Genomic DNA, 144179 nt, shown 5'->3' with positions numbered 1-144179 from the left:
CACCACAACCGCTCTCTTGCTCCCCCTCCTCAAAGAAAAAAAGGGGAGAAAATACGATGGAAAGGGCTCAAGGGTTGTTATAAGGACAGAGAGATGACTCAATAGTTATCATCATGGGCAAAACAGACACAGCATAAAGAGATTAATAAAATTTATTGCCTTTTACTAACAGACTAGAGCAGTGAGAAAATAAAAGCAAAAATAGCTTCACCTCCCCCCCCCCCCCCCCCAACCACCCTCCTCTACCTCCCTTGTATTGTTTTTACTCAGGTGGGCAGCCAAGCTCCACCACAGCCACTTTCTCACTCCCTCTCCTCAAAGAGAAAGGGGGACAAAATATGATGAAAAGGGCTCAAGGGTTGAGATAAGGACAGAGAGCTATCGCTCAACAATTATCATAATGGACAAAACAGACTAAGAGTAGGGAGATAGTAAGATTTATTGCCTATTACTAACAAGCTAGAGAAGTGAGAAACAAAGGAAAGAAACCAAAAACACATTCCCACCATCCACCCTCTTCCACTTCTTCCCCTCCCCCCGAGCAGTGCAGGAGAAGGGGGGAATAGGGGTTGCACTCAGTCTATAGCGCTTCATCTCTGCCACTCCTTCATGGTCACTCTCTGCCCCTGTTCCACATGGGGTCCCTCCCATGGGATGCTGTCCTTCCCAAACTGATCCTGCGGGGGCTTCCCACAGGCAGCAACTCTTCCAGAACTGCTCCCACATAGGTCTGTACCATGGGGTCCATCCCCCAGGAGCAAACTGCTCCAGCACAGGTCCCCCACGGGCAGCAGCTCCCCCCAGACCCCTGCTCCTGCGTGGGCTCCTCTCCACGGGCTGCAGCTCCGGCTTGGGGCCTGTTTCTGCGGGGTCTCTCCATGGGCTGCAGCCTCCTCCAGGCCACATCCACCTGCTCCACCGGGGGCTCCTCCACGGGCTGCAGCGTGGAGATCTGCTCCATGTGGGACCCATGGGCTGCAGGGGGACAGACAGCTCCACAGGCCACAAGGGAACTTCTTTCTGGCACCTAGAGCACCTCCTGCCCTCCATCTCATTCACTGACCTGGCTGTCTGCAGGGCTGTTTCTCTCACATTTTCTCACTCCTCTCTTCCAGTTGCTGCTGAACAGCATATTTTTTTTTTCCTTTCTTAAATATGCTCTCACAAAGGCACAACCAGTGTCACTCATTGGCTAGGTTCTGGCGAGCAGAACACTTCTAAATACAGCAAAACAGTTAGAAATATCACATCTCATTAAGATTTCATCTATATCACTGTGTTTAAATTATACCTGTTTAGGTATTACGTATATGCAGTTTTAGGAAAGACAGGTGTACCATATTTCACATTTCAAAGAATCACTTACAGAATTAGTAGCTTTATGACAGTATTTATGAGTAGTTTAATTCTGAAGGCCAAAAGTCAAAACCCAACCAAACCAAACTAAACAAAAACAAAACAAAAAGAAACAATCAAGGAAACAAAAAACTTTATTAATTCATTCGGGACAATGTTTTATTGGACAACAACAACAAAAAAAAATGAAATTCCATAACCTAAACTTTTATGTTTACAAACTGCTAAATCCATAGCCGCCCTGTTAAACAGAAATGTCTACCATGCAACACTTCAATTTATAGCCACATAGACATTAATACAGTGATAAAACTATCAAAACCCACCAATATCTTGCTAGACAACTTTGACCTTTCACAAACAGTGCTATCATTTCCTAAATTATATTATCAGCATTTTGAGCAAAAATCAGTAATAAAGCCTCCATTTTACATATGTATCCTTGGAATTGTATTAACAGGTGGGTTATGGTTGTTAAAAGTGGAGAAAAAATACTCATATCATTAGGATATTAGTTGATTTTAAGTAGAGTTTAATTGCTTAGGACCAAATTATACTAAACTGCAAAAGTGATGCTCGAATACTTGCATACAATGAAGCAGTTGTCAGATGCCTGCTGTCAGATCATGCTGCAGGAGCACACTGACACAAGAAGCATTGAACAAAATAGATATAAGGCATAAGGAATAAAGGAGATTTAAGAATTCCACAGATGTCAATTTAGGGTCTTAACAGATATAAACAAGAAAATGGTTTTATATTAATGGAGTGGTTTCAAATAGCAAATAAACCCAGTTCCTCTCCTGGAATTGTTTAGAGTCAGGAAATGCATTTGTGTTTATAAGAGTCTTCAAGAAATCATTTATTTTTAATTTACCTCATGAGACTGAAACAGTAAAACTGAATACCTTCTGCCACCATACTAATTCCAAATATGCTTTTCTTGAAACTAATGTCTTCTCTTGCTAGTCTCCTCATTTTCCAGAATATTCTGATTTTGGTAATGTGTAACTAGAGGGTACTGCAATGAATTAAATTAATTTTAATAAGCAAGGCCATGTTTTACCCTTTCTGTATATGAATGAGTCCATATTAGATAATAACCAGATAACTTTGCTATCTAATAGTTTAAGTTTCTTTCAAGTCTGTCTTCTGACCGTTAACATGGTGTTATGTTGAGTCAAGATTAAATAAGAAAGTAAAAACTCTACCTTTCTAGAAAGATTGAAGTACATTTTTGTGTCTATAATAGTCTTTAGTACAAAATGGAATACCAGGCCTTTTCGTATGTGTTTTGTTTTGTTTTGATTTTGTTTTGTTAGAAAGACTTCTAAATGAAAAAACAGAGTAGCAGAAGAAATAGTGTGCAGTATGATTTTAGCTGAAGTGTGTATAAATACGTAAAACACAGCCTATATTTCTGAGCCTTGGTGCCTACTTATGACCTCTTAAAGACAGTGAGAAACATGTTGACTTCAATTTGTGAAATAAATTACAGTGAGGGGTACTTCAAATATCCAGACTTCTGGCATTTTAAAATACTCTGAGAAATAAGAGAGAAAACAGCTGCCAATTAAAAGCCTCCTGCAAAATAATGAGCACTGAAGTGTGTTACAGGAGGATATGAGATATATGTACTAGTATGACTGGCAACATTTTCAGCCAAAAGCAGTTTATATATGATATCAGTACATGGAGTTGAAGAATTATAAAGGAAGCCCAACTTTTTTCCTTTACCTTCTCTAAACCCTTCTTTTGACAAAATCCTCTGCTTTGTTCCACCATCACAAACATTTCCCTTGCTTGCAATAGTTTTAACGTTAATTCACATTTTAGAAGCCACTTACTTGTGACTTTGCCCTATAACAAACCAAATCTGTACGTCTTGTTCTTAAATGTAAAGAAACTCATGAAAGTCTCCATAATGTGTTTGGAGGTCTGTTGAACCTTCAGGACATGTTACGAGCATGACAATTTCAAGCTACTGCATCTGCTTGCAACACTAGATCTCTGACACATGACTATCCATGAAACATGACTATCCACATGGCACATGACTATCCATGGCAGCAAAGACACAAGCATGTCTTTTAGCAAGGTCAGAGCTCCCTTGCTCACAAGAGTGATAACATGGTCATAAATTGCACAGATTTTACATGTGCCTAGAAAAATAATTTTAGGAACTATCTTTTTGACTGCAGAGCCTTTTGTAGGACATGGGGGTTCATTTGGCCCATCTTCTGTCATGGACAAGGTGTGACATGGACAAGTTCATGCACGAACATTCCTCAGATGAAGTGCCATAGCAGTACAGAGCTGCCCTCTGTGAAACGCTAACCCCATGAGCTGGCATCTGGCTACCAAGGAACTTCCCCTGCTGCTGTGGTTCATGGCAACCCAGCAGGGTGAGCTACCCTTCCTCTGGCACCTCAGGTGGTGTAAAGTATTCTGACCTTTATCAGAGGTGATTCTTTTTACTTTTCCCATAGAGCAGAAATGCCTTTTTTTCCATCAGGCAACAAAAGGAGTTAGTGTGAACCTTTACACATCATTCCATGTATGGCTGAACTCTAGGAGTTCCTCGTAATGCTTTGCAGTCCTCTTGGGCTTTGAAAACAGCATGAAAGGGTTAGAAATAGTGGCGGAAGGGACAATTCTCTGCAAGGTCACAGAACTGATCTAGTTGTTATTGATATTTTTTCTTCTTACAACCACCCTCTAAGAATAGAATAAAATCCCTGCCATTAATCTCCCTCTGTGGATCCTAACTCTGTCACAATCTGAAAATGATTTTCTTCCCACAATAGATAGTGCTATGTCTGAGCAGTAGTTAGCAGTTACTGTCAGTGCCAAGCAATAGGCAACTCTGATAAGTAGATTATTGACATACTAGATGGTAATTTCTCAGCTGGAACAATTGTTTTTTTTCATGTCAATACACACTTGGAAAGTTTGTAATTCATGGATATGCAATCAGTAAGTGATATAACATTAAGGAGAGACCTTCAGTCCACAGGTTCACACATATACTCTCATGATCTGCTTTAATGCTGAATTGGTGTATTTAAAAATGAACGTACTAAGCAATCAATATATTATAATTAATATTAATAATAAATATGCATACTAGAAAAAATAGAAAGGAAAAAAATATAATACTGGGGAGTTTTAAAGCTTAGAGATTACTGCTGCATTAATACAAAAATAAATAAGTACATCGGTCACATCTCAATTACATAAAAAACAGCTGTAACATTTGTGGATTTACCTTTCAAAGCATTTGAGCTACAGTAGTGATGAAAAAACATCCAGTGTCTTCTTTTTGCACTGTAGACTTCTAGAACTTCATTATGTCTAAACCAATTTATACCCATATTAATAACTCATGCTTTGAACTCAGAATTTACGTCAAGTTGTAACACAATGAATTTTTACTGTCAAGTTGTAATCCTCTAAATTAGGAGGTGCCTTATAATTGAAATGTTGACACAGACATGTAATTGTAGAGGGGTTGGCAGGTGCTGCTATGCTAGCATTATATTAGCAACTTTTACATGTGAATATTGTTCATTAATGTAATGCTCATATCACATACATGCAGATTATAGGCTGTAGAACAGCAGCTGTGTAAAATCAGTCAAATTAGAACACACACTGTATATACAAACAGTCACATATTAAACAGATTAAGTGAGTGTCCTTCAAAGCTTTTTCATTTAAAAATTATATATGGCAAATATGTTATAGCTATATGCTTAAAAATAAAGGATCTAGCTTATGAAATGGTTCTTGGTATACCATTAATAACAATGGAAATATAAAAATAGATATTCTCTTTTAACTAAATATTAAATTAACTCACCTAGTTGCCTGAAATGCAAGTGAATGCTATAGAATGCAGATCTAATTTCTGTAGTGTTCCAACCCCCCAAGCAGTGCAGATGTTATGCAAATAGTTGTATGTTTTGTGTGATATTTTATTCAAAATCTGAATGAATATCAACACATACGCATGAAATCCACTGAATTTCCCTATGCCTAGTGACTAGAAAAACATTTCAAAGCAGAGCCCTATTTTACACTGTTAGTGACAGACCCCCACCAAAACTCTTCATTGAAAGGTAGTAGACAGATAAAATTTGGATCTGAACCTCACTAGGCCTGCTGGGTCTCACTCTGTGTGTGTGTTTATTGAAAATTTTCTGGGTATGAAGTACCTCTGTGTTATATTGGTATAAATATCTTCCTTTCCTTGCCTGCTTCCATCCTGTAGAAAGTCACTGCCCCCGAGTACCAACTGCTGATACGTTCTGCTGTTGTATATTAGTCTATTTCCAATGATAGCCAGTAATCATTTAGCATGTAAATGTCTAAAGTTGACTGTAGGTGCTGAGATATTTGAAATTACCAAAGTTTGAAAATTGTGAGTCTTCTTTCAGCTTTCTAATGTTTCCATATGCCTTAAGTGGGGGATTCTGGCAATTCAGAATTACACTGGAGATGTTAATGCAATAAAATCAGAGAGAGAGAGAGAGAGAGTGAGAGAGAGAGAGAGAGAGAGAGAGAGAGATTAAAGTCTTATTTGTAAACTTTTATCTTTTCTTGACTTTTATTTATTTATTTTCAGGGAAATGGTTAATTTGATGTTAAAAATGCATATATTAAACTTTTTTTTTGTTTTTCTGTGACATTAATTTTACATAGAAAATATATATTCAGTGTCACCTCCCACTGGCATTTTTAAAAGGTTTGTTATTTTTAGTAGCTATTCTGTTAAGTAGATGTCATTATTATATTTCAGTGTATGTTTTATGTGGCAAAGAGTAAAAAAAAAGATGCAAAGATAAAAAGATAATCTCTTGGTAGCTTTTCAGTGACATTTATTACAAGAAGTTGAATTCCTTATTCATCTCCCCTATTTCTATTCTGTCCTATCTATTCCTTATTTATATCTCTCTTCAACTGGCTGTTTAACAAGATAAATTTATTTCTAAATTTACTTATTTGTTTGACTCTAAGTGTATATTCTTCTACGTATTGTAGTTAATCCCTATGTTCAACATCCACATATAATTATGAATGAACATGACTTAGGTTTATTTGCATACTTCCTAACCCAACTCTTTTCTAAAAACACCTACCATCATTTGCTATTTGTAGCCACCTTTTCTTTTGTGTGATTCATCAGCACACTGGATCACAGGAACACATCTTTAATAGTGGCATGTAAAATGTCATTAGCTGAAATTTCATGCAGGAAATTCTGAGATAAATCACTGATGTCTTTGTGTGTATCCTTGGCATAAGACATATTAAACATCAATTAAGTCTCTTAGTAATATCACTGGTTTTAAAAAGAGCAACTTTGTGACAAAGGAGTTCTTTTATTTGGCAACTCCATCAAAACTCTTTTGTCTTTGAGTTAATCTTTTATATAGAATTATTTGTTTGAAGATTCTTTTAGGTACAAAGTTAAGACTTTTTGTTTGTTTGTTTGTTTCTTCCTTTGGATGACAAACATGAATTAAAAACAAACAAACATACAAGAAAACAATAAAATACAGTCAGATATATTTTGTGTTCCTGCTCTGTTTTAGTTTATATTTCTTACACAAGACGATCAAGAGTAGAGATTAAGATCCTGTAACATACTATCTACTGTTTCTGTGGTAAGGAAGATCCTCACACAGCAGATTACATGTGTATGTTCAGATATTTTCTCTGAATCTGTGTAGAGAATTGAACAAAAGATTTGAGCTATTGCTAACCATTATTGTAGTTCAAAAATACTTTGAGCTATGAGGAATGTTCTTATTAGGAAATGGCTTAGGAATTGACAGTTACTGGAAAGATGCATGAATAAACTGTGTCAGAGAAGGTAGAACATTGCCACTTTTCTTATTTTTTTTTGAATGATTTCAGTAGAAGATTATACTTTCTCAAGAAAAAATATATGTATGTAGCTGAGATAGAAACAGTATTTCCTTTTACCTGGGGAAATACAGGACAGAGCAGGTGAAGTGGTTATAATGCCTTTATCAATTGTTTAAACATCTGCTTCCTGACCTCCATAAGTAACTTTCAGTTAGTTAAATAAATGAATACACAAAGCAATTTCTTCAAAAGTCTGCCTTAGAAAAAGGCTAAAAGTAAAAATTAAAAAATAAAATAAAATAAAATAAAACAAAACAAAATAAAATAAAATAATAAAATAAAATAATAAAATAAAATTAAAATAAAATAAAATAAAATAAAATAAAATAAAATAAAATAAAATAAAATAAAATAAAATAAAATAAAATAAAATAAAATAAAATAAAAAAGGTTGAACCCAGCAAATGATTAAATATTTCAGTTAGGTGTTTGGACTTCTCTCACTGTGCTCATACTTTCAATGCTGGGGCTTTACCTGCAGAACTGTAGGATGTTTTCCTTGGTTGTAATTGCAGTGAATTTAAAACATCTTTTGTTTAACAAAGTAAGAGGTTAAGATATGAAAAAAAAAAAAAAAACAGAACACTCACAAAAGTTTTATTGCTCTTAGCATACTGAAATGCCAATTTGATTTCACCTCTGCCACCTGGAGGAAGCAGAGCTCAGTTTCTCATCTTAATGCCTGTCACTAAATTTCTTTACTATATGACAGTACACTGGCAAGATAAAGTGTGGCATGGTTAAGGCAGGTGCCTGAAAAAGAAGGCTCTGTTCTTTCTTGTCTGTGTTTTTTATTTAGTCCGTCCTTTTCTCTTTTCCTTTTAAATTTTTTTTTCTTTTTATTCATTTACAAGAAAGAAAGAATTAATATTTCAAGAGGCCCAGTATATTGATAAAAAGTACTTTTGCAAGGTTCTGTAATTGCTATTATACTATTTTAATTGTTTATTCTTCTATTACTACTACAAGCAAACTGTTAAATTTATGGATCATATATGTAGATTTCTAAAACCTTTTTTTTTTTTAAAAAAAAAAATTAAAGAAAATTTACTGCCTTTCTAAATAAAACAAACTTTAATCATGTGTTCTGGAAACAGGCCACTTGATTCAAAAAGAAGACAAGGAAATTAAGTGAAGTTAAAATGTCAGTGGTTAGTCCCATTAAAATATCACTGTGATGTTTTCTCAACTGTGCAGCATAAATAAACAGTCAGTTGTATAGCCAAGATTCAGGAGTGCTTTTATTTGATCATTTTACGGCTTCATAATAAAATGAAGATCATTTATAAGGAAAATGCAACTTTTCTGTCCATCAAAAGTTGTATTAAACAACATTTGGATAATAAGTGATATCACCGCAGTGTACTGCTATATTACCTTCATAAGTGAATAAAACTGTTCCCACCTGAAGAGTAACAGTAGACTGGGATGAGCCAAATGAGTTAAAATATATGTATATGTATGTATGTATATATGTATATGTATATATGTATATGTATAAAATATATGTATATGTATATGCACATGTATATACATATGTGTGTATATAAACATATAAATATATGAAAATATGCAGATATATTTAGTTATGCATGTATGAGTTTACCTATATTGTAAAACTAATAACTTTTTGTCTTGCAGGAAAACCAAATGCTTGGATCCACTGAAGCTATTATTTCACAAAAATAAATAAATAAATAAAGTGCTTTAGCATGATTTAGTGAGGTTTTGTTTGCATAAAAACATAAAAACAAACAAACAAACAAACAAAAACACTTGAAGGTAAAAATGTTTTCTTTAAATAGAGCACTTCAATGCAATACTGGAGAGGCTTTAGTTAAAACAGAGTTTGTAGTCTGACACATTTATGAGGTGAAGTTTATCTTTTTTTTTGTTGCTGTTTGGATTGTCTTTTTCTGTTCTGGTGATCAGATATGTTTTTAATATATTTTGTTTAGTTTTGGCAGAAAATTAAGTCCTCTGAGGATTAGTGGTGTGCTACACCCTGAATTAACTGCCAAAAATGCAATAATTTTTCCCTTCTGCTTAATTGTATTCTGGAAGCAATCAGTCAAGCAGCAAAAGCAATTACATTTTTGTTTTTATCCTATTTTATTACTATTTTTGTTAATATCAAAGTGCATATAGTACTTGAAAAGATGCTCTCTCTCGAGCACATTTTCTCTCTATAAGAGTGAGGAAGCAAAATAAATCCATCAGTAATGAAATAAGTCTGTATTTTGATAGTACAGTGTAGAAAAAAAGAAATGGAAATTCACAGCTACCTCATCAAAAATATTCTATCAAAACATTTGTAATAGGTTTTGACTAAAAAAAAAATAATTAAATTAGAAAGACGTCTGCTCTCCACAGAAAATTGCATCTACTCAACAAAAACAAAACACCTGAATGTCAAAAATACTCAGCTGAAATATTTTTATTCACATCTTCTGATAATAATGCCCCACGGGCATTCAAAAGTCTCATGCCACTGCTCTCAGTAGGTTTGGTTCATTAGCAAAGATTTTTCCCCTTGATGCACTTTTGGCCAATATGTAACATGACTATTTTTTTAATGTACTGAGTTTTCAGCTCCTAGGGGAAAAAATACATATCTACTTGGAAAAATTATATATATATATATAGAGAGAGAGAGAGAGAATAAATAAATAAATAAGTAAACCAGCAATTTCTGCAATGGAAATATTTTATACAAAATCAACCTGTTTTTCTGGATGTTCTCATAACCTTGAAATTTCAAAAATCCAGCACTACAGAGAAGGATACCAGCCAACTTTCTAACCAACAGGTCAGTATTCCAGCCACAACTGTTCTGTGATATGGAAGATGCTTTCTGTTTCAACAATAATCACAATGAGGCTGTCCACTCATTTGTAACAAACACACACATAAAAAGGCATTAATCCTTTGAATATTGCATCTAAATATATTGAAATAAAACTGTCTTCCATGTTTTATACTGTGCTTTGTCTAATGTACTTTATTCTTCTTCATCTCTCAAATCAGATTCAGAATTATTGCTAAATTACAAGTGATGCTCTGAAATCTCTAAGGCTCCAGAAAAGGTATATGAGAAGAAACACAGGTATTTCTGCAGATCACATTCAGTGACTTGGTCTCACCAAATTCAATATTAAATAAGGTATGTTTTTATAAGCCTAATTTTATCCTGCTGTAATTGCTGAAAACTAAAGGAGGTGCTTCAGTGGAGAATTTTGAGTTTCTCATAGATGTGCAAGGTGAATTTACTTTCTAGATAATGATCTTACCAAATAAATGACGTTCAACTTGGGGAAGACCAGATATTAAACACTGAAATAAACTAAAAGAAATCCAACCAATCCTGACCATACTTTAATCATATATCTTGTAATTTTATCAACTTTCTTGTGAACAAATTTTCATTTACAAAGACTGCAGCAGCAAGAATAACATTTATTAAATTTAGTGGGGTAAAATCTCTACATAGAATTTACTACAGGATTTTAAAAACATATTAGAATTAATCAAATTGAAAGAAAAGTAAATAAATAAACAGTCTTCAAATATCTTGAACAACAAACATATTCTAAAACACATTTACTAGTGTCCAAAGAAAGAGAGAAACTCTACATTAACCATTAAAATTTAATTAGTAACAACCCAGTCATACTTCATAACTCTCCATGTTCACGCAATACAATGGCTTTTGTTGATGTCTCATTATATTGCTCATCAAATTCTAAATTTAATATATTTTCTTACATTTTGTTATGAATTATTTAAAAGTACTTTGGATATTTTATTTATTTATTTATTTATTTATTTATTTATTTATTTATTTACTGTGAGATTGTTTGGAAAATCTACTGATATATTTACCAAACAAATCATTAGAAAGACTTTATAATTTTTCAAAATAAGATATTGAACATTTTTTCATTACTCATCCAGCACTTATTAAGTAAAATATTGCACATTACCATTATTGATTTTTTTTTCCCATTAATGGAATACTTTGTCATTCAAATTAATATTAAGTAACTTTCTTTAAATCTCTTTTGCTTGAGTCTTGAGCCTAATAGCCGGAAATTCAATTCAGTAAGGCAGAAAGGAGGGTGTCTGGCTGGTGGGAACACAAGCACCATAGGTGTGGGTTGTGCAGTGTGGCAGCATTCATTAAGACTCACATTCTGGCACCTCAGGTTTCCACTTCCATGTTCAGGGAAGCCTATTGTAATACATTTTATATTCAGGATGAGTATCTAAATCAGTGCACAGCGCAACCAGCTGCATTGTGTACAGTACAATCCACCTGCAACAGCTTAAAGTAGTTTCAGCAAAAGTCATTTTAACTTTTTCCTTAAAAAGTTAGGAAAAAGAACTGCTTGAAAGGTCTCCATCCCCATGCTGCCATGATGCGGTTTTGATTAAAAGCTCCAACAAGGTCATTGTTTCATGAAGAAGCTGCTGCTGCTTTGGGGTCAGCAAGCCTAGGTTGTTCCGGGTGCCTCCTATTCCAGAGGACGACAAATGTTCCAGGCCACCTGGCCTGTGCCTGAGATGGGTCATATTTGAGGATTGACAGCCCTCTGCAATCTTGGGAAGATACATTGAAAGAGAAACTTGGGAATATTCAAAAGAGAGGAGTGAGTGGAAAACAGGGCCTGAAGCAGATTATGGAGGGCTCTTAGTTTGAGTACTAACCAGTAGATTGGAGTGCTGTTACACACTTAAAAAAAATATAAAAATAAAAATTACCATAGAGCTTAATGCTGAATCTGCTGTAATGACAAGAGCAGAACTGACCTTGTCTGAAACTAGAAATCAGCTCTGTGTCTACCCAAATATTACAGAAATCATCTGGCAGTCTCAGGTGCTTGAGACAGAGCTACGGAATGATAACTGCATTCTTCATTGGAAAGGTTTTCATTTCACCCCATCATTGATGTAGAGATGATGAAAAGAGGGAAATGAAAGGTAAAAGACAAATGTACCTACATAGACTGATGCAAGTATGCATGAAAGACAATCTTACAGAGCATACCAAATATAGCTCTAAAGCAGAGCTCCATGAGTTAATGAGAGTGTCAGTGGTGGTTAATGCATTGCTCTGCATGGGAAAGGAATCAGGACTTATCTTGCTATTGTAAGGAAACTGTAATTTTAAATTCTCTGATATCAACATGCAACAACTGTGAGCAAATATTGGACTCGTAATGACAATCACTGCATTTTAATTAATGAATAAGTTACGTTGCACACATTAGACAGTACACTTGCAAGTACTTTTCAACTTTCCAAATGCTGAAAATAAAATAACTATAGACTGAGCATGAAAAATCATTTTTTTCTTTCTTTTTTTTTCCTCAAAAGCATGCAAAAATCAAAGGAATATCACTTTCTTGAAGTAAATAGAAATTTTATTTAAAACAAACAAGTAGAATTGGAAAAGTCATATCATGACAGACAGGCTTTCCTTCTGTTTGTCTTCTCCCTTTTCCTCAACTTCTTGCTCAGATAGTTGCAATAACAAGGCAATTGGAATGACATAATCTGACCTGTATACAACACTCAAACTATGAGCTGCATTGCTGAATAATCAGATTTTTTTCTTATAATGCCCACTCTGTAGTCTGAGATTAAGCACTGTTCTGAAAATTGAATATCTTTGCAATCATTTTAATATAGAGCAGAACAAAACAATGCTGAAAGACGCTTACATTTAAATAAATTAGAACAAGCATGCAAATTCCAGAAGTTGAGATAGAGGGTGAATTGTTGGAATGAAGCAACTTTATCTAAAAAGGGTTCAAAACATGTTTTTTCTCTGAATTCATGAGAGGTGAAAAGAAAATCAGCAATAAAGGAAGCAATAGATGAGGCTCACATTTTCACACAGTAACCAAACCTTTGTAAGGGCAGATCTACTGCGTAGTCCCTATTTACTGGAGTCTAAACTTTTGTAGATAAACGTAAATCTTTTGTGCAAGAACGTGTGCACAGTGGAGAAATTCTTTATTCCTTCAGAGCAAGGCTTCTTCAATATAAGTCATTGTCAATACAAGGTAATTGTCTGTGTAGAGAGAGAAAAACAAAATAAAACAAAACAAGCACCAAAAATAAACCAGTCCACTGTAAACTTAAGCCCTTGCTCCAAAATGAAAGTTACTCTAATTTGAAATAAGTATTTCTTCAGTCTTGGAATTAAGATATTTTCAGGCAATAAACATTCATAAACAAGCTCCTGGAATTCTTACCATATAGTTCACAAAGGGTTTTATTCAGGTCTCTAAATTAAGTGTTTAAGTGTTGAAGAAAAGACATTCTTGTGTGTGTGTTGGACAGTTTTCACATTTTTTTTTACATTTGATAAATTTATAACAAAATATCCAGTCTTTCAACAATGTGGCATACAGAGATTAAAAAACAAAACAAAACAGTTGTAAATAACTATGATCACTGAACGTTCTCATTTCTGGAATACACAATGTATTCAACATTTGAAAATTAACGTTTCTTTAGTTCACTATGGTTGTTCTGCATGTTGTTGGTGTGCTGTAGTGAATGTAAAGTTTTAGTTAAGTAAAAGGTCATTTTTGCACCATGCAGTGCAAAAAGCTTGAATGTATCAAAAACTGGGATTTTTTAAAGAATTATTACTCAATCATCTAAAAAGGTTAGTAAATCATATTTGCCATTTTATAATTATTTTGCAGTGCTCCTAGCAGACATGTTGCTTCCCTTGGTAGAGATTGTATGAAGATTTCATTAGAAATAGGAGCCTTCAGGGAAGGTTGTTGCTTAATCATTATACAGGTTTATTCTTTATTCTTTAATAAAGCAGTTTACTTTATAATATATTCCACCTAGAGATAATGCCTTAGTGAAGATATGCTGTTTCAACAATCAGCAAAGTATGTGAGAAAGGGAGCAGAATAGAAGAATGAGAGAGAGTGGGAGCAAGGGAGGAAAAGAGAAAGGAAAGAAGGGGGAGAAGAAGAAAGAACTTCTTTTCAGTCCTTTCCTTCCCCCCAACATGCACTTCCCCCCATTCCAACTACAACATTTGACCTCAGCAAACCTCAAAAAAGGTCATTGATCAAGTGATAGATGGGAGATGACTACATAAGTGCGAAGAGAGAAGACATATCCTACAGTGTAACAGGTTTGGGATATTCTCAAGCTGTCTTTACTGTGTCCCATGGGTGTTAATGCAATCAGATTATCAATAGAGAGGCTGCACTTGATATGCATGAATTGGATTTTCACTCCTGTTCCTATTTTCTCCCTTAGAAGTTTTCAGGCTGGTGTTTGTATGCAGAAGTCCTACAGTATTTATTTATTTATTTATTTATTCAGAATCAGTGAATCATTGTTTCACTTGTCTCAGCTTCAGAGCGTAAGACTAGAACTTTTCTCTCTCCTCTCCGCTCCCCTCCCCTCCCCTCCCCTTTTCTCTTTCCTTTCCCCTCCTTTCCTTCCCCCTTTCCCAACAGTTTTGTACCTTGATGCTTATAAAAAGATTAAAAAGGCCTTAATTACATTATAAGAACATTTGTTTTACCTGTGTTATAATATTCACCTATATCACAGTGATCCTCAGCACTCTTATTAAGAAGGAATTCATTACCTCCATTTACTAATAGTGAACATTCAAATCACAAAGAAGTTAAATGACTTAACAGCAATTTTAAGAGAAATCTGTAGCATAGTCAGGATTGCTGCCTAAAACTTATGGTTCTTTCCTAGTTCCCATTTTAATATTTTCCTTCTCTAATGTCTTCTCAACTGTCTTTGATTATAATCTAATACTTGCAAATAAATAGAGGAAATGTTTTATAGTGATCATCAGCAATGTCGGTAGATGGCTGATGCTTCATGTATTATGATTTCAGATTTTTGAGTTTGGTCCTTGTCTTTCTTTTCTTAAGCTTTCATAACGATTTTGTGTTGCCTCCAGAGCTAACTCTACAGGCAAGAAAAATGGCACATTACCCTTAGGCATGAAGTCTCTGAGCTGTCCTGCAAGTTTAAATTAGGTGACACTGTAAATCATTCAGTGAAGGTGGAGGATGATACAGGAGCCCATGCTTCAGCTTCATGTGTGTCCAGCACCAGTCTTCCAGAGGCCACATTGTCAGAGGGAGACACGACTTCTGCCTCAGAGCTGGAGCAAGTGAAGCACAGGTAACTAGGTCTCTTCTGTGTCAGATAGTCCTAATGAAAAAGGTATTGGGTGGACTAGTACCCTTCCTTTTTCTATCCATTTGTATCTCTTGTTGCAGATAGCTAAACAGCTATTTTTTTCCTTTAGTTAAAAATTTGTTCTCAGGATTCACAATAAATGACCTTCTGATGTGAAAACATGGTATACTAAAACAAAGAGTATGTGGTGAATTTAACATAAAAATAAGAAATGTTAAAAATAGATAAGGCATATAAAAGGACATGGCATTTTACTTGCTGTGAACCTAGGTTTAATACACAGAAATTAGCTAGAGATCTATAAGCTCAGTATTTTTCTCAGACTAAGAACACAATCTTCAAAAGGAAGAAGAAAAAAGCAATTATTTTTGTGAGCATAAACTATAAACTATCAAATCTGCTAATTTGGACAGTAGCTTCACTCTGAAGCTTAGCCAGCCTTTTATAATTTAACAAGTAGCCCTGATAATCTGCTATATTGTGCACAATCATTGTGCCATTTCTAATTAAAATTGACAAACCCCCTGGAACTTCCCCTAGACAAATGCAGTAAGTTTAGAATAGCTTGAACTCTTTTAACTCTTTAGGAGTACATTTTTAAATAGGCACATTTCAGAAGAGAAGTAAAAACAGAAAGTAAAAAAAAAGCCAAGACAAATATCCAGAAAATCATCACAGACTTCTTGTGATGATTATAAACAAAACCTTTACCATATTAGAAAATGTAGCAAAAACACCATTTTCTCTTTAGATATGTCAAACATATCTTGTGCTTATTTGGATGGGAAATCTCTGAGAAAAATATGGTATCATATAGTGTGTGATCAGAGCTGCTGTCTGGATGGCTGCTTGTATGTTAAACTTCAAACTCCTACTGCAAAATACTATATGGGCTAGGGCTCCTATAAAATGACCTAATTAATCTTGATAGAGGCAACAATGGACCACTTAATACAAAGGCATCACTTGATACCTTTTCCTCTCCAGCAGCAATGCAGCATACTTGTACTGCACTAAAAGAGTGAACGAAGGGTGATGTACAACAATTTCTGGACCAAGAAACCATAATCCTTCAGTCTTTGCCTATATATTACGACACAGAATTTTGACAGTCTTCTGTTCCATTCCTCATAGCAGTTAAAGCTAGTTGAGTAATTCAACCTATTTATAGAAAAAAAAATAAAATCTTTCTCTACTTCTGCGAAAATGATGATCAATTTTGGTCTTAATGATTTTTTTTAATTATTTTTTTAAATGAAGTAAATGAAACAGTGCAAAAAATATTACTAATATATAAATGTGCTGTATATAGTTGCATGAGGGGACATGCATTTTACATATTTCAGGAGCTGGATTTTTCCTGCAGACATGCACTCCACTTCTTGATGGTACTGAGTAAATTCCTGAGACCATGCATGTGGAAAAGGAGAAAAAGAGTGAGGAAGAAATGACACCAAAATGTAGACCTGCAGCAACTCATGTTAGAGGACTTCCAGAGAAAGTACTGAAGTAGCTTTTGCAGAGACATTTTATTAATAGTTCTCTCTTTTGTTGTATGAATACAGAATATATGATACTGAAGCCCTGGTTTTGGCTGAGGTGCATAGCTAGTGTTATAGTAGACATATAATATAATGAACATATTCTGTAGACAGCTACTTTATAACAAGAACAGAACTGCATTCTTTGCATGTAGGTATTGCAGATCAAGAAATCAGGAGATCAAAAATAAATAAATGAATAAATAATATATTGGCCAGAATGTCTTTGCTTCCTGAAAAGATTTATATATCTTTATTTCGCATTTGCACCTTCACATGTGACAATGAGGTCCAGGAAGAGAGTTCTGTTTCCTTGAGATCTTGATAACAGAGAAATTGGTTAAAGGAAAGCAAAATAAAGTTCAATATAAAAGTCCTCTGATCTACAGGGAACAAAATCTTTTCTCTGTCTCTATTTCCTGTCTTTTGTGTGCAAGTGTTTCATTTTCTATTCCAAATGAGTGAAGGCAGGAATTTTGAGAAAAACAACTTCTATTTATTACTTTAATTTGGAACCAATTTTTGTAAGGTACTGGTGAAAAAAAAGGGAAGATGTAAAAGTCCATAAAAAGTTATAGACTCTCAGATTTCCTAGTGAAAGAAAATGAGTCTCTTTTTTATACCCGTTATTCCTTTAGATTGAGTAATGCATCTGACCTAGCCTGTGCTTCCTTGTTTCCATCCTTGTTGACGAGACACATTAACAGCATTTATTTTCTGGCTGCCCTCTTCTTCTCTCCTCTCCGTCTCTTCTCAAGTACTTGGATGCATATTTCATCTTCATGCATCTTCTTGCATGATGAAGCATCTGCCGGTGGTGCTGAAGCTACTGGCAGTGACTGTGTTTGCCCCAGAGCACATTACAGATGGTAGTGTCATTGCAGATAATGATAGCCTAATATACTCGTGGTAGCAACAGGGGACAGCTTTTATTCAGTTTTCAGTGGCAGATCCACGCTGCAGAATGGGGCGAAGAGGGGAAAACTCAAAATAAGCAGACCTGGCAATTTAGGTAATGGCCACTGGGTGGGGCAAAAGTGCACATCATTAAAAAAAAAAGAAAAAACGCATCTGATGATTTGTCAGAAACAACATAACAGGGGAATCAGAAGCACGACTCTTTAGGGTGGCCAGGAGATTCTCAAATATGTGAAAATTCATTTTCTACATATGAAATAATTCTTCATTATTTTTATTACTTCCACAACAATTACAACAGATTACATTCCACATTGGAGTATTTCAAGGCACTTTGTCTCTCAGGATATGAATGTGAGTAAATCACACCCTATAATCTTCCATCATTCTCAGTGCTTTTTCCAGAGGGGATTTACACTTACACATAAAATAAGCATTTAAAAGCCAACTGAAAAATGGCTAAGGACCTTTCCTCCAGAGACTGTAAGCATCTAAAGTACATGATATTGCATTTGTGCAGCATAGTCTACAAAGAAAAGCCTGACCAGACCATTACATTAAGTAGAAATTTAACTTTATCACTATTTTTATTGAATTATTTTTATTTTAACAGATTACATTTGTCCTATTTCTCAATGTAATAGCTTGAGATCCTAAAAGAAAATGTACGTGTTTTTAATGATTAACATGATTTTAGTGCAATTCAGCATTTTGTCATCTTAAAGTTAGCAAAACCGGTAAGAGCATGGGCTTCAGGTTATCCCTCATCCATGTTCAGCCAATGTATCAGAAACATAGGAGTGAAGATAGTAGCTGAGCAAAAAATCTCCCTGTGCATGACCTTAATTTCTTGTAGATCATCTTACCAATACTCAGATCTGAAGTCTGTTTTCAGCACTAATATGGCTATTCTGCATGAGGTTCTTGAAAAGACTTATTTCCAAATAACTACTTTTCTTTTGGTATTTTTCAGTGTAAAGGAGAATTATTGTCTGAATTCAGCAAGTCCTTCAGAAAGAAGCCATGGCGAAGAAGGGAAGAGGTAATTTTGACATTTTTAATAATATCTCCCAGACTCATCCCTGAAGTGTTATCAGAAAATAAATAAATAAAAGAATCCCCATTGTGTTTCTAATGCAATTTCTGTTTTCTAAATTAGTCAACGGAATTAATCCACATGCAGTTGTCCAAGCACTGAATTAGAGTATTGTCCTTTCTTCAGAGAAGGTCTTAAAAATACATACACACACACACACACACAAATATTTTTTCCTCATTATCTACTTCCTGGCTACACCCACCTCTAAGTCTAGGTCTCCGTATTTATGAACTCTGTAACTATTTTCACATATATGATAGGGTCAGTGGACAGGACAGCCTATACAATACAGCAACATTTTCTAGAGGGAGAAAACACCTCTGTATCTTATTTTCAGCAAAAATACTAACGCAAGGTGATAAAAGCCATTATATTTCCTCAGCCATTTAACTGCATGGCACCATTTTTTCAAAACTAGTTCTTTTTTAACAGACATCTTGATTAGATCTACTTCCTATGACTAAAGTAACCATCTGCCAACATTGCCAGTCCTTCTGCTCCTAGAGAGGACTATTTCATCTAACTCTTTTTAGAGGAACTGACCACCTGGACATATTTCTACTTGCAGTGTTTGGCCTACAAAATGAGCTGCTGATTTCAGTCTGTTTCCTGCTAGTGAGGCATAACAATCAGCAAAAATCATTAGAACAGATGTTGCTATCTGTTAGTGACTTTAAAAGAGGAGATGTTGGAGAGCTGAACTACTTTGCAGAAGTTTCCAGATGTCAAATGGTCTAATGCACATCACTTTTCTTTATGGTCCTAGCCCGTGGATAAATTAAATTCATTTTTCACTGTTTCCAGCTTTGCGTTTTTCAAAATATTAAAAACTAAAATGAAGAAAAGCAAACACAGTCACAGATAACAGTGAACTTATCCACAGAGCTTTGACTGCAAGGAGTATTTCAAAAGGAGTGCCTTTTAATTGTCATGCTGTGACAGTAATAAAAAAAGAAATTGGAAAAAAAAATCAATAGTATACGTAGTTTTACAAGAAGGGGAATGACTCAAATACAGAGACGCTACCCTAGGCTCTCCAAGAAAGTGTATAATAAAGTATATTATAATATTATGTATGTGATATTGGATATAGAACTCACAACTTCTGTCCTGTCATGACAAGATCATCTTCCCACTCCAACAAACTCAGTCTTGCACTGCAAAGCTAAGCTAATAGTGCTTCTTAATAAATGTCATTACTGATAATACTTATTACTTAAAAGATTACACACTGTTGTAGCACAACTGCCAGTCAAACTATATCTACTTATACCAGGGCTGAATCTGCTTTGTAAAGCATTATTAACTCTGAAGTACTTCATACATGTAGGTAACTATGATCCTATGAATGAAGATACTGAAACATAAGTTTGGGACGTTGGGTAACTTTCTCTTCTATCACTTGTACACTAAAAAGCTGTCTTTCAAATTTATTCAGTTTTGGGGCCCAGTGTTGGCTTGAGCATACTATAACTAGGTTTTCCAAGATATCTTCTTCCAAACATTAGTAGTCTGTAGGTTGCTCATCTTCAAAAAAATTAGTCATGATCCCAGTCTAAAATAGCTAAGACCTTCCCTACCTACACAGTGAGTGCAGTGAAGATTTCCATTTAGATTTCTATCTCCTAACTTACCATCCTTGGCTTAGACCATTGAAAAACTCTCTTTTGTAGCTCCTTTTTCATAATTGTGTTGGGAATTAAATGTTGCAATACATTCAACCTGGATTTGATATTCAATAAACTATTGTCAATAGCAACTTGAAATATTCATTTAAGGCCTAAAGTAAATTTAATAAAAATTGCATATGAGATAATTAACATAAAACAGCCAAATGCAAAATGAATTAAATAAACTAAAATAAAGTTCATGTTTTAATCAGCAAAGCCTTGTTGCTTAACAGCTCCTTCAGGCTTAATGTTCAGCTTAGTTTCTGGATCACACTCTTTCAAATTGCTCTACAGAGACATAAATCTGACTGTAGCTACTGCATACTCTTGTGAGAGTGAGTACATGTGTATATTTCTGAGTGGGAATGTAAAATATAGTGTGCTGGTATATTGCATATGAATTAATCTTTTCTGTAGTAGGAAAAAATACATTGTAATATTTTTCTCTTACAGAACACTGTCAAAAGTCTTCAATTTTCTTTTGTTTGGGGTGGCACCACTGAAATTCAAGATTGGTAGACTCAATGAGTCTGTATAAAAACAGAATAAGGTTATTGACTTCACTGGAGTTTTTCAGAATAGATGTCAACAGGTTTGAAATCCAGAATAGTCCAAAATTTCCTCCATTGGAGTACCTTCACTGCTATATTTTTATTTTCTGAGACTAAACAAACATTCTTTTCACAATCTCTTAATTCATCATTTCAAGACACACAAATTTCAAATTTATGTCCAAATTTATATCTAAAACCAGTCAACTAGATAAATTATCCAGATTATGCCACATGCATTAACCTGCTCTGACTGATCTGCTGTGCTTCATCATGCATTCCTCTGATGACCTTGATCACAATGAGTGAAAATGCAACTTGAGATGTCTATTTTTTTCCTCCAGTTTCTTGCTCAAGTTAAGAAAAAAACTGACCACCACATGCTCAGTGCAACACAGAGGCCATCCTGAAGCTTCAGTAGAGAAACACAATATAGTTAGGAATGTTGTTGATTGACAAGATAGAGAAACTATGTGATCAGTACATTAGTTGGCCACTTCTTGGATCTAAAGTGAGTAGGCTGAACTCCCAGCAGATGTCCACTGCACCCCCATTACTCTGCCCTGGCTGTTGTGTCCCTGTCTGGGAAGACAGAGAGAGAAATGTTTTCCTACACTATTTGCAGCACAGGGTCCATGTATGGTCCATGTATCAGACAGGTACTTTTGGTGGTGGTGGCTGGCTCCTTTTTTTTTTTTTTTTGGGGGGGGGGGGCGTGAGGGTGTACTCAAAGGTATGCCTGAGCATTCCAGACAAATGCAGGGAAAAAAAAAAATTCTGCTAAGGACTGATGATGTAAATTGTCTGAGTTTTCCTTTCTACTTTTCCCTATCTATACAGTCATAATGGTACTAGCCTGTACCACAAAGATTGTGAAATGTAATAGAAGGGTTAGGAAGAGCTTTTTGAGCCTCAGGTGGAAAGTTTCACACAAGCGCAAAGTGTCTTTTTATTTTCTGAAGGCTATAAAAGAATCTGCAGCTCAGAACAACCTTGTGAAAAGCAATTCTCAGAGGCAAAATAGTTCACATGATTCTATCTAAGCGAAGCAGGTAGCTGCTATTTTGGAAGTTGTGTAATTCATGAACAACTAATTGAATTCTAGAAACTTTTACGTGGCAGCAATCACTGAATGAAAAAACGCTAATATTCAAAATGAGTATCTGTTTTTGTTTGTTTTGTTGTCTGTTTCTAAGTCTTGGTGATTGCTGTTAAAGAAGGTCCCGTCTGTTAAGTGCATACTATATTTTGCAAGAAACATTTGTGAAGAAAATTCCAGTAATTCTTTCACTATTTATTTGACTTAAAGAGTCACTACATGGAAATTTCTGGAGTTAATCACATATTGAATGGAAAATATTTTTAAGACAACCTATCTGACAGCTGGAAAACAAGAAACCCTCAAGTACATGTTTTATTTTTAAGCTAAGTTACTAAAATACAAGCTTTTGATAACTGACATTTAAAATTAGAAATGCTTTCTCAGGAACCAACAACTCTGCATTAACATCCCACCATTAGACTCACTCTGTAAATCAGGATATGGAGAAAAGCACTCAGGCTTCTTTAGATATGATTTCCACTACTTTTTCTTTGAAGAAACTTTCCAAAAGAAAGAGGCCTAATGGGCTCCCAAACCAGTTTAAAGACATCACAAGTCACAAGAACATCACAAACTGTGAAAATAACTTTTGAAATGAAACTATGAAATAAGTATTGGCAAGGGCTTTCCTTGTGTTGTACCCAAGACTGTAATTTCACTTGTTCCAATGGAATCTTCTTTGGAGACACAGAGGCAAATAATACTCTTCCTAAGATAATATTTCTTGGAAAATTTTTGTTGCCTGACCACTGATATTTCCCATAAGCAAGGATGATCCTGATTAAGACATCCAAGAAAGTATGGTAAGAGATTTATATCCATTTCAAAGCAGATCACATGAACTGAAACAGAGCAAGGATATCAGTCCTAGAGCTATAACTTCTGCAGTCTGTCCATCAGGTTCAGATACAGCATATACTGTTGCAAAAAGAGTCACAGTGAGATTGTCAGTACAATGCCCCCAGATCGACACAAAACTAGAGGTCAAAACAAAAGTGGAGGAAAAAATCAGTTCCTGAGCAATCTCCAAAGAACTGCAAGGCCAGGTTAAGTGCAGTTTATGCAATTCTTTCTAAAGAGGCGATTCAATACATTTATAGAGCTGCAATCCTAACGCTCAGGCTCAAGCAAATGAAAGCTGAGTGAAGAATACATTTTCTTCATATCAATCTTAGTTGTTGTGCCACACACAACTGACCCTGTAGATGGCTTGCATCACAAGTTCTATCAGTCACTGGATCTTTCAATTGCTATGTTTCCTTACCTGGGATCTATGCCCAGCAGCATATTTTGTGTTCTGATTGTTCATCAGTTGTAAGGAGAACTGTTCAGAGTAAAGCAGAGAATCTCACCAGACAAGGAAGAGAGGCTTATGTGCCAAAATATAACTAAAAATAAAACATTCAATATCTAAGTTAATATGCCTTACAACTAAAAAATAGCATAGTTTTTAAGAACTTGCTTATTTGTAGAGTTGTTTCTACATACAACTTACATACAATTCAAAACATTTTGAGAAACTACATATACAGACTACAGAATCCACTTTACCGTATAAAATGTATTTCAATTTAATCTTTTAACACTCATATTAATAGAGCTTGTGTTGATTCAGTATTTACAGTCATTCTAAATAGTATGGTTTTATTGATTTGACTTATAATGTCCCAGCAGATCAGTTTCATGCATTTTTCCTCAAAACCAAGCAAATTGACTTGAAAAGTGAATTTACATTTTAGTTTCTGATTATGTCTCAGAACTACTGCTCAATATTAGATGAACCAAACAACAAATTGAATTTGTCATATTCTTGCAGTTCTTATTTTCAGAGCATATTTACTTTTTAGGATTTGATAGTAACATCCATCAATATATCTCCCAGATACACAGAACTGACCTTGAGAACTAAAGGTAGAATGATCAAAGTGTGAAGAATTGACACCTTCACAACACTGAAAATCTTACAATATTGGGATTCTTGTTGTCAGCTTGCTCATCTGAGCATGGATGGCTTTGCTAGGGACAGAGGTTTAAGTTTAGCAAATCAGCCTAGTTTACCACATACTTAAAATTAGTTTCCGTAATGATCATCACGGACTTCGATTTCATGTGCATGCTGTATTTTTTTTTTTTCTCCATAGGATAAGGCTGTGAGGTATAGCATCTTGCTGATTTACACTGATTATTTCTTAATCACCATAGAAATTTATATATAATAAATAAGGAAACATACTCTCATATTTTTTTCTCTCTCTCTGTTTTTCTTCTTGTAAAAACAGATTTCTGTTGACTATTTGTATTCTGCTTTAAGATATTCTTTTTATTTCCAAAATTCATTGCTTTGAATTTTTATTCATGATTTTTTCATTTCACGTTACAGGAAAATAGATGAGTGCATTGAATTGCTTTTTACAGATTTCAGTGTCTAATGACTACAATTTTCAAAAGTATAGAGGTCATTTGATATCCAGTTCTGTTCCTTCATGTCTCTAGGAAAGTAGTAACCTCACCAGACACCAGTTTTGTAGGCCGATTCTTCTTTTCATTTGAGAAGAAATGTTCTTTTAAAATGCATTTTCTTTTGAAAGGTCTTGTAGGAAGAAGTGGTGGAATGACCTTTGCCATAATCTCTGTAATTAGAGATCAGGCCTGGGACAAAGTGACCCTATGTATTCATGATACTTCTGAAGAAGAAATTTAGTTTGTGTGCTATTTGGGAACTTTTCTGTGTTAACATTGTTGCATTTACTGAATGTAAAATATCTTATACTAGAAAAAGTTCTGTTTAGGTTCTTCAAGATGATTTTTCTACCAGCAGAAAATAAGCACTGAATTAAAAAAACAAACAAACAAACAAAAAAAACCTTCCTCTGATTCATGAAAAGAAATCTTAATCTCTGTCCACATAAAAGGATGCTAATAAATATCTCTTCTAAAGTCTAAACTATGGCTTATTCCTGTCTGTTTTTGATAAGTTTCTCCTGCTACCTTATGATCTACTCCTCACTTAAGTTCTGTACCAAAGAATAAGAACTGCTTTTAGGAAACAAACAAAACAAACAAACAAAAAAAGTCTGTTTGGAAGTCTGTTTGGAACAAATAATTGGTCTAACTGTCTAACTGGACCAAGTAATTTTGGGTGTAAATCTATAGCAGAGTTCTTTTGAAGAAATTGTGTGAGTGTTCTTAGTGTTTCTGATTGTAAGGTGAGATAACCTGTATATACCCTAGGTATCCTACAAACACAAAAACTTTATCAAAAGTATCATGTTACATCAGAGTATCTGATACATTAAATAACATTATATACCTCATTGTACCACTGTATACTATACTGTAGCTATTTGTGAGAACTGTCTATGAAAGTGGAATTTATCTATTTAAATCTCTGAGTTTAAACAATATTCAAATACATTTTAATGTTCTAAGTAAGGGCGTAACATGGACTGGAGGTTTCCAAGTCAGGTAGGTAGTTAAAACACCTTTATAACTGTCTCCTAATGGAAAAGCATCACAGTTATACTTGAAGCCTAGCCAAACTGAGAACAGTGTTTACTCTGAACTGGAAGTATCAAAAGTAGTCTAAAATTTCACTTCAAATATTTTATGAAGTATGTGTTATCAGTATGGCTTAGTCTCAAATTATCCCACATTATTAACTTAAATAGCATCCAAAGAAGTACCAGAAAATGTATGAAGGGAAAACATACTGCATTAAAATGAAGATATTATTGAAAGCCTCTGGTCTGGAAGGGAGCTTCTTCTTCTTCTTCATGATATGGTACCCAGTGGCATTTCTTCAGGCTTAAGTAGCCTGAAAGAGTCAGGGAATATTACTTTATGGAACACTTTATCTTGGAGAGACATCTGTATCCTGAATCTTCACTTTATGGCTAATACAATTTTCCTTGTCTTCAGTGAGAGTTTTACCTAAATAAATAGTGAAGGACCTATAGATATATATATACACACATAGATGCATAGACACACATATATAAATATGGAATAGGCAAATTTCAAAATAGGATAAATGAAAAAGAATAAGAAAGATAACAGTAAAAAATGAGTGTCAGGTTTTAGAAATGGTGAAAGTACCGTTTCAACTGCCAAGTACATTTAAATTTAAACGTAAAGTGTTTCTATTTCAAAAAGAAAGCTGATGACATTAACTTCTGTGTTATAAGGAATTTTTAGCATTGATTTTTCTTGTCTATTACTTTTTCCAAGTTAAAATTGTTAAGGGTGATTCATATAGGAAAATTAGTGTTAATATATGCTCTTTGGAACAAGTAGTTCATGTTTATAAAGTGCTTTGAGGAAGCACTGTACATAGGAGGAGATATATTGCACAACTGTGGCTATTTCCCATTCACACATTATAACATTATATAATTTCTAACTGCTCAGTAATTGATACAGCATTACTTTCTGGACAAAAGCTGAGTGAAAGAGCTCATCATTGGATCGGTTCTAGTACGGTAAAAAGGTGACACAACATATACTTAGACATGTTCCTGCAAAGTTATAACTAGTTCTGTGACTGCATTATTCAATTATTATGTAGGATTTGCAGTACTCATTCAGATCTGTATTGGGCTCGTGTGGCAAGGTTTTGTTAGAGGGGAGGCTGCAGAGGTGGCCTCTGTGAGAAGGTTCCAGAAACTGCCCCAAGTTAGTTATGAGACAGTCCCAGCTAGCTCCAAAAGGGATCCGCCACTGTCCAGAGGCAAACCAGTTAGTGACACAGGTTGTGCCTTTGTTACAGAAGATTTAAGAAAGGAAAAAACTGCTGTGCAGCTACGAAAGAGGAGTGAGAAAACGATAAGAGAACCAGCTCTGCAGTCAGTGCAGCAGGAGGGCAGGAGGTGCTCCAGGCACACAGCAGCAGTTCCCCTGCGGCTTGTGGAGAGGCCCCTGGTGGAGCAGGCTGTCCCCCTGCAGCCCATGGGTCCCACACGGAGCAGATCTCCACGCTGCAGCCCGTGGAGGAGCCCCCGGTGGAGCAGGGGGATGTGGCCTGGAGGAGGCTGCGGCCCATGGAGAGCCCCCGCAGGAGCAGGCCTCGGGCCGGAGCTGCAGCCCATGGAGAGGAGCCCACGCAGGAGCAGGGGGTCTGGGGGCAGCTGCTGCCCGTGAGAGACCCGTGCTGGAGCAGTCCTCCCCTGAAGAACTGCACCCCATGGTATGGGCCAGTAGCTTCATGAAGAGCTGCAGTTTGTGGGAAACCTGTTATTTTAAAACCTGTCCTGATCATTTCAGGAAGGACGGCATCCTGTGGGAGAGACCCCAAGTTGGACCTGGGGAAGGTCGTTAACATGAAGGAATGGCACAGAAGAAGTGTTATGGACTGACCGAAGTCCCCATTCCCCTGCACCACTCAAGGGAAGGGTGTCGAAGAGGGTGGATGGGATGATATGAGGAGAAGAGGGAGGGGAGGAGGAAAGGGAGGATGGGGAAGGCATTTTCAGTTTGCTTTTAGTTTGTCACTGCTCTAATCTGCTAATGATAGGCAATAAATGGTATTAATCTCCCTACTCTGAGTCTGTTTTGCCTGTGACGGTAAATGGTTCTTCAAGTCTTGAGCTCTTTTTCATCGTGTTTTCTCTCGTAGTTGCTTTAAGGTGGGAGAGTGAGAGGGCAGTGCTGGTGGAGTTTAGCTAGACAACAATGTGAAATCAGCACAAGATCCATAACCTATCCTGAGCAGAGCCCCCTCTCTGAAAGAGTGTTTGGGATCGGATTCTTTAAAGACCTGGAGCCCTTTCCCCAGTCACTCCATATCATATAGTCTGCCCTGAGTTTTGAAATTTTTTTGGTTGCAAGCAATGATTCATTGGAACCCCAAGCACAAAATATTTCAATATGTTTTAATATACAAAAATATGATTATTGCTATTTCCTTTGGGAAGAAAAAAAAAAAAGTTTTTGGCATTTGTACACAGACTGAACCAGTGGGCTACCATAGCTCTCATAATTATAATCATCGCGAGGGATACTCAAGGAATAATGGTGTGCACAAACTCCAACTCTTATCTGATTTTCATTCCCTAAAAAGCATCTTTACCTCCATCATATCATTTTCAGTCAACTAAATTGGATCCATGTTCTGATTTTATTTCTCTGAGGTATTATTGTACTGCCTGGAGATGAAAGTGCAGTGTAAATTTCTGTATATGCTAATCCTCTCATTTATAATCTTTTCCTTATTCTGGGTTTAAAACTAAGCCAAGATCAAAAAACCTTCATAATCATTCAGCTTGTGTTTGGTTCAGATTATTTTGTTGATAAATCTTACTGTCCAGAGAGTAAAAGGATACTGCACAAGTGAGAAAGAGTGAAGCTCCTTTACCGTGAAAACATGACTGGAGTTTATACTAAAGCCTGAATTACATTTTTAGTTTTTTGGCGTTTCAGTCCATATTCATTGTACCTCCTATAAGCCTCTATTCGATTTAAACAAGAGAGGAGAGTAGGTGGCTTTTTGCAATAGAAGACTTTTTACTTTGTAGAGAAGTAAGTTGCTTACCATAGGCTCCTAATTTCAATAGGAAAAGAATAACTGCAGTTCGTAGCCTCAAGGGTCTGACAGAGTAAGACTTGTGAACTAAACTGAGATAATGAGTTCTCACAGGGCTATGCTCTATAGTCACCATAGTGTTATGAGTATCACCTGTCCTATCAGCATGGCCATATGCAAATGGATGCCAGAGGTTCTCGTTACTGAGTAATCATAACCGAAGGGAGACCTATGAACGTCTGTGAATGGATAGAATGAGCACAGTTTGACCTGAAGGGTTCCCATGGATCCATTGCGGACTAAATCTCTGAACTGCTGTCCAGTCTTCTTGAAGGTCCTTTATTGCCCTGAGATTGCCAACCAACTAAATGTAGGCATGCAATATAAGCACTAAATTAACCAGGTGATCAACCTGTATGCTAACTACAGACAACAAAAACCATGGCCTCTATAGAGAATGAAGCCACTTCAGAGCTGAATACTCCCTTTCGGTTTCCATCAGCTTGTTTCAGGTAGAAGAAGAAAGACCATGTGGACGTTTTCATTTCTTTATAAATTCTTTCTTCCAGGTAAATAGTCAAGAACAAAACTATAACGCACTGTACCCTTCAGACTAACTAGCACATCTCTGTGGTATACCCAGTCCTAGTGTAATACAAAAAATGAAAGATATGAAATTGTTTTTGTTTTTCCTTTGATTTGTAAGGATAGTAGCGAATAATGCACGTGGTTTGGTGCAGATAAGGCTAGCTCTGGCACTGCTGTGGAAAGAAACTCACTTCTAGGTTGTGAGCAGGAATACATTCTTACTCTGTTTTCTGTCTCCTAATTAGTTTTTAATCCATAACATGACTGTGCATCATTCCCTCTCATCACTTAATATCCTCAAAAGAAGGAATTTTTCAAAAGACTCTTGAAATTCTAAATCAGTTATGTTCTCTGCTTCTTTATGTATTTTGTTAACTATCCCAAGTAGTAATAGCCCTTTAATAACGTAAAACTCTCTGTAATAATAAGCTTAGTAGTTTTTTTTTTCCTTTTCATGTTGTAGTCATCAGAGATTCTTATGAACCCTGAGTTAGTGATACCAATTAAAACCATAGACATTCAGAAGATCAGACTTAGTTACATAGTGGTCTTTCCTGTTCATATCAGTACTGAAATTGCCTGGAATGTAATACATGTGATATGGATAACACATCTACTAAAATATGTCATAACAACAGCCATCCATTAATTCTCTGTAACAGTAAGGGTTTAAAGATTCTTTTCTCTAGTAGCTTCTCTGCTTAAATTTTAAGGGTTAGAGTATTTGGGTTTCAGCCTATGGTCTGCTGAGGCCTATTTATGTAAGACCAGATATCACCAAATAATTTAGATATCATCAAATAATTTTGTACACCTGAATATTAATATTTGAACCATCAAAATGAACTGATGTTATTATTATTTATTTCAATATGATTTTCTACCCAGAAGGGGCTGGCACAAGCTTTTGCACACTCAATTGTGGCATGTTTTTTTGTTTGCTAGTAGAATCCCAGATGAGAACTTGTTTCCTTCAAAACATTAATCAAGTCCCTTTCTGTTCCCTCATGCCTATTTTATTAAAGTGCATATCACCTTGGAGTGACAACTGGCAAATACCCATACCCTTCCTGCCTGTCTCCTCAGCAGTATTTGACACTGTCAGTCATACATTGCTGTTTACATGCTGCACAAATCTGGCAAGTGTAGACAGAAGCATGCAAGTGACTGATCTTTTCTGTCAGATTAATCCCAGAAGTCCCCATTTCTATCTCCAGAACTTACCATTGAAGAACTTAGTAAGATTCAATTCCTTCCTCTTTCTCATTCAATGTCTATACTTGTGGAAATTAGGACTGCAAAGGCTTGGAAAAAGACCAATAAGAAGAACATATAACCCACCAATAGAATGAGATAAAAAAAAAAAGATAATATACCAGCAGATGTGCCCAAAGATGTTGAGGTTCCCCAGGTTATGTGGTTTCTGAAGGAAATTTACAGTGAAAATTTCCTTATTATTATTTCCTTATTTCCTTATTATTTTCCTTATTGCTTACTCTTGCTCTCTCATCCCTGTTATTTGTTCCACCTAATTGTGCTGATACAGACTTCTGCTTAAAAGTTGATCCTGGAAGAAGAAAACAAATGGGAAAGATCACTTTTTTTCATTGTCTATTTCAATTTGAATCATCAAGCAATGTGTTTTACAATGTAGCCTCACACAAGTGATGTCACCCCAGCTGACAGGATATGGTGAGCAGTAGCACAGGGGTAGGAAGGAGAAGAGGAATGTTTTGGCTGTCTTTGTTTCCAGCGTCACCGAAACACACAATTCCACACTTCACATAGCTGAAAACCATCCCTTATTTAATAGGCATTGGCCACTGTTTATTTTGCCTTGTATATTATCTTACTAATAGAAGTGAGTTTTCATATGCAGCTCTTCAAAATTCATACACATATTATTTCCTGTGCCTTAGAGAAAACAAAGGTTTAACAAGTTCTATGATGAAAATTTCATGATACAAACTATGTATTTACTTATTGTTTTTAACCAGGAAAATAACTGAACTTTTATCTTGAAGATACAGATTTATTTTAGTCTTTTATTTTAAAACTCTTATTTCAATATACAGCTTTTATTTTCTTTTTCCTAATATCTGTGTAACAAGCAATAGGATGAAATAATAGAGATTGAGATATACCTCAAATTTTTATCTGTTATTCAATGAGTTAAAACCTGTTTTGTTTTGTTTTGTTTTCTGGTTAAGTCAAGTAGCAAAGACTCTAGCATACCACTTGGCACTTTCTTTTCTACAGTTCAACATTTCTGAGTCAACAGGAGGGTTTTTACATATCTTTTCCCCCAGCTTCCATTTCTATACCTGTTAAATGAACACATATAAAGATCTTTTTCCTTTCTTCTTCAGCATATTAAACTACCTCACGAATGAGTGTACTTCAAAGGTCATGTGTTAGACCCAGACATTCCATCTGAATGCACACCCAGAGTAAATGCTGTAATTGCTAATTTCCCCGATCTTAAATCCATGGTGTTATGAATTAACATAAACTTTTTTTTTTTTTTTTTTGGCAGGGGAGGGGTTCAGTCTGGTGGAATTACCCATATACACATAGAGATTTTGCTTTCCTGTCAGAGGCATCAAATAATGAATCCTTTTGAAGTGGTAAGTGCTTGGTGCTATGGCTTAATGCAGTACTGTATTGTTTTGTTTGACCTCAGCCTCAGAGAGCTGTTGGTCTGATCCTTCGCACAGTAGAAAATACTGTGATCTGATATCTGGGACTGAACCAAGTAATTACAGGAGATTGGCTGTGCTAGGGAAAGGGGAGGGTTATGCCTTCATCTTTCCCTGCTAATGCCTGTTGTACGCTCTCATCTCATTTGGTAGATTAGAAAGAATTTAAAAAGAGGTAAATACCAAATCTTCATCATTTTTATTTTTTTTTCTTCTCCCCTGACCACTTAGGTTAACAGCTGTGTGGCAGTTTCCAGCTACTGAAATGGATGATAAAATAGTAGGAAATGATGATTATTCTTCTCTAGAAACTGACAGCAGGAATAGTATAGAGAACTTGTAGGCAATGGTTCTAACAATATTATAGCAGGGGAGAAACTGATCTGTAATCACACTTACATCAATAATATTCCATCAAGGGTTAAAACACCAAGTTGTTACCCAGCCTGAACTGTCAGTGTTACTGTTTTAAATGTTTGCCAATTAAATAATTAGGTGTAACTTAATAAATGTTTGAACATCATTTTCTCTCCTCTTCTCTCAGTCCAACTGTCTTGTAGTTTATGTCACTATGGCCTACTTTTCAGCAAGAGCATGTCTTAATATTGAGTGTATCAAATCTAATCCTACGGTTTATTGTAGGCAACCCCAGTTGGTCCTGTTCTAAGGCTTTCCCTCCCTTTCTGGTGAAAAGCACTTGTACCATGGCCCTGCTGGTGGCCTGAATCACCTCAATTTGTTCTAGCAATCAGAGGCAGCTGCTCCATGTGAAAGGAGTGTGGACCACTGAACAGAGCAGTAAGACTGACCTCAGGCTGAATGCAAAAGGCTGAGCCCTTTCTGCGAGGCCAGTCGAGCATGTGCAAACACATTTGCTGAAGTACAAAATGGTCCAGTGATTTAAAGTAAGTTTTCTTCTCTCTTTCTCTCTTTTCCCTTTCAGAAATGAAACAGGATAGAGGATAGCCTGGGTACAATCTTAGCAACATCTGTTGCCTTTCACTAGGGTCTTGGCCAAGGACAATATCTATTCAAAGAGGTACTGACATTTTATTGAAAGAGAAAAAAGCCTTAAATAGAGAAGCATTTGGACATGTTTCCCAACACACACAGTTGGGTCTTTTTATGGGTCAGAATGCTTTTGGTGAAACACTTTTTTTCCTCTCTTCTCTCTCCCTTTTCTGGTGAAAGTGTCAGAAAACAAATCTTCAGAAAATTATAGAGCTCAGTAGGCTTACAATGCTGAAGAACAGTTAAATTTTCCCTTGTTTACTTTCATTCTCTGAACTAAAGAACATTTGACAATTGAAATCTTAACCATGCTTAATAAGAAGAGTGAAGAAATTTATGCTTAAGATTGTTTCACATCTGTTACTTTCTAATTTCTTTTATCTTTTAAAACAGCTACTAATAGAGCTGGAGCAACTGCAGCACTTTGATGTTATTTGTTATGTTTGTTTTCCTGTATACTCTTCTCTCTTCCCCATCACCTCACTCTCCCCAAACACTAATTTTATCCAGCACTTAGGAAGAGGCAGTTACCTGTTTCTGTCTCCTTTTTTTTCTTCACATAGCTTTTCACAGGCAATTTTGCTCTGTCCAACCATGACATGCCTTCATAAAAATGACAGATGAAGCAGCTGAGTAGCTGGTGGGTGTATTATCCTCCGGAAGGCATCTGCTGCTGAAAAGGTACCTATTCTTTTGTTGGCCTTGGGACTGAGAATGTATATTGCATCTCATACATGAAGCCATTCTTATCAGCTTTCCACTATTTTGAAGGTAATCACAGTAAATTAATAAAAGCTATTCAAAAGAAGTCAAGTAGAGTTATTCAATTACATAGTTTAGCAACAAAGCTTTGTGTAAGTACAAAATTTTAGACAAAGAAGATAGTGCTCAAGAAGAAATTCTGCAGTACCTCCAGTTTTACTGAATTTTGTTTGGGTCGTCTTGCCATGGTCATTAAGTAACATGAATATGTATGGATGAACACTAACTCCATGACATGAGATGACTTAAAGTGGCTTGCGTAAATGTGTATTGTCTGGATGTGTGTAGTAAATTATTAATATTTATGTGTATAGTGGTAGTTCCCACTAGGAGATCAGGGTGCTTGTGTCCTGTCTGTCCTGTGATTTATAGAAATATATGTCCTAAAAAAGTCTTGTCTTGGAAAGTTCACAACAGAAATATGACACAAACTTTAGTGACTAAAAGAAGAACAAAAGCAGTGCTTCTGTTGAAAAACCAAGGCATGTAGGACCGGTAACACTAAGGTCAATGTTGCTGAATGATCAGACACAGCATCCTAGTGACCAGCATCTAATGTTTCTAAAGGCCAGACTGTAGAGGAAATACACTGAAAGCGTGAAGGGGATTGAATTGTTCTTAATTCTGGTGCCAGGGCACTACACCATTAACCTCCTAAATGTGGGAAGAAGCACGTTCCAGAGGACTGTTGTGTTCTTTCAACTGCCCTCAGCCTTTTTCTTTCTCCTTACACCTACAGGCACAAGAAGTAAGAGGAGGAGATAGGAACCGATAAGCCTCGATTTTGATTCTTGCAACACAATCATGTATATACTGTCTTGGGACATGCATCTTCAGAGCAATGAGAAGAGATTTCCACCACATTCATTAGGACTTGAGCAAAGTGCTGTGCTCCATCCCCTGAGTTAATTTTCAAACTGACAAGGACTTAGATCTTTCATAAAACATATTCTTCTCTTATCAAATCCAGTGGGTTTTTTGTTTGTTTGTTTTTTCCCCCCACTGGTTTTAATGAACACAGAATCCATCCCAAGAACAGGTAGAATTTAGATAGGATTAAGAGATTTGTAATGCTTTTAACATTTTTAACATAAAAGTAATGTTTCAGTTGACATTCCTAAGGGGGGTGGGGGGTTGGAAGCTGAATTTATTAACTTGGTGGAAGATCGATATATATAATGTCTCCTTTGTCCCTCACAACAAATAATTGTTAGAGTGAGCAGTTCAATATGATGGAGATAGTCACATTTTTTTTTTCTATAGTTCACTTAGAAAATATTTCTATCTGCTTCCCATACAACTGCTTACATGTCAATTTAGCATTCTCTCTCCATAAATATTTAGGTATAGGAGTTTAGCATTTAGCTTAACATTCAGACATGAAAAGTTTGATTGCCTGAAGGTGAAAAAGTAGAGTCACCAGCAAGCTCCTTGCTTATACTGTTTCTAGTGCTTATAATGCTTAGACTGTACATTTTGTAAATGTTACTGTTGTTGCATTTTATTTTTATATTTTGAAGGAGAGAGAGAGCTTGTCCAATTATTAATGTGGTCAGGGGAAAAATATACAAATAAAATCTGTTTACTTAGCTAATGTGTTCACACAGGGAAGGTTATGAGATCTTCAATATCAGCCATGATGCAATAATTTACATAGTTTTAGCTAATTATTCAGAAAATCTTTCTAGAACTGCAGCTGTAATCTCTGATTTTGTTTATGAAAATATTTGAATTTGTATTGACAAGCTACACTGGAACACAAAAATCTGGTATGGGCTTAGAGGTCAATGAAGGAGTTATTCACATTAATTTCATATAGAAGATGCAGAATACAGGCTGTAACTTGAAATGATATATCTTGCTGTGTATGAGCATTTACTGTTGTTTTTTCTTTTTTCTTTTTTCTTTTTTATATATAAATAGGAATTTTTCACATGTAACTTAGCTGCAGATTTTGAGAAGGCTGTTACACAGTAGTAGCCCCCTGAAGCATGCAAAAATCCCTGAAGTCAATTGGACTTCCTATGCATAACTTTTCATAGGATCAGACAAATGCTCTCAGTCTGCAGCGCAATTCGTCTGAAAAATTGACCTTAGTTTTGCCACAGTGTGAATGCCCTGAAGAACTGAGCTTAATACCCAGCAGAAACTTATCTAACCTAATTTTTTTCTGCATACTTCAGAAAAGAGAGAAGTGTTGATTATAAAAATGGTGATGCCTCTCCTCCACCAGCAGGATCTTGCTGGTATGAAGCATTAATCTGAGACCCAAGTGTTTGTGGATGTATTTGTTTGCAATTTGAGCTATTATGTTCAACAGTATTGTAGAGATGGTCATAAATGTCGCTATGTGAGAGGTCTGTTGGAGAGCTACCTTTTGACATACTCAGTATTACTGTGATGTGAGTGACACATCATGAGGTCCAAGGATACACAAGTAGTTAGCACTTTGTTTACACTTCTCAGGAACTAGGTTTTCTTCTGTTGCTCCTATCCTGATTGTGCCTTTCCTAGCATTGTTAGTTGAATGATCTCATCAAATGAAAGAGAAAAAATGTCTGCTTTGAAGCATTCTTCCTCTCTTTTAATTTTCTTATCACAATCTTATTTCCTATCCCTTAGTCCTAGCTCCTATGTTATAAATTCTAACGTTTTAAAAACTATTTTCATGTTTTTATTCTCAGTATCTTTCTTTGCCTGATGATTCTTTTTTTCCTTATTGGTAATCCATACTTCTTGCAGAGCGCTTAGAGCACAACACTGCCAGCTTTGTCCTGCCATATTCTATCTCAATGCTGGCCAGCTTGGTACATCCACTTGTAATATGATGAATAGTATCTGGAGCCTGGCCACACATCCTACATTCTAGTCTTAGGGTTTTTTAAGCCATCTATCCTTGCTTGTACAAATTGCTCATTCCTGTGTAGCCATAATGAAATTCTTCATTTCTCTTTTCAGTCTTCTGACAGCCTGCTTAACATTTGCCACAACCTTCTTGTGAGATTTTTGAAATTCTTGGTGTTTTTTTTTTTTTTTTCAGTTGATTTCTGCTTGTGCTATTCTTACTACTATGTGAATGATAAGTTACTCTAATTGGTAGAATCTTTCTCTTTTAATTTTGGACCCTTCTTAGGATTAAACAGCCCAGTTTTCTATCTATACATTCTTAAAATTACACTTCCTGACAATATGAACTCCATTTTTCTCTGCATTCACATTTATTACCTTAGGCAATAATAACTTTTTATTACTTTTACAGTTACATTTCCTTATATTAATCAGATTTATTTCTGAAGAAGAATAACATTCTTGAGAATATATCACCACATGTGCCAGCATATGTGGGCCCACCATGTCATCAAAAGATTGTGGAAACTCAAGAGAAGATACAGAGAAACGAGAAAAGGACAGGTAGTGTCCATGATGCTAATGCTGAATTGATAAAGTACCAATTCCAAAGTGGAATGGGTGGTTGTGGAGGCTTAATAACTTGACCAATTGAATCACCTTTACTTTTATTTTCTACAATTTAGTTCATATTATTATCTCAGTTGGGTTGCCAAGTCTTTAAAGGGTATTCTGCATAAAGTCTTCTATAAAGCAGGTTGCTGAACTTTTGGGGACCATTAATTATGTCCCCATAGTTACTGTGGCTTGATGGGAGGTTCCTGGAATATGGGAAACTCCTGGAACCTAGGCAACAATGTAATTGACTAAAAGACTCAGTTTAAGTATGGAATTAAGTCATAACAGGGTGGACAAAGAAAGGCTGAGACATTCCTGTGTTGAGTATCTTGTTAAAGGCAGTAAGTGTCTTAAATTACAATAGGATTTTTGTTTTTCCTTCTGCAATTTACAGAAATTAGAATAAAAGTAGACTAAAAATCAGACAAGCAATACTTCATTTTAGATCTGAATCTGAACTAATATAACCACAGAAATGGATGGTGATATGAGAGGTGAGAAATGTACATCAGAATTATAGCCACCTGTAAATAATATATCTGGACAGCAGAAGCCCTAGTCTAAAAGTAATTTATAATTGCATTAGTACTCATACAGCCATGTGCTAATGTTGGTTAGTAATGTTTTCCTTTAAAAATGATCTTAAACTGCAAGCTCTCTTATTTGCCTCATGAAAACCTAATATCTGTATAAAATTTCAGGATTTCAGGAAACATAATGAAAAGTTAGCGTTTGCCTCTAAGCATATCAAAGGAACTCTGCAAGCTATCGCTGAGTGCATGATAGAAGTTATTTCTGCTTACATAGTCAATGATTTATCAGCATCCAGGTAGCTGTTACCAGATGTTGTTTGTTTGTTTGTTTCTGAATGCATACTTTGTAAAGATAGAAATATTAATATTGAGAGACTCTCAGTGGTTCAGGGAACTGAAGAGAACTGTAAAAGTTTTGTTTTCTGCCTTAGGTCAAAATTGCTCTCTAAGTAGTGGCCACCAAAGCCCTCACTGTGTGAGAAGTATTTGAGAGTGTGTGAGAGCATGTTTTCTGGTCCTAGATCTGCCTATGGTTCTGCTGTATAGTATGGGATCACAACTCATATTGTTCATTGGCATACATGACACTTTGAGAAGTCAAAGGAAAGGTGCCAGAACCAACAGGCTCTTTGATGCCTGCAGCTGTCCTTACAGGGCCTAAGATGCAGGTCTGATGTTTGTTTTGACAAACAGTAGACTGTCCCATGGAAGTGGTACATACGTACCTCTCAGGATGAGTAAATACACTACAAACCGCGTTAGAAAGAAATACAACAGCATTGCAAGTATGGATTACAGCCAAAATCTTCCAGTCAATGTACTGGAATGGACTGACTCACTGGCAAAAACACACCAAGAAGACAGTCAAGAACAAATTGTATTAAAAAAAATATACATTTTCTTGTGTTACTAAAAATGGTGGATTGCCAAAACTGACTAAGAATAATTGCTTCTTTATATTTTCTTCTGCTGGGGCAATGAAATTAAATTGGTCTGCTTAGTCATACTTTTTGCTTGGAGTCACTGGGCTGTTTTGCTCCTGTGAAAGTCAAAGGGTACAATACATTTTATTTTGATGTGACTGTGTAAGCAGTTAGAAAAAAAATAAATCAGACAAAAATATCTATCCTATTTTCAACACAGTAAAAATAAGTTCAAATGTTTTCACAGACATACAGTTTAATTAAAGGTTTTGCTTGAGAGAATATAGATTTTTGGAACATAAACCACATCCTTGAGAGTGGTCTGTTAAGTTAGTAGGAATGTCATGAAATACGCTGTAAAAGTCTACACATGAAAGCTTTTTAATTGGGTGATATTTGGCTATGCCAATTCTTGATTAGGAATATCAGGATCAGAATCAAAATTAAGGAGAAATAATCCTTCTATTCTAAAGATTTAAAATGATGGTAAAATTATTTAGTCCATATTTTGATTCTGAGGAGCAAAGAAAGTGCTTGAAGGTGGTAAGAAAAATTTATAAAGATCACTACCCTCTGTAGATTCTTCTTCCATTTTATCCCATTCCCAAACAATAAAATATTCTTAAATAAATAAATAAACCTTCATTTTTCATCATTGAAGTTACAGCTTTTGAATTAAGTATGAAAAAATAATTTTCCCAAGTACTGGTTTCATTACAGAATGAGTTTGAAAGAAGATAAAGCAAAGATGTTTGTGATATTTTGTGAGCGAAAAGACAAATTGTCCTTGAACTTTGCCCTTTAAGGATCAGTGCAAAGAGTCTTATTTCAATTAATTTGTGAAAGATGCATTAGGGATTGGGGGAAGGAGGACAAAGGAAAGAAGAATCCTTAATTGCAATCTTAAGGAATTGCATGCAATCATGTTTCAGGATTTTCTTGCCTGAATACATCCTGTTGCATTGTAACCACACACTCAGATGCTGCTGAACATCCAGAATGAAGTTGCTTCTAGTTGCCCTCTTTAAACCACTTCTCCCGTCCTCAAATGCCATGTTATTGAATTGCCGCTCTCTGGTTAGAAGGGCGACACATCAGAAATTACATATCTGAAAATGAAGCTACAAGACAAGAAACACATAGAGATTACCTATTACATTTATAAAAAATATGTGTACTTGTTTGCACTCTTGAATTCAAAGGCTACAACCACATCCAGAAACTAAAATTATATTAAAAAAAAGGGAAAAAAGGAAAATCCTCTGTGATATAAATCAATTATTTTATTTTTTAAGAAGTGACTTTGTCTTCACATTACTTCATTATTGTTGACACCACATTTTACTGTATATATATGAGGAATTAAAATTAATTACAAACACAGATTATTAGTTGGTTCATAGTAGGTTGAGAACGCTTTCCTCATAAAGCAATAAATCAAAAGACATTGGCCAAGGCTCATTTCTTGCTATTGCCCTTGGTTTGATCCATTGTTCTAAAAACAGTAACTGTTAAAAATATTTCTGTCCGTGGAAAATGTCAGTTCAGCAGCTCCGCCAGCACTTGGAACCTCTGCATTTTTTTTTTTTTATTTATTTATTTTTTTTAAACAGGAGGCGTCCTGGGTCCCCGGTGATCGCATTTCATTGGCAGACCTGGTGGACGCTGCAGACCCAAAAGGCTTCAGCGGTGCTGAAACGAGGCAGAAAGTTTGTGCTGCCGCTTTCCCAGCCGAACCAAGTCCAAACAAAGCAGGTATTCACTGCCCAGAGCGGCTTCCCCGGGCAGCTCTGGGGATGCGGGGCTGTGCGTGGCTGCTGCCAGGCTCCATCCCCAGCGTGACACTGCGCCTCCTCCTCGTCCTCCTCCTCCTACCGGTGCGCAGAGCTCCAGCACGGGCACACCGCCCCTGGCACAGGCGCCTCTCTCACCGTTTATTCTACGAGAGCACCTGGTTTATTTATTCCAGCTATTTACACACACTTTATTTTATTGTTATTATTATTTCCCCTCCCCCCTTTTAAACAGAGCCGGGGAGAGAAGAGGGACAGCGGCACTGGGGAGGCTGAGGGCAGCAGGGGTGAGGGGGTTGCGGTCGCTTGGTTGGTGACAGCTCCGTGCCCAGCGGCCCCGCGATCCCCGGCTCCCCCAGCGCCGCCCAGACCAATTTGGGGGTAGGGGGCTGCAGGCTGGAAACAGGGCAGGCTGGAGGGGCTGAAAGGGCAGAATTATAAAGGAGGGTCCCCGGACACTTCGCGTTAGTTTTGCGACTTTGCCTTCACGCCTCGGGTGCTGAGTTGATCACGGCTCCTAGGACAAGCTTGTGTATGACGGGGGGAGAGGGCGGGAAGCGGGGGGAGGGGAGGACGGGAGCAGGGAGTATTAAAAAAAATATCTTAAACTCTTTCCTTCAGCTCCGTGTTTTCAAATGCAAATGGGGAGATAGATTGGCTCGCGCCCCACCCCCTAGCCCTGCTCCTGATTTTTATCCAGAGGACTCCATCTGTATATCGTGTCGAGGAGGAGGAGGAGAGGCAGGGGGCGCGGGGCCGGCAGGCTGCTTGCTCTCCGGGTCTGCTGCTCAGTAGGCACCGCTGGAGGTACGAAAAGTCGCCCTGCCTCCTCCGCGCCCGCGGACCGAGCTGGCAGCCGGCACCGGCCACTGAGCGGTGACATCCCCTGCCCAGAGCAGCATCCCCACCTCCTCCGTCTCCTTCCCTCCCTCCCCCCTCCTTCCATCCCTCCCTCCCTCCTCTTTCCCCTCTTCCTCCTCCTCCTCCCGCAGCCAGGATCCGCACCCAGTCGGAGCTGGGCTTGGCACCGGCGCCCACTTCTCCCTCCGTGCGCCCAGCTGCTGGCCGCGCCGCGCCGTGCCGCGGAGGAAGAGGAGGAGGAAGAGGAGGAGGAAGAGGAGGAGGAGCGGGGCAGCAACGGCGCTCCTACCTCCGCGGGTGCGGGCGAGTGCGCGGGCGGGCGCGCAGCCCCGATGCCAGGCGGGCTCCCGGCCGCCGCCTGGGAGCATCCCGCCAGCACTTCTCCGCCGAGGCACCGCCGGCCCTTGGGATTAAAATACTGCGCTGGGCAGCCGAGGGACGGCAGGTGAGTGAGTGCCGGCTGCAACTGCCCCCGCCGCTTTCCCATGCGGGCAGGGGGAAGTGGGAGTAGCTGCGGGCAGGGGGCTGAGCGCTGCTCCTCTCCCCCGGCCCCGCACCGCTCCTGCTCGGCAGCGGCCGCGGAAGCAGCGGCAACTTTCCTCCGTGTCTCGCCGCCGTGGTCTCCTCTCCCCCGTGCCGGGGGGCGGCGGGGAAGGGAAGGGAAGAGAAGGGAAGGGGCGGCCCGGGGCAGCGCGGCTGGCAGCGGCCGCCCAAGTGCCGGCTGTGGCCGGGGAGCGGTGAGAAGTGAGAGAGAGAGCACGGATGCTCTACGCTTGTGTGCACCTACCGCATCAAGGAAAAAAAAAAAAAAAAGAGAGAGAGAGAGAGAACAATAGCAACCCTCTGACTCTTCGGAGAAGTCTCGCAGACAAGGGGGGAGATGGAGTGGGGGAAGGGAGGGCTACAGACTTATGCAAAATGTAGGCAGCAGCAAGTCCCGACTGCCTCGGTCCTTTCTGCCAAAGCAAAGCGGTCGTCTTCCTGGCTCTCTGAGTCCAGCTTTGATGCTACGGAGCAATACTGCGGAGGCCGGGAAATTTCCCGAGAGTTATTTCCCAGAGCTTTCGTCCTTTTATGTCAAGGATGTTCTGGAGTTTGCAAATGTGAAAATGATGGGAGCTTGTTTCTTTGATTAGCATTCAGCTGGTAAGGCAGGCTCTGCAGTGCTTGGCTGTTTGATACTGACCCTTCCCCCCTGCCCCATTCCCTCATTTATCCACATATCCACACACAGACAGGTCCTGCTTTCCTCTAATAGACTGTGTGCACTGGCAGTAAGTATTTTGTGATCTGGATCCAACTTCTAGTCGGTAAACAGAGGGAAATATCCCTTTTTGATATAGGATTTAGCCTTCATACCCCATGCTTTCCAAAGGTGAAGTAGTTCAGGTGAGCCAGGATTCTGCAAACAACGATAGCTTTCCCAGCAAACCAGAGGATTTAGGGAGGGAGGGGAGACTGAGACTAGTGAGGCACTCTGATTCTGGGAACTGAAATGCTGATACTTTAATCTTTTTCCCATTGCAAGATAAAAAAGTCTCATGTTCTGATAGATAACTTCTCAAGTCAAAGCAGAGACTTGAAAGGGCAGTGTATACTTTATAGTCTCTCTAACAAGACAAAGTGCCTTGCCATTTTCTCAGCTAAAACATAGGTGATCGTAAAGCTTTGCAGAAAATAAATTGCTTTCCAGGACAAATAAGTAAATAAATAGATAAAGGAGCCAAACTCTTGTATGTCAGTTTCTGTAACAGTCTCTCTTTGACAGTGATGTGTGACTTTACTTTTCTACCTTTATCATATCTACTAATTGCTCATCTGTTACATGTTGTGAAGTTTGTAGGGGATTGTTACTGGTAAAAGGTAGATGTTATTCTGTTTCTGGAAAAGATAGGTCTATGTAATCTCAGGTGAAGAGCTATTCAGATGAGCAAGTTAAATTAACAGCATGCAAGTTGCATAAATAAATGAAGTTTTTTAGAATTTTGCTTTTGAATGTACAAAAGGTCAGAAGATGAAGATTAGTTGGGAAATGGTGCTGGTTTGCTCTTAGCAATATCCTAACAGTTTTAAAAATGCAAAAGTGAAGCGACAATATATAGAAATAATAAGCATGCCTCATTTGAAACTAGTTCAGTGTGACTGTGGTGTTATCATCTTCGGGGGGGGGGGGGGGGGAATAATAATAAAAGACACCAAAGAAGTCCAAACCAACTCTCTAGGGACCAAATGTGACATCCTGTTTAAATTCCTTTTACACACTTTTCTAGCTCTCACAGCCTGCAAATACCAGGGGATCTAATATAGACACGCTTCTTTTTGGGGGACATGAAGAAAGCCTAAGTAAGATTAAAAAATAATTACAATAAAATCCACAGGAAGCAGAGCAGAGCAAAGAAGCTGGAAGCTGACTCTTGCAACTTTTTACGTTATGTGGAATATTCTGGGTTTGAGAATTTAGTAGATTAAGAACTGCCTGGAAAATTATCTAAATATCCAAGTTAATAATCTGAGCTACCACTGCATTTTAGAAATGTGAGTGAATGTGAAGAAAAAAATAGTCATTGGTAATGTAGAGTATTTTCTTAAAACAAACAGACCAAAAAATCATTAAAGACTGGAGCTTTAATCAGAGGGCATTTCACCCTTATAATGGAAGACTTTATTGTAATTAAAGGCTGCTGTAGGTCATTAGAAGTGTGTTTGTTAATAATGTACCACATGACAGCTTCAGAGCTCTTTTAAGCCTACTTTTATTGATATAATTGCAAAGCACTCTTGATTATTTGCTATTGATTTAATAGCAAGGAAATCTTAACATAGAAATCTTACCATAGTATAGTTTGCGTTGGAAGGGACCTTAAAGATTGTCTAGTTCCAACTCTGCTGCCATGGGCAGGGACACCTTCCATTAGACCTCATATATAAAGAGGTAATTGTAAATCATTTGTTTAACTGCAGATTACCCATGAACTATCTGATGAGCAGAATGGATCTTTCTCATGGATCCTCAGTGTGTTCTGTCCACGTTTTTCTATGTTTCTTCAGCTGTCAGATGCTTGGCTCAAGAAAATCATTATTAATGCAAAACCTTGGTTGCTTTACTCTAAATTAAAGTCCTACTTTGCTGTAAACCTGGCTAAGTCTTTTCTCAAAGGTATTCAACACACAAACTGACTCCAACGTGCAATGAAAATAGAAGGTATTTCCAACTAAATATGCTTTGCATATGAATATACTACTCAGAAGGCAGTTTTAGTGGCAGATTGAGTAGTAACTTTTTTTTTTTTTTTTTGGCTATTGACTTAATATCTGATCTGCTCAGTGGTTCTTCAATGAATGCTTTTCCTGAGCCATCCAATTTACTGCAGGTTAGCATGCACTTTTTTTTTCCTCTTTTTTTTTTTTTCATGTATGCTTTCATGCTACTACTGGGTATTGTTTTCTTGGAGGAATAAAAATCATTAAATTCTAGCTGAGGAAGGGTGCGTAAAATATATGACGGTTACTTCAGTCCTGCCTGTCAAACTAGGTTTAACTCTAAGCAGTAATGCAGGAGTGCCTCCTCTGGGAATTCAGTGGTTCTGCAAGGAAATGCCACGAAGTCATTTCTTCCCTTAGGTATTATGTGAAATTCCTCAATTTAAATGAGGCTGCAGAAATTGAGCTTGTGGAATTTTAAATATTTGACTTGATTGGTCTTGCACATACAAATACTGCTAGCGTTTCTTTTCAATAACTGATCAAATTAGCATTTTCCTTTCCAGCAACTCTAGATCTATAAAATGTGTCATAGCAAGGTGAAAAACCAAAAAGCACTTTCATGTGGAGAAAATTATATAAAATTTCTTTCTTTTGTCAATTTTTCTAGGGGGAGGGAAAAAAAATAAAGTAAAATATGAGCTCTCCAGACACATAAAGTCTTATGATCAACTGCAGAATATTGTGAAACACCAAAGACAGTTGCTTGGTTTTCTTTCTGCATTTTGTGAAGCCATATCATTTATTGAAGTGTGCCTACTGTTTTTCTGTTGTGTCGTCAAGTCCTTTCACCTGAGTCAGAGGGTATTGGAGCCAGCTTAGTGTAACAGTGCCATATGTTTGGAGCAGTGATAGTTTCTTGCTTGATAACCAGATGCAGACTGCAGGATGTGCACTCCATTTACAGATCTCCCATGTGAATATTTAGGCCAGTTAGCTGCAGGAGGTTGTGGTCTGTAGATATAATGTCATCTGGCACAGGGAGTTAACAGGTTTGATCGTAATGCCTTGACTCACAGACCTTCATTTCATGGAAGGGTCCCCACCTCACTTGCTCTAAGGCACCCTCCTTTTTACTTTATTTATTTATTTCAATGAAAAAATGTTGCGACCAGACGTTGTAATCTGCACCATAATTAGACACGTTCTCTAAGTCTTTTGTCTCAAGGATCACAGAGTTACTGTGCCTGCAAAAAGAGTCCCTGTGATATTTAGGATGTGTGACATTGTTGTGAGCCTACAGCTCCTCGAAGGGGAATTTTCTCTTCCACAGAAAGTGATACCTTTTCCAATGGGCATTGTAAAACTGAATGTCAAAACATAAATATTTCAGCAAGATTAGTTCAGCTGTCAAGGGGCTCACCTGCTGATTCTACTGTGCTTATGGGATCCTGGTTCAAGATCCAGTGGCAATAGTCACCCTCAGAATTATCTCAACACAGAGGGTCTTGTTTTATTGAAAGGTTAAATTGTGTATGGGGAAGGGGTGAGAGGGGAAGAGGGAGAGGTGGGTAGGGGAGTGAGACGGGGGCTGGGCAGGAAGGATAACTATGTGCTATTGATCAAGCTAAAATAAAATTTACAAGTATTTTCAGGGCTGCAATTCCAGAGACAGTGAGATCTGAGTTTAAACAGTAAATTTTTTCTATAGTATCAAAAATTGAAGCAATCTTAGGAGAGGAGAATAAGGGGTGGGGGAGGCAATAGGAATGAAAAGCTCTTCAGTTAAACCTTAAATGGATGCTCTGAACTGACATTGAGTTTTCAAAACAGAGAAATGTAATCCAGTCAGGTGGAGTCTAGTAATGGAAAAGGTATTGGATTTCCACCTCTTCTTCCTGAAGTATTTTATATGTTGCAAAGTCTTTAGGACAATATATGCTGATGGACAAAATTCTATGTTAGGCTGACACGGTTGATAGGGAAATAATACGGTTCATATATTAAGCTGGCACTGTGATACCAGCAGCAATGTGTGAGGAGAAATCTGTAGAAATTTGGGCTTTGGCTGCAAAGGTTAGGTGGCACCAAAAAGACCTCAAGGGCTTTCACCAAAGGCCCCACAAGACTGGGGAAAATTCAGATGTGGGGAAGGAGGGCTTTCATGAGGACTTCTAGGGGACCAAAGACATATTTTGTCCATATCTAGTGGGGCTCAGGGGTACATGAGTATAGCCAGGACTACTCTTGATGTGTTGTTTTAGAAATTATGGAGTGAAGCAAAATATTCAGAGAGATTTTCAGTGGGTGTAAATTACCCTTAATTGCTTGCAGTGAAAGGAACTATTCCTTAAAGCTGAGGATCTTATTCATGATCTGAATGTTTTCATCAAATCAAGATTGCCCCTTGGAGACAGTGCATAATGGTGTCTTTTTGACACTAGCAGATTGTTTTGGCGAAGTAGAGTAGTAACATTTTTTCAGATTAGCAGTGTTCATGAGAACACTTCTGCTACTAGGCTATGACTTAAATATAGCCCAACTTCTCTACAGCAGATGGGAGAAAATGTAAATTTTATGGTATATATTGAATAAGGAGGTTATTATTTTTTGAGATGTGTATTCTTCATTCTGATGTTTTATAGATGAACCAAGTATTTAAGAACACAACATGAGAGAGTTGATATTCGGTGTGTGTATATATATGTGTGTATATATATATGTATATATATAAAAATGAATTTTTGGGGGGGAGGATGGGATTTCTTGCAGTTGTTCACTTAGATAGCATGTTACTGATATGGTAAGACACACTACAAGCACAGTCCAAATCACATAACGTACTCTTTGAATTACACAGTGGTTGTTTGGGTTTATATTTTTTTATATTTGTGAATTTTGCTACTATATGTAAAGTAAATAAGGAATACAAGCTTAGATGTAGAAGGTAGAGCCTCTTGCTTAAAATACATGAGCAGTCAAATTCATTTTATTTTTAAAACCTAAATTACTTTTCATGAAGAAAAAGCTTGAGGAGACATTATTGCACCCGAGACCCTCTTTGAGGAGGGAAGTAGCATTTCATGGATTTAGAAACATTATATGAAGATGTACTAATGTCCTAGGGTAATTAAAGACATTAATTACAAATACAAATATTTCTCTGTTCTGCATAGTTTGTTTGTACAGAACGGGTTACCATTTCATAAAAGAGAATGCTTAAACTCAGTGATTAATTTAAATGCTTAAATTCAGTGCAGGTCAATTTTGCCTTCATTTCACACTCAAGTGCATAAATGCAGGTGATAGAGAAGGCACCTAAATCAGAGAGTTTCATTCCATCTATTGCTGTCATTGTTCGTCATACCTGTAGCTGCAAGCACTCTCAGAACATTAAGTTTATGCCTTGATGAGGGGAAAAAAAGCAACCTTTTAGCTTACTTTTCAGTTTTCTGAATGCCATGATGTTGCTTGTGTTTTACATATCAACTTCATACCTAGGCATTTCACAGAGCAGATGATGTTGAAGTGCTAGTTACGCCTGGACAGAAACATAATATATATATATATATTTTACACATAACCATAAAAATTTCATATAAATATGTATGTCTATATCAGAACAAAAGATACAATTTAATACAATTTAATAAGTAATTATTCCCAAAACAGAAAAGATTTTTAATCACCAGGCCCTTTTACTTCTGCTTTGGGAAGTATCACACTCAAAAAGCAATGTGCTGAAAGAACTATAAATAAAAACCTTAAAAAATCAAAGGGGGGTAGTGGAGGTGTGCTCTAAGAGGAATAGGAAGATTTATCCTGAAGGGGAGGAAGGGAGGGAAGAGTGTTTCAGAGCAAACTGCTGCCACACAGCTGAACAAAAATAATTGGAATTCTGGAGACTGTGTGGTGAAAAGATTTGAGAATGAGTAAATGACAACATTTTTTTTTTTCCAGGGGGTGTGAGTATTCTGTTTTTCATCAGATTGTGCTGTCTAGCATATGGACTGTTTTTCAGTTGGTATTTTGGGTGCGTTTTTCAGTTCTGTGCTGTGGTGTGTGGCTGGGGACCATGGCGCTCCATATGGTGGCTTTCATACTTCCCTGCAGGTGTAAAAGAAAGGATATAAGAGAACACTGTTCGAGATAAAGGTTAGAGCAATTCTAGGTTTGAAATGTCTGTTCAGAGCAAGAACAAGACATTTCAAACTGCTTAGTGGAAAGACTCTAACATATTGTAAATGTTTTACTGACATTTCTTAAGAAAATCCATTTCATATTTTTATCTCTGTTAAGTAACAATCTGCTGCTTCTTTGAAATAAACTGACAGTTTATCAATATCAGATGTATTTAACCTAATGTAACTTAGATACAGAGAGGGAAACTAAAGGGTGTGTAAACAGCCTCTAATACAGACAATATTTATCATACTTGAAAGGAGTGGTAGGAAGTGAATGTGCCACTTGGGAAGCCCAACTACTTTCCTTAACACCTGTGGTAGCCCTTTTGGTTATTACAATGTCACCTGGTCATGATTTACCCAATGGCCCACATCAAAACCTAGCTAGCTGGGATTAATCATTTTAAATTACGCTCTGCTAGTGACGATGACACCTGCATGTTAATCCTGCTGAAAAAAAAAAAGTAATAATAATAATAATAATAAAATGTTGGTGCAGGTGGAGGGATATGCTTTGTAACTGTGCATCACATTTTGAAAATTAGGATGTTTAGGTAAGACAACACCTATTCCCATTGTTTTGCATGTAGGGAGACACTAAATTTTCATATATGGAAGCTTTCAAATAGCTGCTGCTTAGCATACATGCTCAGTGGGTTTGTGGTTTATCCCACCATTCTCTAAGCAAAGCCTTTCTGGTGCAGGGCAGTACCACAGAAGGGATTACTATAAAAAGGCTTTAAATACAGTCTATAATCAGAAGAGCTTTTTATTTGTTTCATGTTTGTGCCCTCTAGGTACCTTTGGCAGCATGGTACATAGTTCTGTAGCTAAAAGAGCCTGACATAGTGAAAACAGATATCAGAGATCGCATTCCAATCACTTTTAATAGTAGTGGGTAGGAATATAAGAGTTTATCTAGAGCATTTAATGCATACGTGATTTAATGTCTACTGCATAATGTGATTTAATACAATGTATAAAGGATGCAATATTCTTTCTTCCATGGCTTCCTAAGTAGCAACAGCTCACTCTAATTGAAAGCCTTGTTATCTGTTTTAATTTCATCCTCATTTTCATCTTGTATTTCGCACTTCTTAAATACTTCTTGTCTGCCGTATTGCTCACTCAGACAAGGAGGATGCCTATTTCAGAGAGAGCATTGCTTACTTGGACTTAATGGAGATGATTCCCTTGAAATACAAAGCTGCATTTGGTTTTGGCTAACAGAACTTGTACTTGTATAATCATTATATTATGTATATATTTTTACTTGGCCAGAGAAGGTTTGTAACTGTAAGAGGCACTTAAAAAAAAAAAAAAAATTAAGACTGATTTAAATGCTGTTCAAGGTTTTTGTTGTTTTTGTAAATGATTCTTTATTCTTAGCAAGTTCCATCAATTACTAAATGATCAAGGTTTTGAAAAGGAGACAGACAAGATGCACAGAAAGATAAAACTTCTGTGTGTTTCTGCTGAAAAATCATTCATCATTAAAGTAAGGTTCCATTGAAAACACAAAATCAAATTATTTTCTGATCTTGCTGAACATACATGTGTATAAGTAAGTACATAAGCTAGTCTAACATGCTTCTTATCATGCCTGACATTTGCTTTAGAAACATAGAAAAAATGAGTGGGGACACTTGGAGGGCTTTTTAGCTGGTCGGATTCAGATAAGAACAAATCATAACATCTGGTCTACTGTGACTAAGAATCAATCAAATTGTTCTGATTCATCTTATACTCTGTTATTTTACTCTTCAGTTATATGGAAAAGAGAAGCTAACATATGTCCTTTCCATTAATATAGCTTCTCGCCTGTAACTGTTTTATAATTATGTCATGGTAATGTCAAGTAAAGCTGACTATAGCTGGCAGAGGAGGAAAAATCAGAAGTAATAACTGTAAAATAAATACACTTGTTTTGCTTATTTTAAAGAGAAGAGAATTCAGCCTCTGTACTGGAGAAACGGGTGTATTAAGAGAACAGTCACAAGAAAACTTTATAAATATAAATACATATCGATCAGTAGTAGCAAAATCCAAGGAATGAAGTCTAAATTCACAGACTAATTAGTAAACTCAACAGTGTTGATGATTAGAAAAATCATAAATAGACATTTCTGCATTATGCAAATGTTGCAAATAATTTGCATTAGTAAAAAAAATATAAAAACAAATAAAGTTCCGACAACAGTTCTTGTCTTTTTTGTTTTCTTTTCCTTTTTTTTTTTTTTCCACAGACAGGTACCTGTTATGCCATTTCTTTGGTGAAGGCTACTCAGCAGTGGTGACCTCTCCCAATCGACCACTCCACAAGTTATTATCTCTGGACTCCCAGCTGGCACCCTGCTGGAAGCTAGAGCTGCAGAGACAACTGGAATTGTGCCTGCTCTCATCAAAAGGAGAAAAAAAAAGATGAAGTTGGGCAAAGTGGAGTTCTGCCATTTGTTGCAGATAATAGCTCTTTTCCTGTGTCTTTCTGGGATGAATCAAGCAGAGCCCTCAAGGTCCAGGTCAAAGCCCTACTTTCAATCAGGGAGGACAAGAACCAAACGCAGCTGGGTGTGGAATCAATTCTTTGTGCTGGAAGAATACATGGGCACAGACCCACTCTATGTAGGAAAGGTAGGGGATTTAACCAAACTTTGGAAAGTACAGATGCCTGCTTTTTGATCTGTTTATCTGGTGTAACCTGAAAATTGCAACTCTGTCAGTGTGTCTGAAATAAACCAGGACGGAACAAAGTTATGCAGTTTGAAAAAGAAAAACCTTTAGCACTTCAGAACAGCAATGCATCACGTTTCTGACCGCTCTCACAATTTTCTTTAAGAGCTTAATCTATTGTCTATGCTTATTTAAGGGAGTACAAGGATGAAGGTGTTTTACCATTACTGATACAAAGACAATATTTTATTACTAATAGCTGTGTTTTGTTACATGGGAATACAGAAGTATAATAATGCATATTCTTTCCTAAGAACAAAAAACTAGTCCTAGAAAACAGCATTTCTATATTATCCTATTTGCTCCCTAAAGACTGGCACTATTGTGGTCAAGAGAGAAATATTCAGGCATCTAAGGGTGTGACAAGTGGAAAGGAGGGCACGTCTGCATTGCTGCTATGCTTTGATGTTGCTTGGCTGGCAGAGCGGTACCTTGGGGGCCTCCCTGCCCTCTGAGCACAGCATAGCCTTGTGGCTTTACCCACCCTCTGATGGGCACCAGGCCAGCACAGAACAAGCCCTTGCATCAGGGCATCCCAAATGGCTCGTTGTCAGTGCCCGTAGCTGCACGTGGAGCACACTGAGCACAGCTGTGAATCTGTGCCTTAGTTCATTCACTGCGCTGTGCTGATGAGTAATACACTTCAGCAATTATCAAGTAAAAAAAAAAAAAAGACAACACCCAGCTTTCTTGTACTTCTATGTAACATTTATGTGTAATCATCTTATTGAAAGAAAAACTCATTTCTCTACGTAATATGGGAATCAATAAATACAGTTTCTCGTTAAAATATAGCAAATGCATAGAAAACAAGGGAGTGACATTATGGCAAAATGGCATGCTTACAGAAAAAAAAAAAAAAAGAGAGAAGTAATCTAAAATCCAACACTTCAAATATACGAGTGCAGGGAATTTCAGCTTACTTGATTTGCCCTACTGAGACAAAAACTTAATGTTTGCGTTAACACAGCTAAGTACTTAGAATTTAATCATGCCATCAAATAATCAAGTTGAATGGCAATCTGCTCTTGTGACTAAAGCTATGGTTGTGTTTACGTGTTTTTCTGAACTGGGGCTAGTACTATGCACAACTGAGCACTAAAGAAAGAAGAACTAGAATAAACATATATATATTTCATTGCAAGCATCATGAAAGTTTTTGTTAAGTTAGAGGGTATGTAGCAGTTTCAATTTGGAAACTACTTGGCTTTGTAAGTTTTTGTTTGTTTGTTTGTTTGTTTTTGGGGGGCTGGAGGGGAGTGAAGAGGAAAGGGAGCTCCAAAACATTCTCAGTTTGGAGCCTCTCCTGTGCTTCTGGAAAATAGTATATTTGGCATTCTTACCAGGTGATATAAAAGGATGTGTGGCTTACAGTTTAGAATTTCTCTCTTGGAAAAGAAATGTCTTTAAATACTTGACAGAAGTCTGGTTTTGATCTGTAGCAATTCTCATATTCACTCGATTATTGTGTTTTGGCCAAATATGCTGTGGTAACACTGGAGTACACGACATGATTATTTTTAGCTTCACAGTCTGCTCTTTCCAGTCCTTTACAGGAGTCCTAGCATTCATATATATATATATTCTGAAAAGCAATCCCACCACCACCTTTTTTTTTTCCTAGTAACAGTCTGTGCCCAGCCTGCTTTTGTATCAGCAGTATGAATTGTTGGCTCAAGAATTCACATTTGTACCAGCAATTCATTTTGTAGGAAAAGCAGACATAAATTTGCACTTGCAAAAGGAAGCACATTTTCCTGGAAACAGAGCCCTTGCTGAGCATCTTATAAGATAAGATGTGCCCAGTTCCTAACCTTCACTCTGGAGAGGCTTTTTACTGTGTGGTTCCTGAGGTGCAATCATGACCGAAGCTGAATTCCCATGCAGGGGAGAAAAGAGGTGAAGAAGTGATTTTCTTTCTGTGTGTTAACATATTATGTGTAGCACTACTCTGAAGTGAGCAGCAGTGACCTTCCTCCGCCTTCCCCCCCCCCCCCCCCCCCCCCCCCCCCCCCCCCCCCCAAAAAAAAATATATTGCTGTGCCTGTTTCAAAGCCTCTGTAGGCAGGTAGGGACTGAGGAGATTGAGATTTGGATAGAAGGGTGTTTTTTTTTCCTTCCCCTTGGTGAGGAAAGTGAAGAGCTGGCATAACTCACTTCTCTCATCAAGTGAAGTGGAAACAGCAACCAGACTCTGCCTCATATTCTGCAGAGCATTCTGCTCCTGGGGAGGTCAGTCCTGTGCTACCTGAACAGAAGTTCAGGATGCTTTGCAGGGTGCCAGTCTGACTGTGGACACCCAGGAAGGAGGAACCTGCCTTCAGATTTTAAGGGCTGTGAGAGAAAAATGCTTCAGAAACACGCAGGCGAATGGAGCTGTGCTAGGGAATATTTTCTCTCTGCCACTATCCAATTTTAAAAAGCCCTAAGCAGTTCTGTTTGGATGAGGCAGTATTTGGAGAATGTTAGGGTTACATGGCAAATTAGTTAAAAGTCATGAAATACCAATGTTAATTCCATGTTTGGCATTAATTCTGTCCTCCTGGGTGCATGCAATTTGACATTTTAATTACATGATCATGCAAGGCAAAATCCAATTCCTTGGAAATTACATAATAGGATTCCTATTCACTTCATTAAGATGAGTCTTTCACTTAAAATATTTTTTTCAATGTTTTCATATTCAGATTTCAGATCCATACCTTAAGTGTATTTATTTTCAGTGGGGTTTTTCTGTTTGTTTGTTTTTAAACTTATTTATTTCCTTGAGGCAGCAGGGTCCTGTTTCTCCCATCACTCTGGAGAAACCTCTGGAGAAGCACCGATAGTTTTACACTAATAGGAATCAGAGGTGATTGAAGTTTGTTGCTGTTACTGGTTGTTTGTTTTTGTTTTTTTGTTTGCTTTTATATGTAGCTCTTTCCTCTCTGTGGTATGAATTTTAATCATCTTGGATTCAATCCTGAGTAATTCTGAGTGCCTCTTGGGAGGTGCTTAACATATAGCCAGATTGTGAACTGAACCATATACAATTTCTTTCTGTCCATCAGCACAGCATATGTTTTTTTTTTTTTTTTCACTAAAAGGGTTGAAGCAATTAACTATTTAGCCCATTTACCCACCCAGATAGGCCCCCATTATCTTCCAGACATTCTATGTAGGAATTGAAGCAGTTAACTATGATACTAATTTAGCTGGAAGCTTAGGTGGTTTCTGTTTTCCAGAAACTGTTTACTATTGCTCTGTAAAATGCCTTACTCTGTATTTTCCATATAAATGAATTTAATTGATTCTACTTGGGCATAAAAATAATAGTATAGAACAGTTTAAAATGATTTGATATATAAATACCTAAAATTAGAAAATATATGATATAATACTGAATATTTGAAAATCTGTTTACAGTCACGTAGTTAAAGTCTGTATAGGTATGCACAGGCAAAAAAAAATATGCAGTTGAAGTCTAATTTTATGTCTGATATTCTTTTGTTGTTGTTTTCCCATCATTTTTGTTACATAATTATGCAAACATCCTGTGTGTGTGTCTGTGTGTGCTTTTTGTTTTTTTGTAGGATTTGTGTTTTCTTTTTTTTTTTTTCATGCATGTGTATGTTTTTTTTTTTTTTTCTGGTTTTGTGGCAATTAGTTTCACCAGTGTTTGCCTACAAGAATGTTGGTCTCCTCAAAAGCATCAAAATGACACAAAGCCACAGACAGTAATTCTTTTATTTGTCTTTTATAAGTAAACAAACAAAAAACAACAAACGAATCAAAAGCAGCCCACAAATAAACTTGAAGTAAAACAAAGCTGTGAACTCCATGTGAGTGAGTGTGAAAATTGATGGTTGACTTTATTATTTTCTTTTGAACCCAGACCAAAGCTCCTTTTCCAATGGCTCTAGATTTAGGGATAGTTAGAGACAGAGACAGTTTCAAGCATACAAGCACAATGGCTACTGAGTTAAACTTTTAAATTATTATCTTTATTTTTATTTTCTTGAAACCTTTCTAAGATGTGAAGGGCTGAAAACAAAGGGGAACAAAGAAAATCAGTGATATATCAAGCAGAATTTGCAGTTATGCACTGAGGCAGGGTGGAGAAAGGGCTTTCTAAGCAGCAAAATAACCAGAAATGTATATTATTTGTTGGTATAGTCTGTAGAATGCTTCTTCCAGGCTCATCAGTTTGGAGGGAAGAAGGCTGTTTTTTTGTTTGTTTGTTTTTTGGTGTGAAAGAATTCACATTTGATATTTACCTATTGCAATATATTTACCCTATAACAAGTCATACAGTGAGAAATGCAGCTCTTTTCCTAGCTCATAGCCTGCCATTTTCAAATGTGCCTGGTAACTTTTGGACTGTGTTGTATAATAAGCATTCTTGCTAAAATACTTTAAAAATACTTTAAATCAGTAAATACTGTGAAAGCATTGGCCACACTCTGTCAAACTCATAACAATGTACCGAATACCAGTCACTGAGAAACAGAGAAAACTTCATCTGTGAATGAGAAAGCTGAGAACCTCTGAATAGAAATAAGCCCAGTAGCTTTTCATCTCTCTAGAAACCCACCACAACAACTTTACTGTCACTTTGGGAAATGGAGAGGAGAAGGAGGGAAGTTATAAGCGCTAAATTTAGGCAAAAGGGGCTAGGCTGCCACATTTATAGATAAGGGAGCAGGAGGCAGGTTGGGTGCGATTCTTTTTCCTCTTGTTTTCTGTGGAGGTAACCCATGGAGACCCGAGCCCAGTCTTAGCCTTGGGTTTTTGCCTCTCCAAATAGCCTGCATAAGATAAATGTTCAAGTCTACTCTGAAAAACTGCAAGTGAGCACCCAGCTGAGAGAAGCTACAGCTCTGCACAGAAATAATTTATATATTTTTTTGCCCAAGTACTTTTAAGAGAAAAAAAAAAAAAAAAGGTTCCTTGTTCCTTATCTTTATTTGTATACACTGTGTGGAAAACAGAGGTAGCATAATGAATCAGAGAAACTTCCTTCCTCATTGTTACATAAACTTTTCTTCCTTTTCTATTTGTTATCTTCATTTTAACATAATCTTTGAATCACTATTTTATATACTCACAAAAGTTAACTTCTGAACCTGAAAATGTGAATCTGCTCTGTTTCTGATATTTATCCATTGCAGGGACTCTGTTCTGTGCTGTGAAAATTGATAACAGTTGACCTTTTAAGTAAAATCGGACATACCTCTCTTGTCAATATTATTATACCACAAGTGCTGCAAATGAAACAAATGAATAAACAAAATATTCAAATATTGCATATCTGCTTTGTAGAAGGAATAGGTCTTGGCAAAGGGGTGCCCCAGCCATACAGAAGAGGTATGAATTTACCAGCTCAAGTTGTTATTTATAAGTTGCTAGTAGCACAGGTTTTTCATCACTGGGGAGTCACTATGGGCTTTGTGTTATCCCATACTTTATTTTATTTGGATTACCCCAAATAACAGAGTTGACAGAAAATCTGAATGTTTCCTACTTAGCATGCAGGGCTAAAGTATCTCTGGGGAGAACAGTGAGATTAAGGCACACAGGAAGAATTATCTGAAGGGATAACCCAAAATCTACTGCTTTTTTCTTCGTTTATTTCATTAGCCTGCACAGCTATAGTGTAATTTCCTCTATCCCTCTTTATAGGAAGTCATTGTCTTACTCACATAGCTGAATGGATACAGAAATGGGTTTTATGCAGGGGATTTAAAGCGATGACAATTTCACATGTTCAAGCTCTAAAAGACAATTTATATGTAATTTCATTATTAAAAGTGATAATAGAGTTGAGAGACTTATGGTTGGATACTGAACCAGGACATGAAGCTTTATGATCTTTTAGTATAATATAGAACATAGATCCTTAACATGTGGCATTACAGAAGAGGAAGGTTAGTGAAGGTGATGACAACATTTGTAAATTAAGTAGCCCTCATCACAGCTTTTTATTCAGTGGCACAGCTATGCTATTTGTATAATCCTGTAATACCAGCTCTGTATTTCAATAGACTAATAAGCTCTACCTGCAGTGCTCTGCTCTAAATTTCTTTGGGATGTTATTTAAAACTATATTTTATGGACCTCTCTGACAAATCAGAAAAGCAAGAGTAAAAGCTAATTTTGATACCATATGTAGATGTAAGTCTCCTGTATGCTTGGCTGGTTATCAGGAAATGCTTTATTTTCATGAGAGCTTGAGGAGATTTACAGTTTTAATGTGAGTGAAGCTCTTGTTGCCTCAGCTGACTTTTTTTTTTTTTATTTTCTAACATTTATTCTAACATTTGTATATATTTATATGCTAAAGTTGCTTTCTGTCCTCTAGCCCTTGTTATTGGCTCTTACTTGTTATCCAGTTTTACTTCTGTCCTCTAGTCTTACTGATGATGTTGGAAATGCAGGGCTGTAAGACTGGGGCTACCAAGAAGTGTCAGTATTCACATTATTATGTGAATTCCATTATTGCTAAGGAAGTCCAGTCAGGAATCAAATCCCCACTGTGAGCTAAGTGCAGTGCAGGCAAAGACAACCCTCTGCCCTGAGACAGAGGTCTTGTAAAACAAGAGGCAGTAACGGATTAAGAAGTAAGAATATAATCCAGTGAAATATGGAGACATCAATCAACATCCTGAAAATAGCTTGAGAACAATAACTCGCTCACATCCTTTTCCAGTAAGATAGAATATTGCTTATTCTAAACATGAGAATCAAAACTATATTTTAAACAACATGAATAGGTAACAGAGGGTCTTTTCCTGCCTTTATGTTCTAACCTTTATAGGTGAAAATTTGGGTGAAATTCCTAAGGGCAGATCTATTTGATATCTATGTTAGTACGAGGCTACATGTCTAAAAATCTTGTTTCAGGACAGTGAAGATAAAGGAAATTTTTCCATTGCTTTCAAAAGTTCAAACTGCATATGCTTCAAAGTTTTACATCTTGTAACCTGCTATCACTCTATATTTTCCATGTTGTCTTTTTTCTTATACCTGTACTGTTCAGCACAAGTGTCTGTCTACAGGTCCATTGGGTGTTCATTCCATGTATTTAGCATTTTTCACCTCACAGTCTAATAGTCCAGCACTATTGCTGCTCTGTCACATTTTTTTCTGCCAAATTTCTTCTTTGTTCCATTGCATCTATGTTGTTGTTGTTTTTCAGTCTCACACTGCACAACTTAAGTTCCTTTTGTGTGTATGTGTGTGTGTGGGTTTTTTTTGAGTACTCAGTAAAATTATGCCATGTATGTATGTCAGATTTTGATGTTAACTTTTACCGGTTGAGGTGAGTATCTGGGACAATATACTTAGAGATCCTGAAAAGTCAGGGAATGGTGCTTTTGTGTCCAGTACGTCATCTTTAACATAAATATAATGGTAATAAATGCTGGAAAATCTCTGCATTATAGATCTTTGTCACAACATCATGAATTTCCCTGGAAGAAGTGGATGAACTGTGTGTTGAGGTTGGAACGGCTGAAAGAAGAAAGCCGTGAATACACTAGGTCATCCACTTCTGTCAGAGTACCTGTTAGCTACCTTATACTACCAATATATAACTTCTTATATATATATATATATCTTCTCAGTGCTTTTTGTGCTAGAAGAGACAGTTTTGTCACATAAATTAGAGACAAGTTACTCTTAGAAAAATCAGTGTAAGTTATGCTGTTAGGTGAATCCTAACTGTTCAAATTATGTCCAAATTATATGATTACCAGCACACACTGTGAGCAGAAGTTTGAGGAGGTCCTAATGCTTACTGTCTTATAGCTTTAAGGCTCTAAGAATGAATATCTTTTATTTATTTTTATTTTTATTTTTTTTAAAGGGGGGTAGTGTATTTACATGGTATAAAAATAAAAAAAAAAAAAATAAAAAAAGTAATGTCAACACCTAATTATAGATCACATGGCCTTCCCAAAACCCAGGAATAAGTGAATATATCAACACATGTTATCTCAGCTCCAAAGCCTTAACTAACTTTGTTCCAGGATCATTATGGTAGAATTTTGTCAGTCCAAGAGAGAGACTATATTTCTCTTTTTGGTATTTTAAATATTGACTTAAATAGATTTCACTTTCAGAGCATTCTAATATTTTTTGACTGATATATATTAAATGCAGTGCAGCATAACATTTTTGTTTCATTCAATATTTCAGGAGAAAAAGATAGTTGAAGAGAAAAGGAACACCTTTACAATTTCTTGGTACAAGAGGAAGTCATGTTTGAGTTCAGGAAAATCAGTGGTTTATATCCCTCAAGATACTACAAATGCAGTCTTTGCTACATATTATGTTTGGTGGATAGTTCATTATAGTGTTGCATTTGGATTACCAGCAATTGAAAATCTGCTTAAACTTTCTCAAACTTAAAAGACAAGAAAAGATTTTATTATAGTAGCATATTACTGTATTTTTAATATTTTACAGTGGTTTCATTTGAAAGAAAAAATCATATAGATAAATTAACAACGATATTTTTCCTGAGCATTTCATTTTGAACAAACATATACTACAGAAATATGTTGTTGCTAAGTTAGATTCTGAGAGAGCTGGGAGGATATTATAGAAGTAAGCTCATATTTCATTTTACCCAAGACTTTGATAAATGTAAGAGAAATTAAACCAATGAAAGTAAATTATTTATGATTTAAAAATATATATATTTGAATACTGTTGGAAATATAGAAATTAACCATTTCACCCGCATCCTAATTATAATACTGAAATCCAAATTTAAATATTTTCATGGTATTAACTGCATTTTCTTAATCATTACATTCAGTACATTCAACTTTATAATTTCAATGGTATAGAAAATATTTATCTTGTTTATTAATGTGTTCTATTTGCATAAAAAGAAAACAACAACAACAACAGAAAAACACAAGTTATACTACTGTGTGTTTCTCCTATTTATTACTGAGAGAAACTCAGTTTGGTTAAGTAAAAGAGGACAGTGATATATCTGCATTAGCATTTTTACTTGGATCAGCTGTGCATTTCTGAAGTTAACGTCTGTTGTTTCCATTTACTATACTCCAGTTTGCATTGTGGAGTGGGATTTGAGTGGGCAACTAGATTCCAGTTAGTCAAGACTAAATTAGAAAAGTGAGATCCATAAATGCACGCATTGAACTCCTAATGGGATCAGACTCGTCTCTTTGCAAAGGAAAAGACTCCTTTCCAAAGGAAAACCCCAGAACACATAGTGTGGACACTGGTCCCTCAGCACCAACTTTTTCTCCCTGAGTATCCCAACCCATTGTATTTTACTACTCACTGACATAGATCTAGCCAATGAAGGAGCTCTGTTAATGACAGAAGAGCCATCATAAAAAGGTGTTGATCATCAAAATCAGTAAATATGCTCATAAAATTATACTATATATATTTAGGATTTATTCTTGCAAATGTTTGTGACTCAGCTTTAAAATTGCTACCATTAATAGTGCCTTTCATATGGTACAGTATTTGCTGGTGTTACATGCCTGTGCTGTTGCAAAGGAATTCTGTCCTTTACAATGGTTTAAAACACACAGTACTGTAGTAGCACTATATAAATCACAAACAATATAAAAAAGAATAAACATTATTTTATCTTTCAGATAAATAGAAATGCCAAGACAAATATAGCTCTTTTGCACATAAAAATATGAGAAAATACAAAATATGCCTTACTGTCTCAGGCTATGTTTTTCAGAATGCTCCCCTGGGACAAGGTAGTTCTAAACAGCTGAGAAAAAGGGAATTTTATTTTATTTATTTATTTTTTTTTAATGTGTGGCTTATTAAGTTGTGTATTTCATGGAATAATTGAAGATTTAAACCAGAATCTTGAGAAGAACACTTTTATTAACCCTAGAAAGTCATCTGAGAATGTTATTTTTGGAATAAAACTATTTGTCCATTTTTAATTGATTTTTTAACTGATATTTTATTTCACTGTTTATTAAAAGAAGAATATTGAGGATTGATGGACAAGAGGTAGCAACATATTTCACATTTTCGACAATGAAATAATTACCTTCCTTTTGTACAGTCATATAGTGTTCTTTGAGCTCTGAAGGTCTGCTTTATGGTGTTTCATATGGGTGAATAAGATATATGTTGCAAACAGCTAAAAGTAGTCCAACATAACATTCTACCTACATCACAAGGGATTCTTTGTCCCTTTCTGAGTAGAAAGAAATAAACCTAATGGTATTTTCCAGGTAGTACAAGAAGATTTTCCTGCATGAATTCCATGAACTGTTGCCATAGTCATACTGTCCCATTTACTCTTCCTATTTCAGTAAATCACGAGAAATTGCATTGAGGACCAGAGAGACATGAAATTTTGTTGCTGTGGAGTGCATGTGAGAAAAATTAAGCCCATAATGTTATTTTCCATTTGAAATGTTTCCAAAATACACAAAAACCTGGTACTTGGATACATGTGTAAGGATGATAAGCTGCTTAAACGTTTCATACCGAGGTATCAAATTGTAACCCTCCTGACTAGGCAATCAAACAATTCACTTTTTTTTTTTTTTTTTTCTCACAAGGTAGACATGTGCTGCATTAGGAAAGGTTTAGCTTGTTATTCCATAACAACTGAAAGTTTTCAGACACAGCTGTGAAAAGCAGATGGTCATTTCTTAAGTTTCTATAATCAGGGTATAATAACAATACTATAAATTAGCCAAATACTTAACTTGTCTTTCTTACACAATTTACATATATGGATAGAGTAAGCATTTGGGGAAGTGCTTTGCATATTTTTATGTTTAAAAACAAACAACAACAAACCTTTTATTGCTGAGTGTTACATCATATGGTATGGAATATCCCTTTGGTCAGTTTAGGTCAGCTGCCCTGGTGATGTCCCCTCCCCATCTCTTGCCCACCCCCAGCCTGCTGCCTCTTGGGGGGTTGGAGAGAGTCCTGATGCAGTGCCAGTATTGCACAGCAATAGACAAAGCAGTGATGTGATACTAGTGCTGATCTGGCTACAAGTGCAAAGCACAGCACGTTATGGGCTGCTGCAGGGAAAGTTTACTCCATCCCAACCAGACCCAGCACAGCAGCCCAGGATGCAGGCTTTCTGGGCAGCAAGTGCACACTGCCGCCTCATGATGAGCCTTTCGTCTACCAGAACCTCCAAATCCTTCTCCACAGGGCTGCTCTCAATGAGTTCTTCCCCCGGTCTGTAATCCTGTCTGGGATTGCCCCAATCCAGCTACAAAACGTTGCACTTGGACTTGTTGAAGTTCATGAAGTTCACATGGGCCCACTTCTCCAGCCTGTCCAGGTCCCTTTGGATGGCATCTCTTCCTTCTTTGGTATCAAATGCCCCACTCATCTTGGTGTCATCTTCAAACTTGTTGAGGGTGCATTCAATCCCATCATCTATGTTATTGATGAAGATATTGAAAAACACTGGTCCCAAGACAGACCCCTGAGTGACAACACTCACCACCAGTCTCCACCTGGACATAGAACCATTGACCATTCTCTCTGGGTGTGGCCATCGAGCCAATTCCTTATCCACCATATGGTCAAACCATCAAATCCATCTTTCCAATTTAGAGATTATGATGTCATGTGGGACTGTGTCAAAGGCCTTAGTCCTTGGACCCAAAGGTCCAAGTAGATGACATCTGTAGGTCTTCCCTTGTTGACTAATGCAGTTACTCCATCATGGAAGGCCACCAGATGTGTCAGGCACGATTTACCTGTGGTGAAGCCATGCTGGCTGTCTTAGATCACATGCTTGTCCTGCATGTGCCCTAACATTGCCTCCAGGAGGATTCATTCCATGATCTTGGCAGGCACAGAGGTGAGGCTCACCAGTCTGTAGTTCCCCAGGTCTTTCTTTCTACCCTTTTTAAAAATGGGAGTGATGTTTCCTTTTTTCCAGTCACCAGGGACTTTGCCTGACTGCCATGATTTTTCAAATATGATGGAGAGTGGCTTGGTGACTACATCAGCCAATTCCCTCACAACCCTGGGATGCCTGTCATCAGGTCCCTTAGACTTGTAGTTGTTAAGTTGCATCAGGAGGTCCTGAACTTGCTCTTTGCTTACAGCGAGTAGGACTCTGCTCCCCCAGCCCCCACCTAGAGGTTTGGGGACATGACAGATGTATGAAGCCTGATCACCAGTGAAGACCAAGGTAAAGAAGTTTTTAAGTACCTCTGTCTTTTCCTCACCTGTCGTTACCTGTTTTCTGTCTTCATTTGTCATATGCTCTCCTTAGTCTTCATTTTGCAGCCAATGTACCTACCAGTAGAACCCCTTCGTGTTATTCTTTGCATCCCTTGCCAAGTTTAGTTCTTTCAATGCCTTGGCTTTCCTGATCCCATCCCTGCACATCTAGACAACATTTCTGTACTCTTCCCAGGGCACATGACCCTGTTTCCACCATCTGTGCATTTCCTTCTTTTGCCTAAATTTGACCAGCAGGTACTTGTTCAACCATGCTGGTTTCCTACCTTCCCTTCTTGTTTTATGACACATGGGAATAGAGAGCTCTTGCACTCCAAGGAAAATATCCTTAAAGAGTTGCCAGCTCTTATCAAATCCTTTATCCCCAAGGACCACGGCGCATGGGATCTCATCTACTAATTCTTTGAACAGCTGGAAGTTGGCTCTTCTGAAGTTCATTGTCCTGCTTTTGCTCTTAGCCAGGCCCATATCCCTCAAGATCACAAACTCAACCAGAGCGTGGTCACTGCAATGTAGGCTTCCTCCAATCTTAATCTCTTTAATGAACTCTTCTGCATTGCCGAGCACCATGTCCTGTGCCACACTCAGCAACAGAAGCTGGGAAAGGGGAAGGAGAAGGGGGGGCTCTTGTTATGAACAGGTCTGTTGTCCTGAAGAACTGCTATACGTGTCGAGGCACCCTGCTTCCCAGGATGTGGCCGAACATTGAACATTGCTCATTGGTAGGGAGTAGAGAATAATTTTGCTGTTTTGTTTATTTATTTATTTATTTGTAACTGATAATGTTAGCTGACTTAGGTATTTTTAGTTCAGATGGGAAAAAAAGGGGAGCTAGCTATAGATCCAGATACATTCTGGTTTGAGAATTATGTAGATAACTAGGTCAGCTAAACAGAAGGCTAAAAGGGACAAAAAGGTAAGGAAAGCTCATTTGTAATGGAAGGAGAAAGATGCTATGTATGACAAGGTAATCTGTGATACTTGACAGCAGTAAAAACAAATACAATCAAGATAAAAAATAACAGAAAGGTGATTTTATGTTTCTTTTCTAGTAACAGGGAAGCAGAGGATATAAAAGGAAAAATGTAAATATTTCTTATAAAACATTTCTGCAGTAAGCCAGAGAACTCAGCATTTGACCTGAAGAAGCCTTAAACACGAGTAGCATCATGCCAAACAACATAGGACAAGACAGAAAAGCCTTATATCAGTATGATTTCCAAGAATTGCTGAGTCAAGCAAGATAGAGTGTGGATTAATGAAGGAGAGGCAGATCTCGAGAAGTTCAAGCAAGACTAAGCTATTAGCAGATGTGAAGAAGGATGCAAGCATGTGTAGCCATCAGGGCAGCATCTGGTCCTTGTCCAACCTGTTTCCAAATTAAAAGCTAAAAATGAAAGGGATTAATACTGTGGTTCACCACTAAGGAATGCTGCCTGCACATTATGAAGTAAACTTCTTGCTGGAGTCAAGAGGATGAAATAATGATACCCCTGTGTTTTCAAGGGCTTTCAGTTTCTCAGTAGATACCTTTCCTTCTAGACTGATATTTTAACATTCATAATTTCATGTCACTGTATTTCCTTCAACCTGTTTGCAGGCTACACGAGAACATTTCCTTCAGACTAATTTTAATGTCTTGTCAAGATTAGATTTTGTTTCATGTTATGTAAGCCATAGTGCCACACTCAGAACGTTCCTTTTATCTATTAATTTATAAGTGGAAGCAGGGTAGAAGATGAAAGTCCATTCTGCTGGATTGATGGCAAAATCATCTTTTCCAGACGGTTTTTGCAAATTTTACTTCTAGAAGCACAAAGTGAAATCAATGAATGCTTTTCATACAGGATGGTGCAGACTGAGAGCCCAGGTGCTTTGTCTTGCTTCCAAAATTACTGCCAAGCAGGCAATGAGACTGTGAGGAAGACAGAACGATAAGAGGTGCATCCTGATGACAGACCCTTCTGAGACCTTTAAAGATATAAGGATCTATCTGCAGACTACACTAAAAATATAAGATATTTACCTTTGAATCAGGAATAATTTTACCTTCTGTGTATTAGACACAGCAGCTCACCGTCCACCCCTGACCATTTCATGCTTTCTTTTTTTACAGTCCTTAGGCTGCAAAGAACAATTTGGAATACGTTTGGACTGTAGCAGGGAGAGCTAAGAGGTTGTGGATCAGATTCAATTCACCAGAAAATTACTTTGTAAGGTAATCAACAAGATACAGGAGAAACATACTGCAGCTTAACTATCAAGGTCAGAAGAGTTAAGTTTATTATAGTGAAGAAATTTGTCAGCAATATTACAGAGTTTTCTGGAGTCCAGCATTCTTGCATATGTAAATAACCTTTTCTACCAGAACTCTGACAGAACTGATACAAACTCAGAAGTGCCATCATAGAGAGTACTGGGATGAAACCAGAACTTTTTCCCTGATAACTAATTTGATTTGTTGGAAATAAAAATATAGTAATTATGAATGGCATAACATTTTCTTATTATTTCATTGATATCAAAGTGCACCTTTGGTTTTGTTGGTGGCAACAGAAATAATGCAATGAAATAAGCTTATTTATTTATTTATTTATTTTAACTCTAAAGCATTAAGATTCTATTTAATAGTGTTTGGTAGACGACAGCTTTATTTTCTGTGTGATGAATTGAAAGGCACAGTAAGAGTTTTTCATACTGCTAAAGTTGTGTGTACCATTACCCTTCCTGAAGTTTTGCTGTAATGTTAAATACTTTTAAAAAAATAATATATATATATTTTTTAATTATTATTATTTTTACTTCAAATGAAGGTTTGAATACCTTCGTGGTGGAGTGTGAGACTGTCAGAAGCAGCAGCATGGAAAATGCAGCTCAGAAACATGAATCTCCACACCTTGGGTCTCTTCACTAAGTACAATACAACAGTCAAATATGTGTCTGATTGTTTGCAGAGTAGCAGAAAATTTGCTCTTAAAAGTGACTGGATAAAATTATACTTAGTTTCTCAGTAGATGAATTCCATGTGTGAGTCACACCTGCCCATTCTGGAGATAATTTTTCCTACTTATTATTGCTATTAGTCCTGCTGAGCTAACACAGCTGAGAGACAGCAAACTGCATTCTATTATTTCTTGAGTGCCATCCATGGACTTGTTTGTTATGTTCCACTAAGTTACACCTGCACAATCCCATTGTAAGCTAAGGGACCATATATTTTCACAATGAGAACAGAGTCTCAAGATAGCAGGGGTTTTACTTATGTAACCAGAGGCATAATTCATCTTGTGGAATGAGAGTTTGTCTTTACAAGACTCTACCAAGGTTGCAACACAGGAAGCCAATGTATGACTGATCCACTTAGTCTACTTGCAATGTGAATTGCAGAAAGGCATTGCTGTTTTTGTACTGCCACTTTTCAGCAAGTAGAACATTAAAAGAAAGCCTGTTTACTGTCTTAACACCTTTTTATGATAAAATTGGCTTACTTTGTTAATTCAGTTTGTTCTTTGCCTCTTAACATTTAACTCACTAGATTCAATATTGAACAACTATTCTCCTTCCGCTCCTATCACTATTACCACAATTATTGATTATATATGAACAGAACATGGCTCTCTTACTCAACTGGCATGCTTTCTCCTCGAGAAAAAATATAGCAATAAATAGAGCATTCTAGTTCCTATTATATAGTCATTGTTTTTGTCTTCTAGTCTTCCACCTGTTCTAAAAGTAGCTGCAGAGCAAACTTAAGGATATTCCATATCCAGTGCTGTCATAAGCACTGACCACCAATGTTTGATCACTTTTGTAGACAACACACTTTAAAGTTTATCATGTATTCTTATTTGAAAACAAAAAAAATCTTTTTGCTTCCTCTCATTTTATTTATAAAATATGAATAGAGATTAATGGAGATACAAAATAGGAAGAAGCAATAAAAACATATATAGGAAAAAACAAAGAAACAAAAGAGCTAATCAGGCAACTAGCCAACCACAAACTCCCAGACTATGGGATCTATGGGACCATTAAGAGGACAAAGAGTTTGCCAGTTAGCAATGTGAGGAATAGAGTAAGGCTGAGGAAACACAATTGCATTTGAAAATGTATATAAACTAGAGAAAGGAGAGGAATATAAATTCCAGCTGTGAACTACAAATGAAGTGATTAAGCAGACCTTTGTTTACTTTAGAATGCTTCATTTTAAGTATATTTGAAGCTTATATGTTCTTGATCTTCATTAGTTCAGCTGATCTCCTTGTGATTTTTTTTTTTTTGTATGTGTGGAAACTTTTATTTATTTGTGTTATTTTCAAAAGCTAGATCTCCTTCATTCATAAATAATATAACTTCTCACTAAACTGCTTTTGTATTTAACGTACAGTCTGCACATCTTTGAAGGGAAAAAGTATGCAAAACCCCACCATAAATAAGAGATTTTTTTTTCATGTGCAGAATGTTATTATTTGGAATATGATTGTTGAATTAAAAAAATAATATTTTCTTTCTGAAAGTTATTAAATTTTATCAATATTTATTAATGTACAAAGCTCAAAATTTTATGAATAAGGTTATATTTTTTTTTCCTTAAAAATATAGGAGCAGCTCCTCAATGATTGGAAATTGCTCTCTCCTTGCAGACCACTAAGCTGTGCTGATTTACACGAAGTGAAGCACCTCACAGAACTTCCCTGAGGGGGGTTATTTGGCACAGCTTGTTAAACTGAGCATTTCTTTTAATGGCCCACACAGAAGGCGTAAGACAAAAGTTGAAAATGCTTTGAGTATGAAGTTTTGAACATTACAATTGGTGACAGAAGGCTAATCAATGAGACAATAATCCTATAAAAATACAGAAAGATCAGATTGCTTGTAGAATTAGAATAGCTTTAATATGGATGTATGCAAAGGGATAGCAAAGGAGTTGGAAAGTTTCCATCTGCTTTGTATACAAAGTGATTAGATTGTGATCACTTAGTCCAAGAGGATAGAAATGATGCACAATTCTGCCAGGATGAGACATGCAAATTGGATCAATTAAGCTTTGAGAGTGCTCAGACAATCTGGTAGAGAAGTTTACATGCTGTGTCAAGTGAAACTTAGCAAAGATCAGTCTTGAATGCTGGGGGCAAGCGTTACAGTGATTTAAACTCTAATCTCCAAAGGTAATCCATTGTTTTAAGATTCTTTATAAAAGAAAATGATCAGATAGCTTAATAAAAGACCCCTTAGGACATTCTTGAAGGTATATATATACAAGAAGTATGACAGAAAAATTAGTAACAGTCAGCTAATGTCAACAATTTAAGGTAGATGAGAATAAATTCAGATGGCTGATCTTGTTTGCAGTTAATGGAATATATAATACTAACATCTTATATACCTTCATGATACCTTACAACCCCATGCAATGCTACAGGGTTGGGGCAGAGTGGCTGGAAAGCTGTGAAGAAGAAAAGGAACTGGAGGTGCTGATTGATGCTCACCTGAACATGAGCCGGCAGTTTGCCCAGGTGGCCAAGAAGGCCAATAGCATCCTGGCTTGTATCAGGAATAGTGTAGGCAGCAGGACCAGGGAGGTGATTGTACCCCTTTACTCAGCTCTGTTGAGGCCACATCTCAAGTTCTGTGTTCAGTTCTGGGCCCCTAACTTCAAGAAAGACATCGAGGCCCTGGAACATGTCCAGAGAAGGGCTACGAAGCTAGTGAAGGGCCTGGAACACAAGTCCTGTGAGAAGCAGCTGAAGACACTGGGGTTGTTTAGTCTGGAGAAGACGAGGCTCAGGGGAGACCTTGTTGCTCTCTACAACTACCTGAAAGCAAGTGGTGGGGAGCTGGGGGTTGGCCTCTTCTCACAGATAACTAGTGATAGGACTGGAGGGAATGGCCTCAAGTTGCAGCAGGGGAGTTTAGGTTGGAAATAGGAGATATTTCTTCTCAGAAAGAGTAGTCAGGCATTGGAACGGGTTGCCTAGGGAGGTGGTGCCATCACCGTCCCTGGGGATGTTTAAGGAAAGGTTGGACTTGATGCTTACAGACATGGTGTAGTGGGTGACAATGGTAGTAACATGATGATTGTACCAGATGATCTTGAAGGTCTTTTCCAACCTTAATGATTCTATAATGACCACAGTGCTTCAGAAGCAGGGAGTGTTCTTGTAAGAAAATCATTCTCTGTTCCATTTTCATTGAACCAGACTATACTCAGAATGGAAACAAAGTAGAAATGGTCATTAGACAGAAGTGTTCTAATTTTATCAGGGACTAGCTAAGAATTTGAATTATGTACTTTATGCAAAATCTTGTATACTGCTAAAAGAACATATAGTATTAGATAATCAGAGGGGTCTTTATGTAAATGAGAAGCTCTCAATATATGTGAAGTACTAGAGCCTTCATAAATGTTTTTTTGAAGGAATACTTTGAAGATTTTCAGCAGAATTCAGATGGTTTTCAGAATTAGAAACAGGTCTGCACAATTTGAATTTTAATATAGATTCAACAGGTACACAAGACCAACATAAAATAATATCTGCCTCATAATCATCATTTGTTCATCAATGGCAAATACATTGATTGTGTTGCCAGCATTTAATGGTAGTGACTAAGAAACATAGCAAGAATGTCTTATGGTGAAAACACAAAGAACACATAAAAAATCCTGGGTTGGCTTTTTTTTTTTTTTTTCTGAAAAACGAGTGAAATTCAGTTTTAATCCATAACTACCTTCTCTCATAATTTTAAATGTCAAAATATGATTTAAGGAATCAAGGTGTAATGACTGCATAAGAATTTGCTGAGATTGTCTTTATTAAGCAGGCCTCATACTCACCAAAATAGAAAAAGGCATCAGGAGATCATTGTCCTTTTTGTACAGCTGTTAAAATCCCTCTAAGCTGGAAGGCTTTATATACAATTAACCTAGCATTGTTCATGTTAAGACAGTTCATTATGGTTTTGAAATACCAATGCATTATCCTCCCCCTCAAATGTTTTTTTTTTAAAACAGCATAAAACACAGGCATTAAAAGCATGTTTTTTCCCCAGCCCTTAATCCTATGGAGTGAAAATGTCCATCAAAATATGAATTACTATTTTGAGATCAGCCCTGGCAGACCTGTAAATTTTAATAGTTTAAAAAAAAAAAAAAAAAAAACTTAAGAAGAAATCAAACCTTTTAAAGTATTTATTCACAAGGGATCAACTTAAATGATCAGAACAATTTAAAACAGACTTTCAAACATCCGTATTTACTGTGCATATCCTACTTCTTGTTCTGAATACTGAACAACTACATTGTGAACTTAGGTAATGGAATCACTTAAGCTTTCAATGGTGCTTCTTACAATTAGTCAATGTGATGCATATTGCCGTTTATTAAAGCACCCTTTCTTTGCTCAGGGATTAAGGCTCAGGTTCAGAACGGTGCTTATGCGTATGCTCAGCACAAGACTCCATAAGTGTTAAGCAAGTCCTGAAATGTTTGAGGATGACACAGATGAGGATGCTTTTTTAACCCAGAGAATTATAAAATACAGATTTACTTTGATGTAACATAGTGTTAAATTTCCTTATTCTTCTGAGTAAACTTTGAACAACAAGCTGTTAATTAACTAGTCAACGTAGATGGATGGATGGATATGGATATCACACACAAACACTTTGGGGTAAAAATGAATGTGATAAACCACCTTAAGTGAAATATATAAGTATAAGGGAAAGATAAAAATTAAAGGAACTAGTCCTATAAGCTTCTGAGAAAATAATAACTTATTTGTTATTCAGTGTTTCACCTTAAAAAGTCTAAACTTCAGTGCTATTAATCAGTCATAACAGTTAATAGAAAGCGCTACAGAAATGTTACAGAACTTAATCAAGCCAGACTGAAAAGAGATTCTAAATGAAATGCAAACACACTGCTAACAGTAATGTGTTTTGAGATAATAAGTTAACCAAGGGATTCTTCTGCTCTTTTTAAGTGAACTTCTCATTTTTAAGTCACTACACAAGGGTCTAGAGGAACATATCTAAACCTGTGTTTTGTTTGGCCATTCATTGCTTTCTTATATTATACTTTCATATTAGCAATGAAATTATAATGCTTTACTATAGATTTTCGTTGCTATCCTTTTCAAATAAAATAGTTCACACATTAAAATATTATAGTACAATTTATATTCAAAATTCTCGGTTCTTGCTTTATTTCCTTGACCCACTGTCAGCTCTGAGCAGATATTACTGTTTCCCCTGCATACCTCTCCAGGGACTATAGTTATGTGTGATATGAGCATCATGTCAAACTCTTAATCTTGCATTTTAAATCTGGGAGTGGTCCCATTGATCTCAATGGGAATACTCATGGGATTAGGTTTCAGCTAATGCTTTGAGAAATATCTGGGTGGTGTGAAATATTTTATAACATATAATCAACATAATTATATAAAGAATTGTTCTATATAATTTGAAATCGACTATAAGTCTTTCAGGAAAGACAGCACTAAGGATTGCATTTGTCCAAACTTATAAAATTTTATGACTGTTTTCACAAAAGTCAATTTAATATTTACAAAGCAAAATACAATAAAAATGCCAATGCTTTGACATGTATATTATCATTTCTGTAAGAAAATAAAAAATATAATCTAGATGTCAACCAACATATTAATTCTGCTTTGTTTTAATAGTTTCATAAATTTTATTTAGTAAGTCCTTAACTGTTTGCAGAGAATTAAAGGCTAGTGTGTCTGTAGATGTTAATTATTTTTTTTATGTTTTTTTTTTTTGTAATTAACATGATCAGATTGTGCTGTCTGCCATAGTCCAGTATTCTATAAGCTTCTATAGTCACAATTTTTCACAGTTTACAGTTAAACATTTTACAGTTGTCTTCTAGACTGTTAGAAGTTAGGGTTTCAGCACTTCCTATTAGCACACAAGGTAAGATTACAAGTGGAGTTTTAGTAGCATTAACTTTCAAGAGCAAATGAAATTTCAGGAATGGATACAACATAAAAATAAACATACAAAGAAACACACAAAGAAAAAGGAAATGGAAAAGGAAAAGGAACATAAAAGAAAAAGAAAAAAAAAGAAAAAAAAAAAGAAAAAGAATAAAAGAAAAAGGAAAAAAGACAAAGAAATACCTCTACACCCTCCAGGAATTTGTTTCTTAGTACTTGGTACTAATGTTCTTTGGAATCAGGCTCCTATGAGAAAATCATTATCAACCAAGCAGTGCTGCAAGCTATTTTGGATAGCTGAAGCAGAAAAAAAAGGATAATCACACTAAACTATAGATCAGTAGTTTGATAAAGAAGACACTATATGAAGGTATAATTTTTACTGGAAAATGAAGTCACTCAGTATAAGTACATACCTATCTCATAAAGTACTTTAATGCCAAATGAGTTTTTGTTTGTAAATTTGGTATTATTGATATGAATAGTTCAACAAAAAAGTGTGTGATTATTTTCCCACTCAGTGCTATTACAGCTAATTGTTTAGATTACAGAGTTAGAGATGAAAAAGTAATCTTTAATATGCTCTCATCTTTTATGGTTGAAATGGCAGACCTGAATTATGGATAAGTAGAAAAAGTGATAGGGGAGAAAAAACTTGGTATTCTTTTTTTATTTCTGTTTCCAAGAACTGGAAAAAACAGAAGTATTAATTTTGCATTATGTCAGGTTTATAGATTCTGCAATCAACATCGTTTCCCCTCCTGACTCCCCTTCTTTCGTGTACTACAAGGTAAAGTGCATTTATGCATTTTCTGGACTTTCAAAAACAAATAAATAAATAAAATTCAAAACTTTAATATCATAAATAATTAACAAAAATATTAATATGTTAATATATAATGCTATAAGAACTGGAAAAAACATGCATATATACATGTAAAAATATTTATCTTTCATTTAAGGAAATTATGTATATTAGAAATAGTTCCTTAAGTATATTAAATTTACATCAGTAGGGGTTGTTAGATGCATAGTGGGGAAGTAATCTGAGAAGAATAGTAAGTGAAGTTTCTTGAAAACTGTTTCTGTAAGATGCTACATGTGCATAAACCTTTTCAAGCCCATGGACATCTGCAAGCCCAGAGATGTTCTTCTACGGGGTGTGCTAGGGCCTTTGGTATCTTGCATTTTATTTGCCATGTTGCATTTTTTAAGCCTGTTCACTTTCATAAATGCTACATGTTGGGAATGCAGGAAGAGAGCATCCTTTATTTTACTGCTGAAATAAAGAGCAGTGACTTTAGGAGAATTTTCTCTTATAGCTTCAGTGATTCTTGGCAACAAAATAAATCAAATCACTGGACCAGGAAATGCATTGTTTTAGTACAGAGCAGCAAGTATTTGTATCATGTGAAAATACTAGTGGTATGTATAAAAGAGAACTTAGTCTCTCTCTTCTGATAATAAATAGATGCAGAGACCCCTATACAGCTAGTAAGAACAATTACTCAGGAATTCATAAATACTATTTCACTCCGGTGGTATTTTCATGTGATTTAATCAAAAAATAAATCTATTTAGATTGAAGCAGAAATAGTTTTTGTTTTGTAATTCAGAGAGCAAATCCACTACTCTATGGCTTGGTTTGTCAGTGATACAATTCCGTTGAAAAACTCAGAATAAGAATTCCAAGGAATAAATACTGGTGTACTGAGAGTGTTTTGAAAAAAAATGTGATATGCATATTATTTACATAGGAAAAATTTGGAACACTGGAAAAACTTGAAGTGTGTATATGAGGGAAAATCAGGCCTGTTTTCCACTTCAACCATGTTATGTTGCCTGCAGGCTCTTGGTGGTGCTACAATACAGTATTGTTGGCCCTCTCCCCCTAGTAGATATTATGCAATTAGTACATGGTGATGCAGAGTATACAGATGGCTTTTACCTCCCAAAGCTGCCAAACTGTCTTTTAAGAGTGTGAATGACAAATAGTCGTTTTGGAGAGTGACATGCCATGATGATGGCCCATTAAAACTCTTCAAGAATACTCAGCCAGATACATATGCCCACTCAGCTCCATCTACAGCAGCAGCTGCTTCTGAGTTCCTCCTGTAGCTGCACTGATCTTAATGGGCTGGCTGCACAAGTCCCTGTTGCCACAGGGAATTTCATTCCCTTATTAAAACTGGGGGGGGAGAGGCACGGATTTATGCGTACGTCATCTGCAGAAGTAGGAAAAGAAGACACAGTAAGGAAATATATGTATGAGTGTGTGCATATGTATGTATATATGCATACACATGCATATACAGGCATTGTGTTTCTGTATGTACATGATCACTATCGGTCTATATAAAGAATTGTTATACATGTATACAGAAATAGAAAACACTATAGAAATAACTGAGTATTATTAAAATAAAAATGTTAAAAATGTGATATGGTTGCTCTTATCACGTCCAGTTTTCAGTATTTCCTATTAATTATTCAGCTTACTAGCCTTTAGATGACAGTTTCTTTTATTCCTAGGGGATCCTTTCATCTGAACTTTGTCATTCACTTAGAAGCCTTGGGGGCTTACTTAGATACTAATTGGAATGTTATGAAGTATAAGTCTTAGACTTTTGGTACTTCTATTTTGAATTTTGTTTGAATAATAATTATCAAGGAGTTAAAAAGTTTCATTGTTCTCTTTTCTGCTTCACCCTCCTTTTTAAAAAAGTTGGCAAAATCAAACATTCACTTTGCTTCCTGTCGTTGAGTTGTTAAGGTCATTATCCTCTTGGAGCATTGATCAGTCACTAGAGAGTGTAATGGCTATATTCTTTTTTCTGAACTTTTCCACAGACATGTCTGAACTTTTGACTGGGGAACCATCATGGGGGAAGAAGGAGACAGTGAAGCCTAACTGCTTATTCCAAATTTGATGATGGGAGACATGTCTGAGGAAATTAATAAAATTCTTATTATTTTAATTTCTTAGGCATAGAAGCATGCGTTCTGTAGCAGCAAGAAATGGTTCAGAAAGTAAATTAATAGGGCAAATAATTATTTTTTCAAGAATGATACCTAGTTCATTTAGAACAGGCTGATACTTAAGCTACTCTCCCTGCCCCTCAGCCAGTTTTCTTTATTTGCTCCCCTGATTCCAGAATTTTAATTCCGTAGACAATTTAAATCTCACCCTCTATTTTATTTTTACTTCAGAGTAAAAAAAAAAAAAAAAAAAAAAAGACAGTTGATCAGATTTAGGTTATCAGCCTTTTTTTTTTTTTTTATCATTGTTGCATTACACACAACATGAAAAGACGTTGAAAGATGTTGGTAACACTATACAACATTACTCTTAAATACTGTGACTGCCTAACACTATTCAGTCACTGAAAAAACAGCTCGATTACTATTTTTTGATTTTGTTTCATTAGTATTTTTTTCCAAATTTTTTTCATAATGTTTCCTCTTATTTCAACTTGTTGTTTTTCCTTTTCTCTGTGTCCCTTTGTCCTCATCTTCATGTTCCATCTCCTCTACCCCATCACATCCCTTTGAGGTCTTTCATCAGTCTGTTTCCCATTCAGCTTCTCTGCTGGTCCCTCAGAACTAGCTATGTTCTCACACGTGTTTTTGTTGTTGTTGTTTGCTTGTTTGTTTTTAATCTCTAGTTCCTCTCTCCTCTCTTTAACCTATTTATGTATTTATTCATTTATTTTATTTGTTATCATGCATCTACATGAATACTTTGACTTTAGATAGAGCGTTATACTTACTGGCTATATATACACTGTTGAATATGAAGACCTCTAAGCCCAAGATACACAAACAACATATAATTTGCCTGCAGGAGGGCTATTAAGGACAAGCTGTGGGGTGACACAGCTGGTACTCCCAAAGGGATGTTCTCTGGTTTTACCTTGAAGGTGAAATGCACTCATCTGATATGTAACCTCTCATTATGCATGTGACTTTGGGATGTTCTCGGATAGATATATTAGTTTGTGGTCATTTGTAGGACAGCAGTGTTACCAGATGCAATATAAAAGAGGATTTGGAGACTGCCTGAGTTCAGGCAGACTATAAGGATGATGCTGGGAATGAAGAGATCTCAGGAATGTCTTGGACCTCAGTCATTACAGCAGCTCTTAGGTCTTCCGTCAGCTCTGGGCACTCTAGGTGCAATTTTCAGGGGTTTAGTTCAGAACAGAGCAGAAATTTTGTCTAGGTTGACTGGGTTTTGAACAAGGCTGTCACAAGCTCCTTGTATTAGATAAATATAATGTGGTTATGCTGTGATCTGCAGCATGGGACCTCGCTGCATTCCCATGTGTCTTTGCTCTTTCCTGACAAGGAGAAAGTCCAGAGGCAACAAAACAGTGCATGAAATTGCTAGTATTTCAAAGTGGCAAATTTTGCCACTGTGGCACTGTTGTCCGTACTGGTTCCCTATCACATTGATAACATTCCTGAGATGAGGAAACAGGCAGCATAAGTATGTACTCTCAAATTTCTTCTATTCAATCTCCCTTTTATTAAAAATACTAGGGGTTTGGGGTATAACCATTTATGTTTACTTGATCTCTTGTCCTTGATAATCATCTGTTATGCTGGAAGCACAGAACTTAGAACAGAGTATTCCATTCTGAGACCAAGCTTGTACTATAGTTTTATATAAATTAATAAAACCAAAAGCAAACAAAAGCCCTCCATTTTTATTTTATTTTATTTTTATTTTATTTTATTTTATTTTATTTTTATTTTATTTTATTTTATTTTATTTTATTTTATTTTATTTTATTTTATTTATTTTATTTTATTTTATTTTATTTTATTTTATTTCATTATTTATTTTGTTTTATTTTGTTTTATTTTGTTTTATTTTATTTTATTTTATTTTATTTTATTTTATTTTTTCATTTCCTCAATGTTTCTTGGAGGAAGGAAGGAAGGAAGGAAGGAAGGAAGGAAGGAAGGAAGGAAGGAAGGAAGGAAGGAAGGAAGGGAAAAACTCATCACCTGCTGAATAATGCTTTCACTGCCTAGGTATGAAATGAATCATGTGAATCACAAGGCTTTGCTGACATCAACAAAATGTTGAAAAATCTGTTTCTGTCCCACATTACTTTTGTAATGAGACCAAAAAAAAGAAATTCAAAAAGATGTCTCAAGCTGTTGGTAATGAAATACAGTTACAGTTTACAAAAGTGAGACTTTCATAGCTTTCTCTGAAAACAGAAACAATATCAATAACTAATGTTTGTAAGGCTCTTACACATGGTGATATGTGCACAAACTGGATTTAAATGGTGACTCCATTGTCTATGCTCCACTTTAAATATTAGTTATTGACACAAAATTGTTCCAAATCATCAGTACTGAACACTTAGTTATCCTGATAGTTAATAAATATAACATCATTTATAAAAAAATACTGAAAATACAAATGTCTATTAATTTATGAGTTATCACAATTCAAAATACTTATTGACAGTTATAATCTGAGTGGAAAAGGCATTTTAAAACCTCAGAACAGAAGTTTTAAGAACTTTGCTGTTGTGATGAGAACAATTTAAAAGAAACAACCAAGTTAAGTCTTTGCTTGTAATCGCCTACTTTCCTTCATCTAGCAATTACATGTTTAATATGTATACAGTTGACAAGTTTCTTTTCTGTATCTTCCCTAAAAGCAGTTGGGGCATACTGTATATGAAGACAAGAGTGCTTTTCTCCCACAGTCAGTTCTGTGTAGTTTTGTGCTAGAAAGTTTTGGTTATAAAATAGACAAGAAGATTACTCATAGCTTGGTGTTCTTTCTTTTTTTTTTTTTTTTTTTTTTCCCTTCCTTGTTCCTCTGTGCTTTTAGAGACAAGGCAGAAATAAAACTACAGTTTAGCCACTTCCACATCACCAAGAAGTACAGATGCCTGCACAATCATGAGTCATATTTTTATTTCTTTCCTCCCTTTCTAGCTACTTGCACATCAAGAAAGGAAAGAGTGCAGGCAGGCAGGCTCTCCTTCTTGAGAAAACTTCAGTTGTTTTGCAAGTAAATGATTTTTTCTTCTGGCATCAGGGAGATATGGAGCTGGGTTTCACTGAAGTATCTCATATTTGCTATGTCTGTCCCTTTGCCATCATTACTGTGTGATCCTGCTGCTGCTGCAAACCTCCTCAAGTTCTCTCTGTGCTTTTCTTCTTCACCCAGATTCAGCCCTGAATCTGTAGAGTCTGCAGTGAAACATCATCCATGCTACCACAGTGAGGAACTTCTATAAAGTGAGATCTTTGAAGGAGAAAAAAGGAGAAGAGCATATGAATGTTGTATCTACTTTAAGGGAGCCTGAACAGAAAATCAGAGCAATAGAAAACCTCTAATTCAGAACTCAGACAGATCAGTGGTGGCCAGATAAATTGTTTTTAATGCATTGCAGTACCTCTGCTTACTGATAAAAATAAATGTCCTTCTCTACTGAAAACACTGCATTAGCCTACTTTAATGGCAAGTGATGCAAACTACAGATCTGCACCTACAAATGCATTAAACCCAAAAAGCTATTGAGTATTCAGGATCTTGAAGGAAACATAATATTTAGGTTTGAGTATTCCCTAGAATGTTCATGATTCTAAGAGTCCAAATAAGCATAAATCATTGGGTGAGACAGTATACTAAGCATTTACTGCTGCAGAATGAGAAATGTATGTGAAGACAAAATTTTATTCATCACAGGAATTAGGGTAGACGTGCCTTTGCTACTGAGTCAAACTGAGTGCTCTCTTCTATCACACATATCTAAACAAGCATTTTCTAAATCTGAGGGGAGATTTAGAGCTTGGTTTAGAAGATTTAAGTGCTCTCTTTTTAGTTTGATTTCATAGACAGTAGAAGATACTCAGTAAGTTCTCTTCTAAAATAAATAAATAAATAAAAAAGCTCGCTTCTAATAAGCACTCACACTCTCTGCCTCCACAAAGCTTGTGTAGCTTTCCTTATTATATCTGTTTGCTCTCTGTTAACCTTTGCAGAACTTCAGAAGTTGTTCTCCTGTCTAAAAAGCATCCTCTCTTTCTGCAAAAGCTTGCTGCTTTCTTTCTCTGTTTTCTGTGCAGTGTATTGCAGAGAACACCCAACACCAAAACACCTAACATCTTCATGTTGTATGTATGTGGAATCTAGCAAAGAAGCAATAGGATGTGGACCATGATGGATATTTCATGGAGGTGGCAATGAGTGGAATGAATTGGAAGCATGATAACAATCTATAGCATTCCCCTTTCAGAATGGAACAGCAGGAGAAATGAAGATGCCTTATACCATTGCTTAGATTTCTATCTTTTCAAAAGAGCTGTACAAGGATGAGAAATTATTTTATTTGAAATATTATTTTTTTTTGCAAACTGCTTCTGAAAGAAAATCTTTCTGTGATATTCCAGAATGAGATCAGATGAGATTTACCCAGTGAATCTTTAAATCTTCCATGTCTCTTGAAACAAGAATTTAAAGTTGAGTTTGTCTTGCTCCTCTGATATTTTTGTCATTGTGTTCAGCTGAGCTGCAGTTCTGACTGTTATATGGATCTCTCTGTAGAAAGTATCAGGAGCAATAGACAATCTAGTAGATGGCACAGATATATTTCTGAAGCCTACAGATTTTTCTAGAATCTTCCTGTAAAGTACAACTGTTCTGGGGACTAATAGTATTTTGGATAAATACCGTCAAATCAATTACAGGAAAAAATAACAATATGTACTTAATCAGAGGTCTCATACTTAAGTGTGCTTCTTCATTAAAAAAATAAATACATAAATAAATAAAAGGAAATAATGTATTTTCTAAAGACAACTTTGTAAGGAAAATATCAATTCTCACTTCATAGACTCTTAATATAAATAGCTGGACAAATAGAGGTGGTGTCAAAACTGCACCAAACATATATCTGGATTCTGTAAGAATAGCTTATTTTTGTATTGTTTTCTTGTGTTGTAGTTTAAGTGACCTCACACTGACTCTAAAATACACACAGAAATGTTGAGACAAATCCTTGAGAGTGTTTTACATAGAATTGATTATACCATAGTACAAGAAATGAACTAATTCTTTATCTACATCACCTTCCCTGGGGTTAAGTAGGTAGAGAATGGTACTTTAGTAACTTGAACATGGGCCGGTGTTATTTTATACAGGCTAAGTAGAAAAATAAATAAATAAATAAATAGATATTCAAAGAAGTTTTATTACTCAGAACTTCAACCTTGGAGTAAAAGAGGCCATTGCTAATCACTTTACTAATCTGTTTGCAGTTTTCTTACCAAGGCATAGTTCCAAAAAGTAGCTTCTGTTCAGTATTTCACTCCAGGGCACCAATCAGTGTAGTGCAATCCGTGTGGAGATTTATGGACCTCAGAGTGGAACACCTTAAAAACAATGTGTTAATCAGAAATCTACTGTGTGAGCAAATGGGAAATGCTGAAGCTGCAGATTTCCTTTTTTCTCTGGGATGTGAAAGCCTTAGTCAGTGCATCTTTGAGGATTTACACTTCTGTTCTCTCCCCTGAAGGTCTCTTTTCTTTTGAAACACTGCTAGAAAATTACTTAGGATTGGTCTTGATACAAATCCAATGTGAAAAGGAGGTTGTACAGCCCTGCAGTGTGAGACCCAGGCATGAGTGTTACAGTATGACGAACTGACAGGTGAGGCTTCGTTCCTATGAGGTAGAGTGAAGTTGTTCTCAGCAATTTCAGGTGTGGACTCAGTTCCCTTACCTGCCTGAAGAGATCTACTTTCACAGCTCTAACCTTCAGGCAGCTGCTCTACCTGATAAACAGCACTTCCTTAAGTATGCCACAGAAAGTGGAGTAATTCTTACAGAGATAATGGGAGCATTAAAGCCACCACAGGAAGACCAATTCTCTACTAGAACATGATATATGGAAAAAACTGAATTTCTTCAGGCAGAAAAATGCATTGAATCTTTATACCTCATAGTTTCAGTTCTTAGCTAATGTGGTGCTCAATATTTCATTCTACACTGCAGTAATCTGGCTATGTAGGGAAAACTACACAAAGCCTCTGCAGCACACAAGAGAACCCAGAAAATGTGCCTTAGGAAAACAAACAAGCAAACAAACAAAAGCCACACAACCAAACAAACAAATAACAAATCAACAACAACAAACAAGAAGCCAAACAGATTCTTACTTGCATACACCACTGTTCCTTTTTAAGAAGGATGAGTACTCCTTCCTGTCAAGTTTGAAAAAACAGCAAGAGCCACAGCTACCAGATTTGTGAGACGAACAGCTGTATAGTTTATTGAGTGAACTCATTATGGCTGAGGAATAGGCAGTTCTGTGGATATTCGAAGAGACTTGGTGTGAAATACATTTTCCCTTGATCTGCTCACAGTGTCAGCATTGGCTACACCTCAGTGTGCTAAGAAGCAGGACTTTAAAGGTTTGGGAAGCTCCACCAAAGAAATCTCAGAATTGTTTAGGTATCTCAGGAGTTAGGAAGCAGTCGAATGAGGATAAGCTATATTTTGAAATAATGTACCTAATCTTTAGATACCCCACTTCTGTTTTTTGATCCACTCTGAAGCTCAGATTTCATTCTTGTCTCAAAAGAGAGAGGAAGTGCACTGTAATTGCATGAGATACCCTGACTGTGTAAGACAGTGTAAATGAACAAATGTGTAAGAAATAGGCAGGTTTTTACCCATCTGAAAAATTCAAAACTGATCACCAGTTCTTCCCTGCTGAAATAAAAGAAGGTTTTGCAGCTGTACGAAGTTGTGCCTGAGACAGCAATTTACTGCAAGTGCATTCTGGAAGTGATTACTATCTCAAAGATAATCCCAACTGAGAAGGGAAAAAAAAAGACCTCCTCAGTGGAGGACATTGTAATGATGATGACAGTAGAGTTACCTCCAAAACCAGTGTGATATAGAGTTAAGAGCAGATACAAAGTAGACAAGAGAGAAAGAATCTTATCATCTTTAATATTCTCCTCAGCTATTTAAAAATATTGAACAATTATGGTGTGTGTGTTACTTTGACATGATATCTAGATCAATTATATTGTTGATACAAGTTTGAAAAGTATATCAGAGGTGTTTGAGCCTGCATTCTGTAACAGGAACATGGGACTCAGTAAACATAAAAGAGCTACAAAAACTATGGAATCTTGTTCCATGACTTAAAAGAGCCTTCATGATGAGGAAGAAAGCTCCTTTCTGTAAAGATGTCTTGCAGTTTCAATGGGAGATACATTTTGACCCGGGGAAACTACACTTGTCATTTGATATTCAGTCAGCGTTAGGACATTTCTTCGTCTTTCTCAAACTTTGTATTATTCTGAAGTAAGATGACAGAAAGCAAGATATGGAAGTGAAGCTACAGGTCCATTGCATAGTATTGAGAAACCTATTGGCCAGTTCATTCTATTCATTTGATATATTTTAGTGAACTACACAGTAAACGTTGTGGAAAACAGTACGTGGTTTCCCATACATGCATAGGAGTAAACAAACACTGACATTTAGTTTATAATGACATTTATTTGAAGTCACACCCTTTAGTAGAACAATAAGAAGAAACCAAAAGTCAGTTACATTTAGGGGGGTAGTAAAGTAATGGTTATAATAATAATGTGTGTGTGTGCATGGCTACGTAAATCTTCAGAAGGAGAAGACTATAAGACGATATAAAATGTATCTGAAAATGAGATTTTTGCAGAAAGGAATGAAATTGTCTTGCTCAGAAGAGTAAGCTGACAGATTCTAATAGTCCCTCATGTGCTGTGCCTGATAAACATTCAGCTTATCTTTCCAAGAACAATAAAATTTCATGTACTACTGCTTGACATAAGAATTATTTTTACATATCTCCATGCCACTGACTCTCTTGTAAGTTAATCTCATCTCTCATCAATTTTTCACCAGCTTCACTCTGATGTTGATAAAGGAGATGGTTCCATCAAATACATCTTGTCAGGCGAAGGGGCAAGTTCCATTTTCATTATTGATGAGAACACAGGGGATATTCATGCTACAAAGAGGCTGGATCGAGAAGAGCAGGCCTACTACACACTCCGAGCACAAGCACTAGATAGGCTGACTAATAAACCTGTGGAACCAGAATCTGAGTTCGTCATTAAGATTCAGGACATCAATGACAATGAGCCAAAATTTCTGGATGGTCCTTACACTGCTGGAGTTCCTGAGATGTCTCCTGTGGGTAAGTGCAAAATACACCGTCGATGTTGTGAGAAATTTTTTCCTATTGCCTTTTTTTAAATTTCATTATTTTTTACTGTATCACAATAAGTTACTTAATTATCTATGAGCCACCTGCAACAGTTATATATATTTCAACGCTGAACTGAAAATAGCATACTAGATTAAGTATTTACCCCTCGATAATGTTGTGAAACTCAAATAGCTATTCAGGGACTCAGATAAGCATTTTATGATGTATTTCTCATTCCAGTGCCCAGAGGCTTTGTCTTGTAATTCTCATTAACAATAATAAGTTTCACACCTATGCTATGGTACTCAGAAGTGATAATATATCATTTTGTTCAGATAAAGTCTGTTCTTAACAAATTTTTCACATTCCTACTAATGCATAACATTTTTGGTAAGTGTTGCATATATTGGTAACAGTTTATTGTGTATCTTTTCTAATACTCAAATCCAGCTCTCTGGAAAATATATGCAAGTACCAGATATTGGGGTACAGCTGGGGGTAGTTGGTAAAATTCCAGTGGAATCAGAGAAGAATAGCTGTTAGAGGCTTCAGACCCTCTGTTAGAAAAGGAGTGAAGCTTCTGTTCCTGAGTTTGAATTATAAAAGAATTTCAACATCAAACACACCATCTCTTCATTTTAAAGAGAACAAATGTTTATCTGTTGTCAGGTGCTTGTGTTCCTTCAAAACCTGTCTGATTCAAGCCAGATAAGAATTTTGCCCAGAGACATTTTGTTGAATTTTAGTTTATCTTGAAGTTCTAAATACAAGCATGACATTAAAAAGCATAAGAACTTCATCTATGTCAGTGGAAATACATGTATGGGAATTCTTACCTCTGGTTAAGAAAGTTTTATGGTGACTGAAAGTAGGAATGTCTTTGTTTGACTGATTTTAGACCACAGCAAAATTTGACACTCTTAGGTAAGCTGCCAATATAGAATTTGCTGTAGTGTTCTCAAGACATTTTTTTATATATTTTTATTTTTATTTTTATTTTTGGACACTGAACAATGCCTCTAAATTAGAGTTAGAGAGAGAAAAAAAAAGAAAGAAAGAAAGAAAGAAAGAAAGAAAGAAAGAAAGAAAGAAAGAAAGAAAGAAAGAAAGAGAGAAAGAAAGAAAAGAAAGGAAGAAAGAAAGAAAGAAAAGAAAGGAAGAAAGAAAGAAAGAAAAAGTATTCCCTGCCTGTTTGCCCTTCAGCAATCATTAGTCAACACTGCTTTTACATTTGAGTCTCAATTTAGGAGCAAATAGAATATTAGTAAAACAATGCTAATGAGTTTTCTATTTATTTATTTTACTAACCAGTGAGCTATCTCTTATTTGATACTTGGCACTTATTCATTATCACTCAAACACTATGTGAATAGCTGAAGAAGCAGTAGCATCCTTGGAAAGAAGGATGGACACCATAGCTTTTGAGCAGCATTAGGGTGGATATGATATCGTGATACATTGCTGAGAACTTTTTCCTACTGAACTTGGCAAAAATAATCAGATAATATAAGACTATAAAACCTATATTTAGCACTGTAAAAACATGCTCTGTAAATATATATATCTATATATAGCAATTGATGTTTTGTTTTAGGATTTGATTGTTAGCTGTAGAATGCTACAATAATTAGATTTTTACACCTTTGTCCTTCTCCTTTAAGAATAATATCTCTTAATTTCCCTCTTGGATGAGTTACCACTTTCCTGTCCTGCACTGATATATTGACATATGAACAACTCCTGTAAATGTCTGAGGTTTGCCTATACACACAGATCCTTGCCCCAACCTCCCACAGATGTTCCATTTGTTCCAAAAACACATTGGGAATCTACTCTTGGGAAGTGCATGTTAAACAATGGGTGACATAAGGACTATTTTTCAAAATGAGATGGTTTTGCATATTTTGATGAATCTTTACCACATGAATGTTTGAAAGAAATTCTATCCTGTATGAACAGCAGCACCAAATATATGTTCAACTTAGGTAGAATATTGTACAAAGTTATCATTAACTGTACCTTGTGCAGTCTCTAAGATCTATGTTGAGGCAGGGCAGTTTCATCTTCATGAACTTCCTGAAACTGTACATTTAAAATATCTTCACTGTTTGTATCACACATCTACTGAATACTGAAATATTACTAAATTAAGGATTACCACGAAGTGCTTATGTGGCACTTGTCTTACATAGTTACATAGATCCATAGTTTATTCACATAACACAACTTTTAATTAACCACTCAGAGCATTTGTGAAATATTCAGGAGAAACAAAGTATATTTTTCTTCTATTTTGCATAAAATTATATCAATGACAATGATTTTTAATTGGATATTTAATAAAATGAAAGAGATCACAGGATTATAAACCTGAATTAACTATAAAGCTAGAACTATCACCTTTAACCTTAAGGATGGTTATGCAAGTGTAATGATTCTGTATTATATTTGGCAAATATTTTAGGGCATTATCTAAGGCTAATTGAAGTCAATCTTTTCTGTTATTTGAAATGACTTCGGGTCAGGTTCAAATTATATTTGGGTCTGGTCCAATTATACTGATTAAGTTGAATAAGGTAAATATCTTGATGGCTTATAAATCTATTCATAGCAAAACCTCAAAGATATGGCTTATCTGAAAATCATATATATTTAAGTATTCATTTTACTTAAAAACATCTGGCAATTTTATATTTCAAACAAAAAATTGTAAATCATACTTAAAAGAGTATTAAAAGAGCATTACTGTGATGTGTGATGTTGTACACAAAAATAGCTGATGTGAGACAAACCCATTTGGCTTATAACCAAGAGAACGGGCAATAAAAAATCCAATGAACAACACAGTTTTGGCTTTGTTTCGTTTTCTAGACTCTCCACAGATACGAAGAGCCTTACTTATTACCTAACACAAGTAATGCCTTCCTTTCTTGTTACATTTATTATTTCTGACTGAGGTGGATGGAAACACTTCATATTTATCAGAAAAAAAAAAAAAAAAAAAAGCACTTCATCTGACCTTGATGCTGGGCTGAGACCAGTCTTAGGATTTTTCTCTGAGTGAAGGCAGACTAAAGAGGAAGGGATGAGTGTAGAACCTGCTTCCAGCTACTGTACCTCCTACTTTGTGCTCCTGGAGGGGAAAGGCTGTCAAGGCATTATGGCAGCAGATCTAGCCCAAAGGCAGAAACACAGAAATACCAGAAGCTGTGGAGCAAAACCAGGCTAGGTAATTGCATGTAGGGATTAAGCAGGTACTATGGATACCTTGGTAGTAATGGTGTTTAGTATTTCTGGTATAAGCTGCTATCCCTTAGAAATGTGAAGCCATCATAGAATTGTTTTGCATATTTTGCATGCAAAATATGCATGCATGCATGTTTTGCATCATTAATTTATAATAGTCTATGTCTTTAGTAACTGTCTGCCTAGATTTATTTTTTTAATGTGGCTAAAATTCTATTTTAAGGGTTTGTGTAGTTTCAAAAATCTGCATTTGTTAAATTCATCTCATTTTGGAAACCAATTTTCCCTTAAATGATTTCACCAGTGTTAAAAACTGAAGTAACACACATTTCTCATACAAATCTATTTTAAAACTTTGATCAAGTACCACACACTGTAATAACAATTAAAAAAACCAAACAAACAAACAAAAAAACTCTGTGGAGAGGTTCCTAAAACAATAAACCTAGAGGTTTAAAAAAGATCCCTGTGAAGTATCTCCATCTCAAAACAACATCAACAACTTGCTCAACCAGCTCAGCTCACCTTTATTTGACCCTATCACAGAAAAGGCTGATCTCTGCAACATCCGACACATCTGTGAATCTTGACCGGTAAATTAAAGTACAAATATAATTCTAAATTCTGGGTCCCTTCAACAAAAGAACCTCTTTCCTTCTTTTTGGCCTAATATCAGAACTTAAATATGTCAAGTTCTTGGATGACTGTTATATTGTGATATCTACTAGTATCTGTTAAAGGTTATGTTAAAAATGACAACTTAACCATTCTGGATAAACAAAACAAACAAACAAATACCATCAACAATAACAGCAACAAAACAGAAGTCTGTGCCATACACCCAGAAGCCAGCGTGTTATTAACTATATCAGCAATAACAAAATGTGTGGAACATCCATATAGCAGCACAGACTTTCCCTCAATATTTGCTGCAATTGCTTAAAAATTTTATGAAGTGGCTTTATGTCGAATTCATTTAGATGAACTGACATCCTAGCTTTGCTACAAAGCCCTAGACAATTGTATAGAAAGATAATTATAGATAAATACATATCCAAGAGGAAAATACATGATTTTTCAGTAAATGTCTGTTGTCTTTTCAGCCTGTATCAGATATACAAACTATAAGAAATGTTTTTGTTGAAATTGAAGTCATGAAGCTACAGGCTATAACTGCATGTTAATGGGTTTGAGGTAGGGTTAGTGTCCTGTTTCTACCTCAGTCTAGGGCTCTGAACAATGCTGCGGTAAAGATTTACAGCACCAACCAGTTCATTAAATGAAAAGAAGGTGTGGTTCTGTTTGTAGATTGTCCCATGTTACCTTTGATTCCAACATTACTTGGACACTTACATGATAATTGTTTGCCTCTGTTGTGAGGTCAGGGAAAGTGTTCAGGAAGGAAGACGATTTCAGTAAAGGAACACATCTCTGTGTTGCAATGTGGATCTTTTTAAGGAATCCTTATTCTTCAAGAGAAATTTTCCTCTGGGAAAATATCTCTGGAAATCTCTACTGATCTTTCTGTGTATTATGTTTCCTTGCAACAGATCTCCTACAAGTAGGTCTATTCACATCATTAAAATACCTTATGTTAGATTGCATATATTTTTTTAAAAAAATTATATTGCGCAAAAATCTCCCTCTGGACATAGAATTTCTGGAAATTTTTTGAGTGCAAATCTCAAAGAAATAATGATAATAGTAGCTGTTTTAAAATATCTTTCTCTCCCATGAACTTTGAGGAAAAAAAAATATGATAAGCACAAAGGGACTAGGAAAGTATCATCATTTTCTAGTTGTTGATTACAGTCAAGTAGGATGAGTGCAGAAATATTTGGTGTTAGAATTTCTGCCTAATTTTGTTTGTTTGCTAGTTTGTTTGGTTTTGTTTCTAGTAGATATATGTGTTTGAATGGGAAAATCTTCAGTTTAGGAGGAAGCCAATTAGATTCAGATACTGGCTTTATTTATCTCACAAAATGTAGAAGTCTTGCTTGCCACATCAGTAGGTTTTTTACAGTAAACAAGTCCTTCTAAGCTTTCAGGATTTCCAAAATTTCTGTGATGAGATTGCAGAGCTTGTAATTTCTTTGATCTTTTATTGGTCTGGAGTCCTTGAAAGCAGCAAGAACAAGGAGCAAAGGCACAGCTCCTTGAGGTTTATAAGAACTTTTACCAATATTTGCAGACATCGTAAGCTTCACTGTCAGGGCTTAGAGACTGTGTAAATGTGGTAAGCCTGGCTTTCACAAAAAAACACAGGATGTCAAATAGTCATTAGGATACCCTTGTACTCAAAAGCTTAAGAGACTCTGGAAAATTTAAAATAGGTCTCCATATGGGTAACATTATAGAGTAATCTGTAAAATCAGTTTGACATACTGAATCAAAGCTCTTAGTGGTGAAGAGAAAATTGATGTATTTTAAGTCCTGTAACTGATAAATGACTTGATGGATTAACTATCAATTTTCTTTTTAAACTTCCCATCTACTTAATAGTTGCCCGTGAAATTTCAGGTTGAGAGGGACCTTCTCTCTGTACAAAAATATTAGACAGTCCATGAGAGTGAAAAAATGCATTTGAAATAAAATTGCAGTCATAATGCTTTGCCATTGATACTTTAGGAAGATAGATCAGGAATATGGGTTAGTTAGGTCATATATGAGTAAAGTTATCTTATGAAAGATGACTTCTGGTCAGAATTCATTCAAGTAGATCTCCTTTGTTATCTGTACCATTTTATAAAGGGCATCATTTAATCCTCTCTCTCTCTGAACCTTCAACCTGATCCCAAGACCCATTTACGATCTTCTACTTACCTGAGAATAGAAAAGCTGAAGAGAGTGAATGGTGCGCATACTATAATAAACATGAAGAATTTCAGAACTTTCTCTCATCCTTTCCTGAATAAGTCAAAATAAAACTAAGCAGAGTACAATTTATATTGAATTCATCCTGGTCACTTGTTATGGCAGTTTGTTCTTAAAGAATGATTTCTGGATTTGCTGCTTTCATTTTCACATAACAAAAAATATGTTCAGTTGGAAAACGAACACTCTTTTTAACAAATGTTTCTCTCTAATCTTGTTTCTAAATCCAGTTTAATAGGTAATCTGATCCTCAGCTGAAGATCTGCACTGGGCATCTGCCAAATTGCTACAGTATTAATTTGCAACCTAACCTCCAAATGAGTCCTTGGGCTGTTGAGTGGAAGGTCTCAATGTTCCAGACAATCTGCCAGTGAGAAATAATAATCCTGTCTGCCTATCAAAGGTGGTGACCACGGCCAAGACCCTGGCTCCCATGTGTTGGCTTATTCTGCTCTCAGCATACATCATAGATCGTGTACAGAACAAAAACAAATGGCAACATACATGGAGAACATAATAAATAGGACAGGGATGTTGAATGAGATTCTCACAAATTATACCCTTCTTGCTAGCCAGTTAAATATGTTGCTTTCTTATTCCTGTTAACATACAGACATTTATCCTAAAGAAATATTTATGTAGCAGATTATGACCTCAAGTGTTACTGAAATATTGTAGATGCAGAGGGAAATGAGTGCTTTTTAAAGGAATTTAGAGGTATCTCTCACATGTTTTTTGTCTGAGCTGAAACAGAAATTCTTCAGTCTTCTCTTGTATGAAAGGGCAAGTATTTATATATATGTGTGTTTATAAATAGCAAAATATATAATTTATGTGAATATGTTTATATTTGAATCTGTATTACTCATCATTTATAATTTTAATATGTGGACTTCTCTTCAAAGGGCAATTGTTACTATATTTCATACTTGATATTTCATAACATATTTCAGGCATCATCCTCAACCATACTTCAGGCTTCATCATCATTTAAAACACTGTTCATTGGAAGTTTGTTCTTATATATACCCTCCACCAACCAAATTTATAAATAGAGAGGGGAACTACTGAGTGATGTGGTTTCTGTTACTGTGAGTTAAACTCTGAGACTATTTAGGAAGAATAAATTCTATAATGATCAATATTATTGGTTTACAAGAAGGACCTTATATTCTAGGCTGAATCATGAAAGTGATGAACAGCTGTGAAAAAGCCACCTCACACTGTTCCAGTTATATATTGGAACTGCATGTTGCATGTAGTTTAAATCCATGGATCTTTTATGTACAATAGTTCCTTAAACATTTTGCAGGTACCTCTGTGGTTCAAGTAACAGCCACTGATGCAGATGATCCTACTTACGGCAACAGTGCCCGAGTGGTTTACAGCATATTGCAAGGACAACCTTACTTTTCTGTGGAGCCAAAGACAGGTAACTTTCCACAAACTCTCTCTACAGTAATGCTGAGAAAAAAGAGCATATGCATTAAAATTTGCTAGCAACTTACTAATATGATCTCTTGGTTAATTGAATACTTTATGATTTTGTTGATCTTTTACTCTCTTCTTCTGAATATACCACAAAAATGACACATCAGAGTGATTTGATAAGCTTACATTGTTGGAACTGAAATTTTTACCTCTTTGTCAATCTACCAACTCCCTGGTCTACTGCCTGTTCCAGTATTTCTGAACAATGAAAATTTCAAGATGCTGTGAACATTTGCTTTGTTTGTTTGTTTTGATTTGTTTTGTTTTCAGATTTTTGTTATGGAAATGTCCAAATGTCACCTATTCACCAGATTTCCTAAAGTGTAGATTTATGGCATGACCACCTCTCTCCTTCACTTTTCAAACTGTATTCTTTTGTGGGAAATGTATTTTTTATTCATTAGTTTGAACCAGAAATCATTGTACTTCCCATCCTCATCTGATACACTATCTTTCTGCCACTTTCAAAACAAATTATTATGGGATTTCTTTTTTATTTTTTTTTACTGTTTCCTTGAAATTTTGTGAAAAATTATTGTGTATTTTCAGCCACAGGAAAACACAATCTTTAATCCCCCCCCCCCTTTTTTTTTAAATAAAAATTGCCCATTTAACTGTATATTTTGTTCAGATTTGGGTCCCCCACAATGAGAAGGATATTGAGTTGGTCTTGTATGTGCAAAGAAGAGCAACAAAGCTGGTGAAGGAACTAGACAACAAGACTTATGGAAAGCAACTTGGGGAATTTTAACCTCATGAAGTTCAACAAAGGCAAAGAGCAAGGTCCATCTGTGCCGGAGAAATCCTAAGCACAAATACAGGCTGGGTGGACAATGGATTGACAGCAGACCTGAGGAGAAGGACCTGGGGGTATTGGTTGACGAGAAATTCAGAAAGGAGCTGGAAAGGTGCACTTGCAGTCCAGAAAGCCAACCATATCCTGGGCTGCATCAAAAGCTGTGTGGCCAGCAGTTCAAGGGAAGTGATTCTTCCCCTCTGCTCTGCTCTCATGAGACCCCACCTGGAGTATGGCATTCAGCTCTGGGGCCCCTAGCACAAGAAGGACATGGATGTATTCGAACGAGTTCAGAGGAGGTCCATGAAGATGATCAAAGGACTGGAACACCTCTCCTATGAAGACAGGTTGAGAGAGCTGGGGTTCTTCAGCCTGGAGAAGACAGGGCTCCAGGGAGACGTTATAGTGGCCTTCCAGTACCTAAAGGGGGCCTACAGGAAACCAGAAGGACTCTTTGTCAGGGGGTGTAGTGATACAAGAAGGGGTAATTTTTAACTAAAAAAAGGGTAGATTTAGATTAGGACTTAGGAAGATATTCTTGACTCTGAGGGTGATGAGGCACTGGGACATGTTGCCCATAGAAGTTGTAGATGCCCAGTCCTTGAAAGTATTTAAGGTCAGGTGCGATGGAGCTTTGAACAACCTGATTCAGTGGTGTCTCTGTCCATGGCAGAGAGCTTGGAATATTTAAGGTTCTTTCCAACCCAAACCACTCTATGACTCTGTGATTCTATGAATTAAGGCTGCTAAGTCTGGAGAAGAGGAGGTTGAGGGGAAACCTCACACTTTCTATAACTACCTGAAAGGAGGTTGCAGCAAGGAGGGTGTTGGCCTCTTTTCTCAGGTGACAAGTGATAGGATGTGAGGAAATGGTATCAGCTTGCACCAGGGGAGGTTCAGATTGGACATTAGGAAGAATTTCTTCAGAGTGAGGTTGGTCAAAGCATTGGAAGGGCCCGTGCAGGGAGTGGCGGAGTGTCCACCCTTGGAGGTTTGGCTTTGTGTTGGGACTCAGTAGGTTGGGCTGATGGTTGGACTTGGTGATCTTGAAGATCTTTTCCAAATTAAATGATTTTACTGTTCTCTAATTCTATGATTCTGTGTATCATTTCACATAGTGGGAAAATACATTTTTAATCTGCTTACTTCAGTTTGGTATTTTAGCGTATGTGGAGAGGAATTATAATCTCCATTTCAGAGATGGACATGCTGGGACAAAAGAGAAACAAACTGTTTACTCTATTTCTCATTTAAAAAAATGTGTTGGGAAACAGACCAGAATCCTATTGTTGTGACCAAAAAGTTACACTCCATTTAACAGCATCTAAACTTGCAGAAATAAGCAGTATAAACATATTCATATTGCAACAAATCTGTCCTCAATATAGCACTTTTTTCCCCAAAAAGATATGATATATAGCATTTTATTTTTGGCTTTCTATGTGTATGTGCAATATATATTGTCACAATGACTGCAAACAGTCCCTGACCAATAATATGGTATTTTTCTGCTAAATCAAAACCTTTAAAGATTGAGACTGGAATGTTTGCATTCTTTTTGATTTTGATGTGATACTGAAATTTCCTGTGTGCCTGATAATTAGCTTCCAAATGACTGTTTAACACTGCTTGACTATTTAAATATGATAGAAAAACAAGCAGTCCAGGAAAAGTATTTTAGAGACAATAAAGTTATGAAATTGTAAGTTAACTGTATTTTTAATATCCTGTAAAAATAGTGCTAGGCAGTCTGTATGTGAAGTAAATGTTTCAGCCCTGAGTTTATTAATGGCAAGTCCTGAATTCAGAAGGGAAGAAAGAAATCAAACTGTAACTAAACATTCAGCAAATATCACATGAAGAGATATGTGCCCCAATGTGCCTCTCCTTTATTTAGATTGTTTATGTTTCCTTTACTGCTGACACTAAGTGCTGCTGGAGTAAGTGGCTGCCTCTCTGGAAATCAGAGTTAGCAGCTGTACTGTGTGCTGAACATGAAATATTCATAAAGTCATCAGGTTTTGAGAAAGAGTATTTATTTTCTGATCTATATCAACAGAACTGAAAGGAGGAAGCATGGAGCTTTCTTTTGGTTTTTATTTCAAATCAAATAATTACAAATTGTATGCAGATATTCAAATGGGTATAACAAAAACTTTATTTCAGATATAACAGTATTTTCTTTAACAAATCAAGGTATCTTAATTACGTTAATGCTTTAGAAGTAGTTATTTTTAAAGCAAATATTTGGTGAAATAAGATAATTGCATATATATGCAGAGTGCGTCATGATATCAATATTTGTAAGAGTTAATGTGCTGAATGATTGTTGGGCATTGTGAAATGAATCTTGAACTTGGAATCTTGAAAACGAGTACAGAATATGCTATTCTTACTAGCTGTAAGAGAGTGGGAAATCAAATACAGGAGATGATATCTTTAAAGGAAGGGAATGTTACCTGAGTAACTTTGCAGTTCAGGGAGAAGATATTCTGAAAACATGGTCATGGATGGCATTACCCAAACAATGTAGCACAAACTGGAAAAAAATATATATATATATGTGGTTTTCGTTGACTACTTAAATTAAGCTTGTAGTATGCCAGTTCAGTTCCTAGTAAAATATTGTTATCATTGGTTTGCTGCTACCTTTTAAAGACAAACTCAGCTTTCACGGCAATATATTTACTTCTGCAACCACTGACATATCTTGTCTTACTGCAGGTGTTATCAAGACTGCCCTTCCAAATATGGATAGAGAAGCCAAGGACCAGTATCTACTAGTTATTCAAGCAAAGGACATGGTTGGGCAAAATGGTGGATTATCAGGAACAACATCTGTAACTGTCACACTGACTGATGTAAATGACAATCCACCCCGCTTTCCACGACGTAAGTTACTTGAATTTTGGAATTATTTCTAAACATTGTTATTTTCTTTATTTATTTCATTATTTCTAAACAAAAAATAAAATTATTCAGCTTCCATGTTAAATACTTTGAGAACCACTGACAGCAACGTATATTACTATCATTATTGTTATTATTGCTACTACTACTAAATTGGAATAATCCTTTTTTTGTTGTTGTTGTTTTTTTTTTTGTTTGTTTGTTTGTTTACCTAATATATTTTAGATCATCTGAACTGAAGTAATATAGAACAGGTGCATTTATTAAAATATTTTACTTCTTCACTACCAATAAAAAGACAAAAAGATACACCTTAACAGATCTTTATCTCTTGCCAGCTGGACTTCAGGATACTTAATTTCTTAACTTGACTGTTAATCTTTCATATTCCTTTGGCACTTCAGCAGGATTTCTCTTGTGCATACAGTGTTTCCTAAGAAGTTAATCACAGAGGAGCTGGAAATTCATCTTGCCTCAGTTTACTTTTTTTGACCAAGGTGGCTCTCATCCCAACCAAATAAAGGAATACACAGTTGTTCTCTCAGACCAGTTTTTAATAACATTCTGTTTGGGATAATTTTACAAAAGTCACATGATCTTATAAAGTCCTTGTAAAGTAACACAAAAATAATGTGATGAATATATTCACTCCAGCTTCACCTCCAACAGTATAAAACAGGCTTCCTACCATTAACTGTTCCAAATAATCATAGGATAACAAGTTATTTTTGAAGGTGAAGATATTATTGGCTACTGACTGCATTCAGATATCCTTTTGACAGCATATATATAATTTTCTACTTGAACGAAAAAGCTGGAATTTTCAAGAGTGCAGATGATGCATTTATTGTCAAAGAAATGAATATCTCTCAGTTTCTAGTCATATTCACATTGTAAACTGCCTTATCAAGATATATGAAGGGATGAAAGACACGGACTCCTGATGGCTCTTGAATAGGAAACCTTTATTGCCATTTTTCTCCACTAATATACTTTCCCTGTAGCTCCATGCGCTGTCCACACGCCTGAATCTGTCATACAATTGGTTAGAGATCCTTGGACACGTGCCTCAAACCAGCCAGCAATTGGCCACTGCGCAAAGCTCATCTTTAATACTGCAGCCAAGTTATTTATCTCAAACTTGCTCAAGTTTTTGTTTATACAGCTTACTTCCTCATTATCTCTAGTTCAGGGATGTGTGAAACAGTGCAAGGCCACCTGCGAATTCCTTCCCCTCAGATATAGATTTGTAAAGTAATGTCTTTATATTAATTTCATTTGACATATTAACTTTTTTTCCCCTTTCGTAGAAAACAAATAAGGAAAACATCTTTTTCATTGGAAAGTTGCATACATTTGCCTCATGACTTACACTTGGGTGTGGAAAGATGTTCATGCATCTTTGTCTTGTAATTCTGGTAGAAAAAAAAAAAAGAATACCCATGGTATTCAAAGTAGAGTCCATCTGTAGAAGGTTCAAACCTTCTATTTAAACTGAAGAATATTTTCTGGTAGTTTGAGCAAGTACTCAGACGCATGAATACAGAAAAATATATATAATAGAATATATACGTATATATTAGCTTACAGTCTCAGAAAACTATGAATTTATTCAATTTCTAAATTTCACAGGATCATATCAATATAATGTCCCAGAGTCTTTACCTGTGGCTTCTGTGGTGGCCAGAATAAAAGCTGCAGATGCAGATGTGGGACCCAATGCTGAAATGGAGTATAAGATTGTAGATGGTGATGGTTTGGGAGTATTCAAAATTTCTGTGGACAAAGACACTCAGGAAGGAATCATCACCATTCAGAAGGTAAGTCTAATTTTTCTTACTGATTCTGCTTGGACCTGGGCAAGATAAGGGCAGGAACTATGAAGGTGATTTTTTTGTTTGTTTGTTTCTAAAACCCTGTTCTGATGTAAGAGTTTCCACTGGTGAATTTCACCATGCATGTGTGTGTACCTGGTTCTGAGCTTTTTAATGCCTTACAGAGAAAATTATTGTGATTTTTTTTTCCCAAGGGTATTTTGTTTTTATTGTTTTGCTTGTTAGTCTGTTTTTAAAGACCCAGAACATACAAGCTTGAAGGAGAATGTCAATTTTACTCTCATTTGTCTTTCAATTAAATAGAAAATGTGAAAAATATATCAGACATTAAAAATGTAAGCTCCAAATCCAAAATATATCTCAAGCTTAACAAATAAATAAAGATCAAATTATCTTTAGACAATCTTGTTCTATCCAGAAAGCACACAATATTAATATTAAAAATATGTATCAGTAAGACTAGCTGTTTTACAAGATAATTTACTATCAAAATATTATTTCAAAAAATAGAGATATTTTTAGAAATATTTTTATTTTAGCTTTCCATACATGCAGTTAAATAACTAGCATTTTAAAACAGAAAAATCAAGTTTATATAAAATATTAAAACTGAGCATTCTTGCCTTGATGCAACACATTTTAAAGAGTATTTTTTTTTCCAAAATAACAGTGGGCTTAAATATTTTGGCAGAAATATTCAATTTTGAGTAGAACAGGAAAACTAACAAACAAAGCCTTAGACAGAAGAACATGATGTCATAAAATTTCATACTCTTAATATGAGAATGTTTGGCATTGACTACACTGAAGCCATGGTCCTAACTGTTCTAAGCTATTAATTATCCTCCAAAATGTGGGACTTAGTATTTTAAGTGTAGCTATGTTCCTGAATTCTGACATATTGTTACAGTTAAATTGATCCTCTAAGTGATTTCTCTTGCCTAGGTACTCTTTAATCTCTGCAAATTTCATGTACCAATTTTCATTATTTTTTCTTCTGGTGCATCAATTTCTTTATAAAGCAATATAAATTTCAGTATCACTTCTCTTTTGAAAGAATTTAATACTGCATGATGTTGCAAAGTAATGGGCTAATTCTCTGATGCCCTGAACACCTGCTGAGAGCTGGTAAGCATCCATAGATGTCAGAGCAAATGTAGGATGTTCAGCATCCTTGAAAGATCAGGCTCTAATACATGTAAAGTAAATCATTTTTTTCAAGGCAAAAGCATTTGTCTGAGACTTCTTGCATACTATGCTAATTTCTGCTTAGCATGTTTGAAATACAAGGGATGAAAAGCCAGTTGACTCTGTTCAACAGCCAAATTAAATGTGGCTCCTTTAGCTCATTCATTTAAGGTTTTTGAGGAAAGATCTGGAAGAACATATGCCCATTCTAGAGAGAGAGAGTGTTTATCAAGTGTCACAGTGAGCAACACTGAATCAGTTGGGGGCTTTAACAGTCTTATTTGGGAGCGTATGAGAATGTTTTAAATTTTATGTTTTTGTAGTCACAGTGTTTGTTCTGGGACTCTCCTGATTCCAGTGAGCCAAATAATTGACATTTATTATTTCTGTCATCATTTCCATTAGGGAGCTGAACTGGATTTTCCAGTAAAGAACATTTGTTTTGAGAAATGCTCTATGAAATGGCTATTGGACTGAACTAAAGAAGTTATCAAATTTTGACCCAATGAAATAACCATTTGCTAATCATTTTTAAACCTAGTGGATACTGCTGTGGACACAAGAATTCTGGTTTTTGTTTGTTTGTTTGTTTGTTTTTTTCCTCTGCACCATTACAATATTTCTCTCTTTTTCCTAAGATTACTAACTACCTTTCCCCTGTTTTACCTAAAAGTGAGTCCCCATACTGAGGGGCACCTCCCAAACCTCTTTGTCCTCTTAGGTCTCCATTGAATTCCAGGGAAATTGATGTCTTGCTCAAGGCTGAAATATTTTCCCTACTAAATCTGCAAATAAAATGGCAGAGACCATTGACTTGGAGGGAAGAAATAAAATGAAGATCCCATGCACAGTAGCTATGAGACAGCTTGTTGTTCTCTGGAGGGCATGCACATGGAAGGCCATTAACAAGTGTACACAGGTTAAATGAGTTTCAACTACAGAGCCTAACCTTATAGGTCACTACGGAGTCAGGCAGAGGTTATCCTTGCATGATGATGTGTGCTTTTCAGTAAGGAATGAGGGAAGAAATTATAGCATGGAAACTGCCTAAACATTTTACTACCTGGCACATGATGTTCTGTACACCTCTGAGTACAATTAGCTCTTTTCTTTTCATGCCCCTAAAGTCAGCTGAGACATTGAGAAACAGCTCAGCCTCTAAATGTGTGCCTATCATTTAAACTCGTGCGTACTTATATGTTCAGATAACACTTCTGCATCCAAATCAAGCAGTAAAATGCCATTGCAAAGACTTGTGAAAAGGTGTGCTTCAGTTCTAAGTGCATATACATACACTTAGTTTTGTGTACTTCTGCTGTAATAGTACATACAAATCAACAGGCCAAACATCCAAATCACTGTCAGTATATCTGGGCAGCTGGAGGCACTACTCCATCCACTTTTGCGCTAGGTTTTGTGGAGAAAGTTGGCACTTGCTTAACAGAGTTCCACACACAAGCTGGGGATATGTTCTGTTCCTAGATAACCTTTCTGAAAAAATTTGAAAAGCTGACTCCCAAACTAGTTAACTTATGTTAAAAATTATGTTTTAACTCATAACAAGAAAAAAAAAGTTTTCTTGAAACAAAAAAAAAAAAAGAGAGAGAGAGAGAAAAGAAGAAAGAAACAAGATTTAGGCATTTGGTGAGAAAAGCCTAATTTTTGTATTCTCCAAGTGAATGGAATATGAAAGAAAATGTCCAAGGATTGGCAAAATAAAAATTCAAACAATGCATTTATATATATAAATAGAGAAAACTGAACAAGTTTGAAAAAGAGATGTAACAAGGATAGTGACAGTAGGATTAATAAAATGTTATAGAAACATAATGTTGTATGTATTTCTCAAGCTTACTTGTCTATAATGTCCTTGACTAATGCATGTTATTGGCATGAAAGTCTGATGAATGAGATGTGAATTGGCTTATTTATTTATTTATTCATGCACGTTTTAACACATTTCTTCTCTGTACTGTAAGAACACAGAGACTTCAAAATACCAGAAGTCAGAAAAATAAAGAAACAAACATGATTTTATCCTAACAGGGATATTCAGTGATATTCATTGATATACGAATTGTATGCTGTTTCATTTATCTATTTTGCATTGTTAAATTCAGACATCAGCTTGGCTTTTGTGGTTTATTCTGGATGGATTTTTCTCTAAACAGATTGAAAGTTGCTCATAATTTTTATAGCCATGGCAAGACTAGAATATGTGTTCTTGAGCTTGCTGATGCTGTTGCTGCATATTGCCTAATGTCAGTATATACAAGCTGCTGGGCTAAATCTTAGTTCAAGGTAATATTTTTACAATAGGCTGATATTCTTATAATAATTTCCTTGAGAATATGAAATCAAACAAAGAATGAATACTTTTTTTTTTTTTCCTGTATTTTTTTCCACTTGGTCTTTGCCCCTCCAAAAAGTAAAGAGAAGAATTGTGCTACCTTATTCATTATGACTAAATAACATGCATGCTGTAGCACTTTATAAAATTTGCTACTCTATGACTCTTCTTACGCTTGAGACACCTTATTTTCCTATGTCCTGGTCAGCATGCTTGAAGATGAATTAAATGAATGAGATGTGAAGCTAATGTGTTGCAGCAAGTTTCCTAAGTTCATTCTAGGAAAATTAAAATAAAATAAAATAAAATAAAATATAAAATAAAATAAAATAAAATAAAATAAAATAAAATAAAATAAAATAAAATAAAATAAAATAAAATAAAATAATAAATGGGACAAGTGTTACCTTTTTTTCATGGTCTTATGGCTTAAATAATAACAAAAGTTTTGACCTGGACAGCATAGATTTTTCATGAGACCAGTGAAGTTAGAATTTCATCTTATGAGAGGAGCTAGTAAAAACAGTATTGAACCATTTATTTGGTTGATGGCACTAAAAAATAAAGTCTAACTTCTACCACAATACATTAACTGAATTCATTAACTGAAAGTGCATGCAAACAAAATATCCAGTATGCATCTAGGAAGGCATATAAAAATATGCAAGCTGTATTTAAGATGTCATGCTCTGTTCCCAACCTAAAATAAGCCAGAAAAAAAACTTTGTTTTTCATAAGCTAGAATAAACAAGAAGTAAATGGGACCCATAAGCAAAGTTCAGTACAGTATTCTCAGCTTCCAGAAAGGGTGGGAAATGGTGGGAAAACTAGTAGGGGTCTTTCCCTGTAACCTACTATGTTCATACTACTTGTTCCCTAGCAGTTTGAAGTCACTGTGGAAATTTTCCTGTTTCTTTTTTTCTACTTTCTCTTTTATTAAATAATAATAATATATAAATAAAAAGTTCTGGTTTGTTAAGTGAAATAAAAGAACGCTTTCCCTTTACTTTTCTCCTGTACAGATCAGATATATCACTTACTCATAGTCAATGGTAGAGTTCTGATGTTGAAAATAGTCGGAGAATTTGGCTATTCTCTAGCCCCAGATTATTTCTTTCTTTTTATGCCTCCACCACATAGGCACAAACTCTCTTTGGTAAATTCTTAAGCAAAGTTCAGTTAGATGTCTAAGTTACTTTTAAGGAGGACTAGTGAAACATCCACCTTAGGTGATATTTTTGGAAAAATTGTCTTGTGCAGCTTTTGAAATGGAATCAGGCATTTATATTCTTTAGAAGTATTTGAAAATTTTATCCTCATTCACACTGTGACTCAGTTTTCCATCTGTAGAGTGGGATCAATTCCTTCCTATGGTTTCATTTGTAATTAACATAGTTATCAATGCTCTGTTAAAAAAGACGCAAACTATTTGCCTACGAGCAGTATCTCATTTGACAGTGGTGAGGGTGTTTAGAAAAAATGCATGATTCTTCTGCAGATATTGGAGTTAAAAAAAGAAAAAGTGTTGGATTGGTCTCTCTGCAGCAGCAGACTTAGAATTGAAGTAACATTTATGAAAGTGAATGATTAATCAATTAATAGAACAAATTTTGTAGTGTTGCAAATCTACGTGTGTACAATTTCAAAGTGAATTCAGGATTGCTGTTCACAGAATTCTGATCGTAATACACATGAATGGAATTTTGGATTTAATTACTAAGGAAAAGAATACAGAGACCCCATCGTTTGGATTTTCAAAAACACTATTCCTAAAAATATTGCACTGAGAAGAACATCATATAAGTATGGCTTCCACTTTCTTCATAAAGTTGCAGCCTACAGTGAGGCCTCAGTAATAATAATAGCTGAGTGGCAAAAAAATGTAGGATAAAACCTGATAGATAATATGCATCCTCCTAGTTACTTGGTGTTTGAAGTTGTAGTTGTAATTTACAAATAACAAAAAGTGTGCAAGGTATATTTTTATTATATGCATTATATGTAACTTTTTGAAAGGCTATGAGATCTGATTCAAGTTTTTGAAGCCTAGGGAAAAATTTTAGTGGACTCAATTTAAAAAAATAAATATAGATGTAATGTCTGAAGACTCTGTAGAGGGTTGTCATGTCTTACAGTACCAAGTGACCAGCATCAAGATTTTCCACTATACAATTATTGCCCACTTTGTCTTAATTTCCCCCCCCCCAATACACAGCCCTACCACCAATATCATCAAACAATTTGAATGTTATATGGAGAAATGTGAAAATAAGTGTTGCAAACTACTTTCGCATAAAAAAAAAAAAAAAAGAAAAGGCCACTAAGATGGTATTCTAAAACCTGATCTCATTCTAAAAGTAATGTGTAAGCCATTGAGTGAAAAGCTATCTTTCTGTTAGTGTTAACATTTTTTTTTCTTTTCAGCTGGAAAATTTGCTTTCAATTCTATATCAGAGTTTACAATGTAACAACTTGAGCCTTCCATGGTTCCTTTGAGAGATAATGTTCATTTGTACTGCAGTTTTCAATAAAAAAAAAAAAAAACTCAACTGGGCTTAAAAATGGATTTTCACCTCTGTAAGCTACATTATTACAAAGTTACCATACAGTAAAAAATAAACATTACAAAAATAGGCTTCCTGTGAAAGATAACTTCATATCCAGTCTTTGTGATATAGGTGACTTGTTTTGTAATTTCATTCAGACAGGACAAAATTCTCACCCTTTAAAAAAAAATAAAAGAAAAGAAAAGAAAGAAAGAAAAGAAAGTAAACATGAGAGCTCCAAAAGGAGAGAATGATGAATGATCCTGCACAAGATCTAATCAGATAACACTAATACACAGATATTAATGAAGCTGTCAAGCTCTATTCACTGTACTGAAGAACTGAAGTATATATTGTCCTTTTAACCTTCAATGCTTATGCAGTGATTTGTAAACTGTTGACTTGGTATTCTGTTATTGGAATGTGCTTTTGTTATGGCAGGAAATAATGAAGATATGATTCACAGGCCAGTTAAAAAATGCTCACTATATAACAGGCATCAGTGATAATTAGATAAGGAGAGAAAAAAAGGAGATCTTTTCAATTCACTTTTTCAGTCTTCTGTTAGTGTCTGTAGTATGTAATACCTTCATTATGTTTTATATGGAATGTCTAAGCATTTCCTGCAGGTCAAGAACATTTGCATGCTAACCATATTTTAGAGATCTTGTTTATTTTCCCAGATTATATTCTGCGTCAAAACTTGATACTTGTTTACTCACCATAGGATCTAAGGATGTGTATCTTATAGGAAGAGATTGAGGTTGATGACTTTAGCTTTTGTAGTCATTGTCACAGCCAACAGGAAACAGACTCTGCTGCAAAGAACTAAGAAACAAACTATAGTACTGCCTCTTTATAACTCTATACCATTTGATGACGCAACCCCTGCCTTTCTCTCCCTCTTCTAAACACCGTTCCCCACCGTATATATACATACATTAGATTTATGTGGTTTTTGTTTGTTTGTTTGTTTGTGTTCTATGAACAGAGAACCTTATAGCTTTTGTAAACTACTAGCAGCTTTGGGTACCAGAGGATATCTGAGGGAATCCTAGGGCAGGATTCATATTACTGAAAGCAGGTGTTTACATCTTCCAGTTATTGAGACATGCTTTCTACTGCCTGGTGAAAAACAAACATTCATAAGTAGGCCAGCTGACTCCTTCCCTAAAAGAATCTCTCTCCACTCAGAGGAAGCAGCATATATTGATTTTCTCAGATGTATGCAGCTAAGTTAGAGAAGGTGAAACCTGTCCTTAGTAAACAAACCTGTTAAAAATACGCATCTCCACCATCATTAGTTTTCCACCCTTCTCTATGAAGAAAAGCCTTTCTACTGAATGTGTTGTGTATTCCCTACCTGTCTAACACTCCTGTACTGTAGTCAAATAAATGATGATCTCTTTCTATATTAAAGAATGAAATATGATGATCTAAAAGTATGTAAGCTTTGTGGTAAGAATTCACGTGGAAAACAAATGGGTTTATGACTTCTAATTAAAAACAAAGGCTCTAATTTAGTCTTTTTAAAATTAATATGGAAATATGAGAAGGTCTGCAAAATTTTCATTTAAATAATTACTTCACTATTGGTCTTAGACTATAAAAATAAATTTTATATAATTTGCTCTATGCACATTTTCTGTTAATTCAAAATTTTCACAAACTTTTTTTTTTTTTTCCTTAGGATGACTTTGGTGTTGACATTCACATGTCATTAGAAAGTATCTTGTCTGCATCTGCCTTGACTTTCATGTTTGATTAAAAATTGCTGTATCATCCAATTTAAACAGATATTACTAATTAATGAAAACAAAGTGGCCTTCCCTTCTCCACCCTATGCAATTTTAAAGTTAGAAGTGTAATGTGAAAATAAAATTTAAAAAAAAAAAAAAGGAAAGAAAAGAAGCACAGTCTAGTTATATGGTACTATACTGTTGTCTTGGAGTCACAAGACATGATATATGTAGTAAGAATTAAGTGGAAACATCACTATTTGATGCATACTTATTTTGCCTCATAATTTACCATGTATTGGGTACTCCTTAGTTCTGTGTTAACAGAAATTAACACTAATAGTTTATCCTTTTATTCAATAGAAAACATACCCAAGTTTAGAATATTCATGCAGCGGACCACAGCTTCAACTTTTCTATAGTGTAATTCAGTTATACAATGTTACTCTAAGCATCTAGGGCAGATTAAAAATAAATGGCATGTGATAGCACATATCAATTTCAATTGAATAATAAAATAAGCAGAATCAGGAGTACTGTATAATAGAGTACTGTTCTATTTCATTTGAAAACACTAGTTTCTAATGAAAATTAAGTCAACATAGTTTTTTTTTTTTGTCTGCCATGTCAGAGAGGTACAGAAGTCAGCCATATATTTTTGTTCATTGTAACAGAAAATATATAGTTTGATTAAGGCTTTATTATTATTATTATCATTCATCAAATCTCAGTCTTTTGTCTGTGAAGTTCTTCAGGTTTTATCTGTCTTCATTTGTTTTCATTTGTCTTCATTTGTCTTCATATCTTCATTTGTTTAGTTTATATGATGATTCTACTTGAAAGTGAGACGAGTATTAACATATTTGCATTTGGTTTTCTTCTCCTTAACCTTGCCACTTATCTGGTTATATCTGTTGCTTCATTGTTATTACCATACAGTATAATTTCTGAGAAATTTTTCATCATTCTAATATCACAGTACATTTGCATTATGCTTTTAAGGTGCGTTCCATAGCACATATTTTGTACTTTAAATGTAAAACAAAGATAAAGATTCAAAACAATATCAACATTCTTTAGTAATAAACACTGACCAGTTGAATGCAGAGTATTGACCAGTATCCAGACAACCCTTCTTTTACGGCATAACCCTTTTTGGAGAACTATGGATACTAGCTCTCTGATTCAATGCAGGAAGTAAGTGCTTACATATCTTGAGGATCATAAGCATTCCTGTTCAGAAGAGCTTTTTGCTGCCACATAGATATTACAAAAGTTCAGTACCTTTCCAAATGTGATATGTTGCAAATCATTTTTCATTTTAAAATCCAGGCTGTTTACAGATGTATTGTAATGTTGGCTTAATCACTGACTTTAAGATGCTCATTTGGGATTTATTTTACTGTAACTCGATGGACAACTTAGACTCTCACATTAGTAGGTCAACAGATGAGTGTTTCACCCTGCTGCTCCTCTGAGTGAGTACAGGAATGTTTTGTGGATGCTCTCAGATTATTTTGCAGGGCCATTTTGGATACTTATGATTTGCTCAGGATCAAAACTGTTGAAACCCTTTTAAAATCAGTTTTGTACACTGGGAAACATAGTTTGAAAAGACAGTTGAGTAATCAGATTGCAGTTTTAGAAACAGTTGGGTCTGTTGTTCTTGATGATTAAATTTGGAATTGCAAAGAAATAATTAGCCAGGCATTTGGTGCAAGCTGATGGTCTAAGACTATAGAAGTAGGGTAAATGGTTCTAATATTAATATGGTGCTTTCCTTCAATAATTACCTGTGAGGTAAAAAGACTTTTTTCTTCCAAAACATTTTTTTTTAATGTTACTGTTATCCAGATCACAGATATACCATGAGTTCTGGGGGCTATTTTTTTGAATTCTAAAGCAGTATTAATTCCAAAGGGAATTCTAATTTAATCAAAGAAAATTAAAGTGGAAAGAAGATGGAAAAAAAATTGTTTAATGTATAAAACAAATAAATCTCCAGGCTGTATCTAAATACAAAATATTGTCATATAAGCAATGTCATTGGATTGATTGCCATATTTTCCTCCACAAACTTATAAAGAACTTGGGAGTAATAGTTTATAGTGCCAACGTTATGCAAAAACACAACAAAGCAAAACAAAACCATAGTTTCCTGAAAGAGGTGTTTTCACTAGTGAACGTTATATTGATTTCTCATGTCTGGGTAGTATGGCGCATTGCATCTAATATTACCTTAGAAAAATACAAATAAATCAAAAAGAATTCATTTGCAGAAATGAAATAATGAAAGAGAATTTGGTTCCCAAAGATGTCATGCAAAGTTTTGGTATTAACTCAGAGAATTCTTATTTAATTCACAGGGCAGAATTTTCAGAACTATCCTTCCCATTAAATTATTGGGAAATACTCGCTAGGAATAATTATAGTGGAATTAAGAGTATTCTTGAAAATCCCACTCATAATATTCCTACAAAATCAAACATGTTTAGGCAATTATAGATTTTCTTAACAATACTAATACACTGATGAAAAATAACTTTATTATCTTATCACCTTACAGTAGTCTTTTGAGCTATCTCAGATAAGACTGAGCAAGACACTACAAAGCCAGTTTTTTGAGAAAGCCGAAAAAACAGACATCAACTATGCTTTTCCAATCAAAAGTATTGCTTGAATACAAATGGAAAATCTCATTTTATATTCACTGGGTGTTGTAAGTGAGTTTTGCTGCAATATTATTGGGTAATAAAATTTCCAAATAATTTTACCTGTATAGGAGCTGGATTTTGAAGCTAAAACAAGCTATACCCTGAGGATAGAAGCAGCCAATATGCATGTTGACCCTCGCTTCCTGAGTCTTGGACCCTTCAATGACATGACAACAGTGAAGATAATTGTAGAAGATGTTGATGAGCCGCCTGTGTTTACTTCACGTTTGTACTCCATGGTGGTGTCTGAAGCAGCAAAGGTTGGCACTATCATTGGAACTGTAGCAGCCCATGATCCAGATGCCTCAAATAGTCCTGTCAGGTAATTAGAGTCATAGAATCCTCTAGGTTGGAATAGACCTTCAAGATCTCCAAGTCCAACCATCAACCTGACCTACTGAATCCCATCACTAAACCGTATCCCTTAGGGCCATGTCCATGTGTCTTTTAAATACCTCCAGGGATGGGGACTTCACCACTTCCCTGGGCAGCCCCTTCCAATGTTTGATCACCCTCTCCATGAAGGAATTCTTCCTAATATCCAATCCAAACCTACCGTGATGCAATTTGTAAGACTTCTTAATTGTTTATTTATTTATTTATTTTAAGCTGTTTGTTTTGTGATGGGAGATTGTTTGCACTGAAAGCAACTAGGTTTTTTTTGTTTGTTTTTGTTTTTTTCCTTACAGCGGGAGAATGAAATGTTCTAAGAGTTTGCATATTTTAACTTTTATACTCATAAACTGCAGAACCTTTGAAAAAATAATATATTTGCATCTCTGTAAAATAAGTAAGTAAATAAATAAATAAATTAGCAAAGTTAAAATTTCAGGATTACAAAGCAAAAATAATCCTTATTTTATTATACATATTAATTTATTTGTAAATTTAGAAAGAATCCATATCGATAACAAATCTATATCTATATCTATATCCATATCTATAACAATCTATAACAAATTATGTTCTGTTTAATCAATCAGGATGAAAATCTCTTTCTCTCTCCCTCTCTTAATTTTCTGCATGCAGTATGTGCAAGCAAGTAATAGGACTCTTTTACATGGTAAACCAGAACTGATGTCCCACAAAAAAATGTATTGCTACAAACTTTTTATGTGAAAGAAATGGGTAGAACAAGACGTCTTGTGTTTACCAGGATGGTTAAAGGCAAAACTCTTTTGGCTTTTGTAAGTTCTGCTGCAGCCAAATATCTTCCTTTTGAAAGGGAAGAGATATGAACACTAGAGAAACAAAAATTCTCAAGGGCTTCTTCCTTTGTTTTGTGTGAAAAAAAAAATATATATATATATATATAATAATTCTTTCATAATATATTGTGCAAGAACATAAGGAACCTGTAGACAACAGCAACAAAAGAATATATATTGATATTATGTTTGCCTGTATTTAGGGAGAAAAAGTTCAGAGAAAAAGACTCATCACCTAAATTAAAACACTAATTAAAACACTGAGTTACTTGTTAGTTTTGTTATGCAGAATAGTAATATTAATTGCCAAAAACAACAACAACAATAACAACAACAACAAAAACATGCAAAGGGTCTGGAGCCCATGACTTCTGACTCAGGGGAATTCTGAGAACTTAAACATCTTCAGGAGTAGGACAATAATACAGTTAAAAGTTAGTACTAAGTTCCATTTGTTGTTATTGTTCATCTAGAGCATATACATAAAAAAAAAACTTCACAGATACAGAACTCATTTAGATGTCACCTTTTTTGAGATGCTAAATTTTTACATTCATGTATTGAATATGAAATTGTGACTCTACTGTAGCTCTGTAATTTCTGAAGGACCAATTTCAGTTGTAAAAATAAAGCATATGTTTCACTCCTAGAGGTGATACAAGTGTTCTCTCCCCTTTTTTTCATTATATATTTGCAGCAGATTTGAAATAGCTGCTTCCTATCATGTATAAACAAGTCCTAGATGGATTGGTTGGCAGGGATTCACTTGTGAAATTTATCTTTGCTGAGCTCTTTCTTTACAGTGGCAGTGTTTTCTGGCACTGATGTTAGCATCTGGTGTATAATATCTGGTTTAGCAGAACCATTTAGAGTAGGATTAAATCCAGTTCCATAAATTAAGTCTATGCTCTGTATGCTTTTGACTCCTGTGTAAATGTAAGGATGAATTTATTGGCCTTGTTCTGGTTATTTTTTAGAATTTCAGCATCAAAAAATACTATATCACAAGCTTAACAGACATCTAGATTTCTTCGGCTTCAAAGTTGTTTGGTATTTGAGGGAGATGAAAATAAGAAATAGTGAAGGTTTATCTCTATGCTTGTGAACCTGCTATTTATGTTGTCAGGGGTATTGACAGACTATATAATGTAAAGATGTCCTGCATCTGCTGTGATGTACATCGGAGACCAGACACAGAAAAATGGAATGTGTTAAGGAAGATGATAGCATAATACTTTTCATGATCTATTTAAGTTTAAATTATTAATCTATAAATAAGTACTCCATATTCAAAACATTAGATTATATTGATAGATTAAAATTTTTGGTTTGTTACAATTCAGACAATGCTGCAATTGCAAGATCAGACACTCTTAAAGCCATACCTTGACAATACTACATTAAAATAATTAAACAAATCCATAAATAAATAAATCAATAAAAAGAAAATGAGGTTATTTTATATGGAGTGAGAACTATTGGTGTTTGAACTATCTTAAATAAAGGATTTAAAACTCCTGCAGCTCAAAGATTTTCAAGTATTAATGGCCACAAGGAATTAAAGGATTAGAGTGTTTAAAATATTTTTTCAGAATTTCAACATGGATACAATAGTTGCAAATAAAAGTTAAGGAAAACTGCTTGTTTCCTAAGCATAAAAACTACTTTTTCTTCTTTCATTACAGTCTGTTGTCTAATTTACATAACTTGTTCTCTTGCTTTCTCCTTCCTTCCTTCCTTCCTTCCTTCCTTCCTTCCTTCCTTCCTTCCTTCCTTCCTTCCTTCCTTCCTTCCTTCCTTCCTTCCTTCCTTCCTTCCTTCCTTCCTTCCTTCCTTCCTTCCTTCCTTCCTTCCTTCCTTCCTTCCTTCCTTCCTTCCTTCCTTCCTTTCCTCCCTCCCTCCCTCCCTCCTTCCTCCCTTCCTCCCTTCCTCCCTTCCTCCCTTCCTTTTTATTGAATTCTTTTATTGTTTTTGTGCATTCTTTTTCTTTGTCAGCCTCTTTCTCACTTCTCTCTCCCTCTATGTTATTTTTCTTTCCCTTTTTCTCTCTTTCTTACTATATTTTTAAGAAAGGCCTTTGAATTTTCATGTTATGTAGTAACAGTGTTAATAATTAGGAAATGTAAAGGCTGGCCTGATATTGAATCAAAACTACTGAACCTGACATGATTGACCACACAGCAGAGGTGACAGGCATAGTCCCCAGGGGAAGCTTATCAAAACTAAACAAAACAAGGGAGGGAAAAAAAAAAAAAAACCAGAAAAAAAAAAAACTATGGTTGACTTAAAAAGAAAAGAAGAAGAAGAAGAAAAGTGAAAGAGGAAGAATTTAAATCCATGAAAACTCTTACTGTTGTTTTTATGACTCTTTATCCCTTTCTCTTACAGTGAGATAATGCAGTAAAGTAATTCTAAATGCATAACAAGTCTGTGCTCTAGAGATTTTGCCTCCTGGAGGGTTAGATATAATCATAATACAGCAGAGTAGAAGCTAGTATATTACAACATAGAACAAGCAAATAGTGTTGTCATATCATTATGTCTGGGAAGTCCTGTCTTTGCACTATCTTCCATTATTCTTTCCTTCCACATTGTTCAAAGGTTTTGATTAATGCTATATCAATAATCTAATATATCATCAGTGTGACAGTAATTGTAATGATCAAACTTGGTCTGACTCAGACATTTTAATTCATTTTGAGTGTAGGGAAATGCTCTGAAGTACTTGATCTAAATGACACTGCAAGAATCTGACCCAATATTAAGCCGAATGTCAACAATACTATAGTTGTAAATCTAACACTGCCTAATCAACTATCCCTTTCTCTCAAAAGGGATATAAGCAAAATACCCACAGGAAGTCTGACCTTTTCACTTACGCTATTTTCTATTTGCTAAGGAGCTAGTTTCCCTTCCCTAAAACAAGTTTGGAGGCAAAAGATATGCTAAGACAAAGAGTCTAGGGCATAAGCCTGTGTTTGTCAAATGACAGTTAAGCACTGGGAGCTGACGGGATGCATGATGACATGCAATCCCTTGACATACTCTGCGTTATCTTTCTTTTCTTTTCCCTGCCCTGGCAGCTCTGGGTGACTCAGGGGCTCTTTTGCTTCTGACAGAGAACTGTGCTCAGGCTGCCAGCACCCATGGGAGCCATGCCTTACTGGTACAGCCATGCAGCACACTTCCAACTCTTCTTCTCTTTAGCTTGGTCTCAGTAGGATACTATTCCATAAGTAAATGAATGGCTGCATTACAATGGAGAGGGAGATAGAAAAGAGAGGGGAATGCCTATAATCTTGCTTAACAGGTCACTGTGGTAATGGAGCCTGCCACTGTCAGCATAGGTCACTGCCTGTGTGGTCTTGCCTTTGCTTACAGCTTTCCTTCTTTTAACACCCTAGAGAAACTGGACAAAACCAAGTCCAAAATGGGGAAACAATGGAAACACTTTCTCTCTAATGAGAAATCAAAGAAACATTTTTACAAGCTTTAATTGAACATAAATCAAAAGTTTTCATTCATTCTTCACCTAGGTACTCAATAGATCGAAACACAGACCTTGAGAGGTATTTCAATATTGATGCCAACAGTGGAGTCATTACAACTGCCAAGTCTTTGGACAGGGAAACAAATGCGGTTCATAATATCACAGTCTTGGCTATGGAGAGTCGTAAGTAACAATTTAAAGATTTTATTAGTTGTTTATGTATAAAACTTCAGGTTTAGTTGGGATGAGCTGCACCAAGTGAAAATATGACAATGTTTCAAAACATGGCAGATAAAAACAGTTCTTCTTACTCAATGTAAAAGACACCTATGTGATAAAAATGCAGAAATACAACAGATTAAGCATTTACACTTTCTTTTGCCTCACACTTCATGTATTTTTTTAACTTTAGAAAAGCAAGCACAAAAGAAGCTGAAAATGTCAGGAGTCTCAGACTAAATATAATTTAGAGCAAAAATGATATGGAATAGAGGAGAGCAGTTAACTCCTCTTAGTGATGACACTCAGGCTGATTGCTGTTGGTCAGTCACAACACTCTTAAAAAGAATGAAGTAAAGGACATGTGAATACCTATGTTGTTTTACTTTCCTGAATCTCAAGTAAGATGGTAGAGGATATTTTGTACACAGTATCCTTTTCTGGTGTAAGTTGAAAAATGATGAAGAATCAAACTCTTCAAGTACGTACAAGAATGCTGTATGAAAATTTAAACCTAAACTTGTTCAGCTCTGAATACATTCTGTGAAATGTGGTTCTTCAAGAACTGCTCCAACATGGGTTCATACCATGGAGTGCAGGCCATCAGGAGCAGACTGCTTCACCACAGGTCCCCCAAGGGCCACAGTTCCTGCCAGAAAACTGCTTCCTGCCAGAAAACTCCCCCCCCCCCCGCCATAGGCAGGGATGCCACTCACTAAACCAGGTTGCCCAGGGCCCCATCCAACCTGGTCTTGAAAACCTCCAGGGATGGGGCATCCACAACCTCTCTGGCCAACTTGTTCCAGTGCTTCACCACCCTCTGAGTCTACATCTCTAATCTAAATCTCCACTCTTTTAGTTTAAAACCATTCCTCCTTGCCCTATCATTTTCTGATTGAGCAGAGTTGCTCTCCATCTTTTTTTGTAAGACCCCTTTAACTAGTGAAAAGCTGCAATGAAGTCACCCCAGAGCCTTCTCTTCTGTAGGCAGAACAGCCCCAACTCTCTCAGCCTTTCTTCACAGGAGAGGTGCTCCAGCCTTCTGATCATCCTTATGGCCCTCCTCTGGACCTGTTCTAACAGATCAACATCCTCCTTGTGCTGGGGGCTCCAGACTCCAAGTGGGGCTTCAAGAGGGCAGAATAGAGGGGAACAATCACTTCCCTCGACCTGCTGGCTACTCCTCCTCTGTTGATGCAGCCCAGGATGCAGTTGGCCTTCTGGGCTGCAAGCGCACACTGGTGGCCCATGATGAGCATCTACCAGTACCCCCAAGTCCTTCTCTGCAGGGCTGCTCTCAGTGAGCTCTATACTCATGTCCAGGATTGTCCAGACCCAGAACAGCACTTTGCACTTTGACTTGTTGAACCTCAATAGGTTCACGTGGGCCTAATTCTCAAGCTTGTCCAGGTCCCTTTGGATGGCATCCCTTCCTTCTGTTGTATCAACTGCACCACTCAGTTTGGGGTCATCTGCAAACTTGCTGAGGGTGCACTCGATCCCACTGTCTATGTCGTTGATAAAGATATTAAACAGTACCGGTCCCAGGACAGACCCCTGTGCTACACAACTTGTCTCTGGTCTCCACTTGGACATAGAGCCATTGGCCACCACTCTCTGGGAGCAGCCTTCAAACCAATTCCTTATCTACTGAATGGTCCACCCATCAAATCCATATCTTTCCAGTTTGGAGACAAGGATATCATGTGGGACCGTGTCAAAGGCCTTATAGAAGTCCAGGTAGATGACATCAGTAGTTCTTCCTTTGTCAACTGATGCAGTCATTCCATCAAAGAAGGCCACCAGATTGGTCAGGCACAACTTACCTGTGGTGAAGCCATGCTGGCTGTCTCGGTTCACCTCTTTGTCTTGCATGTGCTTTGACATTGCTACCAGGAGGATCTTTTCCACGATCTTGCCAGGCACAGAGGTGAAGCTCACTGGTATGTAGTTCCCCAGGTATTCCGTTCTACCCTTTTAAAACTGGGAGTGATGTTTCTCTTTCTTGAGGGGACTTTGCTTGACTGCCAGGACTTTTCAAATATGATGGAGAGAGTCTTGGCAACTACACCATCCAGTTCCCTCAGGACCCTGGAATGCATGTCATCAGGCTCCATAGACTTGTAGGTGCTCAGTTTCATCAGATGGTCTCAAACTTGCTGTTCACTTACAGTGGGTGGGACTTTGCTCCCGCAGCCTCCATCTACGGGTGCAAGGAACCAAAATACTTGGCAAGCCTGACTGGCAGTGAAGACTGAGGCAAAGAAGTTGTTGAGTACCTCTGCCTTCTCCATGTCTGTTGTTACCAGTTCACCCTTCTCATTCATCAGAGGGGGTACACATTTCTTGGCCTTTCTTTTCTCAGCAATGTCACTTCAGAATCCCTTCCTGTTATTCTTTGCATCCCTTGCCAAGCTCAGTTCCATCTATGCCTTGGCCTTCCTTATCCCATCCCTGCATATCCAGACTGCATCCTTGTACTATTCCCAGGCCATGTGTCCCTGTTTCCACTGTGTGTGCATTTCCTTCTTAGACCTCAGTTTGACCAACAGGTCCTTGTTTAGCCATCCCAGTTGTCTGCCCTCCCTGCCTGCTCTTTTATGCAGAGGGATGGAGAGTTTCGCTTTAAGGAAAACATCCTTAAAGAGCTGCCAGCTCTGCTTAGCTCTTTTTGTCCCTAAGGATGGTGTTCCATGGAATCACAGCTACTAGGTCTTTAAATAGCTTGAAATTTGCTCGTTCAGAAGTTCAGGGTCCTGACTTTGCTCTTTGCCAGGCCTGTACTCCTCGAGATCACAAACTCAACTAGGGCATTGTCAGTGCATCCCAGACTGCCTCCAGTCTTGACCTCTTTAATCACAGAATCATAGAATATTCCGAGTTGGAAGGGACCCATAAGGATCATTGAGTCCAACTCCTGGCACCACACAGGTCTACCCAAAATTTCAGACCATGTGACTAAGTGCACAGTCCAAACGCTTCTTAAACTCCAACAGGCTTGGTGCAGTGACTACTTCCCTGGGGAGCCTGTTCCAGTGCGCGACCACCCTCTCGGTGAAGAACCTCTTCCTCATGTCTAGCCTAAACCTCCCCTGCCTCAGCTTGACACCATTCCTGTGGGTCCTATCACTGGTGACTAAAGAGAACAGATTGGTGCCTTCCCCTCCACCATGCCTCGTGAGGAAGCTGTAGACCGTGACGAGGTCTCCCCTCAGCCTCCTCTTCTCCAGGCTGAACAGGCCAAGTGACCTCAGCTGCTCCTCATACGTTGTCCCCTCTAGGCCCTTCACCTTCTTCGTAGCCCTTCTATGGACACTCTCCAACAGTTTTACATCCTTTTTGTACTGTGGTGCCCAGAACTGCACACGGTACTTGAGGTGAGGTCGCACCTGTGCAGAGTCCAGCAAGACAAACACTTCCCTTTGACCGACTAGCAATGCAACTTGATGCACCCCAGGACACAGTTGGCCTTCCTGGCTGCCAGAGCACACTGCTGGCTAATATTCAACCACAACCCCCAGATCCCTCTCTGCGGTGCTGCTCTGCAGTGTCTCATCACCCAGTCTGTACTTATAGCCAGGGTTGCCCCGTCCCAGGTGCAGGACCTGGCTTTTCTGCATGGGTGAGCACCAGGTCCAGTAACGCTTCTCCTCTGGTTGGTTTGTCTAATACCAGGAAGTTATCCTCAACATACTCTAGGAATCTCTTGGATTGCTTACAGCCTGCTGTGTAGTTTTCTCAGTGGACATCTGGGTGGTCCAAGTCCCCCATCAGGATGAGAGTATACGAGCGTGATGCTTCTTATAGTTGAAGCAAGAATGCCTCATCCACAGGCTTCCCTTGATCGTGTGGCCTGTAGTAGACCCCAACCACAAGCTGTTCTTTATTGGTATGGTCCTTAACTCTCACCCACAAGATCTCAATCTGTCCGTGGCTGTTTCTCAGAGGCATCTCTTCACAATCAATCCCTTCCCTAATGTAGAGGGCAACACCCCCTCCCTTCCTTCCCTGTTTATCTCTTCTGAAGAGTTTATAGCCCTCCATTCCAGTTTTCCAGTTAGGTGATACCACACTTCCATGACAGCAATCAGGTAATATTTGTCTAATTAAGCCATTGTTTGTTTTCCATGTTGTGTGTGTTGGTGTAGAGGCACTTCAGCTGGGCATTTCTTTTAAAAATGCTAATATTTAATAAAATATAAAATATTTAATAAAATTTGGTTGCAATACCATATAAAGAAATAGATACATCTTTTAATGTTTGTGAAGTTTTTCCTTCTGCCCTGCAATCTCACTCATGTCACCACCTACAATCTCTCTTTTCCTTGCTCCAAACCAGAAGTGTTATTTTGCAAAATAGGTATAGTAGACACCAATGTCCGTTATGGTTAGTCCACCAAATATCTACTCTTTGAGATTAAATTATGACATTAGGTCTTTCACAGACTCGTATTTTAGCTAGAAATGTACATCTGTTTGAGAATGTGATTCCACTTCAAGTTTGCTTGGAAATACACTTTTTTTTTTTTTTTTTTTTTTTTTTAACATAGCTGAAGGAATTCTGTTTTTAAGTTCTTACTGGCCTGATCAGTTAGAGTTGCAACATATAATTTCACCCATGATATCTGGGCTATTCCTAGTTTGAATAGGGTTGTTTTGGTTCGCTGTGCGGCCTGGGTGATGGTTCTACATCATTGTACTCTTATCTTTCCATATGATGTAAATGAATGTTTTGATTAGTGAGTTAGATTTTCAGCTTATTCCTGAAAGTAAAACCTCAATTGCATTTATGCTGTTGGAAAACACATACATTGTTTTCATTTTGTCCAAAAGATCAAGCCAAGAGCTTCTTTTGTCTTTCTAGAAGGGATTGTAATTGATTTGACAAGCATATGCAAAAGAAAATTACAAATGAGAAACATACTGACCCAAAGTATAACTCTCAAGGAGCTCTACTTGATTGTATTGTTGGCTTCTTCTCAGAGAATCCAGCACAGATTGGGAGAGGATATGTAGCCATCACTATCCTTGACATCAATGACAATGCCCCTGAGTTTGCCATGGAATATGAGACAACTGTCTGTGAAAATGCTCAACCTGGCCAGGTATGGCTTTATACTTTTTTAATGTTTACTTTTATCAGATAGGTGGTCATTCAATTCAGAAGCCTGACAGCTTTAAGATAAAATATAGTCTGTTTATGAGAGTAAAAACAATGTTTTGATGTGCAGCACAAGCAAATATTACTCAAGTCCTAACATATCCACCTTACTTTTGAAGAAAAAGATGCAGATGTAAAAATAATGTGTTCAAGGTAGGGTAAAAAGGCTCCAAATTTTCTCAAACTTACTTACAACCTACACAAGAAGGTTTCCTTACAACATAACTGACACATTTTTAAGCTCACCAAAATTTTAATAACACTAAGAATATATACTTCCTCCTCATTTTACTGGGAAGTGGGAAATCTTAACATGGAGTTTATTCCGAAACTAAAGGCCTACCATTCCTAAAATGAGCACATAGTTTTATTTCCCTTAGAAGGTATGGTCCATAAGGTCAGAATTTCACAAAACCTATTCCTACCAAACTGTTTTTAACTCCCAACATGACTTACAAACAGTCCTAGACTTAACTAACAGTATCTGGTATTGTTTATCTTTGGTGTCTGTCATATTTTAGCTTTTCGACTTTGATATTTAAGACCTAAGGAAATATATGTTTTCTAATTCTCTCTTCTCTCTCTCAGAAAAGTAGTAGATGTCTCATACATATAGATCCCACGTAATCCCCGGGATGCTTTGCACTTTCAGGCCTTCTCCCAGAATATTTTCCTTTCTGTGGCAGATGTTGTCTATTACACATTTCAAAAGTACAGCAGAATTGAAGTCTTCAACAGAAAACACTATCATTAGCTTGCATTCATGAGAAGCACAGGAATAGAATAAGAGTGTTCTTTTTGGAATACTTGTTTCTTGTCCCTGTGATCCAGTCAGAACTGTCACCTTTACTATTCTTTCCATTATGAATTGTAAGCAATTTTGAGATCTTTCCTTTAGAGACAAGTTTTGACAGAATTTTACAAAATGAATTTGAAAAAAAAAAAAAAGAATATATTAATATACTTGGGACTTGGATTTTTCCTTTTCATACTATTTCTTTTTCTTTCTTTCTTTCTTTTTTTTTCATAAAAAAGTAACTGAGTGCTCATAAGCATAATCTCTCCTTTGCAAAAGATTACAGTTCAACACTGATCACAGCAACAGGTAACTAACAATAAGAGGGCCATATTATAGCCATCTGGAAGATATGATTCTTCCGCTGCTGTGCAGTTTATACTTCAAGCGCTGGTGCATGACAGGACCTAACTCTCTCATAGGCACTGCAGAGAATTGCTTTTGGTAAATAAAGTTCAGATACAGGGAAAGTAAGGAAAAGAGTCACATTTTACATGTAATAGTATCTCTACATGCTTGGGAGTTCAGAAAATTAAAAAACAATAATAATATATGAGCAGGACCCATGAGAGGATTGATACTTTGATATGTAACAGAGGAGTTATGCAACGTGTATGTATTTGTGCTTCTTCTTATTTCATATAATGAAACCTCAATGTATTTCAAAACAGGTCATACAGAAAATCAGTGCAATTGATAAAGATGACCCACCGAACGGCCATCAGTTCTACTTCAGTTTAACAGCAGAGGCAGCAAATAACCACAATTTTACACTTCAGGACAACAAAGGTAGATAACCTTTTGGGGGGGGGGGAGGTAAATATTGACAACCAACACCTTTCATTTTGAATATATCATGCTGAGTATGACCTACATAAACATTGGTAAGGATGTGAATTAAAGTGCAATCAGCTTCAAAAGTGATTTTATCTGTAGATGGTCTGTCAAGGGAGTAAAGCTGGTGTCTGAATCATTTAAAGTCTTGAGCCAAACAGTAGCTTCTTTTTTATTTTTATTTTTTCTTTCCAGAAGGCAGTCTTTTCACATTTTCCCCTTGTATTTATTGATTTGTTTTGTTTTGTTTTGTTTGGTTTGGTTTGGTTTGGTTTGGTTTGGTTTTAATCCAAAATAGATTATACTTTGGAGCAATAACTGAAAAATGTCCATGAATCAATATTTTATTAATTCAACTCAGGGCATAAAAAATAAGTGCACATTTTTTTGTTTGTTTGTTTTTGTTTGTTTGTTCATTTTTGTTATTTTTGTTTTGTTTTGTTTTATGCACCTTTTCAATAAGTATACTACCTACTGAGGAATGATTTTGAAAACAGAAGCATTTACACTGACTTCTTAGTATTATTCCCTCAAACACTTATTAAAAGACTCCTGTTGACATCACGTTTTTATTAGTTAAATATCTGAGAACATGCTTCTAATTAGTGTTCTTATTAGTTTCACTGTTTAGCTGTTAGCTGAGGCAAGTAGAACTAAATAGACACCATCTTACCCTTGCATTGCTCTTTTATGTATCAGTATTATCCAGAGTTACAAAGCGATCATTATTTATAAGAAGAAAGAAGCATATGGTGGACTAAGATGTACTGTTTGTACAGAAAGACCTTGAACAACACTCACTAAGTACATGAGACCTAATAAAGACCTCTCACACAGGCATACAATTTGAAACTAAAAATTGTAAATAGTGATCAAAATAATAAAAATGCATTAGAATAAGACTGTTCAGAAATCTGATGCTGTTACAAGTACTGCAAAGTACTCAGTAAGAAGACAGTCCATCTTCCAGAGAACTTACAGTTTGCAAAGGGTGATAACAGACCATTGCAATGCCAGTAAAATCAATGGAGTTATGAGACAGAACCAGTTGCCTCTTCTGATGTTATTTAGCTTTAGACATATTTCACATGGTGCTATATGAGGAAATGTTTGTATTTTTTTGCTAGATAGGTCATATTAGATGACACAATAAGATACCTATACTGGATTATCAATGAATCTGTCTATAGTTAGACAGATAGATAATAGCTAGATGATAGCTAGACAGACCGACCGACCAACCTTTTCTATACATTTCTAGGAGATGTATCTCCCTACTTCTCAGGAGCGGTCAACCTGTATTGAACACAGTGAGTTTTGCACATATTTTCTGGAACACATGGACATTTTAGTCACACAAATGAGAGCAACGTTGAAGCACATGTTTTAGATTGATTATATTAGCCAACTTGCTGACTCTCAGCTGAGACTGAAAACAAACACATCTTTGTTATACATGCAATTACATGTATTTGTGCTCCAAGAGGTTATTTTTACATTTCAAAAAAAATCATTAATTGGTGTTCAGAACCTACTCACCTATTAATGTATTCTCTTATTCCATGCTCTCTATATCTGTGAATAATTGAAATAGATCCTTGGAAATTAGACCTGAAACATGAATATAAATACTTAAACTGATTACTGAAGTGTTTTGTTTTGTTTTTTTTTTTTCTTTAGCTATATATTGAGACTGTGGAACTCTGAGCATACTAAAAACAAATAGACCTCTGCAATTTTGAAATAGTTTTTCATGGACAACAGGAATATTTTTGTTTAGTTGAACGTGAATTCTCAGCCAATCCTACCTCTGCAGATTAAGGAATATATGACCAATATAAGCTCATTGAAATAATACAATGTGTTTCTAAAGTCTTCTGAGAGAAAGGCTGTATTTCTTATAGACTTATATTCTTAAAAGGCCAAGTATTCTACATTTATCTTTTTATTCCTTTATCTAGATAACACCGCAACAGTATTAACCAGAAGAAATGGTTTCCGAAGACAGGAACAATCTGTTTTTTATTTGCCAATATTCATTGTGGACAGTGGGTCACCTTCACTGAGTAGCACTAATACACTCACCATCAGAGTCTGTGACTGTGATGCAGATGGTATTGCTCAGACATGCAATGCAGAAGCATACATATTGCCTGCAGGACTTAGCACTGGAGCCCTGATAGCAATACTGGCTTGTGTCTTAACACTTCTGGGTAAGTCTTCTTCCTGTTACAATTATTTTCAGTGCAATGCATTGTAATTAGCAAAAGAAAAAATAAAAAAATATGTATAGATATACACACACTATTTTATTTATTCATTTTTAATCACTAAATTAATCACATTCCAGGCAGAACAGCATTTTGTATCATGAGCCACAAAAACCTTCATTCTGTGATTTTCAAGATCAGATACTTTCTAATTTAAGCTGCCTCCAGAGATACATATGAAATAATATTAGAAGAAAAAAGATTATTTACAACAAATTCAATATTTAAAAGATAAACAATGCAGTTTATGGGAGTATTTCTCTAGTTTAGTATAAAAGCCAGTTATTTCCAGATTACTTACTTTTTAATCAGTGTGTGTTCTTTTCAGAGATGTAACTTTTTTTAAAAATTGATTTGTAGAGAACAAAAGATACTCAGGAAATACAACAGATATAATTTACTGATTAGAATCATCTTATTTAATTGAACATCTTCTACAGAAGGATCTTTTGTTACTCCTGCAACTGGTGTCTCTCTTGGATTTTATGTTGTGCAGTGTAACCACAGCTAGATAGAAGACAAGGGGATCAACCAGCTTGTGAACAGCAGAACAGTGTCAAGAGCTTAGTTTGGTTAGCATTTTTCATTCCATGACAAGTCCTGAAACAAAATGCCTAGATGATACTACACAGGGCCAAATCACGGAATAAAGATGAAGGATTATCCTTGCATCTGTGGGATGCAGATAAGCAGAGGTGCAATTTTACTTATTGTCAGAAAGATCTACTGTAAAAAGGTCCCGATTCAGCACATAAGAATTCTCACGAGTGTTATCACTGGAGAGATTCGTCTATTCCTTGGCTGCACATATCAGCCTAAGGGGAAGGAGAAGACTGAAGTCTCCTCAAATTTGTATAATCCCAGTGGTGATTTATCTGTCACTGCTATCCAAGTAATTTGCATAAATCAAATCAAAAGATTTTTGTCTGCATTTTTGTTCATGCCAGTATTTTATCCACATATGGGAGACTTCTCATTGACTGATTCACCTCACTGTAAGCCATTAGTAGGAAATGTTTCTTCTGCTACAAACAATTCCAAAGGACTCAGAAAAAGGAATCCTCTTTTACTGCATTTAGAGAATAAGAAAAATCACTGCTTCTGCAATGAACCCAAACAATTTACTCAATGTCTGTGTATAGGAGGAGACATTTCCCGAGTTTTTCAGCTTTTTGACCAAAAAAAAAAAAAAAAAGAGCTAAAAACATAAGGTTGTTTAATCTCATTCAACATGTGTAAAGACCAAGGCTTAAGGAGAAATACAAGTGAATGATCATCAAAAATTCTAATCAACATTTTTAATACATTTTCTTCTAGCAATATTTCTAGTCCATATCTATTCCCAAATGAACTTTATTTGCACATGCAGGTAAATAGTAGAGTTCAAAGAAACATATAATGTTAGGCTTTTCTCTTGTAGCAACTGGCATTGACATTAATGGAAAATCACCTGTTGAAAGCATTGGTTCAATGTATTTAAGAATTCTGTAACGATAGCAATTAACTTAAACCCAAACTGAAATGTCACCATTCTGTTATATATAATCAAGGGAATTTCTGAATAATGCATAAGAAACTACTGTAGCTAAAAGTCAGGTTGGCCTGGGCATGAGCTTTTGAGAAATATGAACCATATGTGTTGAAGAAGAGTGCTCAGTGGAGACACAGCATTGTGCCAGAGAGTAACTTGCTTATTCCACTCAGTGTAGCACAGCTCAAACACAACCAATAAATCAGGTAACCTGAGGTTTTATCCCAGTCACTTCTGGATTGTGCTGAACAAGCATTTGGTAAAGAACTGAGGATAAACTATGTGAACATAGTGTTTAAATAACGGGTTGTGCACTCCAAATGAGTCTGGCAGACAACGACCTCACCATTGATTTTAGTTGTCAAAGAACTGGACTTCAAATTTAGCTATCTGAATGTGTTATTCTTGTTTATCCAAGTAGATATTTCTATGTGATCTCATCATTTCCTTCCTAAACTTTTCCTTTTGGATACAGTTCAGAGTTGAAGGCACTGTTTAGTCTGTGTTTCTGTGCTAAACTTGGCTTTGAGTCCTGCACTAAGGTGCTGGATCCTGCAGCTGTTTTATTCCTGGTCAGGTGCCAGTCTTCATAAAGTAGAGGTATCAAAGCGTCACTGATGACCAGTGAAACACTAATCAAGTGTTGCTTGTCTTGTTCCAGAGCCTTTCTTCTTCTCTTATTTCATCCCAGAAGGCAGTTGCTGGATCAGCTGAATGGCAATAATGCTAGGAATTTTCTTTTTACATTAATTCCCAAGGAAAGCAAAGAAACAAACAAAAAACCGCAAGCAAACAAAAAACACCAAACAAACAAATAAAATAATGAAGATCAACTAGTGCTGCATAAAAAATAAGTTTAAACTGTGAGCAAGTGGTTCCAGGGACCAAGCAATGTACATTTTCATGTAAGGGTTTATCAGAGGAAACAGGTTACTGGATCAATTTTTTTTTTTTTTTTCTGATTAAATTTTAAAATACACTGCAAATCTAGTCACATTCATCAATGTCATCTCAACGTAAGTTTCAGTTGCAAAGCAGAGGAGAGATGAGATTTGCATAATTATCATGAATGAATACATTCTGGTTGTAATATCTTGAAAATGCAACAAACTCTTATCTGCTTAAAGTTAGTATGATATGCTTTGACATTCATTCCTCCCTGCACATCCCTTTGCCTAATAAATAACCATTTGTCTCAAAGAAGACTCGGATTGTCTCAGTGGGATTTCTTAGTGTTATTATTTTTACTTAAACAACTGATCAATTTTAGACAAGCACAATGTTTTCAGTGATGGTAAGAAGGAAAAAAATTACTACATTATACCAGTTTATTATAATCACATATAACGTGGAATAGCTAATTTTTTTTTCAAAGTTAAATAATCTTAAAAGTCATAAACATTTTACCATTTTTTTCTCCTTCTTAGATTGAATGATGGAGATTAAAATCTAAATTTTATTCCACATTCAAGCTCCAGTACTTTGTTAATACCCCAAAACCTTTATAATTATTCACTCTGCAGTGAGGCTGTGTTTTAAAGAAAAAAAAAAAAAAAACAAAAAAAAACAAATAAAAGTGCTTCCAATTTATTCTATAAAAAGCATATGAAAAGCTAGTTTGTATTCATTTTAGACCGCACATAATTTTTAGAGAAGTAAAAAGGAACTTTTACCTCCTTTTAAAATTATATGGTAATTTAATTCAAGGTAATTTGTTTTTCAGTTAGCATCTTCCAGACAAAATAACTGCTTTTGTAACAAGTGTTTAGCATAAAATGTATATATAAAATCATACATACAAAAAGAATATTCACCTGTAAATAACCCAATCATATTTGAGAGGTTAAAGATTTTCTTTGTATTGAAAAAATAGAAAGCTAGATTGACATATTCTCTTTCATTATTTTTATCTTCCGTATTTCTGAATATAATTTATTAGCCCCACAATTTTTCTCACTAACAACGTAGCAAACCTCCTCTTAATCTGGCTTTAGATTTTACAAGTTAATGATAGGTTGATTACCTTTCAAAATACAGATTTAAATCATTACTTGCTTTCAATTAAGGAACAAGTAAGTTATTATTAACATATTACTTACAAAAGCCTAATAAAATCAGCACATGTAATTTTGTGACTCTTAAACAGGAAGAAACAATACTAGTCATAAGGATCTTATTCTCTAAATGGGTAAAATGGATACGGTATGGGACAATGTTGTATGTATGGACTGGGTCTTACAGCTGAAAAATGATAAATCAATAATTGTTTCAATTTAGAGGTAATTCAAATTGAGTCATTTAAAAGGTGGCTGACTACGCAATGCAGAACCTATTTTCTGAAAATTATAGAGCCTACTAACGTTACTCAGTCTGGGCATTCAAAGGTCACAATCACTTTGCAAATAGCAATGTAAACTGATTAAGCAACAGTTATACGTGAAACTTGTTAACTGGAAATTAAATACACGTTTCCTGAGTCTTGGCCTCTGTATTCTCAAATCTCTTTTGACTGTACTAGCAACTGCAATGTGTAACTAAACAGGTTAGTGTGCTTCTCAGATGGCTAAGTGTCTCCAATCTTCAGCTTTATAACTCATGATACACCTAAGGCATAAAGCAATGGTATGTTCATTTGTAGCTGACATGGCTTATTGCTATAGTAAATGCCAGGCTTCAGAGTGAAGTATGTACAGAGTATGATAACGATTGTGATTTAGCTCTGTCCCTTTACAGCTCTTCCTGTTTCTGAGTGTAGGCTTCTCCTTCAATTTTTTTGAGAGCTATTATGGCTTCTTTACTTTGACACTGTAGTTGCCCTGAGTACAAACAGAAATTTTAATGCTAAAACAGAGAAGCACAGGTAACCTAAACCTGACTTTTTGCCAGATCACACTAAAGTGGAAATTTGATAATAATTCCACAAAGCACACTGCACTGTAACAAACAAAAAACTTTTCTTGTATTCAAGGGCATTAGCTTAAAAACTGATTTAAGTGAACTGAAACTACTGATACTATGATTGTAGTTATACCAACACAAAGATAAAATTACATTTTATCACAGATAATATAAATACAAATGCCCAGGTTCTGTCAGCTGTTGTACCTGTTAAACAAAATCAACAGTTCCAACAATTCTGGTAAACCAGAACAAAAGGTTAGTTTAGATGTTTCTCTACTAGTTTTAGTTATTCACTCATAATTATTAGCTTAAAATTATTTATTTATTTATTTATTTTTTAAATCACATACAAAATCAGTGTTGGCATTTCATCATCTTGGCATCAGTTCAGTGTACTGGTATAGAGCTGATGGCCAAAATGTAAAATACATGTGTTCCTAAAGCTTTTTCACTGTGTTTTATTTCTCCTCTATGATATTGCATTCTCTAGATGTTCAGACAGTCACTGACTTGATCTCTGCTTTTGTGATAAATGTAGGGGGAAAAATGACAATGAGAAATGGATAAGCTTTATAAATCATTTTCACTTGATTTAGTTACCAGTGTAATTTGGTTTGCACTTGTATTCATCTCTGCAGTTGTTGAAATACAGCTAAAGCTTTGTTCATTTAGAGGTTAAACATTATTGTTCATAGCTGCTGGAACAGATAGAAATTAATAATCTCATAAAGCCATCTACATGCTAAAAGGTTTAACCTTTAGAAAGACTCCATATTTTTCTTGACTTCAAGCAGGGATGTGATGTACAAGGAATACTACATAAAACACTCATTGCATCTTGACTTTATTGCACCTTCAGGCAGACCTACCTACTGAGCTTCATATTTTTCACTTATTAAAGGTATTTAACTTTGAAAATGAAGTCTGTTAAGAGTGACAGTGGTGTGAAAACACATGTGCACTTGATTAAAGGAAATGATTATCTGCTTACTTACTTGGCAATAAAAAATGTGTAAGTAAATTTTAAAAATGCTCAAAAAAGAGAAATCAATAGCAATCTTGACTTAAATATATTTTAGTACTGTCAGCAACCTAATTTGTCTTTCACTTAAAAATACCTTTTATAATAAGGAAAAACAATAAGAGTGGAATGCAACTGTTATCTATACGATGATAATTTTACGTTATCTGTTGTATAATTTACAACTTAATTTGTATTATACAATCATCAAAATGTTTTGAAATTTCATAAAAGCCACTTAAAAGTTCAAAATCCTACATTGTCAAACTACTTATGTAAATGTTGTTGAAAGCAAAGTGCCCCAAACCAGTGGCTCCTAAATTCAGTACACAAGACATGATTCAGTGAGATGCCAGGGGGAAAAAAAAAGTGGAATAGTTATGATGATGCTGAAGTGGTATAAAGTCATAGGACATCTGTTAATAGATGGATCATTGGACCTGTGCCTCATAGTTACTATAAATAAATTAAAAATATTTTTGTAATATATTAATATATTTTAAAAAGGGAAAAAATTAACTTGTTCCAGTTTTACTTTTAAACAAACATTACTACAAAGGAAATTACGATAATATCTGTGGAAATATGACAGTTTTCTACATGTATAGTCTCTGAAAGACTGGTTTAATTCTAACCAAGTGATCCCCATAATAAGTCATGTCTCACGATAACTAGATTGATAATGATTTTAAAAATTCCTCCCTGAAAAGAAAGGCTTTCAACAATATTCTATATTATTCAATTTATGGAGGACATTTCTGAGACGGCCTAGACAGCCTAATCAATCTTAATTTTATCTGAACCAGTTTTTCCTTTTCAGAAATGTATATGGAATTTAGTAGGCATATCAAAGTACTGTAAGTAACAATGCCAAACCTTAGATATTTGAATATAAAAAATAATATATTCTTAACATTAAAAATATACTTAATGTTATATGGAATGATCAATTGAATGTGGAATGATACTTACTTTTCAATGTACCATTATTTTTACAGTCGTAGAGATGCCTGCTCTTTTCTAGGATTATCATTAACTCAGCAAATGTTATCCAGATGTTACAGGATAATATTAATCACTTTGTAGGGGTATGACTCACATTTCATCATGTCCCACATATGGGCGCAATATTCATATTACTGGTTCCATAATTTCTGTATCAGTAATGGTGTTTCTCTACCAAATCTGTATTTGAAAAAGATGAGTCTTGAGTTTGTTTCTCTCAGTTCTTTTAGCTGTCACTGACATTTAATTTTAGCTTTCAACCTGATGGAAAATTTAAGGATTATAGTTCTAAAATGATTACCTTTTCTAGCACTGGCTGATCCAGCAAATTTCAGTCCTAGAATTTCTCACTAGAAGTAATTCATGTCTGAAGTACAGTGCTTTGCACTTAAAAGGAAAGTGCATTCTTATACATTCTTTTAATCCATGAGCTGAAACAGTCTTATGTTACACATTGCTTAACAATTCAGTCTTCCCCAATCTAGGAAGATTTTTTGTTTGTTTGTTTGTTTGTTTGTTTTTGTTTGTTTGTTTGTTTCCCAGCAGAGATTGGCCATATACTTTAATTCAGTGACTTCCCAAACTGTGGTCATTAAATTCTGTTCAGTTACTTTGCAAATGTGCTTTTACCGCTTGGGCGATTAAGTGTTCAGGAAAAGCTCTTTTTTAAAAAATAAATTATTTTTATTTCATAGCTATGAGATTGTAACACTCAGACTGAAACAGTCCTAAAATTTACATTTAACAGATAGCATAGGATATAGAATTAGAGATGAAAACATTAATTCACAATGGCTTTGGAAATAGATTCTTTAACATCTAAAAAGCTCATGTTTTAAAAGCCATTTTATAACCTGCTAGATCTGAAATCTAACTCTATAAATTACCTGCTACTCCTTGTGTCTTTACCATATAAATTAATGAGTGTTTCGACCACTACAAAAATATGATCAAATTTTAGCATTGCTAAAACTTCAGTCTTTTTGCATTCCAGTTCTTGTCTTGCTGATTGTCACCATGAGGCGACGGAAAAAAGAACCCCTCATTTTTGATGAAGAGAGAGACATCAGAGAGAACATTGTCAGGTATGATGATGAGGGTGGTGGAGAAGAAGACACTGAGGCTTTTGACATGGCTGCCTTGAGAAATCTCAACATCATCCGAGACACCAAGACCAGGAGGGACGTGACACCTGAGATTCAGTTCTTGAGCAGACCAACTTTTAAAAGCATCCCAGATAATGTAATTTTTAGGGAATTTATCTGGGAGAGACTAAAAGAAGCTGATGTGGACCCCTGCGCACCACCCTATGACTCCCTGCAGACATATGCTTTTGAGGGGAATGGCTCAGTTGCAGAGTCGCTCAGCTCCTTAGATTCGATCAGCTCAAACTCTGACCAGAACTACGATTACCTCAGTGACTGGGGCCCTCGCTTTAAAAGGCTTGCGGATATGTATGGGACTGGACCAGACTGCTTATACTCATAGCCTTGGAACCCTTCTCTGAAAACGCACTGAAGAATACTAAAATAAAAAACTTAACCTTACAGACAGAAGAAAGTTGTAAATAGTTCTCCATTTTGAATCTTTTTTTTTTTCTTTTTTTTCTTTTTGCCTTGTTGGAACATATCTTCATTAAACTTGTCCTAGGGATTGCACTGACCACATAGCATATGATCATCTGAGGCATTTTTAATAAAATGAAATGCTCAGACACGTTCAAATAGATAGCAACCATAAGATACCTTCAGAGGCAACTCACTTTCGAGAGTATGTTATGCACTGTGACCTCAATGAGTCAATTACACTCTGTAGATGCCTTTACAGTATTGCTACATCTAGAACACAAAGTCTTTGATATAAGTGTAAGAAGAAGCAAATTAACAAACATAATTCAGTACAGTATGACAATATATAGTATTTGCAAATGTAGGCCTTTTAGCAAATTTTCTTTATAATGCTGCATGCAGCTTGCTAAGCCAAAACCAGAAGTACAGAAAATAAAACAAACAAAAACCCAGATCATTTTTTGTTTGTCCCTGTTTGTTTTCAAATTAATTTAACTGAAAGTCTTTGTAAATTCCTGGGTAACATTATGAATATATATATAAAGAGATATATATTACAATTTGTTCTAAGAAACTCCATGTTTGTCATCAACTTACTGATGTAGTTTACAGACCACATAAAATGAGAAATACAGAGTGGTATCCTCAAGGTTGAAAAGTTTTGTGATGCCCATGTAGGTATAGAAAAGATGTTGCTATCTATTTGTTATTTTTTTATTATCTCTTCTGATTTGTACAGGAGAATTTATCCTTTTTTATTATTATTTTTACATAAAGCGTTATATTTATTTTGGAGCTCTAATCTCCACTAAATTCAGGTCCATTTTACTGCCTCATGGTATTAGACTTGTCAGAACATGCTGATTTTTCTCCAGTCTCAGATAAATGAAGCGTGGAAATAGAGAAATTACAGTAAAGCAATTGAGCCCACCATTCATCTCTCAGAACTGAGAGCAGCCGCAAGGACACACAGTTGTTCTTCTGAGCCACTACAATGTCTGAGACATTCAAATAAAATATTTGTACATTGCAGCTCTGGAAAGAAGACTACAGAGTAGCTGGGAGTGTCTTTAGTGCAAGATATAATTTTCAAGGTCAAATATCCTGTATGCTTCAAAGACTTTAAACACCCTGCTTTTCCCCCTCCCATTATCTTTTGCTGATGATGAATCACAGTAAAAGACTCTTAAATTTCTTTCTTATGTTAAGCAATGTAATGCTATTAATTCCAGAAACCATCTTTAGATCTTTCTGCACATATGTATTTTCCCCAAAGATGTTAACTCAGTACACATAATTTCTACACTGGTTCAGGAGTGCCAAAACAGAAAGACAACTGCTGTTGCTTAAAATACTGTATGGTTTTGAAGTAGGATTTCTTAGAATAAGAGAACTTTTTTATTATTCTGACTATTTATACTTCATCTTTCATGATTTATTATTAGATAATAAGGCATATAATCAAGTAAAGTAGTGTTTTTAAGTATTATTTCAGATCCTTTTGTTCTAGATAATCTGTAGATGAGTTTCTAAATTAGACTATGCTCCTACAAACTCTTTTGCTTGTACCTAACTTACAATGATTTGACTTGCCAGCAATTACTGAGAGTCATTCAGAATTGTTTGTAGGATTTTATCTGTGAATAGAAGGTACTACATAGAGAATGATGTTCACTCCAGAAGTACTTATTTCTGAAAGAAAGATCCTTGTACTGAAATGTATGGGTGACACAAGGCTGGGAGAAGGGAAATTACCATTAAGGCTTTGTAATTTTTGCAGCCCAGCATTATCAATTAACTATGTGAAAGTGGCCTTCAGCTTCATCAGAGAAAAGCAAAATGATTTTAATCATCTGCAACATGGATGTTTAATTTTGAGTTACACTTTGGTAGACAATCATTGATTCATAATTGAGTAGATTTGCTTCTAGTTGTACTAAATATATATATATATGTATATATATATATGACAGATTTTGTAATGGAACTGAAAGATATTGCCCATGACTTTTAGTCATACCTGTAAGATTTTCAATAAAAAATAATAAAATAAAAAAAAAAAAGAGAGAGAGAGAGAGAATGATCCACATTTGTAGTTCAATGAGAGTGAAAAATACTGCGGGAGTTAATGGGGTATTAGATCAGCAAGGTGTCAGGAGAACAGTTTTTGATTAATCTACTTTTTGTTTGTGGGAAGACTAAGGTGTCAAAAGATGCTGATTTTAGCACATAACACTCAAAGGAGATTTAAATGTGGTTTAGAGTAAACACAATTTTCTTGCTTTCCTATGGTATATTTCTGTGAAAAACAAACAAAACCAAAAACAAGCAAACAAACAAAGAAAACCCCCTCCCCATAGCTCAACTGCATTAGTTTTATGTACGTGTTTTCTGTGAAAAGAAATGTTTCATTCTAATGCCATAAAAAATCCTGCATATATTTGTTTGCTGTTGCACAGTTCTAATATAATCTAGTAAATTTTTATTACACTACATATGCTTACATATTAACAACTATTTCAGCAAAAGAGAAAGAGGAAAATCCTTTACATTCAGTGACAGATGTTACTATAGTATATGCATTTGGTGTACATAATATAATGCTCTCCGTAAGTTACCATGTGTCTATAGGTTTCCGTGGTTAATGTTCTGATTCAAATTCTTTCTTTTAGTGTTATTTATGTTGTATAGTCTGATGTCATAATCTACAGTCTACTGACCAAATAATGTAAAATATAAGAAATATTTTCTCTATGCCTGAAAAATTATGGAAGTGTTGATCAGATTAATTAGAATGGCTTTTAAAAAAAGAATCCTTATTTTATTTATTCACTAAACTTTCTGAAGAGCTGTGGTATCCACCTACACGCCTCAAGTCTTCCTTAAAGAGTATGTCAACCGTTGCAGTAACATCCATCTTAGAGTAAAATACCAACACGTCTTTCCTTTCATCATACGACAACTGAATAGATTTTTTTTTAAATTGAGATTTCCAAGCTCCTTGAAAAGTCTGCTTTAAGAGTGCTACTAAAAATACCTAGGTAAAATTACACCATCTGAAGATTTAAGGCAAGACTCAGCATTGACCAGTGTAAAATCTACTGAATTCAGAAGAGTTACATTATTGTAAACAGTGGATGCTTTTTTTTTTTTAACAACAGTTAAAACTTTTTTTTAAAGACTAAATTTATATGTACATATTTCTCCTCTGAATCCAAAAGGTGAGAAACCATACATATATTTAAAAATTCCACCTACCTACTGTTTATTTTAAAATGCCTTATTAAACCAGAGAATATCCCAACAAATTAACCCTACCCTCAAATTTATCCCCAATAATTCACAGAATATTTGATTGACGTTATCACAGAATGAATCATAGAATAGCTTGGGTTGGAAGGGACCTTAAAGATCATCTAGTTCCAGCTCCCCTGCCATAGGCAGGCATGCAACTAAATCAGGTTGCCCAGGGCCTCATCTAACCTGGTCTTGAACACCTCCAGGAATGGGGCATCCACAACTTCTCTGGGCAACCCGTTTCAGTGCCTCACCAGCCTCTGAGTGAAGAATTTCCTCCTAATCTCTAATCTAAGTCCCCACTCTTTTAGTTTAAAACCATTCCCCCTTTTCCTGTCATTATCTGATTGAGCATAGTAGAAAATTATTTCTGGACTCAGGCAAAACTTTTAAGACTGCCCATGCAATAAAACCTTATTTTTTTACTGTTTTTTTTTTTCTTCATATTGTTTCCAAAAATAGTTTAATATCTGTTAGAAGTTTGGCAAGAACTACTATTTCTACAATGCTGTAAAGCCATGGGTTATTTTACTATAGAATCAGATTGAAATTCTTATTCCTAGAAGCGATGTAGAGATTAATGGAGTTTAATGACTGCTTGATTAATTAAGGTCATAAAGCAATTGTACATCATAACAATGAGCTTAAAGTTGAACCAAGACTGGAAAAAAAGTTAAAAGTTTTGTTTTCTCCTTCTACTCCCCAACATCTCTGCAAAATCCAGAATTTGTTTTCATTGTATATGAAGCTAGACAGAGCAGGCAATTGGATTTTAGTCTCCTCCTCACAAAGGCTAATAGACTCTTTGCTAGGTCATTCAGTTCAATTATTCCTGTGTGATGATGTCTTGACTCACAGGTCATACTAACTTGGACCTGCAAAGTTTTTTGTTTGTTCGTTTGTTTGTTTCTGTTAACTCTGGTATTCTTGGTGAAAGGCTTATGCCTGGATGAGTTAATTTTTTTTCATTCATTTTTGTTTGTTTGTTTTTGTTTTTCTTTTGGTCAAAACTATACAAGCCAAAATATATCTTGACTTTTTTGCAGTCTTGACTAGAAACCCATCTTATTGTCTTCTGTTAATGGGACAGAAGAAAGTCCTGAGATGTTCGAGAAGTTGTGGAGAAAAAGCTAAAGACAGTATCAGCAGACTGCAGTGAAACAAATGCATCACTTTCTCTAAACATGAGCTCACAAAAACAAAGCTGTCATTAGCACCATTCAAATCATGATACGGGTCTAATCTTACAACTTAAAACATGATGTCATTTTCTAGCACTAATATCAGTAATATTTACATGCTTATCAAAGAATTTAGAATAGTTGAGGTTCTTCACTCGGCAGTTTCACCATTACTATTTATATCATATTCTTGATGCATGGAAAAAGATGGGAAAGTTACAAAAAGTGAAACAGTACAAGTACAAAATGGCCCTATGTGCACTGACTTTTAATACAGTACTTTACTCATCATTCTCCCTTAGTGCTCCCCACTCCATTGATTTCTTTTCCTTTCATTGAGACCAGCTACTCATCTATTAGACGTATGATATCTAGCCAGGTATTTAAGCCACTTTAGACCATTCAAGTCTGTCAGTTTGAACTGGATATTCTTTCTTTTTGCACAATCTCTTATTTTCAATAAGCCACAATTCTCTTCTTTTGATGGTAAAACAAATATATTACTAGGAAATTCTTAATAGCATAAGCTATTTGCTATCAGCACAGTACATACAATGTTGTTGTGACAAACAGTACCCTTGTTGTCAAAGTTCATTTCTGATATCTATAGACAGTATAGACAAATATAGACAGTACATAAAGCTCTTCCTCCCTATAATTAAGAACATATAGAATTTTCATGTTATCAAAATCAAATTATGACACTTCACTTTTAATAGGACTTTGTGACAATCTGTAGCTTTATCATGTCCATGACTGTAGATACAACCTAAATAGATTATAATCTTCCTGTTTTGGAGCCTGTTTTCTTGCTCTTGCTTGAGATTTTACTAACATAGAAAGGGGTAGCAGCAACAAAACAAAAAAGAGATTAAGAACTCCTGATATTTTTTATTGCTTCATACGTGGCCTAATGATGTGAAAAATAACATTTTAGCAGATGCTACTGCAATACAATTTCCTCTGAACTAACAATGTTTCCACACTGTGGAATGATATCTTCCAACAATCTACAGTATTTGGTCTAGTCTCATCTTATTGAAATATACATATTTAAAAAACAAAAACAAAAAACTATTAAGGAGGAAGATTAAATATCTCAGTGGCAAGCTTAATAAGAAACTTGCTATTCCTCAAAACATTAAGTTTTCCTAGTTTGTGTGTAATGAACCTGTGAACGAGCTCTCATAGGATGTATAATCTGTTGATGTGGTTACCATTTCTATGTAGGAATGGCTGGATATTTGTTCACTTTCTTCTTCCCCTCAATTTCTAGTAGAGTTTGACTGTGACATATAGAAAACAACTACAGGGATAAAAAAGTACTGTGTAATTACGACCAAGGACATTGGGACATTGTGAAGACTCAAGCATTAAAAATAAATAAATAAATAAATAAATAAAATTACTTCTTTAAAGAGTTTAGTAAAAAGAAAAACATTTGATCTCCCCCCTCCTCTTTTGTCCTCAGTCCCTTCAAAGATAACATATGACTCTAAATCTTTCTCTAATATATGACTTTGTTGTTTTGGGTACACATTCATTATGTTTTGTAGTAGTCACATGTAGAAGGTGAATGGATAACAAGCTAGCATCAAAGTCAAAGCCTGAGAATTAGGAAAAAGATTTAATAGTTTCCTACACTTTACTGCTATATGACCTTGACAAACTTGATTCAAGGTAGAACTATTCTTTATCTTTCAGTATAACTTATATGACAGCAAAATAAAATAATATGAAAAAAATGATACCTAGGAACTACTGATCATGAGAAATTGGTTAATATATTATGCATGAAATCAATATCTCTTTTTCACTGTAGCTTAACACAGGTCAATATACTTTATTAGGACTCCAAGATTAATATAGACTTCTTGCCTTGTGTACAAAGAACATCCAAGAAGGAATTTTCAAACATCTCCAGCAAAAATCTGAGGTTATTTCAATATTCAAAAGACAAGGGTTCTTGGAAATAAACAGACATGACCAAAAATCCAAATTTCTTGTCTTTACAGGTAGATATATACAGAGATGATAGGAAGGCAAATCTGTTAGCACTTAAGATCTGTAGTGAATGTGAATTTGAATCTAAATGACTACAATTGAAAGCAAGACGGAAGCAAAGGAGGCATCTTTCAACGACATGCATTTTAATCAGCCTCACTTGGCCGTTTATTGTTATTTATATTAAAAGTTGTCTTGCTCTAGCTTGGCCTTTGTATATTCTACAAAACCCACAACTCAGAAACTGAAAAGACTTCTGTTGTCTTCTGGTAAGTTTGCATTCATGAAGAGGTAAGGCAAATATGTAACAAAGCTGTGGCAGACTGTTACTCTGGTCTCACCTGCAATATAGTTAAGATTGGTGATACAGAGACCACACCAAATGACAATGTCTTACTGTCTCATTTTTCATCCTTTCCTGTATACACCCATTTCTTATCTCTTTCTCTAGCTGTTATTTCCATGAGGAAAGTGGGCTTTTGTTTGTTTGTTTGTTTGTTTTTGAATTCTTTTAGTATTGTACTTCATACAATTAGTCCCAGACTCTGATCAAACCTTCTAAGAAGAAAATCAATGCTACTGTTACTTTAACTACTACTAATAATGATGGTGGGTAAATGTGACATTGTTAGCCTTGGAGTCAATATCAAGTTATCTGCCCAACTTTATCACAGATCTGTTTTGTTTGGTTGTTTCATCCATCTTTTGTATCTGTTGATATAGAGGCCTGAAGAGAAACAGCATGTTTCTGATATATTTGAGAATGAAAATGGTATTGCAACATCTATATAATAAATGTGGTGGGTTTTGTTTGTTTGTTTGCTTGTTTGTTTGTTTTGTTTAATAGAAACATAGATATACTTATGGATAAAATTCAGTCCTGGTTCTAAGTCTGGAGTAAACATCCTGAGCCAAAGTCAGCAGCAATGTAATATCAGTTTTGCATATGGGATGACAAGGTAACATCAAGAGACAATAAGCATTCCTAAAAATGATTTGGCATTTCTAAAGCATATGAATGCAATGTGACAAACATGCCAGCAGAAAGGAATGTTGTAGGAAATAAAACAAACAAACAAACAAAAAAAAGGGCTGCTTTTATTTTACAAACTCATCTCATACAACTTTTGTTCCATGGAGTTTCAGACAAAGAAAGAGAGAGTGACCTGATTTGTTTATTCATTCTTTTTTTGAAGTAAGTGTACTCTCAAAGCCATAATGAAACAGTGGCATTGAAGAAAGCTTTCTTTTACAAAGAACTTTGTGTATGCAGGTAGATAGTACAAGGACTTCATTGGTGTTTTACTGTGGAAGGAGCCATCTTTGCATGTAATCAAGAAATGATTTGAGGATATAGATTGTCTTCAGTTTATTTCAACAACTGAAACTTGCTAAAATCCATTCCTAATATAAAATGCATCTTTGTAAGCCTAAGGTTTAACTAATGAGATTAATAAATATAAATTTTATCGACAGGAAAGCTTCATCAGAGGAGGGAAAGTTCATTCATCCTGTTTGCCATTTATCTAAAAACAAACAAACAAAAAACAATCAATCAAACAAACAAAAAACCCACAAAACTATAGTTTAGTAAATTTTAAAATCTGACCTGCCTTTGGAAATGTGAAATTAATGTCACCCAAGTCATGTTGGCAAAGCAATGTATGGGAAAAGCCTATGGTCTTGAACAGACTACTTCATTGTATAATATCTCTGAAGTTTATCTACCATGTGCAACAGGAATCACTGCTCTATTGTAAATTCAAATGAGGCAGCTTAGGTAAGCCATCATCAGCTCCAGTAACAAAATTTGCTCTGTCACTTTATCTCTGTGATTTGATCGTGGATGGAAATTATATAAGACAAATTTGATACATCGGTAATTTAAAGTTGATGATACTCTCTGAAAATGTTTTGTGTGAAATAATTTAACAAGTTTCAGGCCCCTCATGTTGGACCACTCAATTTTTTCTAAAAGTGAATTGAAAAGGATGCCCATGATATGATACTGAAACACTTTTCTAATCTAAATAGGACCACGCAGAACATGTGTTTCACTATTTGCTTTCAACATGTTTAAATGACAAAAGTCAGAAGAAACAGAGGACATAGAAGATAAGTTCAAAGAACTCAAACATGACTTTTTATAACTACAGCAGCTATTACTGGAATATTTTGTCATCCAATCACTCATATTTGGTGTAATATGTTGGCAATAAGTTTGTAGAGCAGTAGATTGATCAAGAGAATGGGATCAATCAGGCCATGGTTCAGCTCTTCAAAGGTGTTTAGGCAATGTGATCAATGGTGTATGGCAGCTAAAGACCTCTAAAAGTCAGGACCAGAGCTGTTCCCTCATCTTCTAAGTTCCCTGGAAACCAGACATCTGAACACAACTCTCTTTAAACAATGAACTATGTCAAGACTCTCTACCTGAGGAAATCTAGTTACAAGAGAAAAAAAGGTCATATGTATCTTCCATTTTTTAAATACTTTGTTACTATAGAAAAAGAGATCATACCAGTCTTTCATCTACAAATGTCCAAAGTATTGCATGAAACTTCAGCTGAACAATTCTCATTAAAACTGTATAAGTTAAATTCTTTAGAAAGCCTCCCTGACCTTTCTTGAGAATCTTTGGTAGTTCATAATGAATTCTTCTATCATTTCTAATTATTTTTCTGTTGCTATGCCTCCTTTCTTTACCTGCTGCATGAAGAACTATGCAGTAGGTCAATACTAAAGCTTCGGAAAAAAAAAAAAAAGAGAGAGAGAGAAGTAAAAACTGCTTGTTTGTTTGTTTGTTTTTTAATAATTTTGTCTTTTGATTATGAACTGAGATGTAGAATCAGACATGGTTTAGAATAGCAAGATATCTGGGCTTAGAATACAGCTGTAATTGCTCATGAAGCATCCTTTTCTTTTTCTTATTGATATTTTTCCTGTTTCCTATACATTATAAGACAGAAAATTATATAGTTTTTATACATATTATCCAAGGAGCTAGTAACACATCTTATTTACACATAACAGGCAGAAGATTGAGCATATGCAAGATGACATGATGCTAGACTAAAAGAATATGACTTTAACCAGCTCAGAAACTTGTTTACCACGGAGAGCTAATCAGAGAACTGTTAAGTACAAATTATTAAACCTAGTGCACTTCAAATAATGTAATTGAGTATGGGACACAAAAAATAAAAATTATAGTTTACAAACAAATAAATAAATTTAACCTTCTCCTAAATCTAAAATGGATTTAAAGTATAATGTAAGAAGAGGATTTAGAGGTAATCATATTGGTACTTCATCAGTATTTTATAGGTTAGCCATGTTGGCAGCTTGAAAAATAAATGATGTGTCACATGATTCTATAGACTTCTGTTAAGCCTGTATTCCTTCACTCATCTATCTTTTCCCTCTTCTAATTCCCCTCCACTTCCCTGCTTTATAAATTTATTATATCATACGACCTCTCAGTCTCTTAAAGGTTAGGATGTACCAGGTGCTCTCGCTATACAGAAACAAAATCTTTGTACTTTTTAAAGCAGTGCTGCTGGTAGTGCTGCCTTCTAGATCTGTTTAGAACAAAATTCTCCAGCAGTTTATACATGTGTTTGGTATTTGAACTGAATTTGAACTGAATTTGAACCCTGTTTCTCATGAAAGACATAAAACAAACACATTACCTGATGTCTTCCTCTTCTGCCATGTAGTCTAAGAATTCTAAAATAAAAACTTTTCAAGATAACATTGTACTGTGTAGAGAAAATAATAAAGTGAGAAAAGGGACTTGATGTCTCCAGAAGTTAATAATGAATTAGGAAGAACCACTGCATATATAAACTGAGTTGTGAGTGGAAAGGAGATGATAGTCAACAATATCTGAAAGACATTACATTATACTTGATTGGCTATCAGGGAGCCTACATCAATTGATTTGTGGTTTGAAACTAGTTCACAGAATCACAGAATCACAGAATCGTCTAGGTTGGAAGAGACCTCCAAGATCATCTAGTCCAACCTCTGCCCTAACACTAACAAGTCCTACACTAAACCATACCACTAAAGGCTACATCTAAACGTCTTTTAAAGACCTCCAGGGATGGTGACTCAACCACCTCCCTGGGCAGCCCATTCCAATGCCTAACAACCCTTTCAGTAAAGAAGTTCTTCCTAACATCCAACTTAAACCTCCCCTGGCGCAACTTTAGCCCATTCCCCCTCGTCCTGTCACCAGGCACGTGGGAGAATAGACCAACCCCCACCTCCCTACAGCCTCCTTTAAGGTACCTATAGAGAGCGATGAGGTCGCCCCTGAGCCTCCTCTTCTCCAGGCTGAACAAACCCAGCTCCCTCAGCCGCTCCTCATAAGACTTGTTCTCCAGACCCCTCACCAGCTTCGTTGCCCTTCTCTGGACTCTCTCGAGCACCTCCATGTCCTTCTTGTAGCGAGGGGCCCAAAACTGAACACAGTACTCGAGGTGCGGCCTCACCAGAGCCGAGTACAGGGGGATAATCACCTCCTTAGACCTGCTGGCCACACTGCTTCTCATGCAAGCCAGGATGCTGTTGGCCTTCTTGGCCACCTGAGCACACTGCTGGCTCATATTCAGCTGCCTATCAACCAGTACTCCCAGGTCCTTCTCTGCCAGGCAGCTTTCCAGCCACTCATCTCCAAGCCTGTAGCTCTGCTTGGGGTTGTTACGCCCCAGATGCAGGACCCGGCACTTGGCCTTGTTGAACTTCATGCAGTTGACCTCAGCCCATCGGTCCAGCCTATCCAGATCCTCCTGCAGAGCCTTCCTTCCCTCGAGCAGATCGACACACGCACCTAACTTGGTGTCATCTGCAAACTTACTGAGGGTGCACTCGATCCCCTCATCCAGGTCATCGATAAAGATATTAAAGAGGACCAGCCCCAGCACTGATCCCTGGGGGACTCCACTAGTAACCGGCCTCCAACTGGATTTGGCTCCATTCACCACAACTCTTTGGGCCCGGCCGTCCAGCCAGTTTTTAACCCAACAAAGCGTACGCCAGTCCAAGCCACGAGCAGCCAGTTTCTTGAGGAGAATGTTGTGGGAAACGGTGTCTAAAGCCTTACTGAAGTCAAGGTAGACCACATCCACAGCCTTCCCCTCATCCACCAAGCGCGTCACTTGGTCATAGAAGGAGATCAGGTTCATCAAGCAGGACCTGCCTTTCATAAACCCTTGCTGACTGGGCCTGATCGCCTGGTTGCCCTGCAAGTGCCGCGTGATGACACTCAAGATAATCTGCTCCATGAGCTTCCCTGGCACTGAGGTCAAACTAACAGGCCTAGTTCATAGAGGGTAATTGTTCACGTTACTGCTGACCGTTAAATAACATCTTTGTTGGCAGACTCATTAAAGAACAAAAAGTAATGAACTAACACAGACACTAAACTACCCACTGTCTTTCCATCTTATTTCAAAATTTCTCTTCAGGTCATTTTTCTTTTGGTCACACCTGTGGAGAAAACCTGCATTAGCTATTACAGAACAAGATCAAGAAAGCCTCAGATGTTAACGGACTCCTCATTCAGCACTTTTATAAGAGCATTAGAAATGAAAATAGTAAACTAAGCAAATACAATTCAAGTTAAGATCAGTCGTAAAACCTTACTGATGTTTAATCAGATGCTATACTCAACTTTCAAAACTTCAAGCAGTTATGTTCAAATCAGGTCAAAAGTACTCATCAAGCTATGGATGCATTTGATTACTTTAAACAAAACTTTGATTCAATTTCAGACAAAATTCTGATGTCTTCCTTTTCTCTTACATCTTTTTTCCTTTAAACTATATGAAATTGTAGATGTTCAGTATGTAAAAACCTCAGTAGATATCTGGAAGAAATAAGTAGCAGACCCAGTGCATTGGGCTGGCAGTTATCTCTACCAAATCTGAAATGAGAAAGTGAAATAAGTTGTTTTAGATCAGCAAGCAGAAAGTATTTTATAACAGAATTAGCCACATAAAGTAATCTGTGACTGATGCATTGAAATTCAAGACAAAAATAAGCCTCTGAATTTTAGTGTCTTTCTTCTAATTGGTGATGTTGACTAGATTGAAGGAGGGATGAAAGTCTCTGAATATGGAAAAAAGAATTATTTTCTCTAAAAAGAGCAACCTTGAACTGGAGCTTGTATTCAAAGCAGGAGGGCAAAATAATGGATATAGAAAAAAGTATGAGATTTATTGCATGAATGAACATTTCCGAAATAATATTAATAAGACAAGCACAAAGAATAGAGAAAGAATCTGTGAGAAGAGTGGCTATGAATTGATTTCAAAGAAGTACAGGAATATAGTGAAAATAGTTACAACCTAGTTAAGCTAAACAACAGCTGTCATAGAAAAAGGTGAGCAAAGATAGGAAACAGAAGAAAAGTGAAACTAGAACGTACTAAAAAAGGATTAAAGATCAAGGTTAATCTATTCCAGTTCCAAAGGGATATTTTGCCTCAGATTTTTTAAAATGTGACTGTTACAGAGAAAAATACTGGTAACCTATCATAAAAAAGCAATAGATGCTGTAACAGAAATAAGGATATCTGAAACGGAGACAAAGCTTAGATTGCATACTCTAACAAAGTCAGGATACTCTGTTGTATTGGGTTTACATGGCAAGGTTTTGGAATAGGTTTTGGTAGCGGGGGACTGCAGGGGTGGCCTCTGTGAGAAGAGTCCAGCAGCTGCCCCATGTTAGAAAAGGGCCAGTTTCAGCCCTTTCCAAAGAGACCTGCTGCTGGCCAGAGCAGAGACAATAAGCAACGTTGTTTGGGCCTCTGTGACAGCATATTTAAGAAAGGGAAATAAAAACTGTTGTTCAGCAGCAGCTGGGAGATCAAGGAGTGAGAAACAGCCCTGCAGACATAAAGGTCGGTGCAGAAGGAGGGCAGGAGGTGCACAGAGCACAAGTTCCCCTGCAGCCTGTGGAGAGGCCCCTGGTGGAGCAGGCTGTCCCCCTGCAGCCCATGGGTCCCACATGGAGCAGATCTCCACGCTGCAGCCCGTGGAGGAGCCCCCGGTGGAGCAGGTGGATGTGGCCTGGAGGAGGCTGCGGCCCATGGAGAGCCCCTGCAGGAGCAGGCCCTGGGCCGGAGCTGCAGCCCGTGGAGAGGAGCCCACGCAGGAGCACAAGGTCTGGGAGGAGCTGCTGCCCGTGGGGGACCCATGCTGGAGCAGTTTGCTCCTGACAGATGGACCCCATGGTACGGACCCATGTTGGAGCAGTTCTTGAAGAGCTGCTGCCTGTGGGCAGCCCCGCAGGATCAGTTTGGGAAGGACGGCATCCCGTGGGAGGGACCCTGTGTGGAGCAGGGGCAGAGAGTGACTGTGAAGGAGACTAAATGTTAGGGAGTGACCGCAGCCCCCATTCCTCATTCCCCTGTGCCACTCAGGGGGAGGATGTGGAAGAGGGTGGATGGGTGGAAGGCATTTCAGGTTTGTTTTTTAGTCTCTTACTGTGCTAGTCTTCTAGTGATAGGCAATAAGTTTGATTAATCTCCTTATGCTGCTGAGTCTGTGACAATAATTGTTGAGTGATCTCCCTGTCCTTATCTCAACCCTGAGCCCTTTTCATTGTATTTTCTCCCCCTTTCCCTTTGAGGAAGGGGACTAAGAGAGCGGCTGTGGTGGAGTTCAGCTTTCCATCTGGGTAAAACCACCACATCCATTAATCTCTGTCTCTAAAGAATCTATCCTTGGAAGACTCATTACTTGAAGTTAGAAGTCCAGTACTACAAATTAATGGTGGCAATGCTCTCAGAATGGAGGGGAGCAAATAAAAACATTCTACAAAGAGCAGATGTCTAATAGGCCTCAATGTTGCAAAACACATTAGAACATATTTTGGAGAAAAAATTACCAAATCCATGGAAATCTGCAGACCCT

The 144179-nt window shown here is 36.1% G+C and overlaps 1 protein-coding gene across 11 annotated transcripts; it reads left to right on the top strand.

Annotated features, from left to right (window-relative positions):
- Positions 1–40412: 40412 nt before the first annotated feature.
- LOC308189046 (cadherin-7) lies at positions 40413–132585 on the top strand. Of its 11 annotated transcripts, none has more exons than XM_080578668.1 (13): positions 40413–41202; positions 41292–41477; positions 51163–51547; positions 83773–84067; positions 91512–91631; positions 95211–95378; positions 97029–97216; positions 107837–108090; positions 112513–112649; positions 117669–117790; positions 119314–119431; positions 121438–121689; positions 129199–132585. In XM_080578668.1, exons 3-13 carry the CDS (start codon positions 51338–51340, stop codon positions 129690–129692), a joined length of 2358 nt encoding a protein of 785 aa, XP_080434794.1. In that variant the 5' UTR covers positions 40413–41202; positions 41292–41477; positions 51163–51337; the 3' UTR covers positions 129693–132585. The 11 variants fall into 11 exon arrangements, with proteins under 11 accessions (XP_080434794.1, XP_080434788.1, XP_080434796.1 ...); XM_080578669.1 differs by lacking the exons at positions 40413–41202; positions 41292–41477 and adding exons at positions 48495–48697; positions 48779–48887; XM_080578662.1 differs by lacking the exons at positions 40413–41202; positions 41292–41477 and adding an exon at positions 41836–41976.
- Positions 132586–144179: the final 11594 nt, after the last annotated feature.

Source organism: Anser brachyrhynchus (assembly GCF_964034855.1).
Source record: "Anser brachyrhynchus genome assembly, chromosome: 2".
NCBI lineage: Eukaryota > Metazoa > Chordata > Aves > Anseriformes > Anatidae > Anser > Anser brachyrhynchus.
Note: the sequence above shows the minus strand (reverse complement) of the source record. Positions and strands in the feature narration are given on the sequence as shown.

Excerpts from the sequence above, each read along its gene's own strand:
- LOC308189046 (XM_080578668.1), top strand. The coding sequence starts at position 51,338 with ATGAAGTTGGGCAAAGTGGAGTTCTGCCATTTGTTGCAGATAATAGCT. Across the intron at positions 51,548-83,772 it reads ACCCACTCTATGTAGGAAAG|CTTCACTCTGATGTTGATAA; the intron begins GTAGGGGATTTA and ends ATTTTTCACCAG. Across the intron at positions 121,690-129,198 it reads TTGTGTCTTAACACTTCTGG|TTCTTGTCTTGCTGATTGTC; the intron begins GTAAGTCTTCTT and ends TTTGCATTCCAG.